The sequence below is a fragment of the Balaenoptera musculus genome, chromosome 3, assembly GCF_009873245.2.
Source record: "Balaenoptera musculus isolate JJ_BM4_2016_0621 chromosome 3, mBalMus1.pri.v3, whole genome shotgun sequence".
In the NCBI taxonomy this organism is placed as follows: Eukaryota; Metazoa; Chordata; class Mammalia; order Artiodactyla; family Balaenopteridae; genus Balaenoptera; species Balaenoptera musculus.
Window position 1 is genome coordinate 143,993,302 of NC_045787.1, and position 144,179 is coordinate 144,137,480.

General features: G+C 41.0%; 3 protein-coding genes across 6 annotated transcripts; 1 reads left to right on the forward strand and 2 right to left on the reverse strand.

The window, feature by feature from the left end:
• Positions 1–12,802: 12,802 nt before the first annotated feature.
• LOC118893548 lies at positions 12,803–61,485 on the reverse strand. Of its 4 annotated transcripts, XR_005019485.1 has the most exons (8): positions 61,372–61,485; positions 57,796–57,974; positions 36,566–36,886; positions 30,588–30,683; positions 25,152–25,294; positions 24,430–24,525; positions 19,244–19,410; positions 18,946–19,117 (listed from the first exon to the last, which is right to left on the reverse strand). XR_005019485.1 is itself a non-coding variant. In XM_036849226.1 (7 exons), the coding sequence occupies exons 3-7, from the start codon at positions 36,576–36,578 to the stop codon at positions 14,290–14,292; spliced, it is 450 nt and encodes a 149-aa protein (XP_036705121.1). In that variant the 5' UTR covers positions 36,579–36,886; positions 57,796–57,974; positions 61,372–61,485; the 3' UTR covers positions 12,803–14,289. The 4 variants fall into 4 exon arrangements, 3 of the variants coding, with proteins under 3 accessions (XP_036705121.1, XP_036705119.1, XP_036705120.1); XM_036849226.1 differs by lacking the exons at positions 18,946–19,117; positions 19,244–19,410; positions 24,430–24,525 and adding exons at positions 12,803–14,332; positions 15,218–15,429 and having other exon boundaries at positions 25,209–25,294; XM_036849224.1 differs by lacking the exons at positions 18,946–19,117; positions 19,244–19,410; positions 30,588–30,683; positions 57,796–57,974; positions 61,372–61,485 and adding an exon at positions 46,988–47,183 and having other exon boundaries at positions 22,001–24,525; positions 25,209–25,294.
• Positions 61,486–62,513: 1,028 nt separating this feature from the next.
• On the forward strand, positions 62,514–77,967 carry IL12B (interleukin 12B). Its single transcript, XM_036849223.1, has 8 exons — positions 62,514–62,562; positions 66,466–66,553; positions 69,950–70,225; positions 70,802–70,919; positions 72,557–72,774; positions 74,235–74,392; positions 76,033–76,164; positions 76,883–77,967. Exons 2-7 carry the CDS (start codon positions 66,466–66,468, stop codon positions 76,162–76,164), a joined length of 990 nt encoding a protein of 329 aa, XP_036705118.1. The 5' UTR covers positions 62,514–62,562; the 3' UTR covers positions 76,883–77,967.
• A 28,146-nt stretch (positions 77,968–106,113) lies between these two features.
• UBLCP1 (ubiquitin like domain containing CTD phosphatase 1) lies at positions 106,114–126,590 on the reverse strand. The gene is made up of 11 exons (XM_036848815.1): positions 126,093–126,590; positions 122,839–123,036; positions 121,586–121,677; positions 121,094–121,179; positions 120,897–121,012; positions 119,789–119,887; positions 117,456–117,493; positions 116,794–116,892; positions 114,143–114,259; positions 108,572–108,699; positions 106,114–107,026 (listed from the first exon to the last, which is right to left on the reverse strand). The coding sequence occupies exons 2-11, from the start codon at positions 122,990–122,992 to the stop codon at positions 106,999–107,001; spliced, it is 957 nt and encodes a 318-aa protein (XP_036704710.1). The 5' UTR covers positions 122,993–123,036; positions 126,093–126,590; the 3' UTR covers positions 106,114–106,998.
• Positions 126,591–144,179: the final 17,589 nt, after the last annotated feature.

Consider the following 144,179-nt stretch of genomic DNA (forward strand, 5'->3'; position numbering starts at 1 on the left):
GAGCCCGTGAGCCAAAACTACTGAAGCCCACATGCCACAACTACTGAAGCCCGCGTGCCTAGAGCCCGTGCTCCATAACAAGAGAAGCCAGCGAGATGAGAAGCCTGCGCACCACAACGAAGAGTAGCCCCTGCTCGCCGCAACTAGAGAAAGCCTGGGCGAAGCAACAAAGTCTCAACGCAGCCAAAAGTAAATAAATAAATTAATTAAAAAAATAATAATAATAAGTGAGTGGAAGAGACAGTCCAGATTTTAAAATATGACTTTATTATATTTCAAGGGCAAGATTTATTCCCCCTCCTTAGTACTGTAATTAAAGTAAATGGAATAAGATTTGGTATTATATTTGCCTTTCAAACAACTTTTCAGAGGCGCCTGCATTGCTCTGCAAAAGGAAAGCCATCTGCTCATTTATTCACTGCATTAAACACCTGCTCATTCACTCAGTCAACAATTTTGTGTTGCACTCTTACTGTGTGCCAGGCCCTGGGCTTGACACGAAGCATGCACTGGTGAGCAAAACAGGCCCAGCCCTGTCCTCATGCACTTAAGAGTCCAGTGGTGAAGTCAGGTGTTAAACCAAGATTCACACCAAGAGTGTATGATCAGATAGAACCACCATATGATCTAGCAATTCTACTCCTGGGTATATATTTGAAGAAAATGAAAACACTAATTCAAAAAGATATGTGCACCCCAATGTTCATAGCAGCACTATTTACAATAGCCAAGATATGGAGGCAACCTAAATGTCCATCAACAGATGAATGGATAAAGATGTGGTACATATATACAATGGAATATTACTCAGCCATAAAAAAGAATGAAATTTTGCCATTAGCAACAACATGGATGAACTTGGAGGGTTAAATGCTTAGTGAAGTAAGTCTAACAGAGAAAGACAAATACTGTATGTTATCACTCATATGTGGAATCTAAAAAATAAGACAAATGACATATAATAAAACAGAAACAGACATAGCTACAGAGAACAAACTAGAAGTTACTGGTGGGAAAGGGTTGTGGGGAGAGGCAAGATAGGGGAAGGGGATTCAGAGGTACAACCTACTAGGTATAAAATAAATAATGGGAAGATCCCACATGCCGTGGAGCAACTGGGCCCGTGAGCCACGATTACTGAGCCTGAGCGTCTGGAGCCTGTGCTCCGCAACAAGAGAGGCCGTGACAGTGAGAGGCCCGCGCACCGCGATGAAGAGTGACCCCCACTCGCCGCAACTAGAGAAAGCCCTCGCACAGAAACGAAGACCCAACACAGCCAAAAAAAAAAAAAGCCCTTTAAAAAAAAAAAAAAAAGAATGTATTGTACAGCACAGGGAATATAACCAATATTTTACAATAATTTTAAATGGAGTATAATCTATCAAAATATTCAATCACTAAGTTATACACCTGAAACTAATATGACACTGTAAATCAACTATACTTCTCCAACACTATGTTAGTCTGAGCATCCATTTGTCTCACCTGGACTACTGTAGTCAACTCCTAACTGGTCTTTCAGCTCCACCCTTGCCCCCGTACAGTCTATGCTCCACACAGCAGTCAAGGGGCAAGTGTTCAGTTTGTGCACATAGAGTCTGACCTGGGTTCAGACTCTAGGCTCAACCCTGGGGCAAGCCACTTAAACTCTCAGCTTCCCCATCTCTCAACCAGGAGTGATAAAACCGATGTCACAGTATTGTTTGAGCATTCGGTGGATGGTGTGTGTATCACACTCAGCCTGACTCCTGGTTCATAACGAGTGCTCCATAAACGTGAGTTATTGTCACACTGATCCTGGATTCCCTCAAGGCCAGCTCTGCATGTTGAGCATCAGTTGATGCTGATGCTGGTCAGGAAACCAGGCAATGCCTGATTCATTATATGCCAGCCTCTCAGTTCTTCCCCGGCCTTTGGTGGCCACTGAACAACGATTCCAGCTCCATCACTTGGTGTCTGTTACTCATCAGGGATGCACACCGATACCATCGCCTTGAAGCAGAATTTTGAAACGTGACATGCGATGGGGTTTGGACAGAAGTTTTCTGCACTCAGAATGAAACCACTTCCTGAAACACCTATTCCCCAGACCCAGAGGGGAGCCCTGACTTTTGCAGGCTCCAACTCTGAGGCAAGATTTTGCTGTCACATCCTGAAAGCAGTCTTGGCCAAGAGCGGAGGTGGGTGTAGCTGGGGCAGAGCCATTGCTCATGATGTTTGTGTCCTACTGTGGGATTTCCAAACCATGAAAACAAAACTCATCCTTTTGAAGACACTAGACCCAAACATCACAGGCTGGGGAACACCTGCCCTGTGGTGAGGGATTCCAAGCCGGGCCCCTATACTTACCTTTTCTTATCTTTTCTCACTCCTTCCCCTTCCTGGGAGGCAGGGTTCAGGATGCAGAGTCTGATGGACGTGAGTTCAAGTCCCAGCTCTGCCACTTGCTGGCTGTGTGACCTGGGGCAGCTGTGAATGCTCTTTGAACCTTGGTTTCTTCATCTATGAAATGGGAAATAATAATAGGAGCTATGATCATTGCAAAAATAATAAACATCATATCTGAAAATGGAGAAGCAGCAGAGGACAGCAGTTAAGAGGATGGGCTCTGGAGTTTGAATCCCCCTCTTCCACTCACTGGCTGACCCTTGAACAAGTTACTTAATCTCTCTGATTGTCTCACCTGTAAAATGGGAATAACAACTGTTCTTCCCTCAATGACACACGGTGGGAACTAAAGGTGTTAACACAGGTAAAGAGCCTTGAACAGAGGCTGACACTTAGAAAGTGCCCACCCTTGCTGTTATTTCCACCCAATTCCTATAGCCCTCAAAGGACTGTGTGAGAAACTTGGGTGGAAGGGAGGTCCCGAGATCAGGTGTAAACCCATCACTCTCTCCATTACAAGGAGGATTCATTGCAATCTTCCTTGTTTCCCAGAATGCTTTGCAACTGGTCGTGAACTGACTCCTGAAAAAGAGGCAGCTGGGACCTGCCCGGGACAAGCCTTCCCGTGGATCTGTCAGGGAAGACACAGAGGCAGGCACAGTCTCTGAAGGGACAATGGACTAACACAGACACGTGGAAGATGGACATGTCTCCTGCAGTGGTGCCAGGATACGTGGTTTGCGGCCTCTCTGTGAGGTTCTGCTCTCTAGGACTACGTAGCATCCGAGGTCCAGCAGGACAGGAAGGGATGTTTCATTGGAGGGCATGGTGAAGGCGGTTCCCTGCCCCGGATGGTCACTTGCCTGCTCGCTCATTGCCACACCACAGGCACAGAAGGTGAGCCAGCCTATGGGTGGCCCAGTCATCTGGTGAAGAAGATGCACAGAGAGGGCATGGCTGGATGCAGAGACAATACGTGGCCAGATGCTTTGCGGTACTACACACAGACGATAGGTTCCCCAGAACCCCGAGAACTGGGACATCGGCTGTCTGGGGCTGCTCTGGGGCCTCAGGACAGAAGGGACCTGGGGCAGGATCACTCTTGTTGCGGTCCTCCTCCCTATCCTCTATGTCATATCGGTGTCTTATCTGACAGACCTGGGTACGAATCTAGCTAAGTAATCCTGGGGGCAAGACTTATCCTGTCTGAGGTTTAATTTCCCCCATCTGTCAAATGGAGTTGATGGTGGGACTGATGTCATAGGGTTGTGAGAATTAAATGACTCACTCCAGATACCTGCTGAGAACAACACCAGGCATGTTTTTCTGTATTCAGTGATTTGCTTCCAGTAAGTGGTTACTGCCATTGTGGTTGGAAATACTCTGACCGTTTTTATTCTCCAAATTCTACCACACATCCAGCCTCTCAATTCCCTGGCACAAAGTAGCATCCAATCTCTCTATAAGCCTCAGAGAAATTGAGGGACTGCCCAGAGAGACAAAGCAAGGTAAAAGTGAGGTTCAACCTATGTTTACAGGGAACAGATAAGCAGATGCAGAGGAGGACTGGATCTGGTTATTGGTGTATTTATTCATTCATTCAATTATCCAACAACTATGAATTGAGGGACCATTGTGTGTCAGGTCCTGTTCTGGCTCCTGGGACCTGAAGTGAACAGGACAGAGATAGCCCCTGCCTTCAAGGAATTCACATTCTAGAGCAGTGCTGTCCGATAGAAATGTCATGTGAGCACATATGTGACTTTAATTTTCTTATAGCCACTTTTTTTTAAAGGTGTAATGAATTTTAATGATATATTTTATTTAGCCCATTACATGCAAAACATAATCATTTCAGTAAAGTCAGTATTAAAAATTATTGATGAGATATTTTACATCCTTATTGTACTAGGTCTTCTAAACCTGGTGTGTATTTTACACATACAGCCATGTGAGTTCAGACTGGCGACATTTCAGGTGCTCAGTAGCCACGTGGCTAGTGGCTACCATACTGGACAGCACAGCTCTCGAGTGTGTGCGTGGAGTCAGCTAGATTGGATCAGAAAGACTGTGACGGCTTTGGGGAGAGGGGACCAAATTGCATCCATCTCTGCGCCCTCGTATCTAGCATCTAGCACAGAGGGGGCATTTTATCAACCTCAGGTGAATGAATGCAGGGTGGACGCAAAGACCACAGGCTCAGCGGACAAGGTTTCAACCCCACTGCCTGTGACATTAAGCAAGTTATTTAACCTCTCTGCCTCTTGTTCTTATTTGGAAGATGGGAATTATAAAAGTTGCTCATTACAAGGTTTGGTGAGGATCAAATGAGTAAATAAACATACAGCACTCAGAACAGCATTCACTGAGTAGAATGTCCTCAGTAACTGTTGGCTCTCACCATCATCAACATCACCATCTCACCTCTGTCTCATTTTACAGGTTTCATTTGCATTTTGTACCTCTGCTCAGGCTCGTCCCTCCCCCTAGGGCTGCCGTAACAAAGTGCCACAAAGCGGGTGGCTTAAAACAACAGAAATTTTTTCTCTCGCTTTATTCTTCTGGAGGCTGGAAGTCCAAGTTTATCTTCAGGGCCATGCTCTCTCTAGAGGCTCTATGGGGGAATCTGCCCCATGCCTTTTTCTCAGCTTCTGGTGTTGTCAGCACTCCTTGGCACTCCTTGGCTTGCTAGATGCATCCCTCTAATCTCTGCCCCATCATCACGTGGCTTTCTTCTCTCTACGTGTGACTGTCTCTGTGTCTCTTCTCTTCTCTTAAGGACAAGAGTCATATTGGATTAAGGGCAGCCCTACACCAGTACGACTTTGTCTTCATTTACATCTTGATGACATCTGCATAGACCCTATTTCCAAATAGGGTCACATTCACAGATACCAGGGGTTAGGACTTCAACATAACTTCGGGTGGGGGAGACACAATGCAACCCACAACCCAGGGTTACTGTGAGGATGAGACACTCCAGTGCATGTAAACACCCTGGCACCTCACAGATGCACCTCCTCTAGGTTACGTTGATCTCCTCTGCCAGTACCATGGCCACCAGTGTTCACCAGTGAGACTCAGACTCAGAGAAATTGCCAGCTGCGGGGCCTGTGACTTGAACTAAAAATGCATGAGAGTTAACTCCCCCCAGGGTGAACTTTAGCTACTGGGGGACCAGAAATGGGAAAGAACCAGAAGAAATAGTTCCTCTCCATCCTCCACACAGGATACTGCAGGGACAGAGCTCCATAAGGCCTCTCGGATGATGCCCAGACTGATGGAGCACTCAGCCAGCTCGTTTCTGTTTCTCTCCACACACTCACCTCTTCCTCACGCCTGCTTCCCTGGGGCTGCACTTCTCCATAGTATCAGCACATAATCCCTCAGACTTGCTCTTGCAGAGAACCTGGACTAAGATACTCAACAGATGGCAGTTCCACTGCCTTTTACAGATTCAACCCAAATGATGTCACCTCCTCTAAGGAAGCTCTGATGTGCCCCCCACTCCTACCCCAGTTCCCCCATGCACCCACAGTGCTCTGAACACTCACATCTATATAGCACTGACCAGATCGTATTACCGTTACTTGCTTCCTTGCCTGTCTCCCCACCCAAACTGTGACTCCCTCCATGGACCACAGTCTACTCATCACTGTGTCCCCAGCACTCAGCATCCAGATATTTGATAACTGAATTTTTCTGATTCAAGTAGTTAGCATCTACGGACATGATGTCATTGGGGACGGGGGTGTCTATAAAATCTCTCCATGCACTTCCACCCTGCTCCTGAGAAAACGCCTCTTCTATCTACTCATTGATGCTAAAAATGACTTTTCCAGGTGTCAAAAATCACAATGAGAGCTAAGATGTAAAATGCAAGTATCTCTGAGAGAGAAAACTTAAGTCCTTAAATTCTCACTAAAATGTAAATGACTGATAGGGTGTTTCTTTTCTGATAGAGGCAACAGAGATGACCAGCCTAAGGCATTTTATTCCACATAGAGCCAACACCATGCATACAGCAAAGAGCTTTGGGGTAGTCTGAGGGGTGAAAGGGTGAGGGGGTAATTTAACTCCCTCAAGTTAGCTCTGCCAATCTGCTATGGTGCCCCAAACTCCTACTCCCCCATGGACAGAGCCTGTGAGGCAGTAAAGGAAACTAGCCCAGAAGCCAGAAGACATGGTTCTTTCACTGACGTTTCTGCCTGCTGGCTATGGGATCTTGGACAAAGCCCTTACTCTGTCAATTCGTTTAAACAGAAAATTAAGATGCTCACAATAATGAAGATGATGATTCAGCCTCTGGTTTTCTACAGGGCTATTGGGAAAATCAAATAAGTAACATATGGGAACCTGCTTCCCAATATGTGAAGCAATTTACGTATGTGAGGGACTTACTATTTTTAAATTTGTCATAAAGACCTTCTTGACAGAAGGACCTTCTTTCGCAGAAACTTAGAGCTCTCAGGGGAAAGTCAAGAGGGAAAAATTCAGTTCCCTGTGTGACTCTCAGCCACACACCTGTCGGTGTTCTCCTTCCTTTAGGGCTCAGGGTACCAGGAGTCTGCTGGCCTCTTCGGCTCAGGGGAGCTACCATCATCCCGGGCACATCCTCACGCACACTCCCATCCCCTCTGAGCTCCCAGACGAGGATCTGGCCTCCAGGCCTTTCTCCTGGCGTCACTGGGCTCTTCACTAAGGACTAAAGCTCCACCTGAGTTGGAATGTATGAAGCACCCAGGTCTAATCTCAGGTTTAACCCGAGGGGGTATTAGCTAGATATGTTTTTTCCTTTTGGTGGAAAGTTTAAATGAAGAACCTTGAGAAATGAAAAGGACTACAAAGTGAAATCAGAATAAAAAAAACAAAAACAAAAAACACTGCATGTCTCCTCCCAGGGATGTTTCTGTTCTCTCTAGGAAATACCCCAAAATGTAGACTTTTCCTCTCTAACTCTGGATTCATGCTCACACATCATCATTGCTGCCAAGTTTGGTTAGTCGAGATAGTTACAAAGGTCTGCCCAGGTGTGAGGGGAGAGAAAGCTGACCCTCCCCCACCCCAACTTCAATGGAGATGTGTCACATTATAAAAATGTCCCATCAAAGAGCAGCATGTAGGATGGGATATACGTTACTGTGGCTATCTGTGGAAAACTTTATCTGCCACACTAGCTTTTTAATGAAAGAGGAAAAGCTTTCATTAAAAATTACTAAATCAGGCTGAAAAATAAAATGTAAAGCAGTGAATTATTATAGGCATTAATATTGCAAGAAAACAGCATGCTTACCAAAGCATCCCCTTAGAATATAGTTTGACAATAATGATACTTATGATGCTTCTCAGCCTGTACAGTGTCTCCATATCATGCTCTCCTTTAATCCAGCAATGCTGTCAAGCAGGGGCACCCACTTCCAAGCGAGGGAGACTGAGGTTGCCAGCAACAGGTGCCTTGCCCTGGGTCACACACTGTGTAGTGACAATATTAGGGCTTGAACCCAGGGCTTCTGACTTAAATTGTGGTGTCCTTTCCACATCTGACCAGCATCCAGTTTGAGTGATATTTAGCCCCCATTTTAGAGAGCTCAAAAACCCATAAGACATTTTCAGTCTAGTAATCGGGTTCTAGACGTGGCTTTGCTACAGTTTGAGTCTGAGCAAATCACTTTCCTCTCTGAGACTCAGTCTCTGCATCTGTAAATGCAGAGGATTGCACTGGAGGAGTTTAAACTTTTTCTTTAAAAAAAAGAAAAACTTAAGCAACCACACCCTTTCCCCAAGTGAAACCTTATGAGGATTCCCCATTCTATGCAACATCTATTCAAAAGCAAAGCTGCTCTACCCACCAGAGCTAAACATGCAGCGACCCCACTATACGTCCATGAGTATACACTCGACAGAAATGCGTTCATTTGTCCACCACAAGACTTGTGCGTGAATGTTCATGGCAGCTATGTTCATAATACCAAAACCTGGAAACAACGCCAATGTTCATCAACAGTGGAAAAGATCAATAAATCGCGGTGTAGTCATACAATTCTACACAGCAACAAAAAAGGACAGGCTACTGTTAGCCACAAAAACATGGATGAAACTCTCAGATAGAATTTTGAGCAAAAGAAGCCAGACACAAAAGAGGATAAACTTTGTAATTCCATTTACATGAAGTCCAAAAACAGGGAAGATCAAGTAGGTGGTTACCTTTGGGAGGGGACAGCACAGAGCCTGCCCAGGGGTGCAGAAAGTGTTCTTTATCTTGATCTGGGTAGTGGCTACACAGATGTATACATGTATAAAAACTCATCAAGCTTTATCTTTGAGATTCCTGTGCTTTATGTCATGTAAGTTGTACCTCAAAAGAAAAAAAGAAAAAATTGGAATTCCTGTGGCTGAAGTAAACAAGAGGGTTTTGAAGATCCATTTGTTAAGCCTTCACCCCACAATCTCCATCCACCCACCCCTTGGGGGACTCTAAGGGACCAGCAGACTAGACCATCTCTAAGGAAAGAGTAGATCCAATAGATTCACTTTGGGAATTCAGCTTCAGTCGCTTTACCTCAACATCATCTTACAGGTGACAGCTGCTTCAAACACCCAACTCCCCATTCCATGGGTTTCTTGTCTTACCCTTGTTCTTGTCACCTTCTTCCCCGCCCTGCAATGCCCAAAGCCCACGTGCTGCCCCCAGGACCAAAGCCCCCTATATACCCTCCCTAAGTATCACCACCTCCTTCCAATTTCCCAAGAAGGCCCATGCAAGCTTACCTCCTGGTGGTGAGCACAAGCTCCCAGGTCCATCCACTGAGGTTCAATTCCTGGCTCCTCTACTTGTAGCTGGATGTGCTTTTTCTTTGTGCACTGAGGTTGTTAACTGTACAGACCTCATTAAATTGTTAGGAGAACGAATGAAGATAGTACATGGAGAGGACTTAGCACAGTGTCCAATCCAGCCTGGGTGCTCAGTAAGTGTTAGTTACCGTTTTTTTTAATTTATTTATTTATTTATTTATTTATGGCTGTGCTGGGTCTTCGTTTCTGTGCGAGGGCTTTCTCCAGTTGCGGCAAGCGGGGGCCACTCTTCATCGCGATGCGCGGGCCTCTCACTATCGCGGCCTCTCTTGTTGCAGAGCACAGGCTCCAGACGCGCAGGCTCAGTAATTGTGGCTCACGGGCCCAGTTGCTCCGTGACATGTGGGATCTTCCCAGACCAGGGCTCGAACCCGTGTCCCCTGCATTGGCAGGCAGATTCTCAACCACTGCGCCACCAGGGAAGCCCTAGTTACCGTTTTGATCACTGTTTTCTATTCTTCTGTTCTGTCATTGCTTGTTCATGACTAGAGAATATATAGCTTTAAAAAATTAAAATAGCCTTGTGAAATATTTACCACATGCTTTGTTGGACTTCATCCTCACAGCCTAGACTCCTTTTGAGTAGACTGAGGTTAGGTTTCCAAAGTCACACAACTGATCAATCAGTGATGGAGTCAAGACTCAAACCCACTCCCTCCTGCCCCCAAAGTCCATCACAGTCTGAGCTCTTGGCTACTTGCTTAGTGAACCATGTAACAGAGTTTACACAGAAGGCACACCCAATCCTAAAAGAGTGAATATATACTGGGCCCACTGGTGTGATAGAGTTTGGAATCAAACAAATCCAGGTTCTAATCCTGGGCTGCGTGGTTTACCAGCTGTATGAACTTGCTCTAATTGTTTTATTTCTCCCTGCCTCAATTAGCTCATCTGTAAACTGAGAGACAGTAGTGGAATGCATTAAATGAGATTCCTAACTCTACCAAAAGGAAAGGAAAGTTAACCCCGGGGATTTCCATCATCATGGGATACTGAGGAGGAGTGATTTGGGGAAGAGACCCTATATTTCATCCATGTTCACCCAGTTCAGAACAGAACCACTTATCTAGGGACAACCCCTCCTAAGACTAGGGAGTTTTTTAATGATCAAATGATTCTGAAGTATGAAATGTTAACTTTGTTTGTGGTTCTGGTCTTTTTTCCTCTGTTGTTAGTTTTAAAAAACAGTTACTAAAAACTAACCTCCCCTCTCAGTCTATCTTCCTCTTCCTGTTTCCAAGACAGAGCCTATAATAGGCAGTTTTGGTTTTCAAATAGCCCATCTTTCTAATTCTCTGTTCCTGATTTATCAGCCATGATATTACTTTCATTCTACTCTAAAGGGACAGCTATGCCTTGAGAGGAATTAGGGTGACATCCTAGACCCCATTATTTTAGGACTTCCAGGTTGCTGTGAGAAGCAGGTGGCTGGAACAGTGACTTAGAGTCGGAAGGGAAGGATTTGGCAATAAACATGGGTTTAAAAGGTCTGACATTCATACACACTCACTTCATAACTTTTCATCACCCCCAAGAGGTAAGTGGGGTAGTCATGCTCTCTCACTCACTTCCACACAAATTACTGAGGCTGCATTTTCTTCTGTTGACAGCCCCCCTTCTTCCCCTGTAGCACTGCCTTTGATGGCCAATGGATCAAGATTGCACCTCTCCAGGCCTGACAGAACATCATCATGTGAAGTGGGCATATTCAAGCAGCTGGCGGGAGTCCAGTCTACCTGGAAGGGCACTTGGCCATCAGAATTGAGTCTTTAAAAGGCTGATACCCAATAACTCCAATTATACCCAATTTATTAAGGAGCCTCAGATTGCCAGGGTTTCAGACACAAACATCACCAATTGTGTGCTCTCAAACCCTGTTTAACAATGCTTAAAATCATCTTGGTCCAATTGTATTATAGGTTATTCAGTCCCATTTTATTTCTATAGAGCTCTGTAGAACTGGATGTTTTTGCTGAGGGAGGATCACAGAGAGTTATAATGATCAGACGTCAATGAGAAGTAAACCCCCCAAAGGATCTAAAAACCTGAGAAGAGAAAACAGAAAGGTTAGAAGGGGAGGCTAAGAAATGACAAGAATTTCCAGAAGGAGTTCAATTAATGCTGTCATCCTGGGTGAGGAGCAGTCCTGGGCTGGCCTCCTTCTCAGGACGCAGAAGGAAGGCAGGCAATGGTTAGGAACACTCTCTCTGACCTGGGGTGTGATTCCCAGCTATGCCATTTGGACAAGTTACTTAATTTTCCTTGGCCTCAGTTTCCTCATCCATTATACGAGAGATGATAATAACAGGTACCACATTTGGGATGCTATGGGGATTAAAAGAGGTATCACAACTGCAGTGCCTGGCACACTGAGGGATTTCAACAAATGGTAGCCACTGTTATTATCTGCACCCTGAAATTTCTGAATAATTAATCGTGACTGTAAGCACTTGAATGATTCTGTGTATTGCAATTTACACAGAGAGAGTGCTTTATTGTTTAAAAGCACATCTTTGCAATACAAATTGAAACGTGTCACCATCTATCACCTATCAAATTGGCAAATAATACTGCCCGATGTTGGTGATAATGTGGGGAAATAGGCCTTTGCTGTTGATGGGAAGAGCTTTTTGGCACTATGTATCAGGTCCCTTAAATGTGTCCACGCTGGGACCAAGCAGGATGAGGAGAGAAGTCATGTGGTAGCGAACGGTTGGGCAGAGATGGGAGCAGGATGTCTGGTGGAGGCGAAATGTAGAATCTAGGACGGATCCATGGAATTCACAGATCTTCTTTAGAGTCCCAGACATTCCAGGGAAGAGATATAAAATGTGTGGTCAAGCAAATCAAGTCTCACGAGATTGTTGTTTGGGTGTTAGAGAGAATGCTAACCCTTTAAGACTGGAGACACACAAAGAATATATCTCCAGCTGCCAACTGCACGTCCCCACCTGGAGGTGTCACAGGCATCTTCGCCTCAGCACACCCATGTTTGACCAACTGACTGCCCACACTCCCCACACTCCCCACCCAAAACTAGCATTCCAGTCTCAACAAACAACGTAAAATATACCACAATCTACTGGTTGTTCAAGCCCCAGCCTGAGTGGTCATCCTCAATTTCTGCTTTCCCTTCACCTAGTACCACCACCAGCACCACCCCAAATGCCTACGTCTAATCGCTCAACAGGTCCTGTTTCTTCTGCTTCCAAAATATATCCTGAATCCAGTGACTTCTCTCAGTCTCCATGGCTACTGTCTGATCTAGACCACCATTATTTCCCACCTGGACAAGCCTTGTTGATTATCTTACTTCTACTCTTAATCCCTCCAAGTCATTCTCCAGGTAACAGCCTGGATGCTCTTTTAAAAATATAAACCAGATTGAGTCACTGGATTGCCCAGATGAAAACTCATCAGTTTCATGTTGTCAACCTCTTCATCTTTGTCTACCATCCATCTTCCCCTCACCCACCACCCTGCAGACACACACGCCTTCCCTCTGTACCTCGAACAGTGCACACTCATGGCCTTTGCCCCTTGCTCTTCCCTTAGCCAGAAGGCTCCGTCGGTGGCTCTTCTCATCCTTCAGGTCTCTCCTCAAAGAGGTCTTCCCTTGCTAGACCAGCCAAAAGAGCCCCTCTAGTCATTATCACAATACCTTGTTCAATTTTGTTCACAGCACTTATCTCCAGTTGAAATTCTTTTATTTGTTGACTTGTACATTATGTTCCCCACCATCTCATACCACTAGAATGTGAGCTCTGTGAGGGCAGAAGCCTGCTTACCTCGTTCATTGTTTATCCTCAGCATCCAGTGCATGGGAAGTGGTCAATAATTAGTGGGAAAACAAATCAGTGAATGAATATCGGGGTCACGCAAAGTTGTGGCACCTCCCACTCCAGGGTCCTCTGGTCATTTATGACTTTGATGTTGGTGGTGGGAGAAAAGGGCAGAGAAGTGACAGAATAACAGGTCACCGGTTCTGATGGAAGGACAAGGATGAGTGCTTCTTGTTTAACCAAGGGGAAAACCAGAGGAGAGCTCAGGATTTGGTCCACGTTACAGAGCAAGTTGACAGCAGGAGGAGAAGCTAAAGTTTCTGGATCCTTGGCAATTGTCCAGTTGATTGCTCCAGGTGTGTCTTGTCACTATCTCTATGGGGCTAGTTCACAATGGTATACAATGGATGAGAATTAACTCCATCCCAAAGGAAATTCTCTTGGGACATCTGGTCACAGGATATGTAGGAAGTTGATTAATGAATAAACATTCAAATGATGAAATGCTGAAACATCACTAGCTGGTACATGGCACAACAGAGATCCCTTACATTAGTATTCAAGGCACACCACTCTTCAGCTTCTTTCCAGATCTGGGGTCTCTTTTGACCTCGATTTCCCCATCAATGGGAAATACAATGAGAAGCAAATAGTCAGCAAAGTCCCTTCCAGCCCTGATATTTTAGAATGCTTCTCTTGGACATGAGTTCCTTCCTCAAGCCAAACTGATTTACTTACTGTCCTCCCTGTCCCCTACCTATATGTAAACCTAAAAATACTCGCTTTTGTCTATACTGGCCCCCTATTAATAATGCTGCCATGTCCTCTCTGCTCTTTGAAATACTGTGTAGCCTTCAATGATCAATGGAATTTCTACTCCCACTCTTCTTTCTTATTTGTCCCAGCTGAAAATATTTTCCTTTTATAATCTCTTGGGCATTTATTGTCGAACCCAGGAGTTGGTAAACTACAGCCTGCAGGCCAAATCCAGGCCATGGGCCAAATCTGTTTGTTTTGTAAATAAAGTTTTATTGGAACACAGCCATCCAATTCATTTGTATATTGTCTATGGCTGCTCTTGATACACTACAAGACAGGGTTGAGTATTTGTAACAGAAACAGTATGGCTCACAAAGCCTAAATGTTTATTGTCTGGCTCTTTACAAAAAAAAAATGTTTGCCAACTCCTGGCTAATCCATGCTTCTCAAACTTGAGTACACAAAGCTCCAGGCTGGGATCCACACATAAGATATCCAAAGTCACTGGTCAACACAGGGTATCTTCTTGGAGCATCGATTTTACTAGAAGACTGGGGAGAAAAAATGGTTAATAGAATGTAAATGTGGACATTAAAGCAACATATTTATATTAAGAAGTGGATTCCAGCATTTGCATGAAATAGTATGTGAAAATCCCAAATGTGACCAAAATTCCAAGCTTGGGAAGGGCTGCTTCACATTGTTGCTGCTCCTCCACTGTTACAAATATTTTGATATAAAATTTTGGGAGGTACCCATCCATGCCATTTAATTTGAGGTGAAAGTACGTATCTTATATGGTTTTGTATCCTAACCACTTCTGACACAATGCTTGACTATAACAACTCCAGAAGGTCTGAAGTCATTTATCTAGATAAATCCTAAAAGGTCCTCACCTGTCAGGATGGTTAATGGGGTCCTGCCTAATGGCAGAGGAATGGACCAGAGGACTTGACCAGCAGAGGTCTCCTTCGCTATGGGGGGCAGGGCAAGGGGCTTGTTAGTGCTTTGACTGTCTCTATGGCAACAAAAAATCTAATAACATTCTGTTACCTTAACAATATTTGCAACAATACCATCACCAATTCAAACCACTAATTAGTTCCTTCCTGAGCTGAAGGCAGAACCTATCTTATGATGACCTAGTTGCTTTTTGTTTATATTTGCCTTTTCTTTTCCTATTTACTTATTTTGGAGGAGAAGGGAGAGGAGATACTAGAAAGTTTACTCCAGCCCTGGCTGCCAACACCACCACTGTTAGCGTTTCTGCCAACCATTCCCCTCACCCCAAAGCATCTCTGACTTCTGAGGGCAGAATAATCCCTATTGCATAAAATGGTGACCACTCAGTTTGTTGTTGAATGTTGTTGCTTATCTTTGCTTTGTTTTTTAAAGGCAGATGTCCCTAGGAAAGGATAACACATAAAGTTACTAACCTTTTAGAATCGGGAGGTGTTTTTGGCACTGGGCGAGGGGGTAGATAGGCAGCCAGACTCCCAGTCAGGGTGGGAAGATCTGAGGTCAACCCCAATTCTGCCCCAAATCTGCTGGGCCAACTACCTGCCATTTTTGCACCTTCAGTTTTCTTTCTTGTAATGTGAAAGTTGAGAGCTGGGTAATCCCAAGGAGTGTTTTCAGTTGTAAGATCCTACAGTTCAAGGCAGCATAATTAATGGAAAGATTAAGGTCATGACCACATGGATAGGCCTTGAAAACATAAAGCAAACTGGAAAAGGTTAGTGGCAGAATGACATGTACTGTATGACACCACTCTAACTTTTTAATTTAATTTTTGGAATAGGTAACATAGTCCATCCACACTGTTCAAAAAAATCTTTAAGGAATTCATTTAAATATCTTCCTTCCCTCCTCTCACCCCTCTTTCCTCCCACATGCAAAATTGTTTTTAGTTTTTTGTATGTAAACTTTCAGACTTTCTTTATGCACATACAAAAACCAGTGGATAAGCAGGCTCATTTTCCCCTTTGCTGCACAAAAGGTAGCATACTATACACATTCTTCTGCACTTTTTTTGTTTTCACTTAATATGTATTAGAGAAATTTCCATATTAGCATAGAGAGTGTCTTCATTCTTTTTTAGAACTGCAAAGGATTCCATTAAGGGGATGCCCCATAATTTATTCAACCAGTCCCCTATTGATCGATATGTGGATTTTTTCTAGTCTTTTTTATTACAAGCAATACTTCAATGAATAACCTTAAACACATGTGCTTTCAAACAAGCACAAATGTATCTAAAGACAAATTCCCAGAAATGGAATTTCCTTTGTAATTTTCTGCATTTGCTTTAATGATAGAGATTGTCAAATTACCATTTATAGAGATTATACCAATTCACTCACGCACGATCAGTCTGAGTGCCCCTTTCCCCACAACCTCTTCTATGCAGTTTTACCAAATCTTGAGTGCCTGTACTGACCAACTTGACAGGTTTAAAAAATATCTCAATGTGATTTAATTTGTATTGCTCTTTTGATGAATGAGACAGTGAATCTCTTCTTATAGTTAATAGCCATTTGTATTTCTTTCTGTGTAAATAAATACTTTTAGCCCTTTTTCATATACGTAAAATTTTAAAACACACCATACTATATAACATTTATGGCCATGGACATACATAATGAAGGACTGAAGTGACATTCACTAAGGTCAGTTGAGAGGTTGCCTCTAGATAGGAAGGCAGGGGGATGAGACAGGGGAGGGACACAAAGGGAACTCCACTAAGTGTGTGACATTTTTTTTCTTTTAAAAGAAGATATGAAGCAAGCATGGCAAGAAGAAAATAGAAGAGGAAGAAAGGAAGGGAGGGAGAGAGGGAGGGAGGGAAGAGGGAGAGAGGGAAGGAAGGAAGGGAGGGAGGGAGGGAGGGAGGAAGGAAGGAAGGAAGGAAGGGGAAAATAAACTTTAAAATCAATGAACCTGAACTTGAATCTCAGCCCCACCACACATGCTCTGTGGTCTTTGACATTTCTCCTAATCTCTCTCTTTCCCAACTTCGATATCTGTAGGATATAGATAATGCCTACCTTGCAGAGTTAGTGTAATGACTAAAGATAATCCATGTAAAACCATGATTAGCACATAACTGTGCCTCAACAGTCATATTATAATTCTTAATATTAATTTGGTTATTATGATTCAAATATATAAAATACCTCAAGCCGAAGAAAGTTCTAGTAGCTTTTCTTGGCTCCACTATCTCTTTTTCCTTTGGGTTTCCCAAGGAGTATGCTTGAAGACACCACAGCAATGGTTTCAACCCCTCTAATGCCTTTTCCAAATGTCCTGCCCAGAGCTGCCTCTGTTGGAATGATTTGTGTGACTGGGTGAGAGAAGCCAGGGTGTGGTCAGGGAAGGAGGGGGGAGTTTCCTCTGTGTCACAACCTCTGTTCCCAAGAGCTGTGACCTCTGTTAACACTCGATGAGACTCTGGCTTCCCACTGTGCAGCATCTAGAAGGTCCAAGCCCAACACATACCTTCTCTGGGAACAAACTGTGAGCAAGAATCTCCCCACCATACCTCTCCAGGACGACATGTGGGAGAATGACAACCGCACTTTACCTGAAATCTATAACCACCTGTGGCCTCAGAAGTGGCCATTTCCTCCCTCTGGCCTTAGTTTGCATTACATCAACAGGCAGCAAACTGCCACCCACTCCCCAAGGCAGTGGTATTTCAGCCTCTTATTGCCTCATTCCCCCAGAGAGAACCAGGAAATATATTCCTTTGCTGTAAACTCCTTTTATCAGAACAGGGAAGATTACAGCAGTAAACTTTGTTTTTTGGGGGGGAAATTATGCTCAGAGTCTGAGACTGTCTTGTCAATATTTAATACAGGTTCACTGCAGGAATTATAATAATTTCACAAGCTAATAGCATACAGGATAATGTCTCTTAATAAGCCAATAAAGAAATAACATACTCCAAATCAATAATAGATTAATTACACTATTGTTCCAGGCAAGAGGAGATGAAAGGAATGAAGTCCCAATTTAATTGAGGTGTGCCTTTCTACATGAGTTGGTTCCTGGGAGAGTCAGCTTAACCAACTGAGAGCCTGACATCCAGCTACCAGCAAAACGCAAGTTCCCTGTTGCTGGAGCACGTTGCTAGGGAACCAAGACGCCGGTGTTGACAAGCAAGATGATCTCCTGAGAGAGGCGCTGCACCGCTTTCCCCACTGCCCTTACCCCGTTACCCACACAGTAACTAATGCCCCAAGGTCTTCAGAGAGCTGCTTAGGTCAGCAAAGGGTCACCCTGCCCAGACCTAAATTCTCAGATTGTCCTCACAAACTCTGGGTATTTATAGTCTAAAGGTCCCCTGGCCATAGATCCTTCTTCATATTATTGCTAAGCCCCCAGTGGCGCCCCTGGGCAGCTGAGCTACTGAGGGCTTATCGGCAGCCACAGATGTCGAGAGATGTCATCCTGATGCAGCTTCTTCATATCAAAACAACTTTACTTATAAAGACAACTTCATTCTTATATCAAAACAACTTCCCTCTTAAAAACAATTTCATTTTTGTCATAAGCAAGTGGATTTGATATCATATCAAACCACCACACAACAACTTTGCACACTTTTTTTTTTATGGTTTTTTTTTTTTAATGTGATGATCCATTTATTTATTTTTGGCTGTGTTGTGTCTTCGTTTCTGTGCGAGGGCTTTCTCTAGTTACGGCAAGTGGGGGCCACTCTTCATCGCGGTGCGCGGGCCTCTCACTGTCGTGGCCTCTCTTGTTGCGGAGCACAAGCTCCAGACGTGCGGGCTCAGCAATTGTGGCTCACGGGCTTAGTTGCTCCGTGGCATGTGGGATCTTCCCAGACCAGGGCTCGAACCCGTGTCCCCTGCATTGGCAGGCAGACGCTCAACCACTGCGCCACCAGGGAAGCCCACTCCTTTTTTTTTTAATAAATTTATTTGTTTATTTATTTATTTTTGGCTGTGTTGGGTCTTTGTTGCTGTGTGCAGGCTTTCTCTAGCTGCGGTGAGCAGGGGCTACTCTTCGTTGCGGTGCGCGGGCTTCTCATTGTCGTGGCTTCTGTTGCTGCGGAGCACGGGCTCTAGGCACGCAGGCTTCAGTAGTTGTGGCTTCCAGGCTCTAGAGCTCAGGCTCAGTAGTTGTGGCGTACGGGCTTAGTTGCTCCGCAGCATGTGGGATCTTCCTGGGCCAGGGCTCGAACCTGTGTCATTTGCATTGGCAGGCGGATTCTTAACCACTGCAAAGGGAAGTCCCTGCACAGTCCTTCTTACACCTTTGGATTATTTCCTGAGTTGAATTGGTTTCTGTTCTTTTCCATTATTTTGATCCTAAAACAACAGAAAACTAGAAAGAAAAGAATAGAGGAAGGAGGGAGAAAGGAGGATGGCAAAGAGACAGAAAGAAAGAAAAAGAAAAAGACTCGAAACAGACAGCATCTTAGCAAAATAACTTACTGGACTCTGTGGAGAGGAAGATCCAGAAATGATGTAAAGGTCTGTGTCACACACCACCAGGTCCTTGATTAGTGGCTGAACCCACTATAGGAGCCATGACAGCATTCAGAGCCAATGCCATGAGCTGGGTGAGCCAAAGTCATGCCTGTTCTGATAACATCTGGAAGCTTCACCAAGCCAGCAAAGAAAACATCCTTCAATTATTGGTAGCAATGAACCAATAACAACCCATCAATCAACAAATTAAAATCATGGGGCAAGGTACTAACAGTTATTCATGGCAGGTGAAGATTACTTCCTCCTTGGCAGAACAGATCAGAATCAGAAAGGAAACTATAAGACACACAAAGTTTAACTTTCTGGCATTTGTTAAGTATTTCTTTCTTCTTTGAGCAACCTGGATTCCATGAAGCCAAGAACCTCTTTCTGTAGCATCCCTCGCAGGCCTGCTAACACATTTATGGTCAATGCCTCATCTCTCTTCCCTTTATCCAAAATTCCCTTCCACTGGCCTCATTTCCCATAGCTCTTTGCTGAGAGAAAATTACCTGCTCTGAGAAGCCAATCCTTCCAAAGTGATACTGGATGCAGTGGTAGACAGAGTAATAACCCTCCAAAGATATTCATGACCTAACCCCAGAATCTTTCAATTTTTCCAGGGGATTTCATGAGTGGGATTAAGGTTAAGGACCTTGAAATGGGAGGAGTATCCTGGATTATCCAGGTGAACCTAATCTAATTACTTGGCTCCTTAAAGATGGAGAACCTTTCTGTGCTGGGTCAGAAAGATGAGAGGGAAGAAGAAGAGTTGCTGACTTTCAAGATGGAGGAAGTGGACACAAGTCAAGGAATGTGAGTGGCTCTAGAAGCTGGGAATAGTCCTCAATGACAGCCAGCAAGGAAACAGCATCTCAATCCTACAACCACAAGAAACTGAATTTTGCAAACAATCCAAACGTGCAAGGAAACAGATCCTTCCCCTAGAACCTCCAGTAATGAACACAGCTCTGCTGACACCTTGATTTTACCCTGCTGAGACCCATGTCAAAAGTCTGACCTACAGAACTGTAAGGTAATAAATTGGTGTTGTTTAAACCGCTATATTTGTGGAAGTTATTTTCTAGCAATAGAAAACTAATACAGATGTTAATATGAGACTCAGTCAGCAGGGCTTTCAGTTAGTTTGCTTTCTGAAGCAACTATTATGGTACCAGATAAGAAAAAAAAAATCTCTCATATATTTTGGAACAGGCAGATTGTTTTACAATTCGTGGCCAGATGTGTCATCCACTTTGTTCATTCACCTGTTCCATAAATATTTATGGAATGCCAACTAGGTACCAGGTACATAGTTCCCTACACATATGGCTCCTTCTAGATCATGCCTACTACACAAGCGGATCCAGTCAGCAAGTCAATCAACAAATGTTCATTGAGCATCTACTGTGTATTGGGTACAAGGGCAACTCAATCAAGATTCACTGAAAGGGTCTTTTAGCTGCCTGGGAAGGCTGGGAAGCCTGAGATTCCAAATTGTGCAGTGGAATATTGGAATAGACAGCATCTGAGCCTGTCTGCACAAGAGCTAGGAGGTATTACTGTCACCCTTTTACATATGCAAAAACTGAGGCTCAGAGAGATTAACAGCCAAATCACACTGCCCGTATGTGATGGAGCTGGAACTTAAAACCTTTTTTTTTTTTAAAAAAACCTTTTTTTTAATTATAGTAAAACACAAATAACATAAAATTTACTATCTTTTACCATTTTTAAGTATACAGTTCAGTAGTATCAAGTACATGCACATTACTGTGCAGCCAATCTCCAGAATTCTTTTCATCTTGCAAAACTGAAACTCCATGCCCATTAAACAACTGCCCATTCCCACCTCTTCCTAGCCCTTGGCAACCACCGTTCTACTTTCCGTCTCTCTGAATCTGACTATTTTAGGTACCTCATGTAAGTGGAACTTTAAAGTATTTGTTTTTTTGTATCTGGCTTATTGCACTTAGCATAATACCCACAAGGGTCATCCATATTGTAACATGTGTCAGAATTTCCTTCCTTTTTCAAGTCTGAATAATATTCCATTGTATTTATATACTACGTTTTGTTTATCCACTCATTCATGAATGGACACTTGGGTTGTTTCCATCTCGTGGCTATTGTGAATAATGTTGCTATGAACATGGACATACAAATATCTCTTCGAGACCCCACTTTCACTTCTTTTGGATATATACCAATGGAGCTGGAATTTGAACACAGATCTCTCTGACTCTGCTGTTCATTCTCTCCCGGGGTGCCACACAGCCTAGGGTGAAGTTACGGCTTTCTGTGCTGTAGCTAACCAGATACATGAAGTTTTTTGCTCACAGTCCATTCTACATAGAGCTAGTTTTATTCTATGATTTTCCAGTGATTAAAATACAACCAGATATTCTGCACTAAGAATAAAACTCAAACTCCTTGACCCTATATGATCTGGCCCCTGCCTATATGTCTAACCTCATTTCCAACCACTTGCTGTACTTTAGTCATACTGTCTCTGTTTCTACTCTTCAAACACAAAGAGCTGTTCCTACCTCAGGGTCTTTGCATTTGCTGTACATTCTCCCTGGGACTTTGCATAACTGGCTCCTTCTTATCATTCAGGTCTCAGCTCAAACGTGACCTCTTCAAAGAGACCTTACCCCGCCACACTTTATAAAGTAGCACCTCCTATCACTATCTAGCACATTGTTCTCCTTTATTTTCTTCATAACTAGCTAAAATTTATTTTGTTGTTGTTGTTTTCTCGTTTATTATCTATCTCCCTCACAAGAATGTATTTTCCACACAGTTATCTTATCTGTCTTATTCCTCCAGTATCCCCAGAGCATAGAACCATACCTTGTACATAACAGGTGCTTATCAAATATTTGTTGAATAAAGGAATGTATGAGGAACTTCACTGCAGTATTGTTTATCATATCCAAAAAATGGAAACAGAGTGATTTGAATCAAACTGATTTTATAATTTATCACCTAGTACAGGTCACTTAGAGAATGAAAGAGGTTATTGTTAATTATTATACCAGATCTATAGGCAAAACCAGGACTGCATGACGGCTCTACCTTAATCATTTATTCCAATCTCCTCAATTTGCAGATGAGGACACTTAGGAGACCCAGAGAGGGAAAGTCACTTGATGAAGGTTGCACAGCAAGTTAGGTGCAGAGGTGGAAAAAGCCTCAACTGCTGACACTCAGGCTGGGGCCCTTGATTCTTCACTGCTTGGTTGCTCTGAAGCTCAGTAAAACATGCCCCCCATCTGCCACTGTGCCCTCACATGACTCTGGGAGAAAACAGAGCTCATTTTTCTGTCCCAAGAAGCATGCGGTTTGGAGCTCTTCTCTTTCTCTTACTTTTTCTTCCCCCTTTTTGTGGTCGTATACTGGGCTGGCTGGAGGGGAAGCACTTAGGTATCGTGGGATTTCACTGCTGTTCCATTACATAAGTGAAAGCCCTACCAAGGGGAGAATGAAATGCAAAGCAGGGCCATCTGACCACTTCCTTGGCTGGTCCCGGGACTGCCTGGGTCACCGAGGGCTTGGTTCTGGGAAATGCTCATTCAGTACATTCCTCATCCAACAACTATTTCTTGAGCATCTTCTAGGTTCCAGGCTATACTGTGCTATACACATGGTATATAAGAATGGATCAGCAAGACACGATCGCTGCCCTCATGGGGAGCCCATTATGGAAAAGGGTGAGTGTTGGATAATAAACATATACAGACAAATTAATTACAGACATGGTTAGTTCTAGAAAGGAAATAGAGCACTCTGATGAACAGTAATAATAGCTGACACCTATTGAAGTCATCTTTGTCTCTACCACTTTGTGAGATAAATATTATTATGATCTTCATCTTATACATGTGGAAACAGAAGCACAAGGAGTTTGGGTGACTGCCCAAGGTCACACAGCTGGTATGTGTCAGAGCTGAACTTGAACCCCAGAGACTTGCTTCAGAGCCTGAGTCCTTAACCACAAGCTATCTTGGGCAGGAGAGGGTCAGAGGGGAGTGCGTGCTTTCAATAGGGCAGGGAAGGCCTTTCTGAGGAAGTGGCATATAAACTGAGATGAACTGTAGAAAGAACTGGCAGAAGAATGTTCTAGGCAGAAAAAGGAACATGTGGACAAAGGTGGGAAAGAGGCTGGTGTGTCCTATAATCTGTCAGAAGGCCTGGGAGATTGAGGCGGAGGTTGGATTTTATTCAAGGTGCCCCTCACAAAGTGTCTTTGCAGACGTATATTTTCTCATTTGATCAAACAGCCTGGTCAGGCCAGTCGAGCAAGTGTTATCATCCATGTTTTACAGAACACTGTATGTTGTTTCTGGGAACTTGGGGTCAGAGGTGGCCCCAAGACTTTGAACTTGTGTCAAGAGCTCTTTCTACTCAACATCCCTGCTGAGGCCCCAGCTGGCCCTTCGCTGTCCCTATCGTCCCTTAACTATAATGTACCCCTGTCTCCCCAGCACCTCCTCCTCCTCTCACCTCAGAATTTACCTCTTCAGCTGCCTTAACACCTTAATTTCTAGGGGAATCTGATAAACAAATCTGTTCTTATCTGCTAATGGGGAATAAAGCCCTGTAGAAACCTAGCGTGAACTTGTTTTTCTATCCCTATGAAAACCTACAACAGCCTTCCTTTCTTCCAGTCATAAGATCAGCCTCCAGCTATTAGCATTCCCTTTCTGCCAAAGTGGCCGTCATTATTTGATTCATGGCCTGTTCCCAGAGGAGCCTGGCAGAGTTTGAGCCTTGGGCCTTTGGTTAACAGGTAGCAGCTGACAGATGCCAATAATCCAAGCATTGTTCAGATCAGCTAATTCCCTGTCTGTGAATGTGATCGCATCCACCCTCAGAAACCACCCCCAGGAGATGGGGCAGCAGGGCTGTGGGCTCCTCATCATGGCACACAAGCTGTCCAAGTCCCAAACACTGCCTTCCTCTCCACCTCAGCCTGTCCTGCTTCACTACCTTGACCTTGGGGCCCAGACTCACCAGACGTTTCTCACCATGAGCTCTGAGCACACACCACGAGCTTTCACACCTGCGTGCCGCTCCCTCTGCTTGTGACACCCTCCCCACCTTCTTTAACGGCTCCCCCCTTGGCCTGAATACAACCCAGATACCGCTCGCCCGGGAAGCCTCCTCCGACTGCACCTCGCTGAGCCTCACACTCCCCTCCTCCGTGTTTCCAATCTTAATGAGCAGCATTCTTTGAGTACCTGTAATACACCACACACTCTGTTAAGCTCGTTACACGGATCATCGCAATATGAGAGCATTTTAAAGAGGCAGATTCTCTCATCCTACTATTTTACCATTGAAGAAACTGAATCATAGTAATGCACCCACGGCTGAGCAGAAAGTGCTGCAGGTGGGATACAACCCAGGTAGACTGCGTTCAGGATGTGGATCATCACCATCTGCTGTGTTCACCATCACAACTAACACTTATTGGGCACTTACAGTATACCTCCATAGCTCTAGGACACTGACGTACACCTTCTTATTGAACTTTCATAAGTCCTATAAAATTTAGTCACTACAAGGTAGGTGTTATTATGTCCATTTTAAAGGTGAGAAAACTGAGGCCTAGAGTGTTTTCATTATTTAGCTAAACCACACATTGAGCAGAATGCATGGAACGCACCACCACGCACTGAAATTGCCCAGATTAGCTGAGGCTGCTAGTGATCTACCCAACACCCCTTCTCCTCCTCTTTCGTAATATCAAAGACTGTATTGTCAGAGATAACAATGTGTCCAATTTAAGAAAACAAATAAGATAAACAAAACCTCTCCCAGACACCTCTGCAGATAGGGTAGCTGAGGAAACGTAAGTCAATACCTTGGTGTGGGGCTTCCAGGAAATCATTCAAAGAGGGTATACTCTGCTATTATGTACCATTTGCATTTGGTCCTTTCTCCTTCTTCCTGTTTGAGACACGCAGACTGGATCTCCAACAGCCATCTTTTGACCATGAAGCAATCCTACGGAAAAAAAAAAAAAGGATCAGAAGAAAAGAAGGAACCTGGGATCATGGTGACACCATGTTGACAGAGCAACCAGACCAGCCTTGGGCCATCCAGCTCCAAACTTCACGGAATGTGGAAGAAAAAAAAAGAGTTGTTTAAACTCTGTTGCTTTGATTCTCTGTTACTTGAAGCCAAATGCAATTCCTAACTCACTTACTTTGCTATGTGGCTCACCAACCATCCCACTGAGCTGTGTGGTCCTCAAGAGTGAACTCAAAGTACCACTTGCCTCTGTACCAATGTCAGGAGCACAGCACCTGGGTCATTGTATTGACCTCGACCAACTCTGACTTTCTTGCCATTTTACTCAGCCTCCTTGGAGGCAAAAGAGATGAAGTTAGGAAACAGACATTTCTTTCTTTTATTTATTTATTTATTTATTTATTTTTGCGTGTTGGGTCTTCATTTCTGTGTGAGGGCTTTCTCTAGTTGCGGCGAGCGGGGGCCACTCTTCATCGCGGTGCGTGGGCCTCTCACTATCGCGGCCTCTCTTGTTGCGGAGCACAGGCTCCAGACGCGCAGGCTCAGTAGTTGTGGCTCACGGGCCTAGTTGCTCCGTGGCATGTGGGATCTTCCCAGACCAGGGCTCGAACCCGTGTCCCCTGCATTGGCAGGCAGATTCTCAACCACTGCGCCACCAGGGAAGCCCCGGAAACAGACATTTCTGATTCCACCGCACAGAATTAAGGGAAGGGCGAAGGAAAGCGTGAAGAGAAGTTGGCTCCAGCATGTGAAGCGCAGACACTGGGGAGAACTGACCCAGCTTCCAACCTGCTCAGGTGTGGGAGGGCAATGCTGTCTGAGTACCAGGAGCTCCACTTGCTCCTCTGCTTCAAGCAGTGATGGTGCCATTTCCATGCCTGGGAAACCCAGGGCCAGGAGCCAATTTAAACCTGGTAAGTGAAGTCAGGAGAGTACCTGAACCAGAGCTGGCTGTCAGCTTGTGCAAAATAGCCAGCCTCTCCAAGTACTGCAATTTGAGGAATTATCTTACATCTCCACCCTCTCCTCAGCACACCTGAAATCCAACCACAAGACTGTTGGTGCCAATGAGGTATAAGGCTTGCCATGCCAATACCCCTAAGACAATGAGTGCACTGGCTGTTGGGAAAGTCAACCTCTGGGAACCTCAGTTTCCTCATCTGTACAGTGGAAATAATACTGCCTACCTCTGTTTCCATATGGGGAGTTGGTAAGAGGATCAAATATCATGATGAACAGGAAAGCCCTTTTGTAAACAGTAAAACATTATACAAACCCAAGATAGTGCATGTATTCATTTTTCTGGGGCCTCAGCTTCCACAATTATGGAAAATTCCTTCCAGATCCCTCATTCTATATTTATTACAATGTTTTCTACACTCAAGTGTACACAGCATAAAAAAGTTGTTGAGAGAGTAAATCCTAAGAGTTCTCATCACAAGGAGAAATTTTTTTCCTTTCTTTTCTTTTTATTGTATCTGTATGAGAAGATAGATCTTAGCTGAACCTACTGTGGTAATCATTTCACAATCTATGTAAATTGAACTATCATGCTGTGCACCTTAAACTTACACAGTGATGTATGTCAATTATTTCTCAATAAAACTGGGGAAAAATGACTTTAAAATTGTCATGGTTCCCCCACCCCTGCCACCTCCCACCTCCTATGGGGCCACCACATAATACGGAAACCAGAGTTTTTTGTCCAATCATTAGCCTCTGGCCATTTTATTGATGCCATAATTGCAGGGAAAGAAAGCTGGGTCACATGTCAGTTCCTGTCCAGCCCTGTGCTGGGTGCTGTTCCCAGGGTGTAGTTGCAGGGATTCTGGGTATAGAAGTGTGAATTCCCACCATTTGTCAGTCCCCCAGGTCAAGATCAGAAGGGAGGTGCTTTAATCCAATTTTGGCATTAAGTCATGGGAAGAGTTGCCCATTAGCTAATTTGCCCACAGTAGAGATTAGCTTATCTGATTAGCTCATTACCACCACCCACTTCTACCAACAGAAAGCAGAGCCTGAAGAGAACAGAAAAAGAATATGCTAGTTTTGATGGGAGGCAAAAAAAATTAAACGTTGGAACTCAAAAGGACCTAAGAGATGATCTAGTCAGGATGCTGTAAACTGAAAAACTCTGGCTTTATTGATCCTGTTCACCGGTGTAATGGTGTGTTTTCCTCACACCTGAATGCTTTTATATGCACTTTTAATTTATCACTCTCCTCTCCCTGTTATCCTTTTCCTGATTGCCACCCATAGCCATGTTATCTGCTTGGCCCATGGAGTGGCCCTGCCAGGGCTAGTCTCCAGCCTTTTGGTACCTATCCTGGTGCTCTTTGGTTAGGGCTAAGCATCTATAAGGATACAGGCACTTAAAGCAGAAGGGAATGGAAAAAGGAGTGGAAGAATTGGACAGACAATACAATCTCTCCAAATCTTAGAAACCTCTGAATATCTCTTATAAAATGGAGTTAATACTGCCTATCCTTAAAAAAAATCTGATCAGAGAAGGCATGTGAATTGCCTGGGATACAGTATGTCCTCATTGAATGTTTCTTTCCTTTTCTTCCCAGAAGACTCAAGATGCTTTCCAACACTCTTGCCTTGTGACTCTACATCCCTTACCTAAAGAAGTAGGTAAGGAGCTCATGTGATTATGGTGCTTCAGAAGGGTGAACGGAGGCAGAGAATCAGGAAGTGATCTGCCCCTCATCACTCAAGGCAGGCACTTGCACTACAACTGTCACCCAGTTACCCAGCCAACTCCTAACAGCAGTAGGAGCTATGCCGCCAATGCTACCCATGACCTGGGTGCTGCATGGTGTCAATACTACTGCTTTTGGCCACTGATTCCACACAAGTGAAGCAGCCAATGGCAGAGACCAGTAACAACAAACAAGCTAAGAGGTTTCTCACTGGTTTCTTTTCCCTGTTTTATTCCTCTGAAGAACAATGCATCCCCCAGTCAGATTCTTGTCTTTTGGGTTGTCCCCTGGGTCAGCTCACTGTCAGCCCACGGAACCCAACCCAGCCAGTCATCTCAGCAACCTAGCTAAAACTTCAGTCAACAAGGGCAAAATGATCCTTTGACATCATGGAAAGCCACCACCAAGGCGCTGGGCACTGTCTGGCCTCATGAGCTGGGTGCCCAAAAGGACTGCCCAGCTCCAATTAGCTGGTCCATTGGTGGGACTCCTGTGCCCTGGGCCAGTCTCCTGATCTGTTTGTTCGTGACCATTAACCCGACTTTCAATGACACCATTAACTCGACTTTCAATGACTAAGTCAATCAGATCACAATAGAAACCAGGGGGGTCCAGCCCTGGCTGAAATCTTGGCATTTTGGTCACTAGTAAGCAGTGACCTTACAGCTGAACCCCACCTCCTCTTTCTCTCTCTCCTCGTGGTATTATCTTTCTTTGGATTTTCCATGTAGTTTCATTGCTTAGCAGCTGGCTCCCTGGGTTTTATCATTTTACACTAATTTCCTCTTTGTCTAAGTCCTACTCTCCCTCTGCCTCTGCCTCCCTCTACATTACTCTTTCTTCCTCCTTCTCCTCCTCCCTGTCTCCTTTCTGTAAACATTCCTGGAAATGCTTGTGCTCCTGATGAGAACTGAAGAAATCTGTCGAAGAGAGAGAGCTAGGAGAATTTACTGGTTAAAAGCAGAAGCTCTGAGGACCTCCCTGGCAGTCCAGTGGTTAAGACTCCACGGTCCCATCACAGAGGACATGGGTTAGATCCCTGTTCGGGGAACTGGGATCCCACATGCCACGCTGCGTGGCCAAAAAATAAAAAGCAGAATCTTTGGTATCAGCTTTGAGTTTGAAGCCAAGATTTGCCACTTAGCAACTGTGTAAGTTTGGCCATATGATCTAGCCACCCTGAACCTCAGTTTCCTCATCTTGACAACAGGTGTAACAATACTCATTTCATGGGGTCAAGGGTAACACTGTGTTATGTAAACTGTTTTGTTAGCAACTTGCCTAGCATATGATATACTCTAAATAAAATTTAAATTAACACAGTCTTTGTTCTGTATCGTGGTTTAAAACAATAAGGTTCCAGCTGGGTTCCTTGAAGGTCTGAGGCTCTAAGACTTGCCAGGGATGGAGAGGTGTGTGGTGGATGGCAACAGGTTGAGCCCTACTTACTCTCCCACTTTCAAAACAGATCCTATTTTTTCTCTTTTTCATGTTGGGTCTCTGAAGAATATTCTGAAAAAAGGATTCCATTGCCGTGAAAGAAATTCTGGAACTGGCTTAAACTGATTTTTCACCTGTCCTTTTCCTAGTATTTTCCTCTTTGTGTTCATTCCAAAGGCACTTAGAACCTACGAAATCATTGTTCCACTCCCCGTTGCTTCCTTGAACTTGAACCTCCCTCTCTCCATGAAAAATTGTAACTGACATTTCTATTCTGTAAAGAAGATATCGAGGAGTTTAGCCCACCCAGCAGACTTCCTTGGGAGTTTGTTTCACAGGCCTATCAGATAGTGAAAGACAGTTATTAGGTGCTTGGTTTCATTTGAAAAAAGCTGATTGCCCATTTTCTTTACCATTTGAGAAATGTGGTTACACCCTGAATTTCACACGAGAGCCTGTGGTTGTGAATTACATCTGAAAAAGTGCTCTCCATACTAGGCAATGTTGTTTCACTACCTTAAAAAAATTCTCTAAAAAAAAAAAAAAAAAAAAACGACCTTATTGAAAACAGACCAGAAAGAAAAGTCATCTTTATGATCTGTAATTCCCTCCATGTTCCCCTGGAGGTAGAGGTCCGGGTAACCTGATGCTCACAAACGCATTCAGGCTTCCAGGAGGTTCTAGGCTTCTGGCACGTAAGCTCAGAGGCCTCCTTCTCCAGCCTTATCCGTTTTGCATGCCCCCATTTGCATCCCTTGTGTTTTGCCGAGAGAGGTAGGATGTTGCGGGTGCATACAGAGGAAAGAATTCTACGTGGTTACTCGCCCCGGTGGTGAGCCCATATGAAGATGCGTGTAGTTGAGATGAACCACTCTAGGATTAATGTTCACTAAAGATCATGTGTACAGACAGCACTGTGTGAGGACCCAGGAAACCAAGAGGCACATTTGATTGAAAGTTCAATGGTAGCAAAGTTCATGACAATATCACATATCAGTGTAGTCCCAGGGCCTAACACATTGCTGACACATAACAGACACTCAAGAAAGAGCCACTGAATGATGAATGAATGAATGAATGAATAAGAAAAAACAGCTTAGGAAAGAGCCATTCTCCCTTACCTCCCCTGCCTATTCCACAGTAGTTCACAGTGGGGCTGATGGCCTTTCTGCTTCCCCTCCAATCCATCCTTCCATGCTGCAGCAAGAGTGAGTCAGCTGAAATATAAATAAAGTCTTGTCACTCCTGTGCTTCAAACCCTCCACCTAGGACTTAAAATATAACCAAAATCTTTGCCTTGGTCTACCAAGCCTGTGTGGTATGGTTCCTGGCTAGCTCAGTGACCTCATCTCCTTTCCTCCTATCCCCTTAATCTCTGAGCCACTCTGACCTATTGCGTGTTGCCTGGACAAGCCAAGCTCAATCCTGCCTCAGGGCCTTTGTACTTGCTATTTCACTAGCCTGAAACACTCTTCCTCTAGATTTTTAAATGAAAAGATATTTTCTTGTCATTCAAACCTCATGTCAAATGATACTCCTCAGAGTGGCCTTTCTTGAGCACTCAATCTAAAGTAGCCACCTGTTGGGACTTCCCTGGTGGCGCAGTGGTTAAGAATCTGCCTGCCAATTCAGGGGACATGGGTTTGATCCCTGGTCCAGGAAGATCCCATGTGCCGCAGAGCAACTAAGCCCATGTGCCACAACTACTGAGCCTGCGCTCTAGAGCCCACAAGCCGCAACTACTGAGCCCGTGTGCCACAACTACTGAAGCCCGCTTGCCTAGAGCCCATGCTCCACAACAAAGAGTAGCCCCCCCCTCACCGCAACTAGAGAAAGCCTGCGTGCAGCAACAAAGACCCAACACAGCCAAAAATAGATAAATAAATAAATATTTTTTAAATTTAAAAAAATTTTAAAAGTAAAAAATAAAAAATAAATAAAGTAGCCACCTGTTCATTCTCTATCACATCACCATTTTCTTTTTCTTCATAGCAATAAGCACTTGGAAATAGTTTCACTCATTTCTTTGTTTTCACAATTATTGTCAGTCTTGTGCTCTAAAATGCAAGCTCCTTCTATTGTGTGCACCACTGATAGCTCTCCAATGCCTGGAACAGAATTGCACCTGCAGGCCTTGATGGATATTTTGGATTAATTAATAAATGCAGCCTTGGCATCCTGAGGGTTCTGGGCAACACCAAGTGAATTCTCCCAGGGGGCCAATGCATCAGAAACAGAAGATAGATGCCTCAAATAGAAGGGTCAAGAAGGAAGAAATATAAATGATAATAGCTAACATTTGTAGAGCACTTACTATATGTCAGATATTTTTCCAAGCCCTCAATATTTATCTTTTATAATTCTCACAACCATCCTTGGAGGTAGGTCAAATTATTCCTATTTTATAGTTAAGTAACTGGTACAAAGAGAGTAAACAACATATCCTCTGACAAAGGTGGAAAATGGAAGATCAAAGAAGCAAACCAAACTATGAACCACTATGCTACAATGCTTCTCTCAAACTGTCTTACTCAGAGCATACATGGGCTAACAGCCACCCTTGGGGAGAGACTGTAGGAGGGAGGTAGAAATATGGAGCAAGTCTTAACATCACTAATCATTAGAGAAATGCAAATCAAAACCACAATGAGGTATCACTTCACACTGGTCAGAATGGCCATCACCAATATGTCTACAAATTTGATTATGCTGTAGAGGGTGTGGAGAAAAGGGAACCCTCCTACACTGTTGGGAATGTAAATTGGTGCAGCCACTATGGAAAACAGTATGGAGATTCCTCAAAAAACTAAAAATAGAGTCACCATATGATCCAGCAATCCCCTTCCTGGGCATATATCCAGAAAAGATGAAAGCTATATTTCTAAAAGATACATGCACCCCAACGTTCATAGCAGCATTATTTACAAATAGCCAAGATATGGAAACAACCTATGTATCCATCAACAGATGAATGGATAAAGAAGATGTGGTATATATACACAATGGAATACTACTTAGCCATAAAAAAGAATGAAATAATGCCATTTGCAGCAACATGGATGCACCTAGAGATTATCATACTAAGGGAAGTAAGTCAGACGGAGAAAGACAAATATCGTATGCTATCACTTATATGTGGAATCTAAAAAAAATGATACAAATGAACTTATTTATAAAACAGAAACAGACTCACAGACATAGAAAACAAACTTATGGTTACCAAAGGGGAAAGGCAGGGGAGGAATAAATTAGGAGCTTGGGATTAACAGATACACACCATTATATTAAAAATAGATAAACAATAAGGTCCTACCATATAGCACAGGGAACTATATTGAATATCTTGTAATAATCTGTAATAGAAGAGAATCTGAAAAAGAATGTACACATATGTGTGTGTGTATACATATATATATATATATATATATATATATATATATATATATATAACTGAATCACTTGCTGTACACCTGAAACTAACACAACATTCTAAATCAACTATACTTCAATTTAAAAAAAAGAATTTGCCAATGAAAAAGAAAGAAAAATGAAATATGGAGTAAGGCAGGTATTGATATCAAAGTAAACACAGATGTACCTCCAGGTTGGCAAAGTCTAAAGCCATGAGTAAACCTAATGAATGGTCTCATGTTGATAGAAAATGCTCTGGAGTCTGCCATTTAGCCCTGTGACCAAAAACATGTCTGGTAAAACTGCATGTCCACAGCTGTAGCAGTACCTGGGCAGTCTCTCTGCCACCACCCAGGCTTGTGTGGCCTATAGGCTGACAGCCTACAGACAAGTTTTGCTTAATCCTCATGGTATGGCCTAAATAAACATTTTTAAAAATTATACCTGTGGCCAACCTTTAAAATCAGGATACTTCACATTTAAGTTCAGATTTCTGGCTTCCATCAAAACATCACAAGAACTGGTAACACTAATCTTGGTTTTGCACTTGGCACAGTCAGCCAGAACTGAGTCACAGCTGTCTTTCTGGAAAGGAGCATGTGCATCCAGTTCACCACGGTCCCCATCACTCCCTAGTTTGTCTTTAATACTGAGCCATATATTTCTGCCTACGTGTATTCACTTACATGAGTCGTGTATACTCTGAGCGTTTGAGTTAATGATCCCTGGTGGGCATTTAACACCACACCCTGCACTGCTGAGACAGCTCTGACTGGCCTCCCAGCCTCCAGTCTTTACCGCTCCACAGCCATGCTTCCCAGTGCCACCAGATCCCACATAACAGTTAGGAAAGGGATCAGCCACATAGCCATAATTCAAAACCAAGTTCATCCCTGGCACTGTGTTGCTGTCCTCCCCTCCCCACACTTTCCTCACCTTTAAAATGGGAGAATAATAACACCCACCTTGGATGGCCAAAAAGCATTTTAAATACTAACAAATTCCATGGCACATATGCCATTCTGGGCATCATATATTATTTATCTCTGTCTCTATTGTTCTTTTACCCAGAATGTTCAGCACTTTATCGAAAATAATAAGAGACACAAAGAAGCAAGAAAAAAAAATACCCTCCTGTCAAGAGATAAAATATGCAACAGAACCAGACCCAGAAATAACCTAGATGTTAGAAGCATCAGACAGGGACATTTTAACTACTCTAATGAATACGTTAAAGGACTTAGTATTAAAAAGGTGGACGAAATGTATGGATCATAGGGAATTTCAGCAAAGAGATGGAAGCTATTAAAAAAGGGTCAGATGGAAATGCTAAACATGAAAACACAACATCAGAGATGAAGAACTGCCCAGGCAGGCTTGTCAACAAATGGGACACAGCAGAAGAAAGGATAAGTGAATTTGAAGATAGAGGTTATTTTTACAAATATGAAAAGAGAAGAACAATCAGTGGAAAAACACCCAGGAGCTGTGAGACCATATCAAATTGCCCGACATAAATGAAACTGAGTGCCAGAAGAAGAGAGAGAATGGGGCAGATGAAGTATGTGAACAGATCATGGCCAATAAGAGAAATAGACAAATCAACAATTATAGTTGGAGATTTCAACTTTTTTCTTGTCAATAATTGATAGAAAAATTAGACAAAAATTATTAAATATATAGATAACTTGAACAATACTATCAAGCAACTTGACCTAATGTATAGAATACTTCATCTCAGAGAATTTACTTTCTTTTCAAATGTTCATGAAATATTCAAAAGTAGTCCATATTCTGGGGCATAAAACTAATCTCACTAAATTTAAAAGGATTAAAAACACAGAAAGGTATATTTTCTGATGACAATGGTGGTCAACTATAAATCAGCAACAGAATGACACCAAGAATATTCTTAAATATGTGGGTAATAAACAGAACACTTCTAAATAATCTACAGGTCAAAGAAGAAATAACAAGGGAAATTAAACATATGTTTAAATTGAAATGATAAGAAATCTTAAAATTTGTAGGATCCAGCTAAAGCAGTGTTTAAAGAGGAACTGATGGTATTAAATGCTCATATTAGAAAAGAAGAAAGGTCTAAAATCAATTATCTAAGTTTCCACCTTATGAAACTAAAAAATTAAGAGCAAATTAAACCCAAAGTAAATAAAAGGAAGGAGATAATAAAGATAAGAGCAGAAAACATTGAAATAGAAAACAGAAATTAGTAAGCAAAACAATGAAACCAAAAGCTGGTGCTTTGGAAAGATCAATAAAATTGGTAAACCTCTATATATACAGATCAAGAAAAAAGGACAGAGACCCAAATTACCAATGTTATGAATGAAAGAAGGACTGTCACAGCAGATCTATCAGATGTTAGGAAGGATAATGTTACTTTATGAACAACTTCCTGACAATAAATTTGATAACATAGATGAAATAAACAAATTCCTTACTAAAACTCATTCAAGAAGAAAGGGGAAACTTGGGTGGCCTTATATCTATTAAAGAGATTGTATTCATAGTTAAAGTCCTTCCCACAAAGGAGAACTCCAGTTTTACCAGGGGATTCTACCTAACATTTAAAGAAGATACAGTATCAATTCTACATGAACTCCTTCAAAAAATAAAAGAGGAGAAAACACTTTCCAACTTGTTTTACCAGGCTGGCATTACCCTGACATTAACCACACAATCCAGCAATTCTATTCTGAGGAATTTACCCAAGGGAAATGAAAACATACGTCCTCCCAAAGATTCATACAGGAATGTTTATTGTATCTTTATTCCTAATAGCCCCAAACTGGAAAAAACACAAACGTCCATCAGTTGGTGAGTGGATAAACAAATTGTGGCATATAGTGGAATACTACTCAGCAATAAAAAGGAACAAAACAGTGATTCATTCAGAAACATGGATGAATCTCAAAAGCAATATTCTAAGTGAATAAAAAGACACAAAAGACTACATACTGTATGATTCCATTTAAAAGACAGTCTAGAAAAGGCAAAAGTATAGGGACAGAAAACAGATGAGTGGTTTCTAGGGGCTGGGAATGGGGAGAGGGGGTTAACTGCAAAGAGGCATGAAGAAACTTCTTGGGATGATAGAAATGTTCTATCTTTTGATTGTGATAGCAGTTACTCAGCTGTATATATTTGTCAAAGCTCATCAAACTGTACACTTTAAAAGAGTGATTTTTATCATATCTAAATTATACCTCAGCAAATTTTAAACCTCTTTAAGAATGTTACCATTAGGGGAGACTGGGTAAAAAGTACACAGGATTTTTCTGTAGCATTTTGTACAGATGTATGTGAATCTACAACTATAACAAAATAAAAATTTTTTAAATAATAAAAATTTTTTAATTATAAGAGACTTTAAAATCTCTTTAAGAGAAGGATGGAGCAGAAAACGTTACTTCTATTCATTAAAATAAGAAGAAAAAGGTTTACACGATAAATCAGGGCTCAGAAAGAATGTAGATTACACCCCTAGGTAAAGAGTTCAAGGTAATTTACCCAAAGTCGTATTCGTGTGAGAGAGGGCGATGGCTTCTCCCCCTGAGCTTGCTCAAGTTGCCATCAGAAAGCCACTGCCAGTTATGATTCAAAATGTTCCCAAAGATTAGAAGGAATCCTGCAATCCTCAACAACAAACTTCAGCTTGCGATCTTACCAAAAAAGCTCATGGTGACAGTCGTGCCAAGAATCAAAGTCAAACAGCAACCATTCCAAATCTCCCAGCCGTACTTTCCACCAGTAGAGAAGGCCAAGACAGGACAAGTGACCTTTGCCTAATGAGAGACTGGTGAGCCACAAAAATACTTCCCCAAAAGTCCACGGGGGCATGAAGTGCTAGAGCTGTCCACAGCAGTTGGTGAAGTTCCTCTTTTGGGTTCCACATCTGCCTGGCAGACTTCCTCCATTTGGTCTGGCAGACCAGGTTCCAATTACCACAGGCTGGCATCACTATGGACCAAGCAGGGGATGAGGCATTCTGGGAGGAAGCAAAGGGGCAAACGGTCAAAGAGGGTCTGAACTTTGGTTTAGGGACAAGGCCCTCCATGCATTCCTCTAGAAGCTGGAACTTGACTTTCATCAGAGGACTTGAGGTTCATCCTGGTTTGGTTATTGTGGGACCTTGTGCAAATTCTTTAACCTCAGAATTCTCAACACTGATGGTAATAATACTTCATAAGAGAGATATTAAGATGTAATGAGGTCATGGTTATTCAAATGTTGGATTTCTCTTTTTCCCTAAGCCAGTGTTTCCCAAGGTGTAGCACCAAGGGGGTACATCAGAAAATTTTGGGTTATAATAGACTTTTAAATTTTAATACTTATAAACTTAATTTAAAGGGTATTAGAAAAGTAGAAGTAGCCCATCTACCTTGCTAAGATGAAATTAAGTTTAAAATGGAATCCAAGGGACTTCCCTGGTGGCACAGTGGTTAAGAATCCACCTGCCAACGCAGGGGAAATGGGTTCCGGCCTTGGCCCGGGAAGATCCCACATGCCGTGGAGCAACTAAGCCCGTGCGCCACAACCACTGACCCTGTGCTCTAGAGCCCGCAAGCCACAACTACTGAGCCAACGTGCTGCAACCTAGAGCCCATGCTCCACAACAAGAGAAGCCACCGCAATGAGAAGCCCACGCACCGCAACGAAGAGTAGCCCCCGCTCACCGCAACTAGAGAAAGCCCGCGCGCAGCTACGAAGACCCAATGCAGCCAAAAATAAATAAATAAATAAATAAGTTTAAAAAAATAAAACAATAAAATAAAATGGAATCCAAGTGAAACCTATGTTAGAAATATATTAGGTTAATAATTTTTTAAATGTAGTAAGTAGATATAGCAGAAATTATAAAGATGATTAAAATTTGAGAAATAATACTGCCAGGGCTGTGAATATCATCCTTGGGTCTCCTGGAAGGAGCACTCAAGGTCTTTTACATTATATAACACAGTACTGTCTTTGTAAGAACCCAGGGACACATTGTTTTTGGTCACAGGATCAGATGCAGTTGTACTTCTCCCAAGGATTTGCTTTGGTTTATCTCATGAACATTGCAAACTGTGTAATCAATTAGGTTTCCCTGTTTGCACTGACAAGAAAGCTTAAAGCCTAAATTGGGGACCAGTTATCACATAATGTGTAGGACTGTATCATATTCATTGTTTATGAGCCTCACTCCTAACTCTTATTGTCATTTATTTTTTCAGTTCTCTTCTATGTTTAACTTACTGTCTTCCTATATTTTCATATCCTTTTAAACCACCTTAAATCTTCTTTGAAATAAAAGAGGAGATAAATTGTTAAATGTCCTAAGTTCTTTTTCTTTTCTTTACTTAAAGACAGCATAAGCAAAGTTTGTCCTTAAACTCCAGGGATTGTTCTTTCTGAATCTCTTGGTGTCCCTAGGTTAATAGAGATTCAAGCGTGCTTTGAGAAGAGTGAGACAATCAGCATTCAGTTTCATTTTGAAATCAGCCCTTGTCAAAAGCCATCCTTGTCAGTGTTACATCCCTGAGGTACAGAGAGTTATGACTGACTTCACACCTGGGTAACCCCACGGACCTTAAGTAAAATGGGAAATAGGTGCTGTGGTAGAATTGGGTTTCCTCCTTTTCCCTCAAAACCCAAGCTTTTGCTGACAAAAAAACAAAAAACGAAAAACGCAAGCTAAAATGATACCAAAATTTGGCGTCAGAGCACTCAGAATACCCACAGCAATGGAAAGCTACTTTATTCATAGTTTATACACTGAGTCTCCTAAACTAGCAGACTTTTCCTGCCTGCATCTCCTTGTACCTACCAGTGTTTTCTCCAGTGTGAGAAGTTTTGGATCAACTTCTCATATTTTTCAGTGTCTTCGTTACATTATATTTTCTGAGCCTCATTTTCTTCTCTATGAAATAAAGATAATCTCTACTCTACCTATTTCAATATGAAGTTACAATAAAACAAAATACAATATTCGCCAGGACTCTCTAAGTTGCATATGACAAAAATTCAACTCAGACTAGCTAAGGGCAAAAGATAGATGGGGGGTCGGGGGGTGGAGTGAGGGAGGAGATTATTTAGAAATTATTCATATGAAGATTGAATAACCAAATCAGTGCATAATGGTGGATCTCAGAGACCTCTGGAATCAGAAACTTAAATGCCACCAACACCCTCTCTGTGTGTCTCATGTGTTTCATTCTGTAGGTCAACTTTATTCTTTCTTGAACTATACTCATAGCTTCCGTATCTCAAATCTCACAATGCACAAACCCACAGAGGAACTGAGACTCACTTTCTCTAGTCCCAAACTCAAAAATCCTACAAACGGATCTAACCGGCTAATCTTGGGTCAGCTACCCACCACTGAACTCATCAACTATGGCTGTAAGTTTGGGTATTAGGACTGGCTCATATCAGATCAAGTGTCTATCTGTGAGCCATTAAACACTATCTAGGACAAAGATCTTTAAAAAGATGAAGCTCCCACTCAAGTCACATTTTTTAACTTAGTGTAGAGAAAGAAGAGAAGAGAATATGGAGAAAGATAGACTGTTATGGGCAGAAAAAAAAATGAGAGAATTACTAAAGAGTGTTTAGGAAATCAGGATTATGAGACAAACATATGGTTTTCAAGTCACCCAGGACTTCAAGACTCATATCAAGTGCCACCTACTCCAAGAAACTTCTGCTGATAATTACTGCCAATTATGAAACCCTTCCCTCACTGGTCTACCCATTATGTTTATGTGAAATATAACTTCCACTAATTATATTTAATTTCTCATTTGAGTATATACTACATTAAATTGCCTTCTAGCACATTGACTATTTTAAGTTTTGTCTTCTCTGCTTGATTATTCCCTGATGATAGAAATTGGCTGTTTCTTGCTGATGTAGTCATAATGATTGGTGTTAACTTATTATTGCTCCCAGGAAAGATATTTGCATTTTAACTCGGGTCTGCCACATGCAAAGTCTGAACCCAAAGGAGTAATTATAATGTTGGGAATGTTACACGTACAACAGGACATCTTTGGCAGTCTAACTTAGAGCCCAAATGCTGTCAAATCAAATATAACCACCACCATATGACTACATTTATCATCATCATGTCGTCATCATCAATTTTGGTTTGTTGATAAACTTAACGGCAGTTATACATCCAGGACGTACTATCTGGAGATGGGGCGGGGTGGGCAGCACTGCATTATGGTTAAGATCATGGCCTCTGGAGCCAAGCAGACCTGAATTTAGTCTAAGTTCTGCCACTTAGTTGTGTGATTAAAGTCAAATTACTTCACACTGCTGAACATCGGTTCCTCACTATAAAGTGCGTACAACAGGGCTTCCCTGGTGGCGCAGTGGTTGAGAATCTGCCTGCCAATGCAGGGGACACGGGTTCGAGCCCTGGTCTGGGGGGATCCCACATGCCGCGGAGCAACTGGGCCCGGGAGCCACAACTACTGAGCCTGCGCGTCTGGAGCCTGTGCTCCGCAACAAGAGAGGCCGCGATAGTGAGAGGCCCGCGCACCACGATGAAGAGTGGCCCCCACTCGCCACAACTAGAGAAAGCCCTCGCACAGAAACGAAGACCCAACACAGCCATAAATTAATTAATTAATTAATTAATTAATTAATTAAAAAAAAACAACAGCATCATAAAGTGCGTACAACAATAGTACCTACCTCAAGGAGTTGTTTTCAGAATTATAATAAAGGAGATAAGATGTCTAAAGCCCCTGGTACCTGGGAGTGTACCTGGTACATAGGAAGTGCTCAATAAATGGTAGCATTTTGTTAAAGTTCTAATTCAAATAATGTGTCCCATTCCCGCATAAACATATATATTCATCAAGATACACCACACACACACACATACACACACACACAAAAGATATATGACACAACTTTTAGTTGGAGAATGCAATAATTTCATCTAAACTCTATGTGGAAGGGGCTACAGAATCACAATAGTATATTCAAGTATATTCCTACATAAACTCTAAAATCTTCTGCTAGGACATAGGACTGCAATTATCTTATAAAACTTTATTAAATTTATTAAAGTTGTTTAATTAAGACTTCCTACTAAGTCCCACACACAGACATATATAATAACACAACTATTCCTGCCCCCATCCCCTGGAGGGTAGCATGGACTCACAGCATACTTTATATGGACAAGAAACTAACCTTTTCTTGGTCACACTACTGAAATTATGAGGTGGTTTCTTTATTGTAGCATAACCTATCCTTACCTGACTAATAAAAGACTTCTTAATTTTTTCCCCAGTGTGCACTTAAAACTGCCCTTCCAGAACTTCCTCTCCCCATGCTTCAGATCTTTACTTGCTGCTTTCTCCATTGAAACACACCTCTCCTATATCCCATGCCTTCAGGGACAACGAATTCTATGTGAATTCCTGCTGACTTGTTAAAGGCTACAGAAGCATAAAAATGTTATCCTTTCAAGAAACATACTTATAATTTAGCTAGAGCCAAATCCAACAAAATGTCTTATCCCAAAGGAGTGAATTTTTAACAGCATGGAAGTCCAAAGAGAAAGAAATTTAAACATGTTAAGACATTTCTGACTAGCATATTAAAAATGTCTCATTATAATTTTATACTTCATAAGGAACTTGTATATTCAGTATCTCAGGGCAACATTATTATCCCCATTATGCAAATAAAGGAACTGGGGCTAAGAAAGTTTCATTTGATTGCTAAAGTTCACATGGCTGATAAATGATAGATTCAGAAATATTTAATCCAGATCTTTTAATCCAGATCTACTCCAAGCACAGAGTCCATTCATTCAATGAATAATTGTATATTATCTATATTCCAGACACTGTTCTAGACTTTGGAGATACAGCAGTAAATAAAACAGAAAAAAAAAAAATCTCCGATCTCACAGAGCTTACATTCTAGAAAGGGGAGATGAGGAGAGCCAAACAAAACAAAACAAAAAAACACATAAATTTATTTGGTGTCAGTTGGCAAAAGGCATAATGAAGAAAAATAAACAATGGTAAAGAGGACAGAGTATGCTAGAGGGTGCTATCTTATATAGGTAGTCACAGAAGGCCTTTATGAAAAGGTACATTTCAACAGAGACCCGAATGAAGGAAAGCAGCAAGCCATGCATCTATTTGAAGTATAGGCTTTCCAGATATGGGTGGCAGCAAGTGCAAAGGCCCTGAGACAAGAGTGTATCTGATGTTTCCAAGGAACAGCAGGAGGGCCAATCTGGGATGGATACAGGAGTGAGTAAACAATAGGAGATGAAACCAATGAGGAAGTAGAGGCAGATCACGGAGGGACAAGTGGGCCAATGCAAGGATTCTGGCTTTCTCCTGAATGAAATAAGAAGCCTTTGGAATACTTTGAACATAGGGGAGACTGGGCACTCTGATAGGAACTGGTGATGTAACAATAGATAACCAATAATAATTAATTAATTTGGGGGCACCAATTAAGATCATGCTTATAGGGAAACTTACAATCTTAAGACCCTTATATTAAGAAAGAAGAAAGACTGAAAAAAGTCAATGATCTATGCTTCCATCTCAAGAAGTTAGACATGAAATAACAAATTAAACCCAAAGAAAGTGGGAGGAAAAAAAATGGTAAGAGTAGAAAGTAATTAAATAAAAAACTTATCCCTAGTGAGAAAAATTGAGATCAAAGAGAAGACACAAATAACCAATATCAGAAATGAAAAGGGCATCACTCTAGATATTTTAGACATTAAAAAGATCATAAGGGACAATATATTGAAACGTATTTCTAAATTCCAAATTTTTGAAGAAATAATCAAATTCCTAAAAAAATATAAATTATCAGACCTGACAAGAAGAAAGAGAAAATTAAAATAATACTGTAACCATAAAATAAATTAATTACATAATTTAAAATCTTCCCAAAAGAAAACTGTAGGCCCAGATAGCATTACTGATGAGTTTTACCAAACATATAAAGGAGAAATCATGTCAGACTTTACAATAAATAAAATGGAACCCTCATCCACTGGTTTTGAGGCCACCATAGCCTTGACACCAAAAACTGAGGAGGGTATTCTGAGGAAGGAAAATTATGTACTAATCTTATGCATGAACACTGATACATTAAAGCCAGCAATATGTAAAGAACAATGTATCTCAATCAAGTAGAGTTTATTCCAGGAATGTAAAGTTGAGTTGACATTTATAAACCTATACATGTAATTTACCATATTAAAAGAGTAAGCAGAAAAATCATGATTATCTCAAGAAAGAAGGGAAATATGTCGAGTACTTCGAAGAGGAGAAAAATGTTCATTCATCACATTTTTCATATGGGTAATGTCGCCTATTTCATTTCTAATTTTATTTATTTGAGTCCTCATTGTTTTTCTTGGTAAATCTAGCTAACGGTTTTATCTATTTTATCTTTTAAAAAAAACACTCTTAGTTTCATTTATCTTTTCTATTGTCTTTTTAGTCTCTCACTTATTTCCACTCAGATCTTTGTTATTTCATTCCTTCTGCAAACTTTGGGCTTAGTTTGCTCTTCTTTTTCTAGTTTCTTAAGGTGTAAAGTAAGATTATTTCTTTGAGATTTTTCTTTTTACTTAATGTAGGTGTCTATCACTATATACCTCCATCTTAGAGCTTTAGCAAAAGCAACAAAAGAAAAAATCGATAAATTGAACTTTATCAAAATTTAAAACTTTTGTGCCTTGAAGGACACCATCAAGAAAGTAAAAAGACAGCCCACAGAATGAGAAAAATATTCACAAATCACATACCTGATAAGGAACTAGTATCTAAATACATAAAGAACACATATATCTACATAATAGAAAGACAAATAACCCAATTAACAAATGGGCAAAGGATTTGAATAGACATTTCTACAAGAAAGGTATTAAATGGCCAATAAACACATGAAAAGGCACTCCATATCATTAGTCATTGGGGAAATGCAAATCAAAACCACAATGAGATACCACATCACACCCACTAAAGATGGCCAGAATCAAAAAGTCGGGTAAACAACAAGTGTTGGTAAGACTGTAGAGAAATTGGAACCCTCATACACGGCTGATGGGGATGTAAAATGGTATAGCCACTTTGGAAAACAGTCTGGCAGTTCCTCAAATGATCAAGCATAGAGTTACCATATGACCCAGCCATTCCAACCCTAGGTAACAACCCCAAGAGATATTAAAACGTATGTCCACACAGAAACTTGGATACAAATGTCATAGCAGAATTATTCATAGTAGCAAAAAGGTGGAAACAACCCAAATATCCATCAACAGACAAATGGATAAACCAAATGTGATACAGTCATACAATGGAATATTATTTGTGCATAAGAAGGAATGAAGCACTGACATTTGCTATATATGGATGAAGCTTGTAAACAAAAGAAGAAAAGAAGCTAGTCACAAAAGACCACATATTATATGTTTCCATTTGTATGAAATGTCCAGAATTGAAACCTATAGAAACAGAAAGTAGATGAGTGTTTGCGTAGGGAAGCAACCAGGTTATTAGGAGCATAACAGCTAAAGAATATGGGGTTCATCTCAAGGTGATGAAAAGATTCTAAACTTGACTATGGAAATGGTTGCACATATGTGAATGTACTAAAAAGCATTTAATTGTACACTTTAAATGGGAGAATTGTATGGTATGCAAATTACAGTTCAATAGAGCTATGTCTTAAAAAAGGAAAAAACATTAGATTTCAAGGACTGAGTACAAAAAGGAATGTAAGGTATCTCATTAATTAATTTTTGTTTTTGGCTGCATCGGGTCTTCGTTGCTGTGCACGGGCTTTCTCTAGTTGTGGCAAGAGGGGGTTACTCTTCATTGCAGTGTGCGGTCTTCTCATTGTGGTGGTTTCTCTTGTTGCAGAGCACGGGCTCTAGGCGTGTGGGTTTCAGTAGTTGTGGCACGCAGGCTCAGTAGTTGTGGCGCACGGGCTTAGTTACTCTGTGGCATGTGGGATCTTCCCGGACCAGGGCTCGACCCCGTGTCCCCTGCACTGGCAGGTGGATTCTTAACCACTGTGCCACCAGGGAAGTCCCTCATTAATTAATTTTAACATTGATTATATTTTGAGATGATAATGTTCCAAGTTGATAAAATATATTATTAAAACTAATTTCACTTGTTTCTTTTCACTTTTTTTAAACATAACTACTTGAAAATTCAAAATGACATATGTGACCCACATTATATTTCTATTGGATGGTGCTGTTTTAGAGATCTTACTTAAAAGATAAACTCTCTGAGCCTCAATTTCCTCATTCTTTATGAAGCAGTTATAATAGTACTGACCTCACAGGGCTGTGGCAGGGATTAAATGAGATAATGGTTTTAGAGAATTTAGCATGTGAACCTTAGCTCTTATTATAAATGCTGGGTCTTATTATCAAGGAAGCCCCTGGGTATCACCGAATACAGCCATCATATCAAAAACCTCTAGCAGAAACTCTGAATTTATTTTACTATCATAAACTTATTTTTAGAACTGAAAGGGATCTTAGAAACTACCGCATCCAAGAATGGCCAACTGTCATCTTGCAGATTTATTGTTTAGACCACACCATGGTTTTTAGAAATTGGATCTGAATATTTTTATTGTGAGACTGTGCTCTCCACTAGGCCACAGGCCCAACCACTCCCAATTCCCTTGGCAGAGCCTTACATTTGGGTCACCTCTTCGGTGCTGAAGGCATCTGAGTTTGGACTTCGTCTTCAACTGGTCCAAGCCCCTCACTTATCTGCTGAAGAAACGGCAGCCCATGGAGGAGGACACTCAGCTGGTAGGTGCAGAACCAGGACTATAATTCAGTCTGCAGAGAGCCAGGCCAGCACCTCCTCCATACACACCAACGTCTGGAAGATCCTGACTGAGGGGGCAGGAACACAAGATGTCCAGCTGTTGTTATAACATGCAACCCTTGGAGGCCTTGGTGGGACTGTGAGTTGCTCTTTAGTTTACCACTGGAGCAAATCAATCATTACTGTAGGTAATTACTGTAGGTTATGATAACTTTACTGGAGACCAGTGGGTCATCCTGGTGGGGAGAGAGAGAAGATGGTACCTGGAAATCAGTACTTCCAAATAGCCTGGTCTAAGATGCCCCAAATCCAGCCCTCAGTAAATCTGCCAATTAGCCCTCCCTGCAGCATTATTTCCTTCCTCACATTTGTTTAGCAAATCAAACTTAACAAAGCTCAATCATTTGATTCCCAGAGTAAACCCACTGAGAAAAAGGTGACCTGGAATAATTATTTCCATTTTATTTTTGAGGAGACTGGACCGACAAGAGGTCAGAAATTGTAGCACGAAGCAAGGACCCAAAGATTTCCCAAAGTTCACTCCATGCATATTTTGTTTCTAACATATCCAAATGCCACCTGCACTATTCCATTTTGTGGGGTTTTCTTAAAAATGGGCACTTACTAATTTTCTTAAGTCAATTGATACTGAGAAGAAATTTTACTTCATTACCTGAAATAGAAAACCAGCATCACTTGCCAAAAATAGATTAATAAATACAATGTAAAATTCTATTTAGAAACTGTTGCCTGGAGAGCTTTTAAAAGTCCCAATGCCCAGGCCGTACCCCTGGACCTACTAAAGCAGTATTCCGGCGGAGGGAGGAGGAGACCAGACAAAAGTAATTTTTAAAGCTCTTTTCAAGAAATAGCAGTGTGAGCCAAGGATGAGACCCTCTAGAATTGATACTTCTGCCTTCTAAAACCTCCGCACCTGAGGCCCACTCTCTGTTAAAGAGATCAACAAGTGGTGGAGAGGCGTTAAAGACACATCTAGCCCCAAACTGAGACCTCCGCCTCGATGCCTTCAGAAAAATTTTGAAATGGAAAAAAGTTCTCATTTGTGATTTGTAACTGTTTAATGGGTTGTTCCCTTACAGTCTAAAATCACCTCACATAGCACTTGCCCTTTGGAAAACACGGGACCAGAAGACCCCAGGTGGTCTGGTTTCTATTTCTGTGCACATTCCACTCCCACTTCCCAGCCAAAGACTCCATCAAGGTAATGCTGGAGAACCCCTACTCACCTCTGTGTGTTCTCCAGGAGGGACTCCAAATGATTGCACTTACATCACACTTTCAGGCCCATCTTTCTATTTCAAAATGAATCCGTCCAGCGTTTCACATTAGAAAATCTTAAGGCAAAACCACATCTCCGTATTCTTTCATTTCCTCCCAAGAAGCCCCTCATTTTCACCCAGGAATGTCTGGCCCTGGAGATGGTTTAAGCCAGCTGTGCCCTTTTGAATCTTAAACGGAAGTATCAGCAAGAGAGATGGTGCAGAAAGCCACATGACTTGCAGAGGGGCTTCTGCTATTCAGTTTCTTTTTCTCCCTTCATCCCTGAGCACACACAAGCACTCAGTGACAGCCTATCCTGATCAAGGGATGGGTCTAGAATGAAAGCTGGACTTTTGAGTGGAGACTCCTGATCTCCAAGACGTTTCCTCTTCTGGCCTGGGCATCACCCCTAGAACTGGGTACCTGGCTGCATGGACTCAGGTTTGCAGAGCTGCCCCCGGAGGACAGCATGGCCTCAAGAGCAGGCAGCTTGGTTCACAAACAGAAAATTGAACAAAGCCCTGATCTCCTCACTGCCTATATTTAAAACTCAAATGCTGACACACTGTCTACCACCAGCTGAACCCTTCTCTCCTGTTTCCCTTAGAGCCTATGATCCAGCCTCCAGGTCTCCTCCCTGATTCTCTATCCCAAAGCTGCAAAGCTCCTGCTATGCCCGTAAGTCTAAAATGTCCTTCTGCTCCATCCCCACCTGTCCAAAGCCTACCCACCCTCAAGGCTGATTGCAAATGTCACCTCCTCCATGAAGCCTGAGATGACTTCTCCAGCCAAATAATAATAATAATAATAGAATTAATAATAATAAAATTAACATTAATAGCTAGCATTTATCAAGCACTTGCTATTGGCAGGCACTAAGCTAAGAGCTCACATGTTTGATCTTGACCAAATCATACACTAGACAGTATCTCATTATCCCTGCCCTGCCATTTTCTATCTCTGTGACCTCTGTCAAGTTACTTTTTCTCTCTATGCCTCATTTTACTCAGACATCAGTGGGGATTATAATGTATCTTCCTCATAAGGTTGTTGTAACAATAAAATAAATTAATGCACATAAAGCATGACACATGGTTTTTACTCAGTAAGTAGCATTAGTTCTTGTAAGAACATTACAAGAAGTAAATAATAATGCGTTAGTATTATCCTCATTTTACAGGTGAGGAAACAAAGGCACAGAGAGTTTAGGGTAAACAGCCCACGTTCAGTGAAGAGCAAGAATTTTACTTCTCTCTCTGGTCCTAAATTGGGCTTTGCTCATAGTGCTCAACCGTTCTTGTCAATTATTTGCATACCTGTCTGCTGTCATCTTTCCAGCTTCATTGTTTCACTTTTCCTCCTGTGGACACTAAACTCCAGGGTAGAACAAATGGGTGTCTCCTGGACACTGGGCCCCTGCATTTTCCTAGCTCCTTTTCCTAGCCCTCCCCGACTGACCCTCTTGTTGTAACAATACAGCCTCTCCTTCAAATCTACTGTGACTCCTCCTCCTTCATGTAATCTTGCCTTCAACCTCCCAAGTGGGCGTGGTCTCTCCACCCCTTCTGTTCCCCTAGCAGTTCATTTGGACTTTGAGCCTTCTCTCATCCTGCCCTGTTTAATAGCCCTGTGAGCCCTTGGCTTATTTCCACCACTAAACTGTAAACTCCTTATGAAAAGGGATTAGGGACTTCCCTGGTGGTGCAGTGGTTAAGACTCCATGATCCCAATGCAGGGGGCCAGCCAGGGTTCGATCCCTGGTCAGGGAACTAGATCTCACATGCATGCCGCAACTAAGAGTTCACATGCCACAACTAAGGAGCCAGTTAGCCGCAACTAAGGAGCCCACCTGCCGCAACTAAGACCCAGCACAACCAAATAAATAAATAAATAAATAAATAAATAAATATTTTTTAAAAAAGAAAAAGAAAAGGGATTCACTCTCAACCAAACAATACACTAGGAATTCAATAAAAGTGTGATGGATGAAGGAATGGCTGAATAAATAAATAAATAAATGCACTTGTTTTCATGTTTCCTTGGAGAGGATCCCTAGCTTCCTGGATGTGTTTAGTATCTGCATTGCATAGAAAACACTTATATCCTGAGCATTTTGAAGAGGAGATAACTGTTCATTCATCGTATCTTTCATGTGGACCGAGGAGATATTAAGAGAAGTTATATTCACTATGACTCCTAGTGTAGAATTCTGAGCTGTATTATACCTCGGCAAGTTTTATGCACCCTTTCCAGAGGTTACAATCAGTCAGTACAGTCAAATTCCACCCATAGACATGTTTGTTGTAGTGATCAAAATATTGTTTTCAAAACTGAATTGAGGTATAGCCACTTTGGAAGACAGTTTGACAGTTTCTCGTAAAACTAAACATACTCTTACTATACAAGCCAGCAATCATGCTCCTTGGTATCTACCCAAAGGAGTTGAAAACTTATGTCCACACAAAAACCTGCACATGGTTTTTATAAAGTTTATAGCAGCTTTATTCATAGTTGCCAAAGATGTCTTTCAGTAGATTAATAGATAAACTATGGTATATCCAGACAATGGAATATTATTCAGCACTAAAAAGCAATAAACTATCAAATCATGAAAAGACACAAAGGAACTTTAAATGCATATTTACAAAGTGAAAGAAGCCAGCCTGAAAAGGCTACGTACTGTATGATTTCAACTACATAACATTCTGGTAAAAGCAAAATTATGAAGACAGTAAAAAGATCAGTGGTTGCCAGGAGTTGAGGAGGGGAGGGATGAATAGGTAGAGTGCAGAGGATTTTTAGGACAGTGAAAATACTCCATATGATACCACAATGATAGATACATGTCATTATAGATTCGTCTAAGCCCACAGAACGTACAATGCCAAGAGTGAACTCTAATGTAAATTATGGGCGCTGAATGATAATGACATGTCAACGTAGGTTCATCAGTTTTAACAGAGGTAGCACTCTGATGGGGATGTTGATAATGGGGGAGGCTGTGCATGTGTGGGGGCAGGGGGTTTATGAGAAACCTCTGTACCTTCCCCTCAATTTTGCTGTAAACCTTAAACTGATATTAAAAATAAAGTGTAAATTTTGAAAAATTGAATTCGAATGCATTTAGATGGGACATGACTGTCCTAGTATTCTGATGTCTCCAGGACCATCCAGAAGCATATACACGGCACCCTTTGCTTATTTACCTTTTCTACCTGGCTCCTAAAAGCCCTAGATTTTGTCATCCTGCAAGTTTAGGCTAATAAGGGGTCTTTACTTCAAGCCTTAGCTCCAAAATTTCCAATAGAACAATGAGATAATCTCAACAAAGACAGAATACAATATTCAGGACTTCCCTGGTGGTCCAATGGTTAAGAATTGGTCTTGCAATGCAGGGGATGCCGGTTCGATCCCTGGTCTGGGAACTAAGATCCTGCATGCCGCGGAGCAACTAAGCCTGCGCACTGCAACTACTGAGCCTGCGCACTCTGGAGCCCGTGTGCCACAACTAGAGAGAAGCCCACATACCACAATGAAGAGCCCACGCACTACAAAGAAAGATGTCGCGTGGGGCAACTAAGACCCGACACAGCCAAAAGATAAATAAATATTTAAAAATAAATAAATACAATATTCAAGTGGATATTGAAGAAAATGAGATATGAGCATCTGGAACTGTAATCAAGGACTATCTTGGTGTGTTTGTTAGTTTTATGACCAAGTACCCTGAGAACTCTTGCAGCTTTCAGAAGTGCCTGAGTATTCACTGGGAAATATTTTTATAAGTTATTAATCAACAGCACCAATTTTGTGCTCAACATTGTTCTAAAGATTGAAAGACATACAAGAGAAAGAGAAAATAGGCATCTTGGCTCAAAGAACCTCATAATCTATTTATCTAGCCCTGGATGACAGGAGTCTCAAAAAAAAAGAAAAAAAAAATTACTAAATGTCTGTTGTAAGCCAGGTCCTGTTCATAGAGCATATGAATCCTCTTTGTGCAGTATCTCCTTCAATCTTCACAACAGCCCTTTGTGGTAGGTACTAGAAAAACCATCCCCATTGTAACATGAGGAAAGTACAGCACAGAAAGATCGAGTACCCTTCCCAATGCCATATAAACAATAAATGGTAGTCGGTGTTTAAGCATGTGGGCTCTTAGAGACCATTACGTTTAACTATGCCCTACATTCCACCTCAGAAGGTAGCACGAGCTGACTTTAAATGTAATATGTAGTGAGGAAAGGTGGCTCCAGTTCAGGTCATCCATGTTCGAAGGGATATATTGCTATTTTCCATCCCCACTCCCAGCCCCCAATAAAGCCATGCTTTTTTAATTTTGTTAATTAACCACTCTCCATGTGGCAAACCGTGACAAGTCAGTGGATCCAGGAGGGAACTCAGATGACTACACCTTGCAAAGAGAACTTGGACCCTTCAATATGCCAACAAGTGCAAAATTTCCAAGGCTAGGGATTTCCCCCAGGGAAGTATCTCTCTCTCTCTCTCTCTGATCATCTACCAGATAGAAGGAGATGGCCTAAGCCAACCTAAGAGCGCCTCTTCATTCAGAGTGGATTTTCTCATGCCTAAAGTATTGACCAATGAGGACACATTTCACCTCTGAGTGATACTGTGGATTCTCCAGCTGATTTCCTGGGTCCAGCCATCACAAGGATGATATAAGGTTATCTCCATGCAAACTGGTTTCATCAGTGTCTCAACCAGCCTGGAAAATTTGCATATATGATGTCGTGCAGAAAGAGAAAGTTAAGCTGCCTTAAAGTCAACTGGTTCTACTGGCTACTGTTCATTGAAACAACATGGTGCTTATACTGCATCAAGGTTCCGGGGCATTCCAAAGACAGGTCTGCTCATCTGCTCACTAATCCTCACACTTCTTCCAGTCACCAAGAATGGCATCCAGCTAAAGAAACAGATGAGAGCAACCAAAGGAATGTGTTGGTAGAGCTGGGTGTTGAATTGCTTTTCTGCATGTTCTATAATCGTCTTCTGGCAGGATATTCCTGATTACGAGGGGCAACGCCCCGAGGCTTAGCCAACTTAACTGCCGGTTCTGACAACAACCAACCCTTCAGAATCCTGGCATTCATTGCTTCATCAGGGGCCCCCAAATCTCTATTGCACATTGCATACTCATTTCCTCTGTTCAACAGCACATGCTTTCATGCTATTGCTGAAGATCTGTACTCATTTCTCACCTTTTCCCTCCTCTCCTCTATCCATAGCAGCCAGGCTGGCTTAGCACTCTGGGGCCACCTCTATTGATTTATGCGCAAATAGGACACAATTTCCAGAAAGGTGGCGATTTTCCTTCCTGGAATCCTCACACATAATGTTACTATGTGCTCAAATATGGATTTGAGAAAGGATTTAGCGGCAAAGGAATATCTTCGTTCCATAGTCTGAAAGTAATATGTCTATTTCTGTGGTCCCCCAACTGTATACCAAGTCACCCCAGGGCAACATATAAATTCACAGAAGTGCTGGGAGATACTTGAAATTCCCTAAGGGAAACGTGAAATACTCAGCATCTGTTGAACACTGCACCAATTTAGGGCTGTTCAGTGTCAACATTAGATCATGCTGCATTCCTTTCAATGATGGCATATCTTTGCAAAATCATGTTTTGTGCAGTAACTGTGATAAAACAAACAAAAAAAAAGTCCCATAAGGAAATCTGTGGAACAGGAAATGAAGGTGGCAGCGTCCAATCTGATTCCAAAGTTTGAGTCGTTGCCCAGTGCCCAACAGGCATGTGCATCCCATTAGTAACCAGGTGATTTAACAGTGCAATAAAAATAGGATTATTTTCTTTCAATTTATGAGTATCATTTTTTCAAACGACTGCTAAAAAGTTGTTAGGACATAAAGACATTACATTGTTTGGACCTAACTACTTAATAAATGGAACCATTATGTATTTCTTTTGGCCTAAGGGCACCATGAAAAAAATCACTGGGGTACTAAGGGCTCCATAAACTGAGACGCTTTGGAAACCTCTGGTCCAGTCAATAATGCTTTGCAGCTCTCGGGGACCTCATTTGTACCTGATCTTGGTTTGGATGTTGGGGCTGCTTCAGCTCAGTGGCTTTTCTACCTTTTGGTGCTCAAGGTGCCAGTACACAAGGTCTTTGTGATATAGCATCTAGCCCAGGCCTGTCTCAGCCTTGCTGGGCGTCCCTCCTCTCTGTCCTCCATGCTCTGCTCACATTGACCTCCTTTCAGTTCCTCACACACAGCAAGCCCTTTCCCATGATGGGGATGTCTTGCTGGCACGTCTTGCTGCCTCTTATCCTGGTTTACTCTCAGGTCCCATCTTAAATTCCACCTCATCAGAAAGGCCTCCCCTGACCTTTTTTTTTTGGCCACACTGTGCAGCATGTGTGTGGGATCCTAGTTCCCTAATAAGGGATTGAACCCGCGCCCCCAAGATCTGAAGCACGGAGTCTTAAACAATGGACCACAAGCCTCCCCTGACCTATTACAGTGAGGTCTCCCTGTTATCCTGTCTCACCCACAGTTCATTTCCCTCATATGATTTTATCCTTTGCACATCCGTGTTTACCTCTGTGGGGACAGTCTGTCTGCTCACAGCTGTGTCCACTGAACTTAGCACAGTGACTTAGCACATAACTGTCATTCAAGAAATCGCTGTGGGGGCTTCCCTGGTGGCGCAGTGGTTGGGAATTCGCCTGCCAATGCAGGGGACACGGGTTCGAGCCCTGGTCCGGGAAGATCCCACATGCCATGGAGCAACAAAGCCTGTGCACCACAACTACTGAGCCTGCGCGTCTGGAGCCCGAGAGCCACAACTGCTGAAGCCCACACGCCTAGAGCCCGTGCTCCACAACAAGAGAAGCCACCTCAATGAGAAGCCTGCGCACCGCAACGAAGAGTAGTAGCCCCTGCTCGCCACAACTAGAGAAAGCCCGCAAGCAGCAACGAAGACCCAATGCAGCCAAAAATAAATAAATAAATAATTAAAAAAAAAAAAAAAGAAAGAAATCGCTGTGAAGTAAACAAATGCCAGGATTTTGACTATGGCCCTGTCAAGCCCAAAGCGTTCAGGAGGCTTTTCTGGCAAACAGTCCTTCAAATAAAAATGAGGGCCAACTGTATCACCATCCCTGGGCAGAGGCGGTCCAGGGCAGTGTTTGAGATCATGAATCCCAGCTCCACCACCCCCTTGCTGGCAGACACTGGGCAAGTTACTCATTCTATCTGTCTACCCTCAGTGACTTTCTCTGTAAAAGGGTTGTTATGAGGACTAACTGCAAAGCTCTTAATTGGTGTCTGGCAAGAAGCAAGTGTTCTAAATAAAAGTTTGCTGCCATTATGAGGACAGCATTCAAGGACTCCCCATGGAGCCCCACGTATCATTCTTAGGGGAAGTTTCTGCCTCAGAAACTGATGGGTCCAAGTGACTCTTGCTCATTTTAGAATACACAGATCAGTGCAAAAAGTGATACATAAGCAAGCAGTTAACTCCTAGACCCATCAGTGCTCCTGGCTCAGCTCACGATTGGAACCAAAAGGAATTTGTATGGAACTTTGATTATCCACTTGGATGACAGAAATGGAAAGTAGCAGCTGGGTTATTGCTAATTTGTCTAGACTTGGCCTGAGCTGTGGCCCCAAGCACTGAGTGTGTTTGCTTGATCCTCCCAACCCTTTGCTTGTTCCCTCTTAACCAGCCCTCTTCATGTTCTAGGCTTAAAAGTAAGCCCAGTGTACCCCAGTGTCTGCCCAGTGGTACCTGTGGAGCCCACCATCACAGAGCAGATATGTCACGTGGCTCCCCTCCTTGCAGGGGGAGGAAGCATGAGGCCATCTTCATCCATTCACACTGGATTGCTGCGCACTCTCTCTCCTGAGCCTTCTGCCCCAGTCTCTCCCCACCCAACCCTCATATCTGGATGCATCATTCTCAGAAACCACTGGAATCATATCCCTGTCCTCCTCAAGAGCTCTCTGCACCTCCTATTGCACGTGTATCCACCTCTCAGAAGACCATTTACCCCTTTGGCCTCCCATATATGTATGGCTTAGGTGAGGATAATGCCTTTCCTGCTAACCTGAATTGTCCTCACTGTCTAAACATAACATAGGGTGGCCTTTCATGACAGGTGAGACCAATGAACTCAAACACGTGATGTGTTTTGATCCCAGTTTCTCCACTTACTAGCTACATTTTTTTAATATAAATTTATTTATTTTTGGCTGTGGTGGGTCTTCGTCGCTGCATGTGGGCTTTCTTTAGTTGTGGCGAGCGGGGGCTACTCTTCGTCGTGGTGCGCAGGCTTCTCATTGCAGTGGCTTCTCTTGTTGCAGAGCACGGGCTCTAGGCGTGCAGGCTTCAGTAGTTGTGGCTTGCGGGCTCTAGAACGCAGGCTCAGTAGTTGTGGCGCACGGGCTTAGTTGCTCTGCAGCATGTGGGATCTTCCCGGACCAGGGATCGAACCTGTGTCCCCTGCATTGGCAGGTGGATTCTTACCTCCTGCACCACCAGGGAAGTCCCACTAGCTACATTTTCTATGGCAAGTGAACTATTACATCTATGAGCTTCTGTTTCCTCATCTGTAAAGTGGGCAGGATAGTACTTACCTCATAGTTTTGTTCTGAGTACTAGATAAGAAAACACAAGTGAAACACCCAGCCCTATACTTAGTAGACAGGAGTGCATTCAAAAAGTTAGCTGTTATTGTTTCTCTTACAAACGCCTCCTTCTTCAGTTCTCAGCTTAGATATCACGTCTCCTGGGAAGCCTTCCCCGACCACCACCCCAAAAATGTGGGTGCTTCTAAAGCACCCTGCCCCGATCACCATAGTAAGATGTGTTACACTGCAGTGTCTTTGCCTCTTGGCTTTTTGGCTACCCGCTAAGGTCCTATGACACATCACTAGCAGGGATAGTGTTCCTCCTGCACTGACATAGCATCTGGCACAAAGTAGGTACCCAGTAAAAGTGTGGCCAAATAAAAAGTAATTAATTAAATAAACAACCAAATAAAGAGAAAATAATTGTTAAAACTTTGCTGTGTCATCTGACCTAACGATCACTCCATTGTAAGACCAGAGGCTTGTCTGACAACCAACCACATTCCTTTTTTATATTATTTAATTTTGTTTTGTTTTGTTTTGCTTTGCTTTGTTTTGTTTTTTGGCCTCGCCCTGTGGCATGTGGGATCTTAGTTCCCCGACCGGGGATCAAACCCATGCACCCTGCAGTGGAACCACGGAATCCTAACCACTGGACCGCCAGGGAATTCCCTATATTATTTAATTTTAATAGGAGTTACCATCTATTGATCCACCTTGTACACAAAACATAATTCGATCCTGATAGCTCCTCTGAGGTAGGTACTATGAGCAGTGCCATCTTCCTCAGATGAGGACACAGAGGCTCAGAGAGTTGAAGGAATTTGCCCAAGATCATCCAGCTAGTAGAACAGAGCTGAGGCCAAAACCCAAGACTGTTCAACTCCAGGGTCTGTTTGCTGTGCTGCTTCTTGCTATACTTGAGGATGCTGTTTTTCCTTTTTGCTAAATTTCTCTGGCCTCTCAAGGCCTACAGAGTGGTGTTTCATCACCACTGGTGCTTACACCACAAACATGATAATGCCTTAGGCATCAATTCATTTGGTTACTAATCACCCATTCAGTGCCTTGCCACATTTTTGTCTTGGCATCACATAACTTTCATGCCTTATCAAGTCTACCCAACATGAGCATAACCTGTTGGTGGCAGTGCCCAAGTCTTACAATTCTATCTCCCAAGGCCTAAAAGAACATGTTTCACCTGGTAAAAAAACATAAATAAAATTAAGTTTCTGTCTATTTGTTTGTTACATATTCAAGTACAATGACTAAGAGATTATCCCCAAATGTGAAGGGTAAGTTTAGCACAGCCTCACTTGGCTGTGGTATAAACAATTTTCACACTGGGGAGTCCAGGAGGCACCTCAAGAAAGTAAACACATTTAATAACCTTTGTACTATTTGATTTTTTTAAACCAGAAGCATGAGTTATTTTTTTAAAGCACCATCAAAAATAAAGATAGATAAATAGACAGGATTTTTAAACCCAAACATTCGCGAGAAAATGACAGGGCAAGAGACTAGGGTCAATAGTTATCTTCCTGAGCAGACTTCCAGAGCAAGATATAATAATAGCCTAGAAGAATATAAATTCCTATGAATAGAGAAATGAATGTAGCCTCAAATGGGAGTTCCAAACCAACAGTCACAATGGAAGTTGCACCAAATCACAGGCCCTGATTTTTGGTCATGTTACTTCTTGGTTAGAGGATTCTATGTGCACCAGGATGAGTAGCAACAGGAATATGCTTTATTAAATGGTGGTTTAACAATTCATCCTACAAATGCAGGGGTGGCCAGCTGATATGCAATAATTGTCTTTTGGTTTGAGTTGATGTAGAAAGGGACCATCAGACAGTAGATGGTAGGGCTTTGCCCCAGATGCCTGCCCCCTCCACCTTTGTCCCACTTTGCCTTGTTCTACCTGTCTCTGCTAACTGCAAGACCAGACCAACTGTTCCCACTCCTTTCTAGCATAAGCATTTAAACACCTCAGCAATTCTACAGCCCAGGACACACCCACTTCCTTCCAGTTGTCCACACACCCATTCCTTTCACTGGGATTAACATAAAATTGCACTTAGAGAGGAAGAGAAAAAGATTTCCATATGCAAATTGAAAAATCAGTTTCAGAGTGGAATATTTGACTTACTTTGCAGTCAGTCCAGTAGAGCAGGTCAAAGATGCCCACTTGGATGATGAACTTCAGAAGTGACTACATCTGACACCTGCTGCCTTCAAAGCACAGGCCAGGGAGAGAAGGATGACACCACAGAAACGTGATCAGAGTCATTGCCGAAGGGAAGGTGGCTGGTGAAGACATCTTAGTCTCTGTAAAAATGAAGCTGACTTTAGGGATCTTTTACAAAGCACTAAAACAAAAAATAGGCATTTGAAGGACACTTGAAATAATTGAATGAGATTACTTCAGGCAGTCTTCTGCCTCTAGGAAACATCATACCTAGGACAGACGCCTCTCCATCACTACCCATAAAGCATAGCACTTCACAGTGACTTGGCAACTTTCATCCCAGGAGAAGGTTATAATCCAGGAGCACATTCAATTATATTTGACATACGGATCATGTTCTAACCCAGGTCTGTCTGGCTGTAGAAGGCAAATTCCTAACCACTAAACATTCTGCCTTTTTTGTATATTTCATTCATCTCTTTTTTCAATGACATTTTTCCAATTAGAAAAGTAATACAAGTTCATTGTGGACATACTGGCATATTTAGGAAATCACAAAGAAGAAGACAAAAATCACGTACGGTCGTTACCACTCAGATATATCAATATACGGTTAAATTTTTGTCTATAAAATCTTCCAGTCTTTTTTCTGCAAGAGCACACATTTCTGAGATGGCAGGCGGGAATGACTGCCAATGCCTTTAAACTCCAAGTGTCCCTTCAAAAGCAGCTGACCATTTGGGGGAAGAAGACTTGGTCCTCATGAGCTACAGAATGGCCATATTTCTTCACTTCATTGGCAGCACTAACCAGTCGGGCTCACCTAAGAGACACATTTGACTCTTGCTGCACTGCCATTTCCACCTCATTGGAGTATCCACTCCTGTGGGATCTTGATCCTCTAACAGCTCAGGGGCAAACCTGACTTGGCTAACACTTTCATTGTAAGCCCATCCTCCTTCTCAATGATTGACTCAAGGGGACCAAGGAGACAAGGAGAAGGCCATGGGAGCTTCTGGGACAAATTCTTTGCTCTTAAGAGAGACACACCAGAAAAGACAGTCTTTTATTATCCCAGATGCTGTTCTGTGTGGATTAATGCCTGGAATTGAAGAGCCATTTTAGGAGCCTGAGAGAAGCTGGCTGGGGAGCAAAACCTGAAGCGATAGAATATTCTAGATGACCTGTAGGAAGACACAGGAGGCCGCCGGACACAAAACAGACTATCACAAGGAAAGAGCAATTTGTGGAAGAATATGTACAGTATGATCCCATTTAGATAAGGAAGGAAGGAAGGAAGGAAGGGAGGGAGGGAGGAAGAGGAATGAAAGGCATAGAAAAGAGCCAAGAGTAGACTCTGGAGGAATATACACCAAAGTGTTGGCACTGGTGACCTCTGGGAGCCATGTGAATCAGGGTCTCAACTTTTTATTCTATCTTTATTTGTATGGTTTGAAGTTTTTACAATAGCACGCATACATGTATTGCTCGTGTAATTTTCTAAAAATATTTCAATTTTAAAGAGTATATGTGGCTTCCCCTTTATTTGAAACTTTAGAAGTTCAGAGCATTCTTCTACAAAAAAAAAAAGGTTTGTGGTAAAAAATTCTTCAAGTTATTTTCAGTTTCTAGGGGGATCCTCTCTATCTTACAGCTCAGCACTCCTGCTGTTTGTCAGCAGAGCTTCCTTTCCCACAGGAAAAGCCACAGGGAGATCATGAGCTTTGGTTCAGTTTGCCTGGGGTCAGTGTCTGAATGGTGAAGTGGGACAGGATGATAAAACTCTTCTGTGAAATCAGGACATGGGCATTTGGTTGACATCACCAGAGTGCTGGCTGGCCTTGTAGGGTGTCCAGAGATGAGTAAGGCATGGGATGTATCTCCAGGCACTACAGCACGAGGGTTGTGTAGCATGTCTCAAAGTGTGGGCCACAGTCCCCACGTCAGAATCACCTGCAAACTTGTTAAAATGCAAATTCCTGCACCCCACTCCAGATCTACTGAGTCACCATCTCTGAGGGTGGGTCCCCCAAACCTGAATTTTTTTCTTATCTGTAAATAAAGTATGAGAACTACTTTCCTCAGTGGGTGAAGTGGCCATATCAGAATAGGTAGTCAGTCCTCTGGGGCAGAAGGGGCGCAAGTACAGGTTCTTCTTTCTCATCCTGGCTACCTGGATGCTCAGAGCCGAAGTAATGGCCCAACTGTAGTTATGTGGTTTCACGGCATGAGGACGATTAGGAGCCCTAATCCTGGTTCCTCACATTAATTCCCTGACTTCTTTCATTCCTCTTGCCATCTTCGATGTCCCCCAGTGAGTTACCTGGGACAAGCAGGGTAAATGAATAAATGAGTAAGAGCAGTGCTTTATTAAGCACTAAGCCAGATGCTGTGCTAAGTGCATTGCATCGTACCTCATTTAATCTTCACAACAAACCTAAGACCAGGTACTATTATTAATCACACTTTACAGATGTGGGAACTGAGGCTTAGAGAAGTTAGGTAATTTTTAGAGCAGGTACTGGAATCCAGGTCTCTAATTCTAAAGCCTATGTTCTTAAACACCTACTACTTGCCCTTGGCATTGGTGAACAGTGGTGGTCCCACACTTTTCATATAAGACTCGCCCTGGGGCTGCAATCTCAGCGGAAAAGGGGGGCCAAGGCTAACCTTGAAGGTTTTTTTGCATAACTAGCACACTATTTTTACTTAGATTTTATGTTTCAGACCAATTTTTTAAAATTTTGAAGATGTTTTTATGAACACATTTTTTAAATGTTTTGTCTCATTTTACGTATGTATATATTTACGGAGGGTCACAAAAGGGCTCATCTGTAGTGGTGCTGCCATTATAAATGAATTAGTGTAACTATTTCATGTCAAATTCATTTTAAATTTTCCGTTCAGTAACCGTTGATGATTTGCAGGGGGAAATGAAAGCATTTTTACAGGAAGGAACCCCCCCCCCAACTTGGTACATATTTTAATACATATTTAATACGTCTGTGTATCATATAACAACAACAGCAACAACAAAAAGTCAAACTGTGAAAAGGTCCCATCACCTCCTAGCTGTACTCCTCAGGGACACCCACTATAAAAAGCGCATGCGCTCGCTCTCTTTTTCTCTCTCTCTCTCTCACACACACACACACACACACACACACACACACACAGGATCATACCACCAACATGCAATGCAACCTACTTTGTTCACATAACCATATATCTTAGATATATGACATTTGCTTTGTTGTTTAACTTGAGAAGAACTTCCGTTCCCCCTTCAAGCCTAGAGGGCAGAGGAGACAGGAGAAGGCCCTCTGAGCTGGAGGTAACGTCTCTCCGCCCAAGCCAGAGCTCAAGGCCGGATAACCAGTGGGACTGCCAGCTAAGCGGGCCCCCGCCCTCCCACGGCCCGGACAAATGGCGGGCGGGAGGAAGTGTGCAGCTGGGAAGCTCCGCCGCTCTCGCCCGGGTTCCCCGTTTTCCCCGACTGAGACTGCGAGGAAAGTTAGTGCGGAAATCTGCACCCACCTTAAACCCGGCCGGTCCCAGGAACTTCCCCCGCCGCTGGGACCAGAGGCCGGGATAAAGAAGTCACCAGAGGGTGCGCTCCCGGACCCGGGTGACCGCGCGGGGACCGCCTCGCTGCAGCGCCCTCTGTCGGCAGCGTACGTATTTGAGTACGGCCCGCATCTCTCTGCCTGTGGTACTTGGTGTAGGTGTTCGTGTTTATGTTCCTGTTCGTGTGCAGATGGGTGTCGGGGTGTCTAACGCCGGTGTACACCTTTGCACCCCTATTAGCAATGTTAAATTCCGCTGGAAATTTCTAGATAGTTCTGCTAACTCTGTGCATCTGTGTAGAGCTCCTAGGGACATAGATTTGTGTGAAAATGAGTCTGGGCACCCAAAGTGGTGTTCCTTGAGTGTGGCATCAGTTGTATATATGCCTGTGGATATTTCACTTTCTGCTCCCATCCATCTATGAGTGAGTACCTATGAGCATAGGCAGTATTCCTACAGATTTGAATGTTATTAGTAATACACACATTTATCATCTTCCCAGGGCCGTGTCTGTATGAATGTGCGTGTGTGTGTGTGTGTGGCGCATGAAGCACAAGGGGTGGTAAGAGTGTGTTTCTGAAATCCAGATGTTAAAGGAGTTAGGTTGGGGGAGGATGCTCCGGACATACTAAATCTTTTGCACTTCATCTCATCCTTTTTAACCTCAGGAGAACCACAGATTTTGCTTTTGGACCCTCTAGCATACAACTGCTGGACCCTGACCTGAATTCATCCTCCTGTGTGACCTCTCCTTGGCCTTCCTTCTTCTGTAGTCTGTGGAGCCCAGGGAGGCTGCCTGTTACTGTCTCTAAGCACTTTGGTCATGATGTCAACCCAAAGAAGTGAGCATCCCATCTACTTCCTTTTTCCCCACCCAAAAGTCATTTCCTCTTAGTTCATTACCTGGGATTTTGATGCCTGTGTTCCCTCTGCCTTATTGATACACACAAAGAAAAAAAAAAAAAAGGAACTTCTTGAAATTCCCCAGATGGTGTGAGAGTTCTTTTCAGTGTTGCAACTTGGAACAAGTCAGTTTCTAGTTTAAGTTTCCATCAGAAAACTTGGTAGGAGTAGGGTATATAAGCTCCAATAGTAGCAGCAGCAGAAGAAGAAACAAACGGTTTCAGACCCAGGGAACACTGCAGCCTGACCAGAAGCAAGGTAAGCACTTGCCTAGGCCCTGCCACCCCTTCCACAGGCCCACAGGCTGTCCAAGGGTAGACACCATTCATGTGCTACCCCTGTACCAGGCATTGTGGAGTGGGTGAATTCCTGGAAGCATTCCTGGTGACTTACCTGCTGGGACACTAGTGAAAAGTCAGTGCTTTGGGGATTAATATATAAAGTATTCATTTTAAAAGTCAACTAATAATAATTGTATATTAAGGTCTGTGAACAAATGCACATTTTATAGAAAGGTTTGTCTTGTTTTAAAGTGGTATGTATATAAAAGTGTGTTCCTCAATATTAATACTCATCAGTTAAAGGATTGTATAAAGTGAGTGGTGCTTCCCTTATTATTGTAAACTTTTTAAAAGCCTTTTATTCAGTAAGTAATAATGAATCCAGTAAGTAATTGAATTCATTCTTATACCTCATAATTGAATGTTATAAGCATAGTTGGTCCCATGTTTCTCGTGGGCTTGTGACAGTCAACTAGATTGACAGTTAAGTTATCCAGATCTTTTGGATTAACTAATCACTTAAAAAATGGAAAGCAACACCAATGTTTAAAACTACTTTCTGAAGTTTAAAATCTGTGAGAAGGAAAAAAAAGATAATCTTTACTGTGTCTTATAGTTGCCTAGGTAAATCGTGTGCAATAATTTTCAGGTTAAAAAAATAATGGTCAGTTTAAAATATCATTTTAACAAAGAGATTACTAAACCTGAGCTGATGGCCCACTTTTTTCAAATAAGGAATTTCAAGGTATTAGAAAGAATTTGGGCAGCCTCTTAGAGTTCACTTTACTGGGGTCTGAAATTTTATTATTTCTGTCCATTCATTCATTCTTCTAATAATTAATGAAATCCCTCTGAGCTAGACTCTCTCTGCTAGACTCCAGGGACATAGTGTGGAATAAGACAGACATGATCACTGCCATCAGAGAGCTCAGTGTGGGGGGGAAGACAAACATGAAAGAAGTAACTATATGATTGCAATTGTGTTATATAAGCGCTGTCAAAGGAGGAATGGGGCTCTGAGAGGAAACAGCCAGGAGTCCTGACTTCATCAGGGCACCATGCTGGATACTTTATGTGCATTATTTCATTACCTCTTCATCACAGCAGGGTTCCCATTTTACAGATTAAGAGTATGAGGCTCAAAGACATCAAGTGACTCGTCCAGAGTCAGACACCTAACAAGTGGCAGAGCTGGGATGCCAACACAGCACTGCCTGTCTCTAGAACTGGGACCCTTTGCATGTGCTACACAAGCCTTCTGTGACTATGTCTTTTTATTTTTAAATAATAATTCTCTTTTCTAATTAAAAAGAAATGAACAAAATAAAACTTGAAAAAGAGATGCCTAGCCAATTGTCACTGGCATGCCCATGTTGGCACCAGAGTTAGGGAGCCTTAACACACCACAGGACCTGGGGTCCCTGCGTCCCTCATACAAGGGTTTCAAGAGTTTAGAAAACCTATGGAATTCCATTTTAAAATGTTTAATCCTTAAAACTCTCAAATTTAGCAGGCCGAGAAAATGTGATCTGTGGGATACAACCAAACAGCCCTTTGAGATGGGTATTATGTCCATTTTACAGCTGAGGAGACTGAGGCTTAGAAAGTAATTTGGCCAATATCATATGATTAGTGAGTGGTCAAACCGGAATCCAAGCCCTTGGTATCAGATGATCTAGAGAACAACAGGGTAACTGCATGCTGCCCCTTATTGGTTTCCCCTGGGTTTGATTAAGAAAATGACCCACCACCATCTCTACCTTCTGCCAGTGTCCTGTGGTTTAAAATGTAGGTGATACAAAAATGGGAGCTGTTTCTTAGAACCATCACCAGGGCTCCCTTGACCCTGAAGTGTTGTTCACCTGAAGTTCTCAGATGCATCTGAGGCCCAGAGGGGAAGGGCTGGGCACTTAGCCAAAGGGAAAATCCCAGTGTTAAGAGAGCATAAAGGATTCACCAGGAGGTGCCAGGAATCTCTACCATTTCCATTCCCAGAGTGCTAACATCCGAGTTTTATAGGCCTGTGTAATTGCAGTACCTCTGTGGGCATTTCCCTACAGCCAGGCATGACTTTTTTGTTTATCCATCACAGACAACACAGAGAGAAATCAAATTTTTCCTTTATCTCTTCCGCTGGGTACAAGCTAACACATTTGGTTGGCTTCTATAATATGTCATCTCATTGCATTCTCCCAACAACCCTTTGAGATGGGTATTATACCCATTTTGTAGATGAGGAGACTGAGGCTCAGAGAGTAATTTGGCCAATCTCACACAACTAATGAGTGGTGCAACCAGAATTCAAGTCCATGCTGCTGGACTCCAAGCCTACAAATGTACTAACTGGTGCTCCATGGCAACTAGAACTTTGCTACAGTCATAACTTGGACTAAACTGATAGATGTGCCCTTGAAAGTTGCCTGCTGCAGTGACAAGAGTGCTGACAGTGTACGGGAAGGCCTGACTTCTGCTCCTGACTCTGCCACTCAGAACCTTTATGATATAAGGGAATAAAATACGTGGCAAAGTTCCCCTAGGATTAGCAGCAGTTCTGACAAAGCCATGATTTGTCAATATTCTGTTACCCCAACCAAGGGGTGCTTATTTTTAAGGTATTTCACAGAAAACTTTGAGTCTTGTTCATATAGCCCAGTGGTTTCTGAAACCATGTTCCTACAGAACGTTGGTGCTCTCCAAGATGGATGGAGGTGTGTCAGACTGAAAATAAATAATAATCATCTCCACCTAATTCACAGGTGGGGTGTAACTGTCAGTCTGAAGATTTTCATAAACCCTGGATACTAATCTAGACTGAGTTTCATTATAAGTGAAACTAATTTAGCACAAAAGTATGCATTTCATTATTTCATATTGAATATATTCTATGGTCTTCTCCCAAAGAACATCTTGATTTGCAGGGGCTCTGAACCCTGAACATGGATTAAACCAATGGATCTCAAAGAGTAGTCCTCAGACCAGCAATATCAGCTTCCCCTGGAAACGTACAGGAGTGCAGATTCTCAGGCCCCCCCAGACCTGCTGAATCAGACATTCTAGGGTCAGGGTGGGAATGGGGGCCAGCAATCTGTGCTTTAGCAAGGCTTCCAGGTTATTCTGACATATGCTCAAGTTTGAGAACTACTGGTTACCTTATGTGGGAAGAAGTAATCTTTGTGTTTGGAACAGTTACAGTCTTAAGCAGGGAGAGAAAGGAAACCTCACCAACAAGGGCTGGACTCATTGCCAGAAATTGAAAGATCACTTCAGTATTACTCCCCCTGGCCCCCAACCCAAGTCCTTTAGTCCTGGGTGTCACCGCACATACTGCCTTGTGCTGCTGTAATACGGGTATGTAGCTTATCTCCCCAACTGGAGGGTAGGCATTTAACACACTGACTTGAGAAATATTTGTTGAATGAAAGTATTTGCTCCTAGAAGTCGGGGTCCAGGTAAAAAATCATTTTTCACTCTCAGCTGCTCTAGCTCAGTGCCCTTTACACAGGAAGTACCAAGTAAATAATGACTGAATGTTGATCTAGACAAGTCACATTCCTCCTCTGAGCCTTAGGTTTCTCATCTTAAAAATAAGAGGAGCATATCAGATAGCTGGCCTTAAGGATCTTTCAGCTGCGGATCATCTGCGGTTCTCTATTTGGAGATGCTCTTACCCAGAGACTGGCAGAGGGCTCCTGGAATTCACTGAGTATTAACCTGACAGCGTAGAGAAGAAAGAGGAAGATAAAGATTAACGACAGTGTACATAGAATGTGAATATGGTTTCCAAAGGAGATTGCCTAACTACTGACATTCTCTCTTCTCTTATCCCTCCTCTTCTTTCTCTTTTCCTCCATCTCCTCCTCTGTGTCTCCCCCTCCTGCAGATGCACCCTCAGCAGTTGGTTGTCTCCTGGTTTTCCCTGGTTTTGCTGGCACCTCCCATCACGGCTATATGGGAACTGGAGAAAAATGGTAACCAGCCTTTCCTGATTCTCTATGAAGGCCCCAGGATCTAAGACAGGACTGTCAGGCAGCCCCTGATGGGAAATCAGACTGAAATGGGCAGGCCTTGGGGCTTCCTAGTGAAAGCCATCACTCTGGGATAACACGGGCCCTATGTCCTTGTTCCACCTTTGAGGGTATCTATTATTGTATGGCTTGAGGGTATCTATACTGTTTGGCTTTCACATTAGATGCCAGAGAAGAAGCTTTTTATGGACTATGGTGGGAAAAGAGAGATGGATTTTGCCAGTATTACTAAAAACCAGCTGTGTCATATGATTAAGATTCCAAAGTGAAAGATTAGAAAAGTATAAGAACTATGTTCTAACATCTTCCACTCCACCACGCAATACTACCCCCTCAGTTGGCACCGAGATGACTTACCTCTGACCAAGCACTTTGGGGAAAGCATGGAATTTAGACCCACACTGACTTGGGTTCAAGGCTGATTCTGCCACTTATTGGTTATGTGACCTTGAGCTGGGTCACGTCTGAGCCTGAGTTCCCTCGACTGTAAACTGAGGATTACAAAGTGATATTTACTACATAGATTATTAAATGTACTAGTGAATGCAGAAGACAACTCAACAGATGATGAAGTGACAGTAAATGTTAGCTAGTATTATTGTTTTGGTTATTTAAAATAATGTCTCTGATGATTCAAGAGAACCTGTTTATTTTCCCAGTGATCAATAAAAATTATTAGTAGAATAATAGATAGGTATTTTTAGAATAAGGGGTTCCCTCTATCCTTCTAGTATCTCACACACGGTAAGTATGTACTAACTGATTGTTAGTTGTTCCTGAAAGACGCTCAGATATTTCTCATTGAAGCCAACATAATAATGTTGGCAATTACTGTCTTTAATAATAAAGTAATAATAATAGTTGATATTTATTGAGGCCAGCATCTCATTTAATTCTCACCACAACCATAAGCGATAGGGACTGTGTGTACCCCATTTTACAGATATTAAAAATAGAGGCTACAGAGATTAACTAACTTACCCAATTTCACATACCTGGTAAGGGTGGAACAGGAACTTGATCCCAATTCTGTCTCACTTCAACACTTACGAACTTAAGTATTTGAAGAAGGTTTTACCAGAAGGACATGAAGCAATTGTTTCCTCTGTCCTTGGACAGCTGAGCAAGAGGAAATAGGCATACATTTAAAATGAAGACATTGCAGCTGATGATGAGAAATGATCTTTCAATAGTGAGGAGAATACAACACTAAAAAGGGTCCCTGAAAGAAATTTGGGGCTCTTCCTCCATTCTTAAGAATTTCTGGAAGATGACAGTCCAGCCATCCCTGCTCTGCCCCAGGAGGTTCTGAGTGTTTTAGACCCTCCCTTGAATAAAGACAAAGCCCTGAGCCAGATGATTATGCCAGATTCCTTCCAACCCTGGGATTTTTAGTGAGCTCAGGAGCTTTGGCCCTTTCATAGTACACCGTTAGTTACTTCTGATTTGGTAAACCACAGAAATTCCAGAAAGTCAATGTGAGAAACACTGAGAGGGCATGCAGCTTTGGAGACAAGATGAGATGCAGCTAAGCATTAGGTTCTAGATGTGCCTCATCAGGCTGCCCCCTGCAGCTGTTTCCCCTACCCTTGGGCAAGGGTCTTCGGCTTCTGAATCTTAGTTGTGACAGGAAAATAGCCATGCTGGTCAGTCACCAGTGGGACAGAGAGAAACCAGAGAAAGCCAGAGGTGCCACATGATTTTATGTCATCACAGCTGACCATTTTCCAAGAGTTGGGGCCCAGATGCTTTTTACCTCTCGTCTCTGTTACCCATTCAGTAGTTTTAAATCCCTTTGATGTCAAGTGGGAACAGCTTTACATTTGGACACCAGTCACAAGAGCCAGCAGTTACAGCTCATTTAAGGGCACTGTGTCAAACTCTTATATGAATTAGCTTATGTGATCCACATCTCCACCTTCTGGATCAAGTACTATAATATGTTGCTTACTTTAAAGATAATGACACTGAAGCTTAGAGTAATTGAATGCCTTGCCCAAGGCCACAGGCCAGTGTAAGAGATAGAGCTGAATCCTAACTCAGACCTGTGTGATTCCAACATCCAGGCTTTTCACCACTGTGGCTCTCAAACTAGAGTGGGTTTCAGAATCATCTGGAGAGGTTAAAAACAGGTCACTGGGCCTGTCTCAAAGTTCTTGATTCAGCGACTGAGAATTTGCAACGCTGAGTCTCACGTGCTGCTGGTAGTAGTTGGATGATCATGCTTTGAGAAGTACTGCATTAAACAATTCTATTTAATTAATAATTGATGCATGAATGAATGAATGAAGATTTGATGTGAAATACTCTTTGAAATACTATATTAGGCCATTCCTCAAGTGCCAGTTTAGATACGGGTAGTAAAGGTTCAATGCAGGGAATTCCCTGGTGGTCCAGTGGTTAGGACTCTGCACTCTCACTAGCAAGGGCCCGGGTTCGATCCCTGGTCAGGGAACTAAGATCCTGCATGCTGCGTGGTGCAGCCAAAAAAAAGATCCAATGCAAAGCTGCAGAGACAGAAGTTCTGAGATATAACTCTTGTGCTTCTCACTTGATGTAACCTTGCTTAACCTCTTGGTCTCAGTACCCTTCTCTACAAAATGGAAAGATTAAGCTCTACTGAACTGCCTCGTAAGAAGGTAAAATAGCTTTTAAAAACACAGAGAGAATGAAAATCTCCATGGGTGAGTTTCACGCAGTCGGAAATAAATCCTTCAATCCCCGTGGAAAATTGGAAGGCAGTTTCTCATGCAGTTGTCTGAACTTTGGTGTGTGAATAACAATAACAACCAATGCTGAGTGACAGGTTCTGTGCTAAGTGTTTTACATGCTTTTTTCATTTAATCCTCACAGCCAAACCTACAAGGCAGATACTATTATTATTGTCATTTTACAGACAAGGAAACTGAGGCTCATGGTAATTAAGTATCTTTCTCCAAATTCCCCAGCCAGCTATTGGGGACAGGATCTCAGTCCTGGTCAGTCTTTCTCAACACTTATTCTCTATGAATGTGAACTGTGCTGGAAGTTCCTTACATCCACCAGGCCTTCGGGAAAGAATATTGTGCTGTTTGCATTTTTCAGTATATCAAGGTTTTCCTCATCTGCCAGCTAATTAGAGGTTAATTATTCACGGCAGCCTGGCAGTTAACAAGTCGATGGCAGCTATTAAACTCTTTGCTTCTCTCTTCTACAACCTTGAACTCAAGTGGTGCCCAAAAACCTGAGATCATCTTAGCAAGCATTTGCTGTTATGAGCAAGGTTGTGCTGCTTTAGCCATCCAGATACCGGGTGATCCAAAAAACACAGTCTGATTCTCCAACCCCTGTGCTCTCCAGTTTATGTTGTAGAATTGGATTGGTATCCTGAGGCCCCTGGAGAAATGGTGGTCCTCACCTGTGATACCCCTGAAGAAGATGGCATCACCTGGACCTCAGACCAGAGCAATGAGGTCTTGGGTTCTGGCAAAACCTTGACCATCCAAGTCAAAGAGTTTGGAGATGCTGGGCAGTACACCTGTCACAAAGGAGGCGAGGTTCTGAGCCATTCGCTCCTCCTGCTTCACAAAAAGGAAGACGGAATTTGGTCCACTGATATCTTAAAGGACCAGAAAGGTAATTCCATTCCCTTGGGTAGCATCAATTTTCTCTTTTGCTCCATAAGAGATAAAAAAATTAAAAATTTAAAAGACAAGACATGATTAGTATAGTTAATGAAGTAATACCAAGTCCCTTACTGAAACCACCCAAAACCTACATTTTCCTTTGTTTTTCATTTGCCGGACACTTTGGGTTATCAACCATCAAAATCTCCTGTTGAGAGAGTTTCATGGGAAGTCTAGATGCTTTTCCTGAGATTCTTTTTAAATAACAGTGATATTATTGGATGGCTAATGGGAGTTAGTTAATGTGCATAGTGCGTAACTCAGCACTGGGCTGATAGCCTTGAAAAATATTAATACCTCCTTGCGATATGTTGGGTGTGTGGCATACAGAATCAGCATCCTATTGGGACATTCCCAGTCCTCGCTGACTGTCTGCCTGGGGAACAGCAGATTTTCCAAGGAAATAAATGAAAGATCTTGACTCTTGTACCATTTGGTGGCCTGTGATTCATCGCAATAAAAATCTTTGCAATTTTAAAAGAAAGAAAACCCCTAAATATTGAATTCTTGTTCTTTTCAAATCCAGAACCCAAAAATAAGAGCTTTCTAAAATGTGAGGCAAAGAATTATTCCGGACATTTCACCTGCTGGTGGCTGACAGCAATCAGTACTGATTTGAAATTCAGTGTCAAAAGCAGCACAGGGTAAGTGAAACCACTCGGGTTTCTCAGCATTTTGCTAAAACTTTCTCATTAAGAAAATAAGGGCAACCTAGCAATGGCCTTTCAGTTAATGATAAGGGAGAAAATAAAGCCAATCCTATATTTTTAACCCCCCATCCACACACACACACCCTTGCCTAAATTAGGGAAAGGACATGGAGATTTAAGCTAATTGCCTGAACAAATGTATGTGTTAGAACAGGATATTATTGGGGCCTGGGAAGAGCCTCTGCTGTATTTGAACCCACTTATCCAAATTGTCTGGCGATGCCTCATTAAGGCTCATAGCACCACGGCAGGGGTGGGTGGTGGTGATAAAAGGGGAAATTGAAGCTGTGAAGGACTTGTCGAAATTGCACCTCGAGTTGAAAATAGAAACAAGAGCTCTAGGGCATCGATCTTGCAAGCCCTGAGGCTGACTCCAAAACTCTGTGAGGCCTCTAGAAATTTTCCCAGGGCCACTTCAATTCCTTTCTCTTCTGCTGACAACACCAATCTGAAGTTCACTGTTTGTCCTATGCAGTTGGGCTTACCCCGAGAAACCAATTCTCTTGGTACAGAACCTACATTAACACTCTGTGTGACTTCCTTCCCTCTCATCAAAGTTCCCAAACAGTGTAGGATAACAGAGTAAACCCTAGGTGATCATCCTGACCTGGCCACTATTTAACTGAGTAAATTAACCTTTGGGGACTTACTATTCCATCTTTAAAATGAAAATGCTTGCTAAAGAAATGCTTATACAAGTGCACAGAGACATAGATGCAAGAGTTCATTGTGGTGTTCTTGGTGATCAGCAGGGCAAATGTTAAGTAAAGTGTAGTACATTATACCCCAGCTTAATGTGCAGTCCTCAAAATGAATAACCCAATCCATGTGGTCTGTCGTGGAGCACTCCCCATAATATGTTCAGAAGGGGGAAAGATGGTTGCAGAATTATGTATACCAAATTTTATATATAATATATATATATATATATATATATATATATATAATTTGATATTATTTCATAAAAATAAAATCTATGTGTGTATATATAAATATGTGTGTATGCATATATATTGATACATGTGGATATATGATTGCTTTGAATATTCACAGAATAATGTCTGGAGAGATACAACAAGCCAGGAATAGTATTTATATCTAGGGAGTGACATTAGGGTTAAAAAGGGGATTAGGGTTAAAAGAGGCATACACATTTCATTTATACACCATCTTTATCTTTTTAATTTTTTAAAATTGGTATGTATTGATTTTGTCATTAAAATCCAGAAAATGAGTTAAAAATTTTAATAAGGAGATTTAACCAGGAGCTTTGGATCTAAAAGTTTTCAGATTCATTTAGGCCAGAGGCAAACATTTGTATTGGGTTGGCCAAAAAGTTCATTAGGGTTTTTCCTTAAGATCTTATGGAAAAACCTGAACGAACTTTTAGGCCAACCCAATTATTACCTCTCAAAGCAAAGCTTGTTCTCATGGGGAGGGCAGCTTCTTATCCCCTTGAGAGAAATCAAACCAGTTGGAGAAATTGTGTCCTCAGACAGCTGTCTGGTTACAACAGCTAGGGATGCATCTGCAATCATGTGACACAGGATAATATCTGTCTTTGATTTCAGCTCCTCTGACCCCCGAGGGGTGACGTGTGGAGCAGCGACGCTCTCAGCAGAGAGGGTCAGAGTGGACCACAGGGAGTATAAGAAGTACACAGTGGAGTGTCAGGAGGGCAGCGCCTGCCCAGCCGCCGAAGAGAGCCTGCCCGTTGAGGTCGTGGTGGAAGCTGTTCACAAGCTCAAGTATGAAAACTACACCAGCAGCTTCTTCATCAGGGACATCAGTGAGTTTGCTTGATTATATGTGCTTAATAAGGATAGATGCCGTTCATCATGTTACAATGCCCCATGCACTGGGGTTAGGGGTTTATATGCATTATCTCTTTTATTCTGTACCCTGCCCCGAAAAATAATTATAATGTAGATACAATTGTCTGCATTTTAAGGAAGTGGAAATTGAGTCCTAGCTAGGTTAAACAACTTGCCCCAGATCTCACACGTAGCAATTCAGACCTGGATCTGCCCCTCTAGAAAAAGCAGGCTCTTGGCTACACTTCTATTCTGCTGCTCAGGCACCTTCCATGCTGAATTCAAGAGCAGCCCCTCAAGCATAACATTCATATGCAGAACCAGAGCTTCCCCTACTAACTGCAATTATTCCCAACCAATCTTTCTCTAGCATTTGAAAAAGAGACTTCTTTATTGGAATATAAACCCCTCCAAAATGGATGTCTGTTTTTTTCAGTTGGAAGATGGAGATTTTTGCCATTTGTCATTTCCTTTACCATTTATCCAATGTACATGCATCATGAAATAAAAAGTGATAGAATCACAGAACCTGCTCAAGCATTTGTGGGGAGATTGCCTTTGGTGGAAAGGAGAGGGTGGGGTCTTGTTCACATAGGGTACCAGGGAAGGTCTCTATGAGGAGGTGGCATTTAGCTGAGTCCTAAAGGAAAGAAAATGCCATTGTGTTGAGAAGAAGAAAGAATATTTGTGGAGCATCTGCTAGGAGCCTTGGTCTTTGTGTGGAGAGGTGCTAGATCCAGAGAGCCCAAGCCCATTCCATGGACTCTCTCCCCTCCCCTTCCCCTCCTAGAAAAAGGTACACTACTTGAGGACAGAGTCTTTCTGACACTCACTGTTGTGCTTTCCATGCACTGTCCAGTGGCTGGCACATAATGGGGGCTTTTTATTGAATGAATGAGTGACCGAGCACAGAGACAATTTGGCTGTAACTGCCTCAGGACAGGTCAGTGTCAGACTCCACGAAAGGGCTAAAGAAAGAGCACTAAGTGGAAAATCTCTCATCTGGTCCCCAGCAAGAGGCTCAGCCCAATTCTGAGTCTGGTGCAGAGGGGGATTGATTACAGAGAGGGTGGTCCTTCACTGCAGGCCCAGACGTGAGCATCTTGTTGTCTCTAAGAACTTTCCTCTGAGCACCACACAGAGGTGGTTCCACCACCAGGGCCCCTGTGACTGCACAGGGATGAGAAGGATTCTGAGCCTCTCTCAGGTTCAGCCGTAGAGGAGGCAGCAGTTGGTGAGGGCTGCCTCGTACAGGCACCAGCGTGAATGCCAGCCGCAGGGGTGCCTCACATCTGCCAACCAGGCGCTCAGAGAAGTTAAGTAACTATGATATGGACTCAGAGCTGGTCAAAGGCGAAAGTGAGACCAGAAGCCAGAACTACCTTACCCCAAAGCTCCATTAGCAAAATAAAGGGTGTTTCTCTCTCTTCCACAGTCAAACCAGACCCACCCAAGAACCTGCAGCTGAAGCCATTAAAGAATTCCCGGCATGTGGAGGTCAGCTGGGAGTACCCTGACACCTGGAGCACCCCACATTCCTACTTCTCCCTGACATTTTGTGTTCAGGTCCAGGGCAAGAACAAGAGAGAAAGGGTAAGATGTGATTCAGGTGCCGTCTATTCTGTAGTCAGGTTTATGTAGGCCCACATCAAGGAGATTAATGATGATAATAACAGCGAATGTTTATTTGGCACTTTCTATGTGCCTGAAACTGTGCTAAGGGTTTTCCCTGCGTATCTCACTTAATTCTCACAGTAACCCTAGAAAGGCAGGCAGTGTTACTCGTACCACTTCACTAGTGAAGATTTTGAAGCTCAGAGAAGTTAAGTGACTTGCCCAAGGTCACCCAGCTAGAAAGTGGCAGAACCAGGACACAAAGGCCATGCACCTAACACCCTACTGCCACCAGTATGGTTGATCATTATCTTGCTCTCAGAATTGGTCCTGGGCTTCCCTGGTGGCGCAGTTGAGAATCTGCCTGCCAATGCAGGGAACACGGGTTTGAGCCCTGGTCTGGGAAGATCCCACATGCCGCGGAGCAACGAGGCCCGTGAGCCACAATTACTGAGCCTGCGCGTCTGGAGCCTGTGCTCCGCAACAAGAGAGGCCGCGATAGTGAGAGGCCCACGCACCGCGATGAAGAGTGGCCCCCGCTTGCCACAACTAGAGGAAGCCCTCGCACAGAAACGAAGACCCAACACAGCCAAAAATAAATAAATAAATAAATAAAATTTAAAAAAAAAGAATTGGTCCTGATATAGGAAATCTGGGCTCTAGGAGCCTAAAAATGTTTCAAATTGATGAATATAACGGGTGATAGAACATTCATGCTATATCTCATCCAAAATAGATAATTCCCGGCTGTTCCACATATTGTGAAATTATCTTATTGAACAGAATGTTGGCTAAGACAATGGCTTTCAAACTTTCTTGCCTGAGTATCATAATCCCAAGGTCCTAGAGGCCCTCTTATAGAGCCTGAGACTCCTTGGACGCCAGTTTTAGAAATCACTAAACAAAGGCCTTATTCGGCATAGTGTTTAGCACGTGGTAGAAATTCAGTGATTCAGGTACTCCCTGAGAATTTTTTTGTGGAAGGGAAGGGCTATTCTGGAGTAGATTTTACCTAAAAATTATTTAAAATCTTGATATGTACTTCCCAATATAAGATCTATATTATTAATAGGCAGTATTTATAGAGCACTTTCTACATGGTTAAATACCTTGCTACTTTAACTCTGTGAGGGAGTGAGTATTATTATCCCTCTCTTACAAGTGAGGAACTGAGAAACAGAGAGTCTAAGATATTCTCCTGTGGCCACATAGCTAATAAATAGCAATGCCTGGGCTTGAACACAGATTTTATTCTGATAAAAGGATCAGGATATGGAATTTCAGAATATCCAGGGGACAGCTAGAGCAAATCTGTCTCAGTCCCACCATTGACCTGCGGTGAGTGCACATGGGGCCTTCATGCAAGGCAACTGTGCTAGAAAGATGAAAACTGGACCAAACAATTTCTCCCTCAGGGCTTTGGGCTTATAAAGTAGAAAAACCGCATCTGTGTTGAGAGCTTCCGTCAGCAGGTGGCACAAGTTCTACACACACCCCTATGAATTGCGAGTGTGGTGCCCTGAGACCAAGGTGTGGCTGTTTTGGGAGACTGTACTTTGCCAAAATATGCCCAGCCCACCTTGTGATTGCATTGCCAAAAATTTCCCTCTCCTTTGCAGAAAGATAAACTCTTCATGGACAAAACCTCAGCCAAGGTCATGTGTCACAAAGATGCCAACGTCCGCGTGCAAGCCCGGGACCGCTACTACAGCTCATCCTGGAGCGAATGGGCATCTGTATCCTGCAGTTAGGTGAGCAAGCCTGCAAAGCCCAGCCCAGACCTGCACACTCAGTGTACCCAGGTGCAGGACAATGGTGGGGGCTGTGTGGGACAGGAAAGAGGGGTGGGATGCCCAACACGCAGTCACCAGAGGCAGAAACATACATTTGTTCATTAACAGATACTGATTGATGCCCATAGTATTCCAAGCACTATGCTGGGCACAGGGACACTGCAGTAAAGAAAGCAGGCACAGGTCCTGCCCTTCCAGGAGGGTAGGCAGTGGGAGAGAGAAGTAGCCAAGAGTCAGAGCACAGGTGTCCTGCAAGCTGTTTCCAGGAATTAGAATCTTATCTGGAGACCACTGGGGGCCACTGAAGGGCTTTAAGCAAGGAAATGACATGATCAGATATTCTTTTAAGAAAACTCTCGAGACTTCCCTGGCGGTCCAGCAGTTAAGACTCCGTGCTCCCAATGCAGGGGGTACGGGTTCGATCCCTGGTTGGGGAACTAAGATCCCACATGCCTCAAGGCACAGCCAAAAAAAAACAACGAAAAGAAAAGAAAACTCTCAAGACAGCCTCTGGTAAGCATGGTATCAGCAAAATCCTAGGCCACATAAGAAAGGGCTGGACCCTTCTGATGAGGAACCCCCAAAATCCAACTGCCCCAGATAATGTGTTGTGCGAAATAAGAAGGGTTTGCTACTGAATTTCAAATCCACATAGACACTCGCCATTCTTTTTCAGGTTCTAATCTCAGGATGAAACTTTGGAAGAAAAGTGGAAGACATTATGCTAAATTTTTAAAAGATGCAATGGAACAGGACCCTCCCCCTAAAGATATTTTCTACCAATTTGCTTTTTTTTTTTTTTAGGATTATAAAGATGTCTTTGCTGTATTTTTATATTGAAATGCTAAATGCCCACCGAAACAATCAGCTAATTTATTTATAGTTTCCAGCTAGCAGGTCAAGCTGACTTTTATGTTATTTACATATTTAAGTAATTTATGTATTTATTAATTTATTACTGTTATTTAACATTTGTGTGCCAAGATATATGTTTCATATACTCATGACCTGATTTATAAGGAATGCGCCCTATTATGCAAAATGTGAATTTATGTGTTATTTATACTGACAACTTTTCAATCGAGGCTGCAAATGCATCAGTTTTATGGCAACCAGTAAGAACACAGTGTTCTGATGCCAGCGCCATAATATATTTGTGATGGATTAGAACACAAGAGATAGTTAAATAGACATGGAGACACAAACTCTTTGAGGAGGTCCTGGAGAACAGATATTAGTTCCCGTGTCCATGAAGACTTCCTTGAAGTAGTGGTGATAATTCAGAGCTGTTTGCACCTCTAAGCAAGTTTAGTCTTTGGATGCCTGAAATTAGAAAGAGCTAAAAATGATGATTGGAATTGAAATTCAGCTTCAGCCTTCCTGGCAGCCCCCTTCTATGTGTAAGACGAAGGAGAATGACATGGAGATATCGTAAGTGTCTGGAAAGTAAAAAGATCTTATGATTCAAGAGAGAAGACAAGCATAGTTATGGCTAAGGACAAAATTGTCAGAATTGCCGGTTGTTCCTTAATAGGCACACAAAGAAGCAGACAGATGCGGAGAAAACAGCCATGAATCTCTTACTTGTCAGCATGAGGGAACATGACAAGCAGATATGACTAGAAAGTGCCGAGCCATTAAAATGCTACTTTTAAGTAATGAATGTGCTTTCTGTAAAATGATTCCATTTATTTTCTGTTTACTTATTTATTTTTATATTCTGATGGTGAACTAATAAAAATATAACTCTTCTTTGCAATAATATTTTGGGCTTTCTCAGTTGACTGGGTATCCTGTTCCCACGCTTACCAGGGCTGTGTTATTTTTCCCTTACCATTGAAGGATTGCCCCACCGTGAAGCAATTTCATTTCTGGTTTTGCACAATGGGCCCTTTCCCTTTATAGGAAAGTCAGTGTCTTGCCAAGCTCAGGAAATGTCCCTGTGATCTGACCATGGAGGACTCTGCAAGGGCACTAAACTGCATTATGCCCCTTCAGGGGTTGGATACTCTTGCTTCTGTCACCTTCTAAGCTGGAATCAACTCTACTGGTTTCCAAAACATCATGAAACAAATTTCTCACCTGGTAGAGCCATGGGCAGCCCATCATATAGGTCCAGCTCCAGTGTTCATGGAGGGTTTGCCATCTGTCTGGCCAACTGCTAGGCCCTGGGGTTGAGGAGTTCCAAAACACCTTGGGTTTGCCGCCCCGAAACAGTGCCCACTCGTGGCAAAGCCTATAAGACTGGGATGAAAAGTTAACTTCAATACCACTAAATGTGAAAATATTCAGTGTATATGGTGTATATGGTGCCCTGGGGTAAGAATGAAGAAGGATCAGTAATAACCTGGAGTCACCCAGGAAGACTCGATAGAGAAGGGGAGGTGCCCACTTTGGGCTCAAAGGATGGCCAGGGCCTGCCAGTTCCTCGGAACTGGCAGGCCCTGGCCACGGAAAAAACAAGTGGTGGGATCAGAGAGAATGGTGTCCATTCTCTGCTATCTTCAAAAGCCAAGTGCACACATCTGGCTTCCTTGCAATGGCAAGGTAATTATAATAGGGATGTTTGTTTACATTCCGTATTTTAAGTGTCACCTGGACCCCTTATTGCACTCTACTCCTGGCCTGGAGGTATAGTATAAAGTTTCTATCATCCTAATCCAACATTTGAAACATATCATCTTGTATTAATAAACCCACACTTGATAGCACGTGGTTGGTTAATAACAACTATGCATTCTTCTAAGGGCCTTTCATTTAGAGATACCAAAACACTTACTGGGCACTTAATGAACAAAACTAACCAAGAAAAACATAATCACATTTCATAAGCACAGAGACCTGGGGACATTTCCCAAAACTTCCGGCAAGCCTGGGGCACCGCTCAGGTGTCCTGGCTCCACCAAGGCCCAGTGCTTTCCTAACACAGTCTCTTAGCAGTTGATTAATTTCAGTTACATGTAAGCAATGGAGAGTTTTTCTCTTTGAAAAATATTCTCCAGGACAGTCCTTTCTATTGGGAAACTAGCCACTACAAATGCGTCAAATGTCCTAGCAAAAGAGCTCAGGACGGGGCACTGGGAGCCTGGGCCCTGGGCCTACCCAGCCCTGCTATGTGACCATGTAACCTTCGGCAGGGCACTGGACCCCATCAGTTCTCCCAACTGCCTTCTCCCCTGACGTCCCTCCTCAGCTCAAAGGTTGGGAAGCTAAGTAATCACTTTTCCAGTTGCTCTTGCTGCCCAGCAAGGTCATGAGACCCAGTTCTGGCTCATGAGATATAAGAAAATTCTTCTGGGGGTTTTCCTGTTAAAAGACAGAGCTATGGCTTACATCTCCCTTCCCCTCCTTCTTCCTCTCTTCAGCAGATGAAATTTAAGAAGTCTCAGAGGATGCCTTGCACCCAGGATAGAAGCCATCATGCTAAGACAGGAAAGATAAAAAGACTCTGGGACCCTAGTGATATCATCAAGGAACTGAACCAACCCCTGTAAGTACCTACCCCAGACGTCTTGTTGTGTTAGAAAAGCAGACTCATATTTGTGGTTTTTTAATTGTGGTAAAATACACATAACATAAAATTTACCATTTTAACCATTTTTAGGTGTAGAGCTCAGTGATATTAACTACAGCCACATTGATGTACAACCATCACTACCATCCATCTCCAGAACTTACTCTTCTTCCCAGACTCTGTACCCATTAAACAACAACTCTCTGTTTTTAAAATAGAAAATGAATAAACTGAAAATTGAATAAAGACATTCTCCTAAACATTCAGATCCTCATCTATGAGAGGCTGTCGGCCAAGTCAGAAAAAGGAGCCAGGCCAGCACAGGAAGGAACTGACATCAGAAAATCTGGTTCTGCCCCTTACAGCTGGCACGACCCTGGGGAAGGCCTGGAGTACTTGATTTCCAACGCTGCCAGGTTGGGTCCTGGTGATACCCTACCTGCCTGCAGAGAGGTAGCCATGGTCAGGAAGCCTGCTGCAAGGGCAGCCTGAGTGTCAGGAGGATTCACATGTCTTGGTGTGTGTGTGTTGGGGGGTGGTGTGGGCAAGTAGCTCCCATAGGGCAGACACCTTTGCTGTTCCTTCATTCACTCCACAAACATTGTTTATCACTCTGCCCCTGGCACCATCCTCTACTTTCTGGATACAGGGGTGAAAAAGACCTTGCCCTCACATGGTTTCCAAAGGCTTAAGCTTTAAATTCTAAGCACTGGAGGTCACTTCCTGAGGGTTAAGAGCACTATGAAATGAGATCACCGGTTTAATGGGATTGGCACGATTCCTGGTCCACAGTAAGTACCCAGAAAATGGTAGCTATTTCCACTGACTAGCTCTGTGATTTTGAGCAACCCAAGCCCCAGTTTCCTCATGTGTAAAATGGGATAATAACATTTCCTATCTCACAGGGTAGTTGTGAGGATTAAATGGAATAACACTTAGAAAATGCTTAGAAAAATACCTGATCCAGGGCTTCCCTGGTGGCGCAGTGGTTAAGAATCCACCTGCCAATGCAGGGGACACAGGTTCCAGCCCTGGTCCTGGAAGATCCCACATGCCGTGGAGCAACTAAGCCCACAAGCCACAACTATTGAAGCCCGCGCGCCTAGAGCCCGTGCTCCGCAACAAGAGAAGCCACGAAAAAGAGAAGCTGGCACACCGCAAGGAAGAGTAGCCCCTGCTCGCTGCAACAAGAGAGAGCCTGAGCACAGCAACGAAGACCCTACAGAGCCAAAATTAAAAACAAATTAATTAATTAATTTTTAAAAAATACCTGATCCATAGAAGTACTCAATAAAAGCTTGGTGTTAATATTCTTACCATACTACTTATCGCCTGAAAGAAGCATAACTCTAGACCCTGTGCTTTTGGGGGCTGGGGAGATGAAGGAGTCATTGTTAGGAGGCCCCGATGTCTCTAAGAACTAGGTTGGGAAGGAGGCAGTATTAATCAGCCAATGGGGAAGAAAGAGACAGCTCAGTCCCTTGAGAGTAAAAAACCTCTGCAGTGTAGAATCCCTTTCTTATAAATAAAATTGCCCAAGATGCAATGAACCCAGTTCTTGCCTTCGGGGATTGTACAGTCTAGAGAGAGAGAAAAAGGGGACAAACATGGTAGAATATATTAAAATATAGCCTGGCTGGCATAAGAGCACGTGCACCCTAAATATTTCTTTTATAAAGGTTTCCAGCTCCTAGGAAGAGGCTGTCATTCCCTTTCACCTTCCTGGATGCAATAATTTGGCGTAAACCTACCAATTCACCTTACCTATAAATCAGATCTTAATCATCTCTTTCCATTTCATTTCAGTACGGCCCCTCTACCAGGACAGAATCTGTGAGCAAAATGTATTTGGACGAGATTACTCCAGAGGCTCATATTACACCAAGGAAATGAATTCCCTCTCTCAAGCTCATAAAATGCAAAAATAAAATCAGCATTCGGGCCAAAGGGGGAGAAGACCAGGTACGCATACTGAAAAGCCTCCTTCTGCAGGAAGCAGAATTGATTCGCATTTTCCTCCACGCAGGTCTGGGTCCCGGGGCCTGCGGTCGTGCTCATGCTCTCACCTGGTGGGTGCCCGTGCAGGATGGGCCGCAGGGCTCTGCAGCTGCTCGCTAATCTCCCATCTCCTTTCCTGAGGAGCACAAACCGGCTCTCCCCTGCCCTTCACTCCAGCCCACCTGGCGTCTTCCCTGGCTGCTTGCTAACCTGAGCAACGGGGGCTCCAGGGAACGGAGCATTCTGCCCATGGCCCTGGAGTTTGAGGGAGAGGGAAAGTCAGGGGGACAAATCTTAGACAAACCACAGTGTCCAGTCAGCTCTGTCCTTCCCACACCCACCACCCAACACTCAAACAGGTGGGATGGAGTTAAGATGGCAGCAGGCAGTGCCTGGACATAGGGCAGAGTGGGGGGGGGGGTGTGCATCTGGCCCTGGGCTCAAATCCCCACACCCTACTAACCAGTGATGTGCCCCTAGGCAATTCCTTAATCTCTTCCTGCCTCAGTTTCCTCACCTCTAAAACAAGTATGCTGGCAGTGCCATCACCTCCCAGGGATGCTGTGAGGGCTACCCGAGACCAGGCTCGGAGCACCCAGCACCCAGCAAGTATACAACAAATGTTAGTTGCAGTTGCTGTTTTTCTAAAGTCAGGCCAAAAATAAGCAGTCCTAATGCCACCTCATCTTCCCTCCCCATGGAAATGAGGGCAGGTTTGGGACATGTACACAAGCCTTCCCATTCTAACTCATAAATCTATGTCCTCCCCCCCACCAGCCCTCTCCTGGGTACACTGCCAGTACACAGCAGTGACATTGCCCCCAAATTACAGCACCCAGAGCAACACTGCATTTCAACAAACCATTGCATGGGTTTCCACTCAACCTTGTGGAACATTCTCCAGCAGTGGCTTGCCCTTTTCTCTGAAATCCCTCTTTTTTGCACTTTTGGGGTCCTTAGAGGCTAACCAGACCAGTGGTTCCCTAACTTGTTTGAGCCAGGATCCCTTTGTTCAAACGGAAATCTTAAATGAATTTCCAACATACAAGGGGACTGGGGAGGATGGGTACCAAAGGGGCTTTAATTGTGTCTGCAATGTTCTAATTCCTTACAGGAAGGATATATTAGTAGATTTCCTGCATAATTAAAAATTAATTTTTTATAAAGTCCTACACGTAAAGCAAACAAAAGCAGAACTGCTCTGACTGAAGCTTCCTACCCACTCAGTCCCACCTCCCTATTCACCATTGAGAGCCCTGGGGTGCCACCTCAACATCCCTAAACTCTGCAGGACACAGTTTGAGAACCTCTAGTTTTATAGGTGAAGAAACTGAAGGCCAGAGAAGGTTGCTGCCTTACCCAAGCACTCAGAGCCTGATTAATGCCAGAGCTCACACTTGAATTTGGGTCTCCTGACTCCCATTTTGGCAGTTCCTGTTATATTAAGTTATAATTTCCAGAAGAATGGTATTAAAATGACCAGCCTATTGCCAGAGAAGGGCTGCACATTAAAACCTGGGAGCTCCACAAGCACTTAGTACTAATCAGTTTCTCAAATAGTCACTGCGCTCCTTTGAACATGGTGTCCAGGACCCAAAGAGGATCCTCTGCTTCACTCCTTGGAGAGGAGTGGAAAACAAACGGCTAGGGCGTGCACCTATAGAAAAGAAAAGTCAGAATTAGGCTGCCACAGTACTGCTACTAGCCTAGAGCACCTTACTGCTAATAAGAAAAAACGTGTCCTTTCCCCTGGGCAGGCACGGCCCCATGCCAGGATGCTGGCTTACCAAGTGGAGAACAGGCTAGATTTCAGCCCTTATTTGCCCCCTAGACCAGGGACCCTTGTGCAGGACACAGCCTGCCCAACCATACATGGCAGCCCTTGTCATAGTGAGAGTGCTTGGAGTAGAGGAAATTGAAGGAGAGGGAGAGCTTTCACTCATTCATTCATTCAGCCAATAATTGCTAGGTGTTTACTGTGCCAGGTACATAGGTGCAGGAGAGAGTACATGAGCAAGGTGGGCAGGTCGACTAAAAAGTGGCTTGAGCCACTAAAAAGTGGCTTGATCAATAACAAACAATTAGGGCAACCTAAGAAAAAGCCTGGAGGTAAGTTGTGGTGGGACGTAACTCAGTAATTCAATGGTGTCATCAAGAACTCAGGACTCCTCTCAAACTCTCTTCTCCACTAGCTCCAGTGTGATGGCTTTTGTCCTCACGTGTGCCCCTCGAGATGGCTTCTGCAGTCCCCAAACATCATGTCCTCATAGCACCCATGCCTGAAGATCAGAAAGGCCATTCTCCTCTAAGTTTTTTTTTTTACTCAGAGAAGACATCTTTCCAGAGTCCTCCGGCAGATGTGCCCATGCCCTACCTACAAGAGAGGCTGGGAAAGCCAAAAACCTGGATTTTCACCCTCTAAGTGAGAGGCAGGCTTGATAGCAGGAAAGTAGCTGAGAGTGGGAAATACTTATTGGTGAGGAACCAGCAGTGCCTGCCACTGGAGCAAAAGGGAGGGACAGAGAACCTAGATTTGAAGGTGGGATCTGTGATAGGCAAAATAATGCCCCCCACAAGATGTCCATGCCCTAGTTCTAGCACCTGTGGCTATGATGAGATTATCCCAAATTATCCAGGTGGAACAAGTGTAATCACATGAGCCCTTGAAAAGTCAAAAAAGATTGGCACTAGAGGGAGAAGTCACAGACTTTTTGAAGAATGAGAAGGGTTTGACCTGCCATTGCTGGCTTAAATATGGAGGGGCCACATTTCCAGGAAAGGGGAACCTCACTCCTACAACCACAAGGAACTAAATTCTGCCAAAAACCTGAATGAGTTTGGAAGCAGATTGTTCCCCAGAGCTTCCACAAAGGAATGCAGCCCTGCCTTGTGAGACACTAAGCAGAGAACCCAGCCAAAACTACCTAGACCTGTGACCTTCAGATCTGCAAGATAATAAATGGGTATTACTGCAAGCAGCTAAATATAGGCCATTTGTTGCAGCAGCAATAGAAACTAAAACAAGATCCCAAAGTACCCAGGCTGTGGCTTTAAGTATTAAGAGGAATTGCCAGGTGAAGCGACTAACATGAGCACAAGTCTGGAAGAGGGAAAGACATGTTTGGAAACCCGCAGAAAACTCATTTTAGCTGAAGCAAAGTAGGGGAGGAGGAGAAGGAAAGGAGAAAGATGAAAAATAAGGATAGGGAGATAAGTAGGAACTAAATTAAGTGGGTCCTCAAATATCAAGCTTGGGCTTCATCACGATGACAACAGAAGTCATTGAAGGGTTTTAGGCAGAGAAGTGATGGGGTCAGATTTCTGTTTTTACCAGTTCACTCAAGTTGCTACATGGAGAACAGATTGGGAGGGTGGCAAGAGAGAAGCCAAGAGGACCAGGTAAGGTCACAGTAGTTGGTCCGGGTGAGAGATTGTGACAGTTTGGACTGGGAAATGCTGGTAACGGATGGAGATGAGAGGACTACTTTTGAAAGAAATGATGGAGAGAAATGACAGGGCCTATGGGTTGGACATGAGTGCTAAGAGAGAGAAGAATCAAGGATGCAAGAATGAAGCCCGTTCATTCATTCCGCTATCGGTCGTTATTAGTACCTTCCACAGTACATGGTCCAAGACTGAGCTAGACACAGAATGTTGCCTCAGAATAAACAAACAGTCCTTACTTACATGGAACTGAGAGGTTTCTGACTTGATCAATTTGGTCACTGGTGGTACCATTCACTGAGAGGGGAGGAGGAGGATTGAGTGGGGAAGGAACAAAGATGAGGGAATAAAGATGATGAGTTCCACTTTACATCTGTGGACATATATATGGGACAACCAATTGGAGCATCCAATAAACTTTGGATATATGGATCTGGAGCCTGTAAGTGAAATTTGGACTGGATATAGGGAGCTGGGGATCACCAGCATATAATACAAGAAAATTAGCTTCAGTCGTTCAGAAAACAATGCCTATGAGGAGATGGGTTACGAATTGGGAAACGGGGATTTGCTTTCAAAAGCTTTCACCTCCACCTTTTTTGCCTTGGGACCAACCCTGAATGAGAGACTAACTGAAAGCTAGGATTATCTTCTTCGTCAATTTATGCCAGCTGAGCCCGGCACCAAGAAGCCCAGGGGTGCTCAACAAAGGTTAATTGAATGAAGGAATGACTCAAGAAGGCAAACAAATGAAACCCAGTGGGCAATTCTCAGATTCTTTGCTCTAAAATAGAGGAAATGTTTGCTCTCCACTTTTTTTTAAGTAGCTCCACTGCTCCAGAGTGCAGTCTCCCATGTATCTGAATGACTGAGTTTAATCCCAAATATTTGCTTAAATTAGTTGCTCACTTTCAAAATGGAATATCTCCTTAATGACTAACACTCTTTTCTTGGGAGAACTCGGACATAGGAAGTTCAGTGTTTCCAAGGAGGCAGACATTTGATTCCACCAGGCTGGGGTGGTTGTGGAGGAATGGGTGGTAAGGAAACAGGGTAGGGTACCCACGTGTGCACTTGACTATTTTTCATCTCTGGAATTTATATATGATGTATAGAGAGAAATTAATCAAAGGTAACCATTTCACATCTCATAAGAAATCTTTGTCATTGGAATCCAGAAGTGTGTGCAGTGGATAGGAACATGCTGGTGTCAGACTGTAGAGGTTTTAACCCACCCCGCCATTTGCTAGCTGTGTGACCCAGGGCAAGTTACTTACCCACTCTATGCATCAATCCTCTCAGCTATAAATTGGAAGCAGTAATAACACCTTCTGCAAAGGGATGGGGTGAAGATGAAATGAGATAATGCATGTGAAGAGCTCAATGTTCTAAGTTCTCAAGAAATGCTAACTAGTGTATTAGTTTGTTAGGGCTGATGTAACAAAGTACCACAAACCAGGTGGCTTAAACAACAGAAATTTACTGCCTCACAGATCTAGAGGCTCGAAGTCCAAGATGAAGCTGTCGGCAGGATTGATTTCTTCTGGGGGCTGCAAGGGAGAATCTGTTCCATGCCTCTCTCCTAGCTTTTGGTGGTTTGCTGGCAATCTTTGGCGTTCCTTGCCTTCTGCTACATCACCCCAATCTCTGCCTTAATCTCCACATGGTGTCCTCCCTGTGTGCCTGCCTGTGTCCAAATTTCCCCTTTTTGTAAGGACATATTGGATTAGGGGGACACCCGTCTCCAGTATGACCTCACCTTAATTACATCTGCAGTGACCCTATCTCTAAATAAGGTGACATTCCTGAGAGTATTAGAACTTCAACCTGTGAATTGGAGTGGGGGACAAAATGCAACCCATAACAGCTAGTATTACTACTGTTAACATTATTACTATGCTCAGTTCAGATTACCAAGTAAATATACCTATCTTTTTTTGAGTTTTTATTTTGAATTCATTTCATAGAAAAAAACTGCAAAAATAGTATAAGAGTTGCCTTATAACTATGACCCAGCTTCTCCTAATGTTAGCATCATCCATAATCTTAGTACAAGTATTTAAACCAGGAAATTAACGTTGATACAAGACGATTAACTAATCCATAGATGTTATTCAAATTTTGCTAATTGTCCCACCGATGTCCTTTTTCTGGCCCAGGATCTAAACCAGGATCCAACATGGCATGTAATTTCAAGTCCCCATCATCACCTCAAATCCAAATTCCTTGGTCTTCCTTAATCATTCATTATCAGTACATTTTTGAAGAGCAGCTATCAGTTATTTTGTAAAATGTCCCTCAGTTTGGGTTTGCCTGATATTTCCTCGTGATTAAATGTGGATTCTTGGACTTCCCTGGCAGTCCAGTGGTTAAGACTCCACGCTTCCAATGCAGGGGGCATGGGTTCAATCCCTGCTTGGGGAACTAAGCTCACACATGTTGTGGGGCATGGCAAAAAAAAAAAAAAAATGTGGATTCTGCATTTTTGCCAAGGATCCCACACAGTGATATTGTGCCTTCTCAGTGAATCACATCAGGTGGTCCTCAGAGTTGATGTACCGGATCCTCAGGACTAGTGATGTTAACTTCAATCACCTGGTGTAGGTGGTATCTCCCATGCTTCTCCACTGTGAAGGTTCTGTTTTTCCCTTGAGAATTAATATAGCTATCTTGTGGAGAGATACTTTGAGGCTGTGTTAATATCCTCTTTCTCATAACACTTTCACCCACTAATTTTAGCATACAGTGATGACATCTGCCTGCAGCAATAGTTTTGCCTAATGGTGATTTTCTATTTCCATCATTCTTTATACATTAATTTGAATTCTACCATAAAGAAGGCTTTCCCTTCTTCCTATATTCTTTTTAATAAATTTGAGGTTATCAGAGGCCATTGAGTTAACTTCCCAGGATCCTTAGAATCTGATTCTTGGGTCTACCCATTTCTGAGGTATTCACTTGCGTGCCTGCATAAAGAAAAAAAATCTCCTTTATTTTGCATTTCAACCTCATGATTTCAGTTCCCATTAATAAAATCTTTGAAGGAAGAGTGTGCTAAATGCCTTGTAGGGTGAAGAGGATGTTTAAATTATTCAAGAGAACTGCTTTTATACAATTTGGATATACCCATTTACACATAAAAATTAATGCTAATTAGATATAATTTTCATCTATTCATTAAAAGAAATCCCAAAGCATTCCAGAAATCCTTAGTTAGCCTAATGTCATTCTAGGTACTTGAAAACAAAATTGCTTTTCTTAAAAAAAGAAAAATCATGACTTTGTCTTTTATGAAAACATTTATTAGCACCAATGGTGGGGCCTGCTGGCTCCTCTTTCCAAGTACCCACCTCCTTTCCTTCTCCTAATCAATCAGGCATTCATTCAACAACCACACACTGAGAACCTACTGTGTGCCAGTCTCTTCTCTAAGTGCTGGGACCAAAGTGGTGAATAAAAAGACCTGAACCCCTGCCCTACAGAGCTTCCAGTTTCATGGGGGAGATAAACTACAAACAAAATAACAAATCCTGTAAGTGGTAGCTGCTTCAAAGAAACATAAAGCCGAGAGGGAAGAGAGAATAACAGGGGCAAGGGAACCTCTATTCAGATGGTGTCAACGAACAAGATGACCTCTCAGATGAGGTAGAGGAGGTAAGACTTGACAGAGACTGAAAGAAGTGAGGGAGAAGCCCGGGGTGGGGGCGTGGGGGGATGGAGAACATTGTAGGAAAAGGAGCAGCAAGTGCCCCAGGTCTCAGTTCTGTCTTAGGAGCCATGACTGGGCTGCATTTGCTAGTGGGAGTGGTTGTTGTGTGTCCATCCCCAAACTGGTCCATTTTTGCTATATATAAAACAGTCTTCTTCTGCTAAGTCTTAAGCTTTTTGTGCCTTCCAATTTACCCCCCACTTAATTTTTTTAACATGTAGTTTTGAGTATCTTTCCTCATCTGGAAGAATACTTTATATAACTAGATAGATAGATAGATAGATATTAATATATACAGATACACACACACATAGAGAGAGGTCCTTTTTTTGTTGATTGACAACCGACAGCTTTTAAGCCTTGCCTCTCTCTCTTACCTCTGCCCCACACGCACATCTGGGCAAGCTGGTAAGAGAGCCTGAGTGCTCCCTCCTTTGGTACAACATCGGAACCAAATTTTGAGTGAAGGTTCACAGAGTGCACGCGCGCACACACAGCCCTGAACTGATCAATATTACAGGCACTGACCACACGTGGCTACTGAGCACTTGGAATGTGGTGAGATGTACTATACATGCAAAATACGCACTAGGCTTCAAATATGGTATGAAAGAATGTAAAATATCCCATTAATAATTTTAATGGTGATCATCTGTTGATATATTTTGTATATATTAAGTTAAAGTACTATTTAAATTCATTTCACCTGTTTCTTTTAACCTTTTTTAATGTGGTACTAGAAATTTTAAGATTACAAGCACAGCTCATATTTGTAGTTCATCTTCTCTTTTTGTTGGACAGCACTAATATATACTAAAGTGATAACAGTGGGTATATCTTTTTTTAAAAAATATCCTTCTTTCGACTTCTCTGTATTTTTCGAACATGTATTTAAAAATTAAAAGACACTTTCATGCAGTTGTTATCAGTGGAGTTAGTGGGGGCCGCTTAGGGGCTTGGAGGAGGAGTGATTGCCCTGCTCAAAAAGTCCAGAAAGTAAAAATATTTTCCAATCAGCCATAATCCAAAACTGAAGTCCATCCTCTGTCCACACAAGCTCTGTGAGGGACAGGCAGCATCTCTGTAAGCTTTGGAGGACGTGACTTTCTAATGGTGATTCTAGAGTCTGCAAATGCATTGATGTGCCCTGGCCTATAAGCCCTGGGTCCTTAGAGGCAGAACCTGCTAGCGCTAATGCGCTGCTGTCATAGGAAATGTGAGGCATGGCTGTCCCACTTCCCTGTGCGCGTCCCTGGCGTGGCCATTTGTGCTTGATCCAGTCCATGGTCAACTCCATACAAGCCTTCAGTATTCAGATCCTTGTTCACAAACCATGAGGACCAAGCTTGGGATGCTGTCTAGGCACAGACCATCCTGCTTTGCAAGGTAATGTTTTGGAACAAACTGTGCAGACTTAATCATGCAAAAATGTGATTGTATTGAAGAGGTCAGAATTCAAAACATGCTTGCCTGGCCCAGCAACTGAATATATTGCTACCAACTCTCACCCCAGCCACTTGTACTTAGACAGGCTGCTCTTTCTACCTAAAGAATGGATAATAAGAGAAGATGGAGCAGGGGAAAAAAGTGTAACCAAGCAGGACCCTATGGGGCCTTCCCCCATATCCTCTGCTTTAGCTCCTCTCTGAAGTACCTAGATAACAGTATCTAATGCACATTTGAAATCGCTAGGTGGCATTTAGGGGGCTCAAAGAAGCTCCAGTCCTTTATGTCTCAGTGCAGAAAGAATTCAGTGAGAGGCAAAGTGATAGATAAGAAGTGATTTATTAGAATAGGACGCTTTTGGGCTCTCCTGGTGATGCAGTGGTTAAGAATCCGCCTGCCAATGCAGGGGACACGGGTTCAAGCCCCGGTCCGGGAAGATCCCACATGCCGTGGAACAACTAAGCCCGTGTGCCACAACTACTAAGCCTGAGCTCTAGAGCCCGTGAGCCACAACTACGGAGCCCACACGCCACAACTACTGAAGCCCGCATGCCTAGAGCCCGTGCTCTGCAACAAGAGAAGCCACTGCAATGAGAAGCCTGCGCACCGCAACGAAGAGTAGCCCCCGCTTGCCACAACTAGAGAAAGCCTGCACGCAGCAAAGAAGACCCAACTCAGCCAAAAACATAAATAAATAGAATAGGACACCTTTTACAAGTGGGAGGGTGAGAGGGTGCTGTGCCCTGAGAACTTAGTGGGCTACAGTTTTATAATCAAAGGAAAAGTAGGGAGAAGGCCACCTTCTTCCTCATTCTTGAGTAGATGTCACGCTTCCATCATCAGCTCCTCCTCCACGTCAGGCAGGGGAGTTTTCTTTTCCTTACATGGTCAAGCTGGGACTGTCATGGCACAACTGAAATAAGCAAAAAGGCAACAACATACGTTAAAAATGGCAAGTCATCTCAGGTTTTAGTATACTGTCACCTTTTCCTTATATTTTTTTCTGGTGTGCGCAGAGGAGCATGTCCTAGGAATCGTTAACTTACTAGCTCACTGCGCAGGATGTGGGTCTCATGCCACCATTGTTTTATTCTTTTGGGGCATGTCTCATGCTTCTGTTGCATGGTTTTGTTGCTAAGCAAGACTGCTTGGTTTTGTGGTTAAGCTTTTTTCAGTAATCATTAATTTACAGGGGTCTCCCATACTTTTTTCTTTAATTACAATCCCTTAGTGGGATTAACTATTTAATCACCTACTTTTTCCCTTTACTCTGTCCCTATCATATTCACTGAGTTGTTTTACAGATGTTAAAACCCCACCAAATGAAAGAAATTAACTACTTGATGACCATGAACACGTAGCCCCCAGACCTACTGGAGCCTAAGGATTGATAATGTTAACCCCTGTGACACCACCCTGTTACCTCACCATCAACCAGTCAGAGAATTGTGTACAAGCTGATCGCATACCCTGGGACACCCCTCCTTCACCCTGCCTTTAAAAATGCTTTGCTGAAACCCATTGAGGAGTTTAGATCACTAGCTGCCCTGGACTCCTTGCTTGGCACCCTGCAATAACCACAGCACTTTCCTTCACACAACCTGGTGTCAGTAGATTGGCTTTACTGAGCAAGCAAGCAGACCTAAATTTGGTTCAGTAATAAAACAAAATGGATTTAACTGGATCATGACATGAAAACTTCAAATGTTGTATCACTTTTCAGAAAAATTCACTACCTGCCTTCAAATGCTTTTGCTTTGTATATTTTCTGTACATAAATAAATTCTGAAAATTAAATCTGAGTAATTTCAATTTTGTAAATTTTGAAACTGAAACCGAGCAGGACCCTGTGGGACCTTCCCAGGTACAAATCCTTTCTGTGTCCTCCATTTCTCGTTTGTAGGAAATAGGCTTCATTCAGCCTCCTAGACTTTCCCTTAGTTCCAAAAAGCAGATTCAAACAGTTGCTAATCGGGAAAGTGAGGGAATGCAGAAACAAAGGAGGTGCAATCAAGAAACAGTAATGCAGCTGTTAAAGCAGGGTCCTGGTTCCTCCTCAAGGGATATACATAAAAATATCTTTAAATTCTTCTGCAGGAACTAAGGCCTCCACCCTGGTGGAAGATGGTAACTATACATGCTGAGACTCCAGACTGGTTGAAACCAGAAAGCTGATGATTGACAATCCTGGAACACCCCCTATTACCTCACCAGCAACCAATCAGAACACAGTTACACACCCTCCAGCCCTCACCCCAAATTTTGCCTATAAAATCTTCTCCCTGAGGGCTTCCCTGGTGGTGCAGTGGTTAAGAGTCCGCCTGCCAATGCAGGGGACACGGGTTCGAGCCCTGGTCCGGGAAGATCCCACATGCCGCGGAGCGGCTGGGCCCGTGCGCCACAACTACTGAGCCTGCGCTCTGGAGCCCGTGAGCCGCAACTACTGAGCCCACGTGCCACAACTACTGAAGCCCGTGTGCCTGGAGCGTGTGCTCCGCAAAAACAGAGGCCACTGCAATGAGAGGCCCGTGCACCGCAATGAAGAGTAGCCCCTGCTCGCCGCAACTAGAGAAAGCCCGCGCGCAGCAACAAAGACCCAACGCAGCCAATAAGTAAATAAATAAATAAATAAATTCTTTAAAAAAAAAAAATCTTCTCCCTGAAAACCATTGGGGAGTTCGGGTTTTTTGAGTGTGAGCCACTGGTTCTCCTTGCTTGGCCCTGCAATAAACCTTTTGTAACAGGGAAGAGCAAATTCTGACTCCTTGTTGGTTCTGTTTCTTTTACTTTAACCTTTGTTTTTCGTTGCTTTTTATTATAATCACTGTCTATAGCCATAAGCATACATAATGGCCTGCCACAGGGAACCCTGCCCCTCTGCCTGACTGTTAAACTAAAAGGCCTTTGTTCAGCTCACAGAGAGACATTCTGACCCTGCCCACCTGTGAATGGCTGCAGAAAAGAAGAAATTAATACATCCCCTCCCCAATGAGGGCCAAGTGAGGAGATATTTTGCAAGATAAATGGCCTTCTTACTTTACTTCCTCACCTCATCCCCCTCTCTGTTCTATAAAAGAAACGGGCATCCAGACCCCAATAAGATGGTTTTTTGGGTACACTAGTCTACCATCTTCTCGGTCTGCCAGCTTTCTGAATAAAGTCGCTATGCCTTGCCTCAACACCTCGTCTCCGGATTTATTGGTCTGTCGTGTGGTGACCAGAGTGAACTTGGACTCAGTAACACTTTCTCTGCCCCAAACTCTGGCACTTCAGTTTGTTTGGCCTCACTGTGTGTCAGGCACACAAACTAGTGTTCGGTAATAAAACTTCATTGGGTAAGAGAAATACTGAGTACTGGCCCCCAAAAGGCTAATATATACCAATAAGGAATTTGTGAGTTTACATTCAGCCCTAGATCTACAAAAAAGAAAACATTTCACTTTTAAATAATGAAAAAGTTATTCAAATACATAGAAACAAACTCTCATATTAGGCTTCACTTTTCTAACTCTATAAACTGAAGCTACTACAATTTAAATATCAAGGTTTTTTTTTTAACAGCTATAAGGAGTATAATTTACACACTATGTAACTGACCACTTAAAGCATACAATTCAATGGCTTTTAGCATATTCACAGAGTTATGCATCCATCACCATAATCAATTTTAGAATATTTCCAATATTCCAGAAAGAAACCCAGCACCGCTTAGCCATCAGCCCCAATCCCATTTCTCTCCTCCCCTGGCAGCCCTAGGCAACTACTAATCTACTTTCTGCCTCTGTGGGTTTGCTTATTCTATTTCATATAAATGGAATTATATGATAAGCAGTTTTTGTGACTTCCTTCTTTTCCTTAGCATAATGTTTTCAAGGCTCAAACATGTTATATCATGTATCAGTATGGATTCTTTTTATTGAATTGCACTGATTTGTCACATTATGTTTATCTATTCATCAGCTGATGGACATTTGAGTTGTTTCCACTTTTTGGCTATTTATGAGTAATGCTGCTATGAATATTCATGTACCTAATTTTAAACTTAAGTAATTCTTGCTTTAGGGCTTGGATGCATCCAAGGAAAGTGAGTATAAAACAAAATTTGCTTTATCAGTGATTGCCACTCATAAATCATCTTTTCCCAAGGAAAACATTCCCTAACAGCCTGATTTGAAGGCATCAAGAAAGTCCCTCTGAAAACTGTTTGATCCTTCAACAGATTCAAATACACACATATTTATTGCATGGCTACCGGAAGCAACATACCGTTTATGATGGATTGATAAATTTGAAATATTAAACATCCCCCCCCCACACCGCCCCGGTATTTCTTTGCACTTCTTGCTCTTCTCCCTCATTCAGCCATTCATTGCCTTGGGGAATGGATACCTCAGAGAAGAGCAGAGAACAAAGTAATTGGCTTTGGGCTTTTGAATCTCAAAAGCCATGCAACAAACTTGGGAACATAGGTGATGAATTAGATCAAAGCTTCCTCCCAAGAAGATTAGGTTCTTTGGAATTGAGGAAGAGGGAGTGTATGAGGAAAAATGAGCCCAGGAGGGGAACATGGAGAACTCCATGAAGGTTCATGAGATCAGAGAGCAAAGTGAATGCATGCCTCACTTCTCAGGTAGTGCCCACTAAGGGTACCATGATCTCAGAGAAGAAATGTCCATGTGGTGTGCCTAGGCAGAGAGAACCTAGACAGCCTCCCAGAGTCTTCCCTTGGCTCAGCTTCCTCTTCTGTGAAGGGAGAAGGCTGACATTATGAAGTCTGCTGAGAGTGGCTCTGGGGTAGCACAGGGTTTTAGCTTCACAAAGTGATTCAAGGCTGAGGAAACGCAGGAATTCTGTGCATTCAGCAGAAATACGGAGCATAACAAGGAACATCCCTGGACCTGACTTGGAACAAGGATTGAGGTAGCAATGACCCATGTGGACCAGTGACCAGGGTCCAGAGTAGATTTCAGAGACTTTAGCAGATACCAGTGTGGCTAAGTGACAACCAAAGACCAGACCCCTCCCCATCTTAATCCCATGCCCCAGGAATGTTGTCAAAATCCTTATTCCCTGGATCACAAGATTTTATCCCTTTTCTGGAGATGGCCTATCCGTTTTCACTGGCCCCTCCAAATCTGGCTACCTTCCTGTCCTTGCATCTGACCTCACCTTGAGAGGGGAAGGAAGGGAGAAGGGTGCAATCATTAAAAGAACGACAGAGCTATTAAGAAAAACAGGATACAACAAAAACTGGTTAGAACCAACTAGGCCCAAGACGGCAGAAGATGTGACTTCCAGTAGACGTTGAGCCTCATTATATGCTCATTGTAATACATTAGCATGCTAAATGACACACCCACCAGAGTCATGACAGTTCTGAGGCTGACCATAAAAGGCCAAAAAGTGGGCAGTGGCCCAATTCCTGGAAATCCCTACCCCTTCCCTCAAATAATTAGGATATTCCTCTCTCTCCTTAGCATATGAAATTAACCAGCTCATAAAAACTAACAACCCCATATCCCAGGGCTGCTCTCGCTTTCTGAGACAGACCACATTCTGCCTATGGAATGTGTATCTCTCTAAATAAACTTGCTTCCACTTTGCTTTGGCTTGCTCTTGAATTCTTTCCTGGGCAAAGCCAAGGACCCTCACATGGCACCCATTCTAGGGACTCGCCCAAGACAAGGGACATGACCATTCTCTCGCTCCCCCCTGTCCTGCAACATACTCACCCTCCTCCCTACTATATTAGGTCCTCCTATAACACACACCCCATACTTGGAATTATTTGTTTAATGCCTGTAATCTTTCATTGACTATGAGGACCATGAGGGAAGGTAGTATATCTGTCTTATTTACTCAGCACTTAGCACAATGTCCGATATGATACATAATAAGCTGTCAATTAATGGTTGAATAACTTTTTCCTACAGGAACACACAAATGTACAGAATATACATAAAAGGCTGTTGATTGCAGCACTGTTGGTAATAATATAGATTCAAATTAAATGTCCATCAATAGGGAAGGAGTTAAGTAAATTAGAGTAATTAGACTTCCTCTGTAATATGGAATAATTTGCCTAAGCAAAAATTATCAGAAAGAAAAAAAAAAACCTTAAAGTTTATTTCAAAGTCAAGTTAGATATTATTCCTGAATTTTGTACTGCCTTAGATAATCAATGCCATCACCATCCTCCCCATATCACATAGACAACTGACTTGACGCTCTCCTTTGAAAAACACAAGTTCAAAACTTGAAATTCTGTATACTCTCATGAGTTCTTACAAGAGTCCCCATGATTGAGGAAGATTGTAAGCATTTGTCAGGATAGCCATTGGTTATCACCAATGATTGTCACCATCATCATCACTGACATTTATTGAATGCTTACTATGTGTCAGGCACCCATGCAAACACTTGCTATATGTTATCTTATTTTGAATCCACATAACCACCCTTATTTTTATACCAACTTTACAGATTAGGCTCAGGGACTGTGGCAGAGAGACCATAAAATAACTCAATGATTCTACCTCCTGGTGTTCACACATTTGTGTAATCTCCTCCCCTGAGTGTGGGAGGGACCTGTCACTTGGCTCTAACAGAACATGGCAAATGTGGTGGGTTGTCACTGCCGTGATTACCTCATGTCACATAAGACAAATCTGTTTCAGCAGGCCGCACTCAGAGACTCTCCCTGCAGGTTTGATGAGGTAAGCAGCCATATGGGAGAAGCTCATGTGGCAAAGAATTTCGGGAAGCCTCTAGAACCTGAGGGCAGTTGACAAGCACCAAAAAGTGGGGGACTTCAGTCATATATTCAGTCATACAGCCTCAAGGAAATGAATTCTGACAACAACCTGAATGAATTTGGAAGCAGATTCTTCCCCAGTACAGCTTCCAAATAAAATCCAGCCTGTCAGATACCTTGTGGCAGCTTCGTGAGACCCTGAACAGAGAGGATTCAACTAAGCCACGCTCAGACTCCTAACATCATGAGGGACTAAACGTGTGTGGTTTTAAGCCACTAAGTTTGCAGTAATTTGTTATGCAGCAATAGGAAATAAATATAGAGAGGTTACGTTTCTTACCTTAGACCCCACATAAGTTGTGGGACTGGATATCCTACCTGGGTCTGTCGAATCCCCTGTTCGTCAGGGCCAAGCCCTGCCCCGCTGCATCTACGTGGTGCTTTCAAGATTGTTTCAGATCCAAGAATGGGGATCATCAGAAAATCTACAAACAACAAATGCTAGAGAGGGTGTGGAGAAAAGGGAACCCTCTTGCACTGTTGGTGGGAATGTAAATTGATACAGCCACTATGGAGAACAGTATGGAGGTTCCTTAAAAAGCTAAAAATAGAATTACCATACATACGACCCAGCAACCCCACAACTGGGCATATACCCTGAGAAAACCATAATTCAAAAAGAGTCATGGACCACAATGTTCATTGCAGCTCTATTTACAATAGCCAGGACATGGAAGCAACCTAAGTGTTCAGTGACAGATGAATGGATAAAGAAGATGTGGCACATATATACAATGGAATATTACTCAGCCATAAAAAGAAACGAAATTGAGTTATTTGTAGTAAGGTGGATGGACCTAGAGTCTGTCCTACAGAGTGAAGTAAGTAAGAAAGAGAAAAATAAATACCATATGCTAACACATATATATGGAATTAAAAAAAAAAAAAGGTTCTGAAGAACCTAGGGGCAGGACAGGAATAAAGACGCAGACGAAGAGAATGGACTTGAGGACACGGGGAGGGGGAAGGGTAAGCTGGGATGAAGTGAGAGAGTGGCATGGACATATATACACTACCAAATGTAAAATAGATAGCTAGTGGGAAGCAGCCGCATAGCACAGGGAGATCAGCTCAGTGCTTTGTGACCACCTAGAGGGGTGGGATAGGGAGGGCGGGAGGGAGACGCTAGAGGGAGGGGATATGGGGATATATGTATACGTATAGCTGAGTCACTTTGTTATACAGCAGAAACTAACACAACATTGTAAAGCAATTATACTCCAATAAAGATGTTAAAAAAAGTTGTATCACCTTTGGACATCATCTAGAAGTCATTCTTCTTCACCATTTGAATAAAGGTCACCTTTGTCTTCCATGAGAAAAAAAAAATGTAATCTTTAAAAAAAATAAATAAATAAAATATATAACCAACAAGGGGAAAAAAAAAAGTTGTTTCAGATCCAAGCCTGCACTCCAAAACATGACTCAGCTGAGTTCCTCTAATCACTCAGACCAAAGGACCTTCCCTGTCTTGGATCACCTAGCAGACCTCACTACCTTCTCATGCAGGCTACAGCTGTGTGATGGAGCAATGATAATACGGGCCCATCTTGGGCCCTGTGTGATAAGTGTCAGTGATTAGTGGCCCTGGAAGGACTTCCTAGAGATGTGGGCTCCCATGCACATTCCCTTGGCCCCACAGTGGGGCTGGATGTGGGGATGCTTAGTTACTCAGTGAACTGGACGGCAGCAGGCATATTGTAGCACTTTGCTTTTGATGATTTGCTGCTCAGTGGCGTTAGTATGATACCTATCAGTGTCCTGTTAATCAGAACAATCATCTAGTCTTGAGCTCCCAGAATTTCCTAAGAATATCAACTTATGAGAAAGGATTATGGTATTTAGATATGGTACTGTGCACTTCTATTATTGTCTGGTGAAAGCATTTGTAAACCACATGAATCAGTTTACTACTACACTAAACAATGTACCTAAGAAACAAATGAAACTCTCTCTCGTATATCATGAGCCATAAAACTATAGCAGTTCAACCATCCAACATCACATCAGTAACTAGAACTTACAAATTTCTTCTTTACAATAAGCTTTCATGAAAATATTTTCCTTATTTCAATATATCCTCCTATAAAGGTAGATGGAAAAAATCAATATGCAGGGATGCAAAAAGAAAAGGGAAATAATACATATCTTGTATTGTCATGAGTCTCGTTACAGTTGGAAGCATTTAAAGAAGCAAATGTTTAAAATAATGACATTATGTAAGTGCATAGTTTATGGCTTGTTTACACATTCATTAGTTTAACTCACATTTGTCATATATCCACCAAGTTCAGATGCCTACTATGTACCTGGAAAGAATTCAAAAGAAAAAGAAATATGGTCTCTGCTTCCAGAGGCTTTCTAACTATATGGATCTGAAAATAACCACATGGGCTAATTCAAGCACAGAGAGCCACTGAGGCATATCTTGCCATTCTTGTACATGTATTTCACCAGTACACATGAACATAGAGAAAAGCTTGGAAGTACATCACAGTGTTAATCGTGGCTATGTTTAGGTGGTGAGATTTTATGTAATCTTTAAAAATTATATTTATTTCCTAAATAAAACAGCCCTTAAAAATAAAAATAATCATGCATAGCTACTAAAGATCTTTTAAACTACTAGGTCTAGGGAATTCCCTGGTGGTCCAGTGATTAGGACTCAGTGCTTTCACTGCTGTGGCCCAGGTTCAATCCCTGGTCCGGGAACTAAGATCCAACAAGCCTCGAGGCCAAAAAAAAAAAAAAACATTAACCACTAGGTCTAACGTTAACTAAACAAATCCTCCAAAACAATGATGCATATCCATTCCTCTCTGAGCAAAGACCCATTTAGGGGAAAAGAAAGAATATTAACAGTCTCATATTCTTTTTTAAAAAAAATATGTCTTGGGAATTCCCTGGAGGTCCAGTGGTTAGGACTTCGCACTCTCACTGCCAAGGGGAAAAAAAACAACAAAAAAAAAACCAAAAAAATGTCTTTTAAAGTTGAGTGATATATACAATAGTGCTTAAGTGTTCCTTCATTAATCCCCTCAGTAGAGGGGAATAAGTTCTGGCTTATTTTTCTGTTTTTCCTTTGACTAAAAGTTCAAAAACTTTATAGAAGTGCATGTTCTGAAAGATCTGATCGTAACGCAGCACCTCTGAATCAGTTTGCAGGAGATGAGCCCCCAGAAGGCTGGAGGAAGGGGTTCCAGGGATTGGGAGTTAAGGAAATATCTGGCAGAAGTCAGCCACAGATTTAGGGCACACACTGTAACTCCATTAGATACTGGGAAGAAGTGGCAGTATATTGAGCACAAAAGCAAAATACTCTGTAAATGATTTTCTTGGCTGCCTGTGTATGAAATGGCTAGAAGGGCATGTTCTCGCTGCGACTCCCCAGAGAAACAGAAGGGGCCTCTGATCTATCTTGCTGAGCACTCTCCCGACACTGTCACATGCCACTCACACTCATGCTGGACACTCCATCCTGGGTCCACTTCTGGACAGCACAGAGGGCTTTTTCACTGTGGGTGGCGGGTGAAGTGAGAAAGGCTCTTTATATGTTGACTTTGATATGTGAGTTCTCTATTCTTCAAATGAAATCTCTTAGCAAGTGGTGAAGCCCAGAGGGCTGAGTTTGCTATATGTTACTTCATTTTGAATCCACATAACCACCCTGTGAAATAGGTTATTTTTATACCAACTTTACAGATTAGGCTCAGGGACTGTGGCAGAGAGACCATAAAATAACTCAATGATTCTACCTCCTGGTGTTCACACATTTGTGTAATCTCCTCCCCTGAGTGTGGGAGGGACCTGTCACTTGACTCTAACAGAACATGGCAAACGTGGTGGGGTGTCACTGCCGTGATTACCTCACGTCCCATAAGACAAGTCTGTTTCAGCAGGCTGGACTCAGAGACTCTCCCTGCAAGTGTGGTGAGATCAGCAGCCTCATCAAACCTGCAAGGAGACACACAGTCCATGCACTGCTGCGTGTTCCACAGGGCGGGAGGGATCACGGCTAACATCATCTTCATCACTGGAAACCTGGTTCCTGGCATAGGGCCCAGCACAATACAGGGGCTCAATAGGTAGTTGGGAAGTGAGGCAATGAAGGAGTGAAAAAATGCCAACTTTCCTTCGGTCACTTTGAAAATCTCTCACCTGGGTAACATCAGTAGCCTCCTGATCTTGTCCTTTATACTTTCACCCCTGTATAATCCATTCTCCACACAAGAGCCAGGATGATCTTTTAAACAACAAATCAGGTTCTAAAATTAGACCGTGGTGATTGTTGCACAACTCCATAAATGTTAGAAACCACTGAATTGCACATTGAATTCAAATGGGTGAATCTTAAGAGTATGTAAATTATATCTCAGATTGTTTAAAAATTGTCATTCCCTTAAAACCTTTCACTTGTTCCCATTTCACTTAGAATAGTCACTCAGAATTCACCAGGTTACTTACAATGCCCTACAGAATCCTACCTATCCCATGGGCTCTGCCTCCCTCTCCATTCTCAGCTCTCATTACCACTTGCCTTCCACTAGTCCCTGAATCTGCCCATCTTGTTCCTGCCTTAAGGTCTCGCACTTGCTCTTAGCTTTGTCCAATACTCTTCTTCATCATATTCTGAGTGATGCCTCTTACCGTTCAGGTTGTCCCACGTTAGCCCATGCTATTGTCAATCACCACTCTACAACTCCACCACCCCACACACTTTCTATCATATTACTATTTATAGCACTTCTTACTCTTTGAAAAAAAATTTTTTAATTGTTTTCCATACTGGAATATACACTCTTTGAGGGTAGAGAATCTTGGTGCTTACCTCTGAAGAACATGTCTGAAACATACAGTAGGTACTAACAAATACAAGTTAAACGTTGATTGCCTGGTTCCTGCATAGACAGTTTATTCTGCCAAGACTGTCGGGGAAAAAACTAGTATCTACCTTAGTGTATCTTTCTAAGAAAAAAAGGTGTTTTAGAAAATTCATTGCTTTGGAACGATTTGTTATTTTTTACATGGCATGGCAAAATTAGCAAGCTTCTAATTTCAGTGAACAGATTAAAATAATGTTCAGTGAACAGATTAAAATAATGTTAATATTCCACTATACAAGATGTATTATAACACTGTGAAATTTTCAAACATATACACCCCTATGGGGGGGGTGGGGTGGCAGCAGATCTTCCATCCAGACCATTATTAAGTGGCATTTGCAGACTTAAAAGCATTTGGATATTTACAAAAACATCTAGATCATAAGAAGAGTTTCCTCATTCTACTTTCCTTGATTGTTTAGAACTCTTAGAAAGCCAAGGTAATATTTGTAAAAAATATACTTAAGAAAAGTTTTCCTTTTAATACTACACTCCTGTTAATTATAATTTCAATGATATAGCTCAATCATAGCCACATGCTCTGAACTACTTTTAATAACATCTAATTCACACAAGCCTTTGCTGCTTCAAAGTGCTTACACACTGTCTCATTTGACCTTTGCAACAGCCTATGGGTTATATCATTAGCACTTTTGTGAAGAAGGAAAAGTTCAAAGAGTTAGAGACACTTACCCAAGGTACCACCACTCGTAAGGAGGGATTCTCCCCAAGTGTTTTTCTGACAAATCACTTGCCCTTTCTTCTTAAGGCCTCATCTGGGAAATCATCACTGTTCTCCTTACAAATTATACAACAAGAAGTGATAGCAATCTAAAGTACTCCAGGTAATTAAGAACTGGGAATAGTAAATAATGCAACTATGAACACTGGGGTGCACGTATCTTTTCGAAGCAACCTAAGTGTCCATCAACAGATGAATGGGTAAAGATGGAATATACAATGAATGATGAATGGATATACAATGCAATACTACTCAGTCATTAAAAAGAAGGAAATTTTGCCATTTGCAACGACATGGATGGGCTTGGAGGGCATTATGCTAAGTGAAACAAGTCAGACAGAAAAACACAAATAGTTTATGATATCACATATGTGTAAGCTAAGAAATACAACAAATTAGTAAATATAACAACAAAAAAAGCAGACTCAGAGATACAGAGAACAAACTAGTGGTTACCAGTAGGGAGAGGGAAGTGGGGAGGGCAATATAAGGGTAGGGGAGTAAGAGTTACAAACAATTAGGTATAAAATAAGCTACAAGGATATATTATACAACACAGGGAATACAGCCAATATTTCATAACTATAAATGGGGTATAACCTTTAAAAATTGTGAATCACTATATTGTATACCTGTAACTCATAAAATATTGTAGAGCAACTCTACTTCAAATAAAAAAAAAAATCTCAAAGGCATTATAATGAGTGAAAGAAAAGAAAGAACTGTAAATAGGATCAAGTGATTGGCATTCAATCAAAAATTACTTCATTTTGATAATCTATATATTCCTGAAAAGTCATCAATTTGGCCTTTAGCATCACAAATTATACACAATCTAATGTTTGTTGTGGCAATATTGACTTATGGAAGTATCTTTGTTTTTGGTATTTTTAAAGACTGGTTTCCCATAGTTTATATCAATACAAACTATAGGTTCAACTTTTAAAGCTTTTCAGAAGGAAATCAGTGTTTTAATAAGTAACACTGTATATCAGGAAATATCCTTATACTAGCATTTAAGAAGTGCCTGCCTACATCCAGAGTTTTAAAAAATCATTAGCGTGGGAGGTTTTTAAGATTTTACGTTCTACATGGAACCTCGCTGACATTAAATGATTGACACCCTTTTCTAAATCTACGGGATGCCTGATACTGACTTCTGTTTCAATTGTTAAAATGCATTAGTTTCTCAGAAGTCTTTGATAAATCTATCCAACTAATCTTCAAGGATTTCTCCTTAAGCTCTATATACTTAGCATTCCCACACAGACCCACACAGTTTTTCCAAAGCAATTCTAAAAACCAGTATATCGGGGTTCCCTGGTGGCGCAGTAGTTAAGAATCCACCTGCCAATGCAGGGGACACGGGTTTGAGCCCTGGTCCGGGAAGATCCCACATGCCACGGAGCAACTAAGCCCGTGCACCACAACTACTGAAGCCCGTGCGCCTAGAGCCCATGTTCCGCAACAAGAGAAGCCACAATGAGTAGCCCCCGCTCTCTGCAACTAGAGAAAGCCTGAGCGCAGCAACGAAGACCCAACACAGCCAAAAATAAAATTAAAACCAGCATATCCTTACATAAATATCTAAGCACTTAATCTCTAGAGACACCACTTGGGCTGCTATTCCAGCTAATAAGATTAATAATTTTTTTTTTTTTTTAGTTTTATTTATTTGGGGCTGCGTTGGGTCTTTGTTGCTGCACGCGGGCTTTCTCTAGTTGCAGTGTGCAGGGGCTACTCTTTGTTGCGGTGCGTGGGCTTCTAACTGCGGTGGCTTCTCTTGTTGCGGAGCACGGGCTCTAGGTGCATGGGCTTCAGTACTTGTGGCACACGGGCTCAGTAGTTGAGGCGCACGGGCTTATTTGCTCCGCGGCATGTGGGATCTTCCCGGACCAGGGCTCGAACCCGTCTCCCCTGCATTGGCAGGCAGATTCTTAACCACTGTGCCACCAGGGAAGCCCAGATTAATAAATTTTGATGTATCAATACTTTAGGGAAAACTAACAATTTGTTCCTCGAGAGAGTTGTTGATTGCTTGGGATGAGAAAAATCCTCAACCAGTTTATTCACTATTCACATATTTTATTACTATTCTTGGCAACTAACTGTCATTTAAAAACCAAGAAATACCCTATATAATTTGCATTTTCCCATGTGTTGTTGTTTTGCATACCCTTCTTTACCAACCCCTATTCCCACACAGCTCTACCTCCTCCCCGCAAAAGACAACCATTTTCCTTTCTATGAATGAAGATCATGTTGCAGTTCCTTACTGTAATGACCTGCTTATCTATTCTTTACCTTTAAAACTGAGTAAGTCCTACAGGTATCATTAATCCAATAACTTGATTTTCATAAAGGACCTGAGGGGCTACCAGGTCTCAAACTGCCTTCTAAATCAAAGATTTAATGATGTTCTGCAGTTTTTAGATTAAATATACTTTATTAGGCACTAATTGTTTGAAAGTCTGGAACATGTATATCATAAAACTAATTTGCTGTTTCACTAGAACATGAATCTGAATTGTCATCTCCTGGTTCTGCTGTGTACGCCACATACATAGAAATACAGAGATAGATCTGTTCAATAAATTATGAGATGCACAAGACACACTAAAACTCACACTCTATGAATGTATTAACCACACAAGCACATGTGATTTCAATAAGCTGACAATGACAATGTTCTCCCAGGACTGCTTAATTTAGCATACCAGCTAATAAACTTTGGTTTGGGCACCACCTAATGGCAGAAAATATTTTTTTTTGGAACCTACTTTGCTTTGCTTCCTGAGGCTTGCTAATTTTTGTAGTTCAGTTTATACTGATTTAGAAAATGTTTGCTCTTCATCAACCTATATAAATAGTTTTAAGTGTTCAGTTTTTTTAAAAAGATAAAGCCTTACCTTGGAATAATAAACTACTTTTCACACTGGGAAAATGTGCCAATTAAATGCTTTAAAAAATTGTATTCGATCCTTAAATATTTAAATTGAGCCTCATAATTAAGACGTTTTCATTGAATCATCTTAATTAGGGGTTCCCAAACTTTTAAACCATACACATTTAATTTTTTTCAAGAGATGCCTGCCCGAACCTAGTGTTTGTTTCATGATTCAACAAAGAGGCAAAATATTTGGGATAATATAGAGCAGATAACTGATGTTTTAAGAAAAGGAATTTATTATTTACACCACTGAAATAGTCCCCCGTAAGAACAATACATACCATGTTTATTTGAAAGAATCAGATTCCTTTCAAATAGAAGAACTGTAAAAAGCAATACTGTCAACACAAAACAGTGATCACATTACATATCTGCAGGCATAAGCATTGCAAATAAATTTTTTAAAAAATCTTATGGCTAGATATTTTCACTGCAACACAGTGTTTGCACTTAGAGAAGACAGAGCTGTAACAGAACAAAAACTTTTTGTTCATGCTTTTTAGGACTGAATCAGTGATACGTCCCATTTTAAAATGTACTGCCTTTAACTTCTTTTAGGACAACGGTTTTAGGCAGGAGTGCTTCTACTTGGCCACCACAAAGAAACACACTCTTGTTCCTTAGTTTCATTCCTCAATCTCATGTTTTCTATTTGTCACACTATGACATATCTGTATCAGAGCAGACGTTTTCCAGTTTTACTCAAAGAACACTGACACACATACACACCAAACTGAGACAGCTCAGAATTTAGAGATGTAAGTAGTGGAGTAATAAGAGAAATTGTGTTTATGACAAAGGAATAAGAAAAACTCTCGGTGGTTTTAAGCATATTAAACTAGGTTCCTTACTAAAAACTTTTCTTTTTTTGGTTTTAAAAACAGTAGTTTCAAGGTGGGTTTGGGCTTAGACAACAACACAGTGAGACAAAAACACAAGACATACTTATTTCCAAAGTCACAAAATGACATTGTTAAGCATACATTTTTGTCCACTTTTTGTGTGTGTGTGGGGAATAAAATTTAGTACTCTATGCTGGAGAAAATATTTTTCAAGAGTTACAGTATATTCATACAGGGGGAAAAAGGTGTTTTTTGTTTTTTGTTTTTTTTGGCATATTGCTATGATCTTCAAAAAATATAAAATTAAATTTACAAAAAACTGGAAGACCAAGTATAAGCAGTCTGATATTTGCTGCAGTGTCCAGCACTATCATAATGATCTTTAGCATAAAAGCAAAAAGAAGTTCATGGATCTCAAGTATCTTCAATAACTGCCAGTATAGCTTGTAACTACTGTCCTTGCTTCTTTGAGAGATACCTGCAAGAAATAAAATAAGATGTCTAAGCTGTATCACATTAAATTTAAGTTAACAATCTAACTCTCCTACCCAAAGAATGTTGTTTATTTTAATAACAAAACTTTTCAAGATAAGTAATAACTGTTAATAATCGCTAACACGTGTTGTTTATGTGCCAAGCACTGTTCTAAGTACATGCATTAATTCATTTAGTCCTCACAACAGTTCTATGAGTGTTCAGTGAGAACTTATTTCTATTTTACAGTCACAAAGAAGTTAAGCAATTTGCCCAAGTTCATACAGCAAGAAAGTGGCAGAGTTCAGATTGAAAACAAGGCTCTGGAGGCTACATGCTATCACTCCACACTGCCTTACTTCCAAATGTGAAAGCAATATATTAACTAGTATTATAATTTCCCCCCAAAACTCAAAGTCCATTTGAAGATCTTCTTGCATAAAGGTAGTGAGCCAAAGCTGCTAAAGAACTCTGATCAAGAGTGTAAAGATGCAAAGATGTTAATTCACCAAGCAAATTTTTCTTCATATTATTTTATAGGAGTCTACCAATAAATTAAAATGTTTACATCTCTATTTCTCACATTTATGAATTACTATACTCAGAGCTATGGGGATGGGGAAAGAGTTCTTAAAATCAGGAGACCTGGACAAGTTTTGATGGTAAAACTTGCTCACACTGTGGCATTTACTATCTCTATGACTTAGTTACACCATCTACAGGAAATGTGGATAAAAATGCCAGCCTTACCCTCCTAATAGGATTATGAGACTCTAATAAGAAGTATATAAATAAGTATTATGTAGGTATATAAGTACATAAGTATATGAGTGATCTGAAAAGCCAAAAGTGTAATTTGAAAAGCCAAAGTGTTATATTACATGAAGTTTCTTTTGTTGCTGTATTGGTGAAGTCAGCTCTTCAAAGATCTACTTCCAAAAAAGTACTTGCAGTACCTAATAATCCTGTTCACTTCTCCAGAGGTTTTTCCTGCCTCAAAATCTTGACGTTTATATGCAGTCCATATGTAGATTTGTACTTATGTTTGTGCTCAGAAAAAAGACTAGAAGACTAGACACCAAGCTGGTAACAGTGGTTATCTTTCATAATCACAAGTAATTGTTTCCCTAAAGGAATAAATTTTCTAATTTTTCTGATACACAGAGGTTACTTGTAATTTTTAACAGAAAACTTTTTAGTATATTGTATTTTATCCTGACATTATTTTACAGTATGAGAACAGATTCATAAAGAGTAACCCATTTAATGTCACAAAATAATTAACAGGTAGCATCACAAACATGTACTAGTCTCTCAAATCCTCTCTACTAGAGAAGTACTAAAGATCTTAAGAGATGTGGGTTTATGGACAAGTTAGAGGTTAAGAGAAAGGGAAAAATATTCCAGGGGAGATGTCACTGGATTAGAAAATAGCTTTAGAATTCACCCATTTTAAACAAAAAATAAGAGTTATGTGTATACCAGAGCTGCCAGACAATTTTTTCATTCATTAATATAAAGAAGAAATGAATAAGCAATTAGCACTTACCTTTCCCAATATTTGTGATTTAGGTCCAAAAAGTCATCTAACTTTGCTATTTCCTTGAGGTACTGGGTTAATTTTAAAAGTTCTTTGTCTTTATCTCGATTTAGGTGTGCCTTCATAAAAGGTCTTATCTATTAGAAAACAAACATTATCCAACACTTCACATTGTAGTAAGAAAACTAGTACAAATCTACACTATTCTATCACTTAAATTACAGTTGAGATTAAAATATTACCAAGGCTGTCAATACTAAGAATTACTTTTACATTATCTCACTGACAGTCATGGTATGTTTATAGTAGAAGTTCTTCCACTTAATTTACCTTCTGTTATCTCTTCAGTCTGAACCTCACAACACCAGCTATCTTATAGCACTTGAACCTTATGTGGCTTCTCTACTTTGCAAAACTGCTTAGATTTTTCCCCCTTCTATCAATCCAGTTGCTTCTTACTAATTAAATAATCTCATTCACGTCACTTTATTCATAAAAAGGTACCCAATACAAGCTTGATCTACAGGGGAGTGAGATAAATTTTAACACTGATGATTTTCACATCAGTATTTTCTATGAAATTTTTATATAGCTAAAATATTACACATTTGTATAACCTATTTTCACTCACATTTTATCATAAGCATTTTTATCAGTAAAGTCTCCATTAAAATATTTTTAATTATATGAGTTTTCCCATAAAAATCAGCCATATTTTCTAAATTTTAAGTTCAATATATTTTATGATAAAAAGTATTCATTTCAAAAGCATAAAAGTCAGGATGGTGGACAGGGTTGAAGACTATAATTAGTAAGGGATTTTACATCTTGACTTGAATGGTAGTTACATATGTTCTTTATAAAACAATTTGTTTAAACTGCACATTTTATGCACTTTTCTTTATGTTACACTTCCAGTAAAGAGTTCTACTTTTTTAAAGACACCAGCTCATCTATACAGCACTCAAGACAGCATTTCAAAAACTTTTAACTAATTTTAGATGAAATAATGTATCTGGGATTTGCTTCAAAATGCAGGTAAGGTATAGAGCAAACATCCATGAATTAACAAGTTGTTTAAACAGGATAATGCATACATGGGGGTCAGTTTATACAATTCAATGTAGTTCTTTTTATGTTTGAACTTTTCCATTATAAAAAAAATATCTTTTAAAAATCACACATACTCCTGTAAGGACTGAATAAATCATTTTAGTAAAGCATTAATATATCTTTATTGTGATTGGGAGAAAATGCAAACCGGTCAATTTTACATAGTGACATTTAAAAACAGATGACATTTAATCATTGTCACCTGTTGAGAACAATGAGCCCATAGGAGTCGTTACCATATCTATCAAGGGTAGAGGTTTTAAATATTTTTTAATTTACTTCTCTGTCATTGGAAAAACACACCACCAGCTTGAAACAGTAAGAAGAAAATTTTCCCATACGTTCCAGGTTCTATTCACATCAGAACAGTTTAGGGCCAGGGACCTCCACAGCTGTTAGTCAGCTGGGCTCTGGCTGAAGGGCACCAATAAGAGCTTTCAGAGTCTGCACAGAAGCAAACTCTTGTAGGAGATCCTAATTCCAAACAGGCAGCGTGGGCAGTGCTGCTTCACAGCAGCAGCAGTGACTGCAGGAGATCAAGAAAATTCTCTGCAGGGACCTGCTCAAGCCCTACAGTTAGGCGTAAATAGGCGTGATATCAGAATGTAGTGAAATGAGTTTCAGCATAATCCTGGGCAATACTGTAATGTTTTAAAGTACTCCCTCATTTAAAAAGATTGTAAAGGCAACATATTGACTTCTAAACTATTAATATACAATGTACCAAAGTGATTCCAAGTATAGAAGCAGGAAGGGATTGAGACTGAAAGAGAAAGTACAGAGTCAGTGGCTGGTAAGTAAGATTTTCAACCCAAGGCCCTGCTAAGTTACTTTTACTTTCTAAACATTTGGTCTTAAGCACTATTAAGTAACAAAACTAAAATACCCTAAAAATTCTGGATCTAAAAGTTAAACTAGTTAAGTGGAAAAAATTCACCTAACTGACTTCAACTGTTTTAGTATAATCACTGTTCCATTCTTCAAGAATGATCAAAGTGATCACTAGAAGGGCAGGCAACATATATTACCACCGCTGCTCATATCAAAAAACATTTTTAGGAAATTAAGAATGTTTAGATTATCCGCATTCTCTTAAATCACCATTTCCTTATATAAATAATAAAAGTGAAGTTCAGAGTAACTACTGATTAATCCATGACCAAAATTCAAGTTCCTTTAGTTCAGTACTATATTCATAATTGACAAAGCCTCCTATGTTATATATTTCAAACCTTAAGATTAGCAAGCTTATATTAGAAGTTAACTATTTTAAAAATAAGCAGTCTTTAAGATATCTGTGAAATCTCTGAGATTTCTACCAGAAACACTATGGAACTGTGATAACAAAACAGAATTTAGAATATTTCACAATTTCAAAACCACTTCTATGTCAACGTGGGCAGATCATTAATTACTACCTTCTTAAAAGAGGCTTTCAAAAGGAGACATGCGAGAGATTACCTGTAGAATGCTTAAAAATACCTCTCCTGAATTAGAATTTTTGGAGGCAGAAACTTACATATTTTTAGGAATTCCTTCAATGATTCTACGAGTACTCTGCTAAAAAACAAACAAACAACTTGCTCTAAAGTAACATAAAGAACTAGAAGTTTATATCATCATCTCTCTGCATCCAGAGATGAGGAGGGCCCAAACGTTGGCTGGGAAAATAATGTTTCTTCTAAAAACACACATGAAACTAATATATATATATTTTTAAGTTAAAGCTCTTCTCAAAAACCATTCCCTGTCTCACTTATATGTAGAATCTAAAACAAAAACAAAAACAAAACACATACATAAAGCCAAGCTCATACACACAGAGAACAGAAAGAACATACTGGTGGTTGCCAGAGATGGGTGGGTGGGAGAAATGGGTAAAGGGAGTCAAAAGGTACATACCTCCAGTTATAAAATAAATAAGTCATGGGGATGTAAGGTATAGCACAGCAACTATAGTTAACAATACCATACTGCATATCTGAAAGTTGCTAAGAGAGCAGATCTTAAATGTTTTCATCAGAAGAAAACATTCTGTAACTATGTATGGTGACGGATGTTAGTTAACTAGACTTATTGTGGTGATCATTTCACAATATAAACAAATATCAAATCATAAATTATGTTGTATACCTGAAACTAATATTATACCTCAGTTAAAAAAAAATTAATCATTCCTTAAATACCATGACTTTACCTCCTTTCCAGTATAGACACCATTAGTTTCATACAAAATTTGGCTTAGATCAATTGAATCTTTCCTCAAGACTGAAGAACGTACTTTTGTACCTTATACCTCATAAACTACACACAGGAAAAGCACTTCTCCTAAAGCCTCAAACAGAAATCATTTTTAAAGGACAGCATAACCACCAGTCTACACCAAGTACTTTTCTTCCAAGTCAACAGCTTTTATATTTGTGGCAATTCACTACCTAGATTAATATTCAGTCCCTAAACTATCCTCATTGTACACTAAAGACCACATCAACAGTCTGTACGGAGAGCTTCAAAAATCTACCTTCTTCAAGTTTTTCTCTCTTGTCTTTTAAAGTCATCAAGAATTCAGCTGGTGGGGACTTCCCTGGTGGCAGAGTGGTTAAGAATCTACCTGCCAATGCAGGGGACACAGGTTCAAGCCCTGGTCCGGGAAGATCCCACATGCCGCGGAGCAACTAGGCCCGTGCGCCACAACTACTGAGCCTGTGCTCTTGAGCCTGCGAGCCACAACTACTGAGCCCACATGCCACAACTACTGACGCCCAGGCACCTAGAGCCCACGCTCTGCAACAACAGAAGCCACCGCGATGAGAAGCCCGCGCACCGGAACAAAGAGTAGCCCCCGCTCACTGCAACTAGAGAAAGCCCGCGCTCAGCAATGAAGACCCAATGCAGCCAAAATAAGTAAATTAATTTAAAAAAAAACAACAAAACATTAAAAAAAAAGAATTCAGCTGGTGGAAAAGTTCAGGACTGAGATTAAAAGTATCTTAGTGTCAGGAGTTACACTTCAAATGGAGACTCCATTTGCATTGTACCATAATACAGAGCTATCTTTTCCATTTTCATATTGTATTTACACATAGGCAACCACAGGTACCAGAAATTTTAAGTTTCAAATTTCTCTCTTACCAATTTTACGCTGCTACCAGGGTTAAATATCACTATGATGCCTAGATAAGATTGCATGTCAGTTAATGCTAAGATCATCACTGGCCTAGAAACCAAGTTACTTGGGTTCTAACTCAAATTCTATCATTAACCAGTTACATACATGACCTTGGGCAAGTCATGAACTTTCTGATCCTCAGATTGTTTCTATAAAAGATGACTGAGGTTCCTTCTAGCTCCAGCATTTCATAATTCTAAGCTCTCCACTTAGACTATATGAATTTTCAAAAACCTTTTATTAGTTTCAGTTTAAAAAGGAAAAATACCCTTATTGCCAGCTTTCCAGCTAACTAGAACATCAGAAATTCAAGATTTGTATCCAATAGAATGTCTGATGCTTTCACTTTTGATGCTAAAAGTCAATGTCAGTAAGCTCATGTTGCTCCACAGAGCTAACTGAAAATAAAACATCTGGATGGGGGCTTCCCTGGTGGCACAGTGGTTAAGAATCTGCCTGCCAATGCAGGGTACACGGGTTCGAGCCCTGGTCCGGGAAGATCCCGCATGCCACAGAGCAACAAAGCCCATGCGCCACAACTACTAAGCCTGCGCTCTAGAGCCCACGAGCCACAACTACGGAGCCCACATGTCACAACTACTGAAGCCTGTGCACCTAGAGCCGGTGCTCCACAACAAGAGAAGCCCCCGCTTGCCACAACTAGAGAAAGCCCACACGCAGCAACAAACACCCAACACAGCCAAAAATAAATAAATAAAATAAATTTATGTAAAAAAAAAACATTAGAAAAACAAAACAAAACAAACCATCTGGATGAGTTGGTTAACTAAGGAGATACCAAGCAAAAAAAGAGAATGCTTGGGCTTCCCTGGTGGCGCAGTGGTTGAGAATCTGCCTGCCAATGCAGGGGACACGGGTTCGAGCCCTGGTCTGGGAAGATCCCACATGCCACGGAGCAACTGGGCCCGTGAGCCACAACTACTGAGCCTGCGCGTCTGGAGCCTGTGCTCCGCAACAAGAGAGGCCGCGATGGTGAGAGGCCCGCGCACCGCGATGAAGAGTGGTCCCCACTTGCCACAATTAGAGAAAGCCCTAGCACAGAAACGAAGACCCAACACAGTCATAAATAAATAAATAAATAAATAAAAGAACGTGAATTTCTTTAAAAAAAAAAAAAAAAAAAGAGAATGCTCAATTTTATATGAATTTTTCTAAACACTTAAGCTTTTCTTGCCAGGATAATACACTACTTCCAAAAATTTATAAAATTCAATAGTGCTAACGTTCTACTACATAATCCAGCATATGTGAGAACAGCAAGTAAAATTATGTCTTACCTTTAGTCCATTCTGTGGGTTCATTAGAAAATTTCTTCCTATGTCATCAAACATGATGGTGTTTTTTTTGCTGTAAAACTCCGAAAACTTTCCCCATATAACACCAAGAGGCTTTACCTTAGAATAAAAGTTTAGATTTAACTCAAATTTCATCAATAGTTCATCCTTTCTTAAAAGCAGAAATACTGCAAAATGCCCTGCAGAACTATGCCAGAGCGTTCCTTTACCATGAGACAGTGATGGCTGGCTGTGTGAACAGAACAGAACCAAGATGCAACACACTGTAAGGGACAATATATCTTCAATGTCAACTTCTGAAAGGTCTGTTCATGTCTAATGGAACTAAGCCCATTATAAGACTTCCTATAATTTCAATATGAAGATTTGGGATCAAAAAAAGTATTTAATTTTAAAAAAATCTAGTATTTGTTTAGATGTCTGCTGAGCATTCACATGTCCCCTCAGGGCTTGAGGTTTCACATGGGGTCTGTTTTCAAAACTAGAAAACCTTAATGACAATGTACCTCGTTCTTTTATTACAATATTTATATATTTTGTAAAGGAAAAATGGACTTTCTCCTTAGTTCAGTGGTATAGGTGCACAATTTCTAGGGCATCTGATTATTTAACTTCAGAACACTGTAATTTGTAAATTCTTGCTTTTATTTCTGAATTCTTATAATGAGCCTTCAAAAAGGTAATTCCTCAGTTATTCATATCTATTGATACCTGCATAAATTCTATGTAAGATCACACAAGAAATAATAGTGATTGCTTGAAGGAAGGAAAGGTAAGTGGCTGGAGGGTCCAGGAGGGAGGAATACTTTTCACTATACACTTTATTTGTGAATCATGTGAATATACTTTACACACTCACAAAAATATTTTAAATACATTAACTTTTAGAAGAAAAAGTACTTTTTGCTGAAGGCAGTAGTCTCATTGATGGTAATGTGAGACTATATGATGATAATAATAATTATACGAGATTAAATGGTAGTAAATAAATGGTGACAAGGGTTGTCATTAATTTTAAAATGTTTTTTCTCCTCTATAATTTCTTTTAATATGGAGAAAACCTTTTATTTTCCTTAGTGTCCTCATTACTGCAAAAAATGTTATTCAAATATTTTAATTTCACTAAAATTTTATTTGCTGTATTTGTCTGCACTATTTGTTTACTACTGAAACAAACCCCCCAAATACTTGAAGCCAAATATATAGAAACTGACACAATAAACCAGATTCTTGGTTTTCTTAGCCAACATAAAGCCTCAAAAAATATAAAAGCTTTATGACACCAAGGGTTAGAAATCCTACATCTTCTTAAATAGTGCTGTCATTTTGCAATTAGGGCAAGCACCATATGTTCTCCAAAACATGAGCTACCTTGTTTTCAATTAGAGAAGTAATATTGCTGACTGTAGAAAAAAATCTGAAAACACAAAAAAGCACAAAGGAAAATATTTAATTACCTATAATCCAGTTAGTACCAAAGAATGCAACTAGATATTCTGATATATTTCTCCAGTCTTTCTGATAAACAGCAGCAACCTCAAAGAGTTCACAGATCTTTTGTTAAGCTAAGGGAACCCCTGAACCAAACAACGGTTAAAAACTATTTTCTAACAGTTTGCAAATACTGCTAAAATACTTCTTTCACTTTAATAATGTATCATGAAAAATTTCTGAAGTACTAAATACTGCATCAAATAATTAGCTGCATTCCATTAAATGGACGAACAAAAATGTGTACAACCAACTCACTACTGCTGTAGGGATTTGTTATTGAGGATTTCTTTTTATTCCTTTAATTTTTCATTATTATAAACACTCCTGTTTAACACTTCCCAAACTTCTTTTTACTGTTTAGACTTTGTACATGTACCACTTTAGTAGGTAATAAATTATATTTTTCCTTGATGTACGCAGTATTTCCTTTATTGAAAACTCCACACAGACATAAACAATTCTATTTATGACTTTTATGACTTTGACAATTTTAATACTGTCTTCCCTAAGCATTCTTAGTTTGCTAAGTTCTCCCCAATTCCTATTAGTCTGTGTTTCCAAAAGGTATGGACCATGTCTCCTATCTCTTTATTCCCAACAGTGCCCATTACAGGGCCTTGCAGATCATAGAAGTTCATAATATGACTAGTTACTTGACAAGTAAACAAAGTGAAGAACCTTAATCTTTTTAGCCCAACTCTTTCCTGATGGTTCTTATTGCTTTCTCTAGGGCTTCACGTACATCACCCCAAAGTACATGCATCATGATATATCTGCTTTTATTTATCAGTTTCATAGAGGGCAGGGCAAGTGTGTCCTGGTCTGTTTCTAGTATCTTCCTTGACAACATTCAGTATTTTTTCACACATACTCTGTCTTTAGCAACACTGTGCTGTTATCATCACAGGACAATTAACCATGACCTTTCTTGACAGTCCTTCCTCAAGATCCTTAACTTTGTCACTAAAATTCAAATCTGTTAACCTGAAATACATCTTCCTATGTCAAAACTCAACTGATATTTTATTATCCACTCAGATGTATTTCTAAACTCTGTGTAGTTTATTCCATCAATATAAATATAAAAGTACACCAGAAAACAAGCAAGTCTTTCAATAAAAAGTAAAATGACTTCTTACATCTATTAATCCTCTCCTTGGAGTATGCACTGTTATCATAGCAGCACTGTCCAACATGAAGGTTATCTTGTAATTTGCGTTTGTACTCACTCCCAGCTCCTATAAATACAAATATTCATGTGGTTAAAATACAATAATGTGGAAAATTCCAGGCTTTATGAAAAGTCCAGCTATAATTTCCCATAATGCCAACTTTCTACCCCCCTGGCTACCACACCTTGCTCAACAACTAGCAAGCATTTTAGTTTCACGAAGCGAAATCGATAAATGGTAGTCCAAAGAACCCTAGTCTATTTAGCTCCAAAATGAGGGGCCCTTTTCAATGTACTACCAGAAACAGGTTACTTCCCAATTTAATATTTTAGAAGAGCATCACTCCTTTAAGTATCACATACCAGAGAAACGAAGGAAAAGAAAGTATTAGCGTAAAATGGGAGAAAGAGGAGAGGAAGCTTTGCTGTACTTTTTCTTGAAAAAGACATAGGTAATCAATGCAAACCACCATTAAGCAGACTTTAAACACACCTCTAACTCCTGATACTGGCATTTGTTTTGCTACTAAATGCCCTCCAATGACAATGAAATTAATTCAATTCGGAACTTTCTAAAAAGACAAATGCAGTTTCAAAACGTTCTTAAATGGATTGTTTTCTAACACTTACTTTCATTTTAGCTTCAATCCACTTCATATTTGTTGCAGCTAAAACATGAGGAATGATAACACAATATGTATGAAAAGCTTGAATTTCATTTAAAAAATCTTTCTTCTGTATAAATCAGTTAAGTTTTCTAAGCAAGACTAAAAGTTCAAATACATCACAAATAATCCCTAGCATATTTATGGTAATTTCCTTTTAACTATTTATAAAAATAAACTTATTTTGGTATGTCTTCAAGACAGTAACATTGAAACAACTTTTATCTAAAAGATAAGGTAACCAATCCTCAAAAGAACTCTGAACCTAGGAAATTCATAAATCAAGACCTAACCACCCTTATAAAAACAGCCCTAATACTGTTCTCTATTAGTTCTAAACTTGAATTTAGGGTGCCTGGATCTCCATTTTCTTCTGCGTTCCTACTGCCAGGCAACACACAGGTATATATGTCAACATAAGCAGATTAATGTTATGTGCCAAAAGTTTATGCTGAAGACTGCTAGGCTGAAGACTGTCAAAAAATGCTAATGAAAATTAGCATTTTGCCAGGCTCAGCAAACTTAGTGCTCATTGAGTCCAGCAGCTTTTAACAAGAAGTCTGAGGCAACTAAATTCACAAACCCTATCTATGTCACGTGCCTGCTCATTGTCAGACACCAACCACTTCTGAGATCACTGATAAAAATTCAAACTTCAGTTTTATGTGCCCTACTCATCTCAAGTTATTGGACTAAACTATATAGGTATTACAAAGTAAAATGTTTAAAAATGGAAAAAGGAGTTCAATTATTTAAAGTGTGTATATGAGTGTGTGTATATTATTTAAGGGCAAAGAGGTAGCTGAGTCCTCAAAATAAAAATCTTTAGCACACATATAAGAACCAAAATCACCTTACATGCAAAACTGGTCAGTTGAACTAAAATTTTAGAGATTGATGTATCTACAATGACAACAATCAGGCGATAGGGAAAAACAATTTTTTTAATTCAGAATATACTTTAGGACTATAATCCCCAGATGAAAAACAGAAAGATTTACAGCTAATAAAAAGAGTTTCTAATTATTAAGAAACTATTACATGTCAGACATGTTACTAGTTGCTATACCAACATTTTATTCTTACAACTACCCTGTAATATAGATTTATTTATCTTCATTTCTCAGATGAGGAAGCTAAGCCTCAGAGCAATTAACTGACCTGTCTAGTGTCACAAAGTGAGGTCAGAGCCAGGATTAAAACCCTATTCTATTTAGCTCCAAAATGAGGTGCTCTTTTCAACGTACTACCATGAAATTCATTTTTTAAAAAAAATTTATTTTAAACATGATTGTAAAAAGTTCTCAAAGTCCCTAAGTCTACTCTAATATTTAGAGGATAAACTTTTTTCTCAAATGTCATCTCAGATGTCAGAGTTGCTGAACAAAAAACTGCTTCCCAGAAAGCTTTCTTCTCTGTATCTTAAAAACCAGAAAATTACATATTTAACTACGTATTGAATTGTAATGGCTATGCACTCATAGTAACACTAAACTATTGAGATACTCTGATTATAAAAGAAAATACAAAGGAAATTTACAAACTGCAGAACAACTATGTGGCCTCTCATCAAAAACCTAGTACGATTACCATCTTTAGGGATTTTATTTAATTCACAATTAGGATAGCTCTTTTCTGCTTATGACATTGCCAAGAGGTAACTTTAAATGTCTGTGGGAAGGTGAGATGTAAATCAATACACTCCCCTTCCCTTTTCAGAAAGTCGTGCCACAAAAAGATTGTCACCTGAACTAAACAGTGTGCTCAGTAATGTAGTAAATTTACTTTTTGGAGCAAACTCACTGTTACCACAGACCTGTAAGTTCCTGGAATGGCAGACCACAAGCTGAGTAACATTGCTTTAGCCCATTTATTGATTTTCCTTGAGTAAATTCATATTGCCTTTATTTCTGAACTACATCACTGTAAAATTTTTTTTAATACTTATCTTTCTCCAAGTGTTTTGAGACTAGAGTGACGAAGAAAGGAGAAAGCAACAATATACTAAAGCATCAAAGATTCTATAGCAAAGATCAGAAAGAAAAGATCCTAATCAAGGTGGGGTCTTGTGAAAATAAGGCCATTTTTTTTTCCACACCATAATCTACTCTCTTCCTATATTTAATTATTTCAGTGGTATTTGGCAAATACACATAAGTTTATATTGTGATGCAAGAAAGTCAAACATGCTTCATCAGAAATTTACAAAATATAAAATTTAAGTCACATTTTATAAAGCAGAGTAATATAAGGAACAACCTTATTTTCATGGAAATCTGAACAAGAAATATAGCTTACACCAAATAACAATGTCATAATCCTCATATGCAGATGTTAGGAATTCATGAAGATATGGCCGCATTAATTCTACCCCAGTCTCTGCACAAGACCTATGGTCTAAAAGAAAATCAGTTAGAGATGATGATTAGTTTATTATCATGGACAAGTACCTAATATCAATTAAACTTCTGAAATGTAACAGAAACACTCAAATACAAACTACTTCAGACTAACTTACATCAGCTGACAAAGGGATGTCTTCAAAGCACACAATTCAATATTCTTGCAATCCAATTTTAATTGATCAATTCTGTTCAATTTGCAAAGACCGATACCCAGAATTCAGGTTTATATAATAAACAGTAAATTTTTTTCTCATCTAATCTCTAAAACGCAGATGTTATTTTAGGATATGAAAAACTAGGGCCACATATACTCACTTTTTAGCCATTTACCTACCAAATATAATCATATTTCACCAAAATAACAGGTTTGATTAACTTAATAATCAAATTTTTAAAAAAATTTACGCTAACTTATGACATGTACTTAAAGTTAAGGATTAGAGGTAAATAAATTCATTCTAATATCAGGAGTTAACTAATCATTTCTGGTAATATTAGAGGATGAAAGAACAAATTTCTTTTTTTGTTGACATGAAATTTTAAATTCAAGAATCTGCCTTGAACATAATTAAATAGAAAACCAGGAATAAAATATCAAAAATGATTTTTAAATAATCATAAAATGTTAAGTGTTCATCAATAGGGAATCACTTGATTAAATCATCACACATCCATAAACTAGAAAAGCGCCTGACCAAAAAATACACATATTTAACTCACAATGAATGTTAAATGACTGCGATGTTCAATATATCATTAAGTAAGCATAAAAAGGACATACATACAAACACCCTGGAAGATGCACATAAAAATATGAGTAGTCATCTTTGGATCTTGGGATTACAGATGACTTCTTTTTTCTCTTACAATAAAATGATTTACTTTTAAAATAAAAAGAAAAGCTTTCAAATATTTCATATTGCAAGGGAAAAACAAAGAAATAAAAGGGGAAAATGCCATTGTGGATAACAGAAGATGGAGCACAGTTTTAGCTGACTTACCAAATAATGTATAATCAACATCTAGTACCAAAAGTTTTTTCCCTTCCCTGGGAGGATTCAAAATTTCCACTTTGTACTCTTTTACTCTGCGGGAAATTTTCAGTAGGTTTTCCTCCCTAACGAAAAATAAAATCAGATGAAATATTCACTTTTTCTCAAATTACAACCAATTTCCTTTGATGATGAAAAGCACTCACCTATTTTCTACTTCAACTACTTCATCTTCAATGTCAAAGTCATTAATAACATCATCATTGTCAGGAGGTGGACCTAAGACATCTTCCTATTAAGATGAAAAATAGTTTTGTTTGACCATATTATCATTAACATAACAAATACATTCATAGCATAAAAAACAAATAAGAGGTACAATTTGAGTCCAAGAGTCTTGCAAGCACACACTACGGGAAAACGTCCACATTTTATATTTTGTTATATATGTTCACTGGGCAGATTTACCATGTTAAATTTGACCATTAGCACTACTACTACACTTACAGCTAGCTATACACTAACAAATTTCCCAGTATTTGCTTTCTGCTGAGTTAATAATACATTCATTGTGCAGCTTTTATTTTTCATTGACTGCTAAACTGACAATTTTACCACAATTAAAACTATGATACAACAGTGTGATATAAACCATAATATCTTCAAAGGGACAAATGGTAACAAAAGTAAACATTTACCAAGCTCTCCTCACGAGTTCCCATCATCATGATTTTAGTATTTGGTTTCAGTTTGAGAGCTCCAAGCTTAACATCATTTTCTGCAGGTTTGCCTACAATACAAGCAAATGACTGTTTTCTCACTAAAGTTCAGGTGCTGGTTTCACTATCCCATTACACAAAACCCTAACATTAAAAGGTTTGGTACAGATTCCACAGCAAGTTTTTTTCCTTAAATTAACAAACTGTTACTGCTGAATTAGTAATTTCTAACACACTAAGAAGTAGTAATTAACACAAGGTTGGAATTTTTCCCAAACTCTTAGAGGAACACCTTTAATTCAACTAACTAAACAAAATAAATTCATGTTTTATTCTGTTGTTCAAGATGAAGATGACTGTTTTCCAGAAAGTCCTGAAAATTGAGTGCCTGAGATTACTGTACATTTACTGCTACTCAGAACTCACCGTTCAATGATAAGACAAACACCTTGAAAGTGCCTTTTAACTGAATGTGAACACTGCCTATAATTTTCAAATCATTATTACTTTCGAAACAGAAAAGATAATTTGGGGAGAGTAAAAGGCCCAAGCTGTAATGAAAAGGCTGTGCTAACAGACACATACTAGAAATTACACTGGGGACTTCCCTGGTGGTCCAGTGGTAAAGAATCCGCCTTACAAAGCAGGGGACGCGGGTTCGATCCCTGGTCAGGGAAATAAGATCCCACATGCCGCGGGGCAACTAAGCCCGTGCGCCACAACGACTGAGCTCGTGTGCCTCAACTAGAGCCCGCATGCTACAAACTACAGAGCCCATGCACTCTGGAGCCTGCGTGCCACAACTAAAGAAAACCCGTACACCAAAACTAGAAAGAAGTCCACACGCCACAAAGAAAGATCCCGCATGCCTCAACGAAGATCCCGAGTGCCGCAATTAAGACCCGACCCCGACATAGCCAAAAAAAAAAATTAAATAAATAATATATAAGTCTTAAAAAAAAGAAAGAAATTACACTGTTTACCTGGGACTTCCATGTCACAGGTTTAACAAGCAAACATCAACTGTCAGAGGAAATCAAAAGTAATCTTAATAGTGGTGGTATTTTCAGGTATCCTTAAATATTCTTACTTGTACCATCAAAAAAATTTTACGGATATCCCTATCAAAGAAATCTCCAAGAGGAAAGACTTACTAAAGTGAACAGATAATAGCTATTATAAAGATTCATAAATATATCAATGCAATAAATTTGAAGAAGGGAGAAAATTACCTTTAACTTTGAGTCCAAGTAACTTCTGGCGTTCTGGTAGCACTCCCGTAAGGGTCTTGAGAAACTGTTTGAGATCTAGCACAGTATCATCTTCTGAAAGTGTGGTCACTGAATATTCCTGTCCACCCCATTTTACAATGATAGGAAGAGCCATCCTTGAAACATACGATGAGGCAACTTTTGTTCAGAAAAAGATACCTAGAAAGAAAGGCATATACAATTTAAAATAGATATATCAAAGATGTATGTAAACTTGTAACTTTAAATTTTATAAACTGTGTCATTTGAGTCCTATTTTACAACTTGATGGTAGAGAAACAGGATTTTCTACTTACAGAAATGTTATCAGAATGCCAAAAGTTATCAGGAATCAAAGTTAAAATTCTCCCACCCTCTCAATTTTTGGCTTAAAGTTACAACTTCCTAATATTCTATCAGATTCTCCCTGTTCAAGTGGAAAGTTGCAATAAATGAGCTAACTATTCCTCCCTCTCTGATCAGGTTTATGCTACTGGCAAGTTCCTCCATGATGGACCGTCCATGTTCATTTACCATTTGCAAGGTAGGACAGTGAGTTGTTAAGAGCATAAACTCTAGAGACAGATTACCTGGGTTCAGAGCTCAGCTCTCCCACTTATTAGCTATTTAACCTTGGAAAGCTAACTGACTCTTAGTGCCTAGGTTTCCTCATCTGTAAAATAGGGATGCTAATACTACCTACTTCTCAGGGTTCTTAAGAGGAATAAATTAATTTTTGTAAGTCACATACTACCTGGCACATAGTAAGCTCTAAACAAGTAAGTACTGGTTACATAAATTGTTTTAAAAACTAGAACTGAAGTGTTCCAGGCACTGCACTAAATAAATAGTAAGTGGCCATTATTTGTTTCATATTTAATACACTGGACAGTTTTTACTCAATCTCCTTTAACAGGGTTGTTTGATAAGAACTGTCCCTCTTTTACAATTAAGGAAATAGGAGTTCAGAGAGGTTATGTAATCTGCTCATGGGCACACAGCTGATAACAGAACAAGTCTTCTGACTAAATCTCATGTTTCTTCCCTTACACAACTGTCTCTCTTGAATTGCATCTACAGGAGTTAGGGCACCAAAGATCAGTAAATACAAAACCTACAGGCACAGATATAAGTACACAAAGATTATATAGCAGCTGCCACTCATCAACAATAGCATGTAGGTCTCCTCCCCCCATAAAGCTTTCTACCAGTTTTCATAGGTTTGTTCCCCCAACAGGTCAGAGAACTAGATTTTCTAATCTCAAAGTAGTGGTATTTCCAAATGCTGTCATATATTTAATACAACATTTGACTTCACTCTTCAAGTATTACAACCAACTGCAAGAAAGAAGGCAAATTATAAATCTTAACATGCAAACGTAATTTGGAAATTTAAGGTGTCTTCAACATGCCCATTAGAAAAGAGCACCGTAAATTCACTTACATTTATTCTATGTTTACAACCTGCTCTACTAAAACTTTAAAGAAGATGTGTTACTTTAGGGCAGTGTATTCTATTTGGAGAGAACTTGCTCTAACAAACGTTTTAATCCTCAATAAAAAGCCAAATGGCCCTTTTGAGTCAAATTGAAATATCATTTAAATATTATTTTTCTGTGAGAAGTGGAAATAAAACTGAAAATTTACAAGAGCTAGGAATGCAAGTAGCACTAATACAGCATATTGTGTTGGGCAGAGCAGAACATGTGAAGTGAGATCACCTGAACTCTAGGTGAGCGTGGACAAGTCACTGCACCTCTAGACCAGTGTTCTCAAAGTGTGGTCCCCAGACCATCCAACAGCACTGACCCCGCTTGGTAACTTGTTGGGAATGTAACTGGGTCTGGTGAGAAGAGACCTAGCAAATCTGTGTTTTAACAATCTCTGTCTTCCCCTCTCCCATCTCTGAGGCATGCTAAAGTTTGAGAGCCAGTGCTCTAGGCTCTTCAGTTTTCTCAGCCTTAAAAAAAAAATGTACCAGATGGCATGGGCTCTATGTGCTTAGTAAAACAGTATACAAACGTCATCACCCATGCCACAAGTGGGATCTCCAAGTTGACAATTGCTCTAAAGGACCAAGCACAACAAAACAAACACCATAAAAAATTTTACCGCATAAAGTCCTTAAAACTGTTTTTCAAAGTTACTGAACCTCATTCCTTCAATATTTAGATCATTAACAACAATGGAGCAATGCAATGCAAATGCATGAGTCATTTTATGTTTTCACATTTAGCCTTCTTTCTTACACAATTTTAATGTTTTGTATCACTGCAGACCCTATCAGATTTATAAACTGAAAAATGATTTTAGGGGTAAATGTGGCAATCAAACCCGAAAAAGTAAGCAAGGAGCACACCTTTATGGTGAAACTACAGTCAAGAACGGCTGTTTGGGTAAATTCTTCTAACATACAGTGGTGACTTGCCTAGTCAAGGCAGGAATGTTTACTTGACAAGAATAGTGTTAATCCCTGCGATAACAGCCGTGACATCACTTTGTATACTATAAAAAGCAATACGAATGGTGGTGAAGATAGGAAAATGATAACATGCTCAACAACTTAATTGAATAATCTCATTAATCTTCACAATCCTAAACTGACAACTACTGTCTTCATTATACAGACAAAAAAATTGAAAAAGAGGAAAAACAAATTGCCCGAGACCACACAACTAAAAAGTAGCAAAGGCAGTTAATTTGAAAGTAACAGCAGCAAAAGTTAACACCTTGGGAATTGAGGGGAGGGAGTTAAATTTAAACACGCCCAGTAAAGGGTAACTGTTGAAGTACCGTCAACTCCTCCTCGGGAGAGCAGGGCAGCAGCAACTGCGAGGGAGTGCAGAGAAGAGAGCTGTGGGAAGTGACTGGTATGAGACAGCACAGAAGGCAGGCAAAGACCCCAAACCCCGAGAGGGCCGGGATACGTTCAACAGGGAGGAGGGAGAGACGGACAAACCCCAGAAGAGGGAGGAATAAAGGTTTGGGGATGCAAAATACACTGAGGCGCCGGAAGCCCTCCACCTAGGCGACGAGGCTGGATGGGAGGGCGTCGGCCCCTGTGAAGAGCCGGCCGGGGCCGGAGGCCTGGGCCGCGAACCTGGGCAGCCGCGGGCGGGGCCCCCACGAGCAGCCACCAGCCCGCCCGCCCGGCCACAGTGGAGGCCGGGTCGCGAGGACAGCAAAGCTGCGTCCCCCAGCCCCACGGCGCGCCGTGGTGCCCCGCATCCCCTCACCTGGAGCGCGGCGGAACCGGCAGCAGTGAACGCAGAAACCGACCGCAGCGGAATCCAAGGCGACCGGAAGTGAGAGGCGGGGACCGGAACCGGCTAACGAACCGGAAGTTAGGGTTTGAAACGGAAGCGCGCCGGAGAGCGGAAGGTCGCTTCCCTTGTTTCTCTTCGGGCAGTGATGTTACATAGTCGTTGCCAGGGAGTTCCTCACCGCGACGAGGGAACCAGGCCTTTCCGAGAATGTGACCGCTGTACGGATGCCTGCGAGTCCCGGATGGCTTCCGCCCCCTCGCCCGTTCTGCGCATGCGTCCGCTGGCGGGCTTTGAGTTGGGCAGGCCCTGCGGGGGTATGAAGTCTCTGGTATTGTTTCGCCAAACTCGGAGCTGGAGTCGGTGCGCTGGCTTCCGTAGGTGTGCTGAGATCTTCCTGGGACTCGGGCCTAAGACTTGTGTGGCTTTGTCATGTTCCGAATGAGGCCTGAAAGGTGATGTTTGAGGACTGAAAACTTGAGAACTCTACCTGGCACCAGGGGCCACCAACACTAGTAATTTCAGGAGTTCAGAATTCTACCCGTTTTACCCAATCGAAGAGGAAACTGAGGATCGTCAGGGAAGGGGCAAGCCCAAGTCTCAGAGAACCAAGGAAGCAAATCTCATGAGAGCTGCATCGAGATTACTGTAGTCTTGTATCGAATTAGTCTCCACCCGCCCATTCCCAGGTCCATTCCATCTTCCTGCAGAATGCTAAGAAAGCCAATTACAAACCCTGACAAAAGAATTCCAGGGTTTAATGGAAATTCGGAGCAGCCGCTGTCTGGTACAGCGAACTCCCAACGTGCATCACTTTATGATAGGCAAGAAAAAGAAGTTAATAATTGCCCACTAGATTCTTGTATGTGGCGGCAAACAAAACTTAGGTTTTGAAAAGGAAGGGAAAGGGAGAAAATAATATTGGCCCCAAGTATGCACTAGTCCTTGAATTACTTGTATTTTTCCTTCTACTTGACAGCAGTGTCACTGATCCATGTTTCCCTTTTGGCTGTCATGGAACGGAAGCAAAGAGCCAAGTTTTGTGTCTTAACAGTTTTTTAGTCAAGACACACAAACTATTTTACGTTTTCCTTCCCTCTTCTGGTAATTTTTATTGCGCTAGTAATGTATGAGTATCTGCTCATTTTTAAAAATGAAACATATTTTCAGTAACAAGTATTCCCGCTATCCTTCAAAAAATGGGAAACGGAAAACCCAAAGTTAAAAGAATTTGTACAAAAGTCACACATTAGCAGTCTAGCCAAAGAGATGGCCAAAAGACAAGGGACTGGACTCCAGAATGAATTTTCTTTCAACCCAATCTCTTTTTTGCTTTGTTCACGTGCCAAACAGCTTCTTGGCGACTTTATATTTTTGCTGTTGTGGTTAGAGAAACTTGTTTTTGTTAACATAACGGTGAACTAAAACATTTTTAAGCTTCACTAATTCTAAACAACAGGATACATAAGGAGGTTCCTTTTAATCATGGAATAGCCATTGCGCAGAGTCTGATAAGTCTGGTATTACTAGAGTGTAAATAATTTAATAATTACAAATTATCTAGCCAAGTGTTGAACAGTAGTATTTCTCAGAGAATAATGGTAGCAGAGATTTACCAGATGATTTTAAGTTATGCCCAAATCTCAGTTCCTCCAAGTCCATTTATAGACTTGGTCCATTTACCAGATGATTTTAAGTTATTTATGCCCATATCTCAGTTCCTCCAAGTCCATTTATATTTAGCTAAACATTCATTAAATCAAAAATAATGTTAAGGGCTTCCCTGGTGGCGCAGTGGTTAAGAATCCGCCTGCCAATGCAGGGGACATGGGTTTGAGCCCTGGTCTGGGAAGATCCCACATGCCACGGAGCAACTAAGCCTGTGCGCCACAACTACTGAGCCTGCACTCTAGAGCCCATGAGCCACAACTACTGAGCCCACGTGCCACGACTACTGAAGCCCACGCGCCTAGAGCCCGTGCTCCTCAACAAGAGAAGCCACCACAATGAGAAGCCCGCGCACCACAACAAAGAGTAGCCCTCGCTCGCCGCAACTAGAGAAAGCCCGTGCACAGCAACAAAGACCCAACGAAGCCAAAAAATAATAATAATTAAAAAAAAATAGTACAAGACTTCCCTGGTGATCCAGTGGTTAAGACTCTCGCTTCCACTGCAGGGGGCACAGGTTCGATCCCTGATCGGGGAACTAAAATCCCACATGCTGTGTGGCATGGCCAAAAACAACAACAACAAAAATAATACAAACATATCCTTACCACTATTAATTTTTAGGCCTATCCTTGAAAATCTTTTCTGTGCTTTAGATATATACACGTGTATACAGTTTATACATATTTTAAAATAATTATGTATACACAGGAGGTTGCAAAAAGAGATTATGTGTACACTTCACTCAATTTTTTCTAATGATCTCATCTTACGTAATTATAGTACAATATCAAAACCAGGATATTGACATTGGTACAATGTGTGTGCATATAATTGTATGCCATTTTATCACATGTAGATTCATATAGCCATCACTTCAATCAAGGTACAGAACTCTTCCATCACCACAAAGATACGCCTTGTGCTCCCTCTTTATACTCACACCCACCCCCATTTCTGTCACCATTCCTAACCCTTTGTCACTAATCTGGTTTCCATCTCTATGATTTCGTCATTTCCAGATGTTATGTAAACGGAAATATATGGTATATGCTTTTGAGATTGGCCTTTTTCACTCAGAATAAGGCCTGTGAGATTTATTCAAGCTATTGTGTGTATCAGTAGTCCATTTCCTCTTATGGCTGAGAAGGATTCCCTGGTATGGATTTATCACAGTTTGTCTAACCACCTGTTGGACATTGTGGTTGTTTCCACTTTTTGGCTTTTACAAATAAAATAGACCGTTTGTATGTAATGCAATTATTGATATTTTAAGGCTTCAGGCTGCCACTTTATTGTTTTCTGGTTTTTGTTTTTCTATTTTCTTTTTCCTGTCTTTCTGTTGGTTACTCAAACATGAGTTAAGAATTCCATTTTGATTTGTCTGTATTGTTTTAAAGTGTATCTCTTTGTATACATTTTTAGTGATTGCTCTGAGTATTATATATACATAACTTAGCAGTCTACTGGTGGTAATATTTTACTAGTTCCAGTGACGTATAAAAACCTTGACCGCTAATTAAGTTCCTTTACTGTCTCTAGTTTATAATTGTCTTAAATATTTCCTCTACGTACATTGAGAACCATATCGAACAACGTTATAATTTTTGCTTCAGTCATCAGATACAACCTAGAAATTTCAAGGAGAAGGAAAGTCTGTTGTATTTACCCATATTTTTATTCTTTCCATTGTTCTTTCTTCCTAATGTCCCAATATTCCTTTCTGTTTAGAGAACTTCTTTTAGTCATTCTCTTAGGATAGGTTTGCTAGCAACAAATTCTTTCAGGCTTGCTTCATTTGAGAATGTCTTGACCTCTCCTTTATTACTAAAGCATATTCTCACTGCTTATAGAATCTGGATTGACAGTTCTTTTCTTTTGGCACTTGAAAAATGTGCCACTTCCTTCTGGCCTCCATAGTTTTAGAAGAGAAATCTGTCAATAAAATTGTTTTTCCTGCTGTTTATAAGCTATTGTTTCTTTCTTGCTGCTTTCAAGAATTTTTTTCTTTGTCTTTAGTTTTCAGAAGTCTGACTATGCTGTGTCTTGGTGGAGATTTATTTAGGTTTATTCTATTTGAGATTCACTCAACCTTTTTATTCTATATGTTTATGTCTTTTGCCAGTTTGGGAATTTTTAGACATTATTTCTTCAGATACTTTTCGTGGTTGGGGTAGAAGTCCAAGCTCCTCATTAGGCCTCCTTTGACACCCCATGTGGGCAGGAAAGGGCACCCCATTACTCTTGTACAGGGGTGAGGGTTCAGGTTCTCCACCAGCCTCTAGTGATACCACCCGAGTTGGGAGGTAGAGGGGTGCTTCATCACTACACCCCACATGGCCTCCACAGGAAGATAGTAAAAGTTCTGGCTTCCCACTCAGTCTTCTCTGACACCATCCTGGAAGGGAGTTGGAGTACCTCATTATAGCCTGGCAAGGGTGAAAGACTAGACTTCCCACTGGGCTACTGCTGACAGAGGTGGTGGAACTACCACTTTTTCTTGTGATATTTGGTTGGAGTATGGCAATGTGTCAGGGGTCTCCAAGAACACCCCTTTGTTCAATGATTCACCAGGAGGACTCACAGGACTCAATTTATTGTTGTATTCACAGTTGAGATTTACGGCAGAAGTTTACAAAGCAAAATCAGCAAAGGGAAAAGCTTCAAGGAATGAAGTCTAGAGGAAACAAAGCACAAGATTCTAAGAGTTCTCTCTCAGTGGAATGGCCCAGGGTGTGCTCAGTTTTTCAATCAGTGAATTGTGACAACACATATGAAGTGTTTTCTCCTGGGAAGCTCTTTAGAGATTCAGCACCCAAGGTTTTTGGAGGTCTGGTCATGTAGGTACTCGCTTCCTAATATCAATTTCAGACTCCCAAAAGGAAAGCAGGTGAGCAGCATAAACCACGTGGTTTCCATGAACAATCTAGGCACAGTGAGACACTCTTCTCATTTAGGGAAGGTTTAATATCAGTGCAGGAAAATATCAGTGAAGTTCCCAGATGCCAGCCAAGGGCCAACCTCGCAAACAGGACTTTTTGGCGACAACAGGCTCAGGCCTCCCACGTTGACTCCTTTCTGCACAAGTGGTTATTTTACTTTATTTTTTTAACATCTTTATTGGAGTATAATTGCTTTACAATGGTGTGTTAGTTTCTGCCTTATAACAAAGTGAATCAGTTATACATATACATATGTTCCCATATCTCTTCCTTCTTGCGTCTCCCACCCTCCCACCCTTCCTATCCCACCCCTCTAGGTGGTCACTCGGTGGTTTGTGACCATAAGTGGTTATTAACTAAATATTTTCTCCCTTGCTAGGCTGTGGCTTTCCTGGTTCTTTGTCTAGAGAGAACAGGCTTTTTGTCTGAGCCCACTGACATTTCCAGGTTGCCAGTATCTCTAGCACCCCAACTATGAAGTAAAAAGAAAACTCAGAGAACTCACTGCCTTGTCTTTCCAGGTAACTAGAGAACTCACTGCCTTGTCTTTCCAGATAACTAGCCAATCTGCCTTCTCTCCACCTTTCAGTCTTCTTATATTTGTTTTATAGCATCCAGGGTTTTTAGCTATACTTGGCAGAAGGAATGGGGAGAAATGCAACTGCTCTGTCTCATCCCGGAACAGGAAGTCTCTGTATTACTCTTAAAATTAAGAAAAAAGTGATTTTTAAAATTTTCATTTTGAAAACAGGGTATATATATATATATATATATATATATATATATATATACACACATATATAAACAAAACATACACACATATATATACACATACATATATATATTAAAAATAGGCTTAATTTTTAAAATTGGATTTAGAACACAACGTGGGATATATCCTCTTAAAAAAAATTCTAGATATACAGTATAGTATCCCTGCAGGCAGTTACACATGCAGAGTTAACTGTAAAACCTGTGCTTCTGGTTTATATCCAAAGTCATGTGCATAGGAGACAATATCTTCTTAATCATGGGGGAAATAATTACAAATGTCCCTACCCACACATTCTAGACTAATGAACTATTTCTGAGATGAAAAATTTAGTATGATATACTGCCACCTAATCAACATTCAATTTGAAATCTTAAACAAGAACATCAAATTGTTATTATGTTGCAGTATTTCACATTATGAGGGAAATTTCATTTATTTGTTTTTTATATCTACAGAGACTCATAAGTGAATAAATTAATGTCTCCCAACTTCAATAAATATTAATGAAATGTCTAGACTGTTAGAATCTAAACATTTACAATGTGACAAAGCAAGTTTTGATCACCAATAAGCTATCTGTAATGACTAGTTTACCATTGTTTTATTCATTATACTTCTAATTGTCAGGAAACATTTCTTTAGCAATGTGTTAATGTCCAAAAAGCATTAGATGGGGTTCTAGAGGCAGCCTTGCCTAAAATTATCCTCCTGACTTTGAGGTAATCAATTTCCCCTGACCTCAATACCTGTTTATAAAAATGAGCTAATCGAATAACCAAAAGATGCTTTTAAATTCTATATTTTAAATCTCTAGGGCTTCCCTGGTTGCACAGTGGTTAAGAATCTGCCTGCCAATGCAGGGGACATGGGTTCAAGCCCTGGTCCAGGAAGATCCCCCATGCCACGGAGCAACTAAGCCTGTGCGCCACAACTACTGAGCCTGAACTCTAGAGCCCGCGAGCCACAACTACTGAGCCCACATGCCACAACTACTGAAGCCCGCGTGCCTAGAGCCAATGCTCTGCAACAAGAGAAGCCACCACAATGAGAAGCCTATGTACCACAACGAAGAGTAGCCCCCGCTCGCCGCTACTAGAGAAAGCCCGCGTGCAGCAGCGAAGACCCAGTGCAGCCTAATATAAATAAATAAATAAATTTATTTAAAAAAAAAAATCTCTAGGGGACTTCCCTGGCAGTCCGGTGCTTAAGACTTTGCCTTCCAATGTAGGGGGTGCGGGTTTGATCCCTGGTGGGGGAGCTAAGATTCCACATCCCTCGAGGCCAAAAAAACAAAAAACAGAAGCAATATTGTAACAAATTCAATAAAGACTTTTAAAAAAACTGGTTCACATAAAAAAAAATCATTAAAAAAAAATCTCTAGGTTTGAATTCAATAGTTCTCAAACAACAGCCTATAGACCTATTTGTGTCATGGTTTCCATCAATCTTTCACTTTCAAAATTAGAAATATAAACATCATGTAGTGCATTTTCATAAAGCCAAATGGAAAAATCATGTTCTTTTTCATTGATAGTTTTTATTACTTCTCTCATGTCTGTGTTTATCCTTCCTGGAATTTCCAGAGCTTCATTATTCATAGTGAAATAAACTTCATAGAGAATTTACATTTAGCATTTAAGATTTCATTGATAACATCAAAGTGGTACATTTTTTTCTTGATGCTGTATAAGTATTACCTCAAGTGATTTGTTTTGAAATATTATTTATGGTGTTAACTAACAGAAACTTAATCAGGCTAGCTTGTGCTAAAAAAGTGGGGACTGGGGTGGGGAAGAAGGGAAGTATTACAAGGGCACAGTACCTGACAGAGGGTATTAATTAAATGTTGCTGAACCAGGTACCAAGACAAGTTTAAGATCTTTCACAATAAATCCACAGACCTTATCCTTAGAGTACTGCTATTAATATGACTCTGATTCCCAGTCTCTGTATCACTCAACTTCAAATCCCCAAATCCTGGGATCAGATATTGTGGTGGCGTAACTTAGGTGACATGTCTGTCTCTGAACCAGTCAACTCCTGCAAGGGCATCAGGTTCTGCCTAAGCCTGCCTTGGCTACTGGGAAGAGTTCTCAGGGAAGAAGGCCTCCCTGTAGGTCAAACAGCCACTCCTGAAGTATCTTCTATACTGATAGTTAAGGGTATTAATTCTCTTCCTGACAGGTCTCAACATTATTCTTTTTCTCTTCTTAACATTCTAGTTAATTCAATATTTATTTATCCACTCTATTCTTTAGTAATAGTCACATTTTATCTGTAAGCAAATCATTCATTTTCATCCTCTCCATCCATATCTCAGCTCTTTGGATGTACACTAAGTTTATTTTATTTTGTTTGAACGAATATTTATTTTGCATTTTCTTAACACCATAAAATTCACCATTTTAAACTGTACAATTCAGTGGATTTTCGTATATTCACAACCGTCATCACTATCTAACCTCGCAAATTTCCATCACCCTGCGAAGTGATCCAATATTTGTTAAGTGTTCCATTTCCCCCTTCCTCTAGCCCTTGGCAACCGCTAATTTGCTTTCTGTCTCAACCGGTTTGCCTACAATGGACATTTAATATAAATGTAATCATACAGTGTGTGGATTTGCGTCTGGCTTCTTTCACTTAACATAGTGTTGTGGGGTTCTTTTAAATTTTATTTATTTATTTATTTATGGCTGTGTTGGGTCTTCGTTGCTGCGCATGGACTTTTTCTAGTTGCGGCAAGCGGGGACTACTCTTCGTTGCGGTGCGCGGGCTTCTCATTGCGGTGGCTTCTCTTGTTGCAGAGCACGGGATCTAGGCATGCGGGCTTCAGTAGCTGTGGCTCTTGGGCTCTAGAGCGCAGGCTCAGTAGTTGTGGCGCACGGGCTAGGTTGCTCCGCAACATGTTAGCCACCAGGGAAGCCCATCATAGTGTTTTAAAGGTTCATCCATATTCTCATCTGTATTAGTATTTTGTTCCTTTTTATGGTTCTATTGTGTGGCTATGCCACATTTTGCTTATTCATTCATCAGTTGATGGACATTTGTGTTGTTTCCACTTTTTGGCCATTATAGATATGCTGCTATAGACATTTGTGTACAAGTTGTGTGGACATACATTTTCAATTCATTTGGGTAGATGCCCAGAAGTGGAATTTCTGGGTCATATGGTAACTCTATTGTTTAACTTTTTGAGGACCTGCCAAACTGGATTTACACAAATTTTAAATTCTACCACCTACAAATGTATTTTATGCTATCATTGCTACTAACATATGAAAAAATATTAAATAGTTCCAAATTAGTTCATGGTTCTCAAATATTGAAATTTTTTATATTTTAACTTAACACAAAGACTTCCCTGGTGGTGCAGTGCTTGGGAGTCCACCTGCCAGTGCGGGGTACTTGGGTTCGAGCCCTGGTCTGGGAGGATCCCACATGCCGCGGAGCAACTAAGCCCGTGCACCACAAGTACTGAGCCTGCTTTAGAGCCTGCGAGCGACAACTACTGAAGCCCGCGCCCTTAGAGCCCATGCTCCGCAACGAGAAGCCACTGCAGTGAGAAGCCCACTCACCGCAAAGAAGACCCAACGCAGCCAAAAATATATATAAATAAATAAAATTTTAAAAAAATTAACACAAATCTCTCCATTATTTTTTTCTTAGAATTGCCCCCTCAGAATTTGATTACATTTGAATAACTCTGATTTTGACATGAGTCACAGTTACTATTCCCTTTTTGGTATAGTGAATCTAAGTGTAACTTCTTTTTCATTACTTTCCCCTAATAATATTCCTAATTAACAATGACAATGATAACAGCTATTTTTTTATTCATGTAAGCACCTTAGATGTATTATTTCATTTAATTCTCATAACAAACTAAAGAGCAAACTATATATTCTGCATTTTACTCATTGTTTGAGAAAATCACGGGCAGCTGTCTGTTTAAAAGCACAATTTGTGGGCTTCCCTGGTGGCGCAGTGGTTGAGAATCGGCCTGCCAATGCAGGGGACACGGGTTTGAGCCCTGGTCTGGGAAGATCCCACATGCTGCGGAGTAACTAGGCCCGTGAGCCACAACTACTGAGCCTGCGCGTCTGGAGCCTGTGCTCCGCAACAAGAGAGGCCGCGAGAGCGAGAGGCCCGCGCACCGCGATGAAGAGTGGCCCCCACTTGCCGCAACTAGAGAAAGCCCTCGCACAGAAACGAAGACCCAACACAGCCATAAATAAATAAATAAATAAATAAATTAAAATAGCTTTACAAAAAAAAAGCGAAATCATTAAAAAAAAAAAAGCACAATTTGTTACTTGCTGTTCTACTTTTAACCTTGGTTTAATTCAGTTTCTGATCCCTCAACAAGGCTGGAGAATGCAACCTTAGGACTCCAATAAACAGTGACAGACATATCATTGGCACTGCTTTTTAGTCGTACTGGTTATTATTTCTAATCAATGGTCAGCACATCTGATATCTGGTACTATTCCCTCCAGATGTCTTCTGTATCAACTGATTTGGACATGGTGCTTTTATGATCATGAGAAATGGAACTTCAAACATTACTTAATTAGGTGCCTGTTTGCTTTCTGTTTTTGTTTGTTTGTTTCAATAAGCTGCTCCAGTGATACTTCCATTTCTGAGCTATATCCCACTTCCAATTCTGTTTTCTGAACTGCTCACTCTTTGATCTTTCTGCTGGTTCCCTTATTATTAAGTTACTAACCACTGACACATGCCCATATCAACATGTCCAAGAAATGCCTTTAACAGGTTAAGTATTATCATTACACCCATTGTGCAGATAAGGAAACTGAGACATAGTGAAGTGCTTAAGTCACACCAAGGAATTAGTGGAAGATTTGCACCCAGGTAGTTTGACTGCAGAGCAAAATTATCCAATAGAAACATAATTTGAACCACATATGTATAATTTTACATTTTCCAGTAATCACATAAAACAAGTAAAGACAGGAAATATCCATTTTAATAATATTTTTATTCAACCCAATATATCCAAAATATTATAATTTCAACATGTAATTAATATAAAATATTAATGAGATATTTCATCTGCTTTTCTTCATACTAAGTCTTTGAAATCCATTGTGTCTTTTCATTTCTCCAAAGAAGACATACAGATGGCCAACAAATGCATGAAAAGATGCTCAACATCACTAATCATTAGAGAAGTGCACATCAAAGCCACAATGAGGTATCACCTCACACAGGTAAGAATGGCCATCATCAAAAAGTCTACAAACAATAAATGCTGGAGAGGGTGTGGAGAAAAGGGAACCCTCTTGCACTGTTGGTAGGAATGTAAATTGATAGAGTCACTATGGAGAACAGTTTGGAGGTTCCTTAAAAAACTAAAAATAGAACTACCATATGACCCAGCAATCCCACTACTGGGCATATACCCTGAGAAAACCATAATTCAAAAAGATACATGTACTGCGATGTTCATCGCAACATTATTTACAATAGCCAGGACATGGAAGCAAACTAAACATCCATCAACAGATGATTGGATAAAGAAGATGTGGCACATACATACAATGGAATATTACTCAGCCATAAAAAGTAATGAAAATGAGTTATTTGTAGTGAGGTGGATGGACCTAGAACCTGTCATATAGAGTGAAGTAAGTCAGAAAGAGAAAAACAAACACCATATACTAACGCATATATATGGAATTTTAAAAAACGGTACTGATGAACCTAGTGGCAGGGCAGGAATAAAGACACAGACGTAGAGAACAGACTTGAGGACACGGGGTGGGGGAAGGGGAAGCTGGGATGAAGTGAGAGAGTAGCATTGACATATATACACTACCAAATGTAAAATGGATGGCTAGTGGGAAGCTGCTGCATAGCACAGGGAGGTCAGCTCAGTGCTTTGTGACCTCCTAGAGGAGTGGGATAGGGAGGGTGGGAGGGACGCTCAAGAGGGAGGGGTTATGGGGATATATGTATACATATAGTTGATTCACTTTGTTGTATAGCAGAAACTAACACAACATTGTAAAGCATTTATACTCCAGTAAAGATGTGAAAAAAAAAAAAAAAGAAATCCGTTGTGTCTTTTATACTCAGAGCACATCTCAGTTCATACTAGCCATATTTCAAGTGCTCAGTAACCACACGTGGCTGGTGGCTACTGTACTGGGTAACGTAGCTTTAGAGTATGCCTTTTTAACCCTTTATTCTGCCTCCCCCAGTACTTCTCTATACTATTATATCTTCATTATGATTTTGTAAAAGTTTCTTTGCCTTTCCCCAAATTTTATCGTATTGGAATTGAAATAATCCATAACTTGCCCATGGAAATTTTTACAATCACACCACTCAAAAGGAAAAATTTAAACACCCCTTCCAAATGCTTAGAATGCTATTATTGCATTCATAATTCATTTGTGGGGGAAAATGAAGTTGTTGGTATTCTTTAGTCTTTAAAACATCATAAAAAAATAACTATAATTAGTATCTGTGGGTTCAAACTGGAATTTAACTCACTCAACATTTGTTGTGCACCTGCAGTGACAGAAACTACCAGCTGGCAGAAGGAAGGAAAGATGCCCTGAAGGAGGGAAAGTATATGGGAGAGATGAGATCTGAGTGTAAACACATCTGTTACCTGCTTTTCCCGTCTCCTCCCTAGGGAAATTCCAATCTTAATTGTCAGTGTGCACTGTAAGTCTTTTTTATTTTCTTTTTACGTTTTATACCTAATTTCTCATATAACAATAGTGTTATATACTGAATTTACTTATAGTACCAAGACAATCTTGGCATTTTGTAAATACTTTCTTTTTTTTTTAATTTTCTAATTTTATTTTATTTATTTTTTTATACAGCAGGTTCTTATTAGTCATAAATTTTACACACATCAGTGTATACATGTCAATCCCAATTGTCCAATGCAGCACACCACCACTCCCAAACCCCCGTGGCTTTCGCTCCTTGGTGTCCATATGTTTGTTCTCTACATCTGTGTCTCAGTTTCTGCCCTGTGAATGGGTTCATCTGCACCATTTTTCTAGGTTCGACATATATGCATTAATATACGATATTTGTTTTTCTCTTTCTGACTTACTCCACTCTGTATGACAGTCTCTACATCCACCCACGTCTCAACAAATGACCCAATTTCATTCCTTTTTATGGCTGAGTAATATTCCATTGTATATATGTACCACATCTTCTTGATCCATTCGTCTGTCAATGGGCATTTAGGTTGCTTCCATGACCTGGCTATTGTAAATAGTGCTGCAGTGAACATTGGGGTGCACATGTCTTTTTGAATTATGGTTTTCTCAGGGTATATGCCCAGTAGTGGGATTGCTGGATCATATGGTAATTCTATTTTTAGTTTTATAAGGGACCTCCATACTGTTCTCCATAGTGGCTGAATCAATTTACATTCCCACCAACAGTGCAAGAGGGTTCCCTTTTCCCCACACCCTCTCCAGCATTTGTTGTTTGTAGATTTTCTCATGATACCCATTCTAACTGGTGTGAGGTGATACCTCATTGTAGTTTTGATTTGCATTTCTCTAATAATTAGTGATGTTGAGCAGCTTTTCATGTGCTTCTTGGCCATCTCTATGTCTTCTTTGGAGAAATGTCTATTTAGGTATTCTGCCCATTTTTGGATTGGGTTGTTTGTCTTTTTAATATTGAGCTGCATGAGCTGTTTATATATTTTGGAGATTAATCCTTTGTCCGTTGATTCATTTCCAAATATTGTCTCCCATTCTGAGGGTTGTCTTTTCGTCTTGTTTATGTTTTCCTTTGCTGTGCAAAAGCTTTGAAGTTTCATTAGGTCCCATTTGTTGATTTTTGTTTTTATTTCCATTACTCTAGGAGATGGATCAAAAAAGATCTTGCTGTGATTTATGTCAAAGAGTATTCTTCCTATGTTTTCCACTAAGAGTTTTACAGTGTCCGGTCTTACATTTAGATCTCAAATCCATTTTGAGTTTATTTTTGTGTATGGTGTTAGGGAGTCTTCTAATTTCATTCTTTTACATGTAGCTGTCCAATTTTCCCAGCACCACTTATTGAAGAGACTGTCTTTTCTCCATTTTATATCCTTGCCTCCTTTGTCATAGATTAGTTGACCATAGGTGCATGGGTTTATCTCTGGGCTTTCTATCTTGTTCCATTGATCTTTGTTTCCGTTTTTGTGCCAGTACCATATTGTCTTAATTACTGCAGTTTTGTAGTATAGTCTGAAGTCAGGGAGTCTGATTCCTCCAGCTCCTTTTTTTCCCCTCAAGACTGCTTTGGCTATTTGGGGTCTTTTGTGTCTCCATACAAATATTAAGATCTTTTGTTCTAGTTCTGTAAAAAATGCCATTGGTAATTTGATAGGGATTGCATTGAACCTGTAGATTGCTTTGGGTAGTATAGTCATTTTCACAATGTTGATTCTTCCAATCTGAGAACATGGTATACCTCTCCATCCGTTGGTATCATCTTTAATTTCTTTCATCAGTGTCTTATAGTTTTCTGCATACAGGTCTTTTATCTCCCTAGGTAGGTTTATTCCTAGGTATTTTATTCTTTTTGTTGCAATGGTAAATGGGAGTGTTTCCTTCATTTCTCTTTCAGATTTTTCATCATTAGTGTATAGGAATACAAGAGATTTCTGTGCATTAATTTTGTATCCTGCAACTTTACCAAATTCATTGATTAGCTCTAGTAGCTTTCCAGTGGCATGTTTAGGATTCTCTATGTATAGTATCATGTCATCTGTAAACAGTGACCGTTTTACTTCTTCTTTCCCAATTTGTATTCCTTTTATTCCTTTTTCTTCTCTGATTGCTGTGGCTAGGACTTCCAAAACTATGTTGAATAACAGGGGTGAGAGTGGACATCCTTGTCTTATTCCTGATCTTAGAGGAAATGCTTTCAGTTTTTCACCGTTGAGAATGATGTTTGCTGTGGGTTTGTCGTATATGGCCTTTATTATGTTGAGGTAGGTTCCCTCTATGTCCACTTTCTGGAGAGTTTTTATCATAAATGGGTGTTGAATTTTGTCAAAAGCTTTTTCTGCATCTATTGAGATGATCATATGGTTTTTATTCTTCAGTATGTTAATATGGTGTATCACATTGATTGATTTGCATATACTGAAGAATCCTTGCGTCCCTGGGATAAATCCCACTTGATCATGGTGTATGATCCTTTTAATGTGTTGTTGGATTCTGTTTGCTAGTATTTTGTTGAGGATTTTTGCATCTATATTCATTAGTGATATTGGTCTCTAATTTTCTTTTTTTGTAGTATCTTTGTCTGGTTTTGGTATCAGGGGGATGGGGGTCTCATAGAATGAGTTTGGGAGTGTTCCTTCCTCTGCAATTTTTTGGAAGAGTTTGAGAAGGATAGGTGTTAGCTCTTCTCTAAATGTTTGATAGAATTCACCTCTGAAGCCATCTGGTCCTGGACTTTTGTTTGTTGGAACATTTTTAATCACAGTTTCAATTTCATTATTTGTGATTGGTCTGTTCCTATTTTCTATTTCTTCCTGGTTCAGTCTTGGAAGGTTCTACCTTTCTAAGAATTTGTCCATTTCTTCCAGGTTGTCCATTTTATTGGCATAGAGTTGCTTGCAGTAGTCTCCTAGGATGCTTTGTATTTCTGCGGTGTCTGGTGTAACTTCTCCTTTTTCATTTCTAATTTGATTGATTTGAGTGCTCTCCCTCTTTTTCTTGATGAGTCTGGCTAATGGTTTATCAATTTTGTTTATCTTCTCAAAGAACCAGCTTTTAGTTTTATTGATCTTTGCTATTGTTTTCTTCGTTTCTATGATTTCTTTCCTTCTGCTAACTTTGGGTTTTGTTTGTTCTTCTTTCTCTAGTTCCTTTAGGTGTAAGGTTAGATTGTTTATTTGAGATTTTTCTTGTTTCTTGAGGTAGGCTTGTATAGCTATAAACTTCCCTCTTAGAACTGCTTTTGCTGCATCCCATAGGTTTTTGGATCATCGTGTTTTCATTGTCATTTGTCTCTAGTTACTTTTTGATTTCCTCTGATTTCTTCAGAGATCTCTTGGTTATTTTGTAACGTATTGTTTAACCTCCATGTGTTTGTCTTTTTTACGTTTTTTTCCCTGTAATTCATTTCTAATCTCATAGCGTTGGGGTCAGAAAAGATGCTTGATATGATTTCAATTTTCTTAAATTTACTAAGGTTTGATTTGTGACCCTAGATGTGATCTATCCTGGAGAATGTTCCATGCGCACTTGAGAAGAAAGTGTAATCTGCTGTTTTTGGATGGAATGTCCTATAAATATCAATTAAATCTATCTGGTCTATTGTGTCATTTAAAGCTTCTGTTTCCTTATTTATTTTCATTTTGGATGATCTGTCCATTGGTGTAAGTGAGGTGTTAAAGTCTCTCACTATTACTGTGCTACTGTTGATTTCCTGTTTTATAGCTGTTAGCAGTTGCCTTATGTATTGAGGTGCTCTTAGGTTGGGTGCATATATATTTATAATTGTAATATCTTCTTCTTGGATTGATCCCTTGATCATTATGTAGTGTCCTTCCTTGTCTCTTGTAACTTTCTTTATTTTAAAGTCTATTTTACCTGATATGAGTATTGCTACTCCAGCTTTCTTTTGATTTCCATTTGCATGGAATATCTTTTTCCATCCCCTCACTTTCAGTCTGTATGTGTCCCTAGGTCTGAAGTGGGTCTCTTGTAGACAGCATATATATGGGTCTTGTTTTTGTATCCATTCAGCAAGCCTGTGTCTTTTGGTTGGAGCATTTAATCCATTCATGTTTAAGGTAATTATTGATATGTATGTTCCTATGGCCATTTTCTTAATTGTTTTGGGTTTGTTTTGGTAGGTCCTTTTCTTCTCTTGTGTTTCCCACTTAGAGAAGTTCCTTTAGCATTTGTTGTAGAGCTGGTTTGGTGGTGCTGAATTCTCTTAGCTTTTGCTTGTCTGTAAAGCTTTTGATTTCTCCATCAAATCTGAATGAAATCCTTGCCGGGTAGAGTAATCTTGGTTGTAGGTTCTTCCCTTTCATCACTTTACGTATATAATGGCACTCCCTTCTGGCTTGTAGAGTTTCTGTTGAGAAATCAGCTGTTAACCTTATGGGAGTTCCCTTGTATGTTATTTGTCATTTTTCCCTTGCTGCTTTCAATAATTTTTCTTTGTCTTTAATTTTTGCCAATTTGATTACTATGTGTCTCGGAGTGTTTCTCCTTGGGTTTATCCTGTATGGGACTCGCTGAGCTTCCTGGACTTGGGTGGCTATTTCCTTTCCCATGTTAGGGAAGTTTTCAACTATAATCTCTTCAAATATTTTATCGGGTCCTTTCTCTCTCTCTTATCCTTCTGGGACCCCTATAATGTGAATGTTGTTGTGTTTTTTTTTTTATTTTATAAATTTATTTATTTATTTATTTATTTATTTATTTATTTATGGTTGTGTTGGGTCTTCGTTTCTGTGCGAGGGCTTTCTCTAGTTGCGGCGAGCGGGGGCCACTCTTCATCGCGGTGTGTGAGCCTCTCACTATCGCGGCCTCTCCCGTTGCGGAGCACAGGCTCCAGATGCGCAGGCTCTGTAGTTGTGGCTCACGGGCCCATTTGCTCTGTGGCATGTGGGATCCTCCCAGAACAGGGCTCGAACCCGTGTCCCCTGCATTGGCAGGCGGATTCTCAACCACTGCACCACCAGGGAAGCCCTGTTGTTGTGTTTAATGTTGTCCCAGTGGTATCTTAGGCTGTCTTCATTACTTTTCATTCTTTTTTCTTTATTCTGTTCCGCATCAGTGAATTCCACCATTCTGTCTTCCAGGTCACTTATCCATTCTTCTGCCTCAGTTATTCTGCTATTGATTCCTTCTAGTGTAGTTTTCATTTCAGTTATTGTATTGTTCATCTCTGTTTGTTTGTTTTTTAATTCTTCTAGGTCTTTGTTAAACATTTCTTGCATCTTCTCGATCTTTGCCTCCATTCTTTTTCCGAGGTCCTGGATCATCTTCTCTATCATTATTCTAAATTCTTTTTCTGGAAGGTTGCTTATCTCCACTTCATTTAGTTGTTTTTCTGGGGTTTTATCTTGTTCCTTCATCCGGTACATAGTCCTCTGCCTTTTCATCTTGTCTATCTTTCTGTGAATGTGGGTTCTGTTCCACAGGATGCAGGATTGAAGTTCTTCTTGCTTCTGCTGTCTCTGTAAGTCTTTAAAGTACATTATAGGCAGACTTTTCCCCTTTATTTTAAAGATATATTTTGTCTTTAATTGGTATAAGGTTGTAATGGTAAAAGAAAACCCAGATCCCCAAGAATCCATATAGCATGATTGACGTAAGAAAATTAAGAATGTAGCTTTTTCCTAGATTGCCTCTTATAAGTCATACAGAAGAGGAAATTATTTTAACACAGCTTTTTTTTTAAGCTAAAATTTGTTTTGATAAAGACATTAGCCTTTAATTAGAGTAAATTCAGCCTCTGGTATAAAGAACTAGACTTTGAATTTCAAATGTCTCTATGTGTTATAATTGCTCATGTAAAACTCTTACTACAACTACAGTTCATGTTATTGAGGACTTTAAAGTAAACACCAACAATTGAAATACTGTCTTCATACTGTCTACATATAGAAGAAAATGACATTCACTTTTACATAAATTTATAAACACTATT

Coding starts and splice junctions, on each gene's coding strand:
- IL12B (XM_036849223.1), top strand. CDS start 66,466: ATGCACCCTCAGCAGTTGGTTGTCTCCTGGTTTTCCCTGGTTTTGCTG. Junction 70,226..70,801: donor TATCTTAAAGGACCAGAAAG/GTAATTCCATTC, acceptor TTTCAAATCCAG/AACCCAAAAATAAGAGCTTT. Junction 70,920..72,556: donor AGTGTCAAAAGCAGCACAGG/GTAAGTGAAACC, acceptor CTTTGATTTCAG/CTCCTCTGACCCCCGAGGGG.
- UBLCP1 (XM_036848815.1), bottom strand. CDS start 122,992: ATGGCTCTTCCTATCATTGTAAAATGGGGTGGACAGGAATATTCAGTG. Junction 121,013..121,093: donor GTAGTTGAAGTAGAAAATAG/GTGAGTGCTTTT, acceptor ATTTTTCGTTAG/GGAGGAAAACCTACTGAAAA. Junction 114,260..116,793: donor CAAGGAGAGGATTAATAGAT/GTAAGAAGTCAT, acceptor TTTTATTCTAAG/GTAAAGCCTCTTGGTGTTAT.
- LOC118893548 (XM_036849224.1), bottom strand. CDS start 36,738: ATGCCCCCGTGGACTTTTGGGGAAGTATTTTTGTGGCTCACCAGTCTC. Junction 25,295..36,565: donor TGTCACCATGAGCTTTTTTG/GTAAGATCGCAA, acceptor TTTTTTCCGTAG/GATTGCTTCATGGTCAAAAG. Junction 24,526..25,208: donor GAAAGGACCAAATGCAAATG/GTACATAATAGC, acceptor GGTGTATTACAG/GTACTCAAAGAATGCTGCTC.